The sequence below is a fragment of the Magnolia sinica genome, chromosome 17 (genome assembly GCF_029962835.1).
Source record: "Magnolia sinica isolate HGM2019 chromosome 17, MsV1, whole genome shotgun sequence".
NCBI classification, from domain to species: Eukaryota; Viridiplantae; Streptophyta; class Magnoliopsida; order Magnoliales; family Magnoliaceae; genus Magnolia; species Magnolia sinica.
In genome coordinates, this window is record NC_080589.1 from 12,795,664 (window position 1) to 12,914,275 (window position 118,612).

At 40.0% G+C, this 118,612-nt stretch overlaps 1 protein-coding gene and 1 non-coding gene across 4 annotated transcripts; both read left to right on the forward strand.

The window, feature by feature from the left end:
* Window positions 1-16,081: 16,081 nt before the first annotated feature.
* Window positions 16,082-75,612, forward strand: LOC131231959 (ATP-dependent DNA helicase Q-like SIM). 3 transcript variants are annotated; one of them, XM_058228384.1, is made up of 17 exons: window positions 16,128-16,213; window positions 23,681-23,734; window positions 23,853-24,570; window positions 27,157-27,376; window positions 27,473-27,583; window positions 27,738-27,927; window positions 40,215-40,566; window positions 44,383-44,603; window positions 46,621-46,677; window positions 58,616-58,696; window positions 59,586-59,649; window positions 65,184-65,283; window positions 65,403-65,486; window positions 66,569-66,656; window positions 72,379-72,495; window positions 74,120-74,212; window positions 74,813-75,612. In XM_058228384.1, exons 3-17 carry the CDS (start codon window positions 23,904-23,906, stop codon window positions 75,116-75,118), a joined length of 2,751 nt encoding a protein of 916 aa, XP_058084367.1. In that variant the 5' UTR covers window positions 16,128-16,213; window positions 23,681-23,734; window positions 23,853-23,903; the 3' UTR covers window positions 75,119-75,612. The 3 variants fall into 3 exon arrangements, with proteins under 3 accessions (XP_058084364.1, XP_058084367.1, XP_058084365.1); XM_058228381.1 differs by lacking the exon at window positions 23,681-23,734 and having other exon boundaries at window positions 16,082-16,213; window positions 66,569-66,662; XM_058228382.1 differs by lacking the exon at window positions 16,128-16,213 and having other exon boundaries at window positions 23,681-23,738; window positions 66,569-66,662.
* A 3,046-nt stretch (window positions 75,613-78,658) lies between these two features.
* On the forward strand, window positions 78,659-78,729 carry TRNAG-CCC (transfer RNA glycine (anticodon CCC)). Its single transcript has one exon. It is a non-coding gene; the product is annotated as a tRNA-Gly (tRNA).
* The last annotated feature ends 39,883 nt before the right edge of the window (window positions 78,730-118,612 follow it).

The window sequence follows — 118,612 nt, forward strand, 5'->3', positions numbered from 1 at the left end:
CTGGTTGGTATTTTAAAACACAGTCCCAGGTGGGAGTGAGTAGCTAATTCAGTGGTTATACTAGTTCTAAGTTATACATATTATCAATCCAATCAGGGCAGGTAATGATAAAATAAGAAATCAAACATTTCCTAGATACTCTTGTTAAATGTGTATATGAAGATATGATATGATGCATACTCTACCATTCAACACTCCCTCAACATGCGATTCTAACTACCTGTTTCGCAAATAATAACACTTTCTCAATATGCGACTTCAACACCTGTTTCGCCACATTATAAACTAATGCGTTGCGATGAATGATCATGTTAGCCGAGTAATTATTAAGTTTAATTCATCCAGTATATTTGCGAAGTTAGGATACCGACGTTATATCACGAGTCCTTATCTGGATCATGTGGCTCGTTATCGCACGTAGCAACTCCTTACCAGTGTCCCTTGATCTAAATTTAGGTGTCACCCGTTTATCTCACAAATCAACAAATCCAAAGGTATGGTATGATATCTAAATGTATAAGGATCAACCCGGTGTGGGTCGTCACCCAAATCGAGTATGATCACTTGATACCGCTGGGCAACACATTGCCCCGATCGATTGGAGCGCTATTTTCGAAGGGGTCCGGATCAAACGACTCACCCTAGCACACGCTCGGACCACAGCCCAGATGAACAGTGGTTGAGGCGTTCCAGAGGTGCGTGCTTATCACATAAAATCAAATCACCACAAGGAAATGACTCATCACCCAATTCAATTCACGCCCAAGTCGTTCGAACAGTACTCTAACACGCAACCATCGGTCGAGTAATTTGACAAGGGCCGTTCGAACAATGGTTTATCACCTCCATTAGTGCTCACTGGTCACTACAGGGAGGCTCGTCACCCCAGCGTAGGCCAACAGCTCAAACACAGTATCCCATACCGTCATGCCTGGCTCATGAGTCTTAGAGGGATCGTATCGCACTACGGTTATTAATGGACCATCCATTGGGAACGGGATATCCTAGATTCAATTTGGTCGTGTCATATATTTTGAACATAATTGATCAATTGGCTAGTGGATTAATTTGATTGTTCTTGGAGAACCTCGACGCAACCGGCATTAGGTGCAAGCATTCCGTGTAGTCCAGCTACTGTCGGTTGTCCGTGTTCACCTGAGTCGATCGAAAGCCCAGGTTGGCCACCCTAACTCGGGCCACCCTTTTAGTTCGGGTGGTTAGCCAACTGTCCCCACATCATAAGCAATCCTAAATAACACTACAGACTTAGCAATTCGTCATGTCGTCATAACATAGATTCAATGACACAGTCACTCAAACATTTTATCAAACAAGTGAGCCTCAATAGAGTAATACATTCACTAGAGCAGTTAATTAAACACGTGAACATCCAAAAATCAACACATCCAATGGAGCATTCAATCAAACATGTGAGCATAATTAGAATAATACTTTTAATCACATAGGCATTTTATTAAACATGTAGGCATCCATAGGCAACCAATGACACATATAACAAACAAGCATGAAATATGAACATGCTAGCTATTACAACCCAATCAACATAAGACATCATTAACTGAGACCTTGAAAGGTCAATAAATGGAAACCTAAGCATAATGGTCTGCACCTTGTGGTGATATGCCCGACTCACGGTGCTCGTAGGATTAGGGTGTTAAGGAAAGATCATCGAAATGCCTAAACAAATATACAAGCTTGTGAGATTATGGATAAACAACTATTAAAATCCTAAATTATAAGTGAGATTCATCATTTACCTCCAACCATTGTCGGGAAAGCTCCGACAATGACTCCGGATACAGTGAAGCGGCTAAAGAGGAGATGAGAGGGTGGTGGTATATCAACACTCACACCCCAAGCTCTCTCTCTCCCTCCCTCCCTCCCTCCCTCTCTTCTCCTTGCTCCTCTTTCTCTTCTCTCTTTCTCTCATTTCTTTCATTCTTGGACAAAATTCGTATGGAATGATAGGGTACCCAAATGAAGCCATTACATAGTATCAGATTTGGTGTAAATGGCCCCAAGGGCTAGGTTTTTCCTATACTAGCCCTAAAGGAGTAGTTTTCTACCCTTTGAGGGTCACTACGGGGTGTGGGAGTCAACACCCACCATTGGATAATTGACCCTAGTGATGATCTATGCACAGATACAATCAGCTTGTCATTTGGATATGCCGATTGATGGGTATGATCAGAAGTCTATTTAACGGTTACCTATGGTTGATTAGGGCCACGACTATACGGATATGTGTGAAGAAATATCCTTAGTCGATACTCTTACTTTTGCCATGAATTAATGGTCCAAAAGTCATAACTTCATGAAAGAACAAAGTGACTAGTTTCACTTAAGTTTCAGATTTTCACTTAAGACATTCACACATCTCATGCACTTGGCTTGTAGGTCCAACTTGAATAATTCGAGATGTGACATCGGCTTGACGTCTCATGACGGACGGCAAGCCCATTAAGACGAATGTCTTTCTATAGTCTCAAGTTTAATAGCCTACTAACGAGTGGTCTAGAGCTTGTTTGGATGATTAAGGCATTTCAAGAATAAATTAGGTATCTAGATTTCTTGTGCACAATAATTAGAATTTAAATTAGCTAAGTTTGTAGTGTGGCCTATTCACAAATTGTGAAAATGCCGATTCGGTTAAAGTCAGTCTAAGCCGTTGATTCTTAGGCTAAAAGAGTAATTGGATTGATTTGGTTTTTTAATTAAGATCTAACCCCTAGTTATTACAGCTTTTGTCAGGTCTTTATTTAGTTACGGTCATCTCAATTAGTTAGTGATAGGTCGGCTAGAATTGGACTCTACGTGAACGAATTCCGAGGCTAAGCTCGATGTTTAAATGATCGGCCGAATTCGTTGGTTTTCTATGGTTGATTAATCGGATTTGTACGGTTCTTTACCGGTACCACCCGCATATAGGCTCACTTCAAGTGTCATGGGTCAATAAGTGACTACGTAGGCTGGTCATATCGAAAGTTTTCAAGGCTTTTTTAAAATTGAAAATAGCGAAAATCTGGGACATTATAGTGGGGGGCTCATCACCCAGCATAGGTCGACAGCTTGGGCATAATGTCATATTCCACCATCCTCATCTCATAATACTCTATCATTAGGATGTTTAATAGCAACCTCATCAACTAGTGGTCAATCACAATCTAACAAGTGGGACTTGCCATCGCATGGTCACACAAAATAATTCATCAAGCCGCTTAGGGCAAATATGCAATAATCGGGGCCACAAGGGGAAAATATCAATAAGAAAAAGCCACATAGGCGCGACAATGCATAGATGATAAGCCTACATCAATATTTCATTTAATCCATCAATCAAAGTAGCCACTAGGTGAGGGTCCATTATAATCACTATTAGTCAAGTTACATCACAAGTTTGGATGTACATATGTAAGTGGGGTTTTCCACTAATAGATGTAGCAATTAAAGTTCCACAAGCAATTCAAAAACAATTCACAAGCACGGAAAGATATACAAGTACAACATATAGAAAAGATTCATCACCTTATGATTTGAATCGCTTAAAATTTCGCTAGGAAGTGCGTGTGTCCTTAGAGTCTTCCCAAGATAGATTTGACTCAACTCGCCCTCAACTCAAATAAAGTGAAATCAAAAATGTGATATGAGGCTATATCTCAATTGAAATTAGGAAATCAATTAACCAACTAAAACTCCTAAGGTGAGCCAGAAAAAAGAGGAGGGCTATAAAAGTATCATTTGGGCCATCTGTTTGTTGTGTTCTCTTGCTTACCGTAGGAGTGAGCCAGCCTGATTTTTGGGATAGAGGATCTTAACAATGTGGCCCATCTCATGGAAGGTTCAAGTTATGCAGACATGCACCTTATTGGCATGTGTGCTAGCGTGTGGATGAATAGGGCTATTACAGAACCTCTATTTAAATGTTAGTTTGTTAAGACATAGAAGATAGGACAAATTTCTAGATAATAAAAGTATATAAATGCCATATTGATAGCTAAAAACTATGGTAAATTTTGCTTAAAAAAAGATAAATTTAGGGTTTCTCCAAATAATCTTACTGGCATGTGTGTGACATGTTGAGAAGTCATTCAGCAGTATGTATCTGGGATTGTCCACTACAGATGAACTTCTATACATGAATTAGAAAAGGCATCTTTCTTTCTTATTCATATAGTTGCATTACTTGTTTAGTCAGGAATCGGCCCATGTATTTCTTTATTGCTGTGGATAGGTTCTCGTTTTTGTCCTTCAATCAGATGCTTATTACGAAGACTCAGTCATTGCCCTTTTATATGCAGTTCTTGGCAGCTGTAGGAGGATTTTTTTTTTTCCTTGGTGGAAGAGCATGAATAATCAGCAGACATTCTCATTTTACATAGCTAGTATGAAAAGATAGTTATTTAATTTATTCATAATGCGAATCTGAGATGACCCTGTCTCGGCCAATGTTGCTTGGGATTAGCTGAGCGACTTCGTCCATGGATGGAAATGACAGATCCACCGATCATGTCATTGCTCAACTGATCGACAGGGGATTTGAATTCCCTAAAGCTATAGAAGCCATCAAAGCCGTCGGACCATGCCTCCATGATGCGGTTGAGTTCATTTTGAAGGGTGGTTCTTGCAAAAATAAAACAGGTCAAAATTTGAATCATGGGAGGTCATCAACTTTATATAATTGTTCTACCAGTCAAGCTAGCACTTTTGGGAAAAGGACTTCGTCTTCATTTTCTCGGGACCGTCTGAAACAGTCTAGCATCAGCGGACATCTCCATTCAGGTAAAGCGAAGAAAAGCAAGCCCGGTGGCGTTTCTGATGTTTCCACTTCTATCTTAGAGGGTTCTGACTCTAGGCACATGGAAGAAAGTAAATTCTCTCCTCATATGAATTGTAAGCTGGAGCCTGCAACTGAATCATCTCAACCCAAATCAAATGTTCGCGTGCCTATCATTAAGTTGGAGCAGGAGAATGGCAGTTCACAGTATTGCTCATGCAACCAAGCAATCGGGACAGACTGGGAACATAATGTCAATATTCTTTTGCAGAAGCATTATGGATTTTCACCCGTGAAGAGTTTCCAGAAGGAAGCCCTCGAGGCTTGGTTAGCAAACCGAGATTCTCTTGTTCTTACTTTCCGCTACATATATATATATATATATATATATATATATATATATATATATATATATATATATATATATATAGTGAAAAAGCTAATGCTCGACCTCACGGGAGCTTATCGTGAGGTCGAGCGCCGACCTCATTTAATCTGTACCTTCCATTGCATAGTACCATTCGGAACAAGCCGTGTGCAAGAATCATGTTGATTGGATGGTCTTGACCTTTGAATGGGGCCCTTTTGTTACAACTGTCAGTTTTTTACAAGTCATAACTCACATGGTTAGAATCATCTAAACAAAATGCTACTTTGAAATCATATGCAGCACAAAGTGGATCTATTGAATAGATGCTCAATCTTGATTGTCCATTGTTTACTATTAATTGGATGTTAAGGACCATCTGATTGACTTGATTTTTGCACCATGGCTTGCCTTGGTTATATGAATGAATAGATGGCCCAAATTGATCCATCCCATGTGCCACTTGAATGCTTTGCGGATGTTGATCCCTCCTCATGAAGGCAGTGATGTTAGCGTTTCCTATACATACATACATATACATTCATGGGGATGTTGGCAACGCCCCCAAAGCTTTTAATTGACACTTGGGATAGCTAATCATCGATCTGAACTGTCCACTCTTTCGTACAACTAGGGACAAACCATGGTGTGAAAATCATGCCAATGGATGATCCTAAACATCCGATCATAGTATGGAAAATGGACATTCAAGATTGAGCGGAGAAACAAAATAGGTCCAATCATCATTTTGAAACATCTATTTGATAGATCCCACTTTGTATTGCTTATGATTCTAAAGTAGCATTTTGGTTCGATTATTCTAACCATGTGATCTATGATACTTAAATAATGGACAGTTCTAACAAATTGGCCTCATTCAAAGGGTTATGATCATCCGATTGGCGTGACTTTTGTACTATGGCTTGCTTCCAATGGTACTATTGAATGAACCGTCCGGATTGATGATTAGTGTCCCACGTGGCATTCAAAAGGTTAGGGGGAAGGTGGGGAGGTTAGCAATATATACATATGTATCTATGTATGTACACACACGGGCTCTCAAGTTCAACTGGTTGGACCACAGTTTATGATATACCCAGTAGATAACGTCCAACCTGTTAAGTGCTTGTGAAATAATATATGCATGTCTGTGTATGTACAAGAAGTGCTCTAGTACTCTCAGAGAACTATAAGAGTTATAGTGCTCCTAGTTGCCCCAGTTAAGTTTGAGAATCCTATCATTGATCTGAACTGTCCATTAAGTCCGGACACATTTCTCAGGTTACCATATAAGAATTGTACTGACTAGCTGATCCAGTCCATCATTAATTTGCACTTATTTTCTCTAACCATCCTTTTCCCAAAGCCATGGATGGGAAGGCTACGATTGCCTATCAAAAGTGAAATCATTAACAATCCATGATAGTCTCTAACAAATTTATGGATCAAATTGTTAAATGGACCTATTTTTGTGTAAATGATTTTGAGTGTCTATATTAAAGATTATTGATTGAATGTTTAATATCTGTAACGTTGGTGTGATGCTTGCATGGTTGCCCACGAAATGTGCTTAGACCTAATGAACAATCTGGATCAATGGATTGGACAGTGCAACAAAATGCAACTAGGAGTACTTTAACGAGAGGGAGAGCAAATGTTTTCACTATATTATAGTGCAAACGGCTTCTGTGGGCCCCACTATGATGTGTTGATGAGATCCACTGCGTCCATCTTACACTCCATCCCTTGTTTGGCTTTGGGTCCAAAATTAGGCCATTCCATGACTCAAGTGAGCCACATGAGCAGGAAGAGTTGATATAGGACGTTCACCCTTGATTCTTGTAGAGCTCCCACTGTGTTGTGTACATGTCATCCAATCCATTGATATGAAACAACTGCCCTAGATGACAACACACATAACATATCAGACTATTCTAAAACATGGGTGGGTCTGACTGAAATCAATGGTGGGTGTCACCCTCCCAACTGCCCCGACTCGTGTGGCGCAGCCGAGTAAGGGATTGACCTGATTTTTGGGCCTATGGCCAAACAAGGGATGATGCGCAAGGTGGTCGGAGTAGATCTCATCAAAACATCAAAATGAGGCCCAAAACAACCCTTTGCACTATATTGCACTGTAGATGTTTGGCCCTAAAACGGTATTGAGGTAGAGGCTTTATCCTAATGTATGATTTGTGCTCTCAATGTAATGAGGTGTCTGCTAAGTAAATCTTTTGAGAATATGCTCTCTTGTTCTTTGCAGACTCGTAAAACCACTCTAGAGGCTTGCAGAAAATTGCCGAATTGCACTTTTTGCCATTGATGAAGTCCATTGTATCTCTAAGTGGGGTCATGATTTCCGACTTGATTACAGGTTTAATCATACATAGAGTCTATATACTCTGAATAGCATAGCAGTGAACAAGGTCATTTAAAGCAAATGGATACTGTTAACAGTGCCTGCATCTTTTTGGTTGGAGAAGTCAGGCGACTAAGTTTCTTATAATTGTTTCGCTTATGCATTTTAGGCGTTTACCTGTATTGAGAGAGAATTTCAAGGCTAGCAGTTTGAAATCTTTAGAGTTTGATATACCACTGATGGCATTGACTGCTACTGCTACAATCCATGTTTGAGAAGATATTCTCAAGTCATTGCGCATGTCAAAGGAAACAAAGATTGTTCTCACTTCATTCTTCCGACCAAATATTCGATTTTCCGTGAGTTATTGATCTTGCTCATTTTTTGTAGCTTTTTTTCTTCTTTTACTGATAACGGACTTGGTTATTAAGTTTGTATAATGCAATTATAATAGTTAGCAATTGACTGCCATTGCTAAATAGTTTACACTTTCATTGAGGACATTCTGTATTGGGATGTAAATCTCACAAAGTAGGGATGCTTGAATGAAGAGTCTTATTTATTACTTCGGTTCTCAAGAATGATGCAACTTATAGAGAAAGGATATTCTAATTTTTGAAAATTCAGGACAAGACCTAATTAATGCATGATAAGAATGAATCTAAATAGAATGTACTACAAGAATGGTACATTGAGGAGTATAGAAGAAAGGATACCTAAATTTGTATCATGCTTTTATAGGGTATGGCCAAGATGAACTCTTTCAACACTTCCCTCAAGATAGAGCATATATATTGATCATGTTCAGCTTGCTTGTAATAGAAGTGAGGTGATCCTTAGGAGAGATTTGGTAAACACATATGCTAATCACTCTTTAGAGCGAATACAAGGAGTGATAGTTTATTTTGTAGCAATCTTCTCCTTGATAAAGTGACGGTTACTCTCTCTCTCTCTCTCTCTCTCTATATATATATATAGAGAGAGAGAGACTCGCGCACCTGCAACCGCCTATTTGCGCACCGGTTCTCGGCTCTTTCATTCTCCCTGGACGTCACCAAGTTACATGGGCCCCACCATGATGTGTGTTATATCTACACCATCCATCCATTTTGCGTGATCATAGGATTCTAATAAATCAGATCCAAGGCTCAAGTGGACCATACCATAGAAAGAAAGCGGTGGGAACAATATAGCCTACTGTTGAAGCTTCCTTAGGCTTATATGAAGTTTATTTGGGATCCAACCTTTTCATAAGGTCAAAATAGATGAATGGTGTAGATATAATAGATACATCACTGTGAGCCCATGTAACTTTGATCTCCTTTGAACTGTTGGTACAACTCGGAGCTTGAGCCCAAGGAGCGTCAGTGCTCGTCTTTGCACGACAGGTACTTACAACAACTATATAGAAGGTGTGTAGTACACCAGCCAATCTACTTTCGTCCAAGTAGTACCCGAACTCGGATTTCTTGTGAAAGCCTTTCTCATGAACTTCCTACGTGATGATGTTGGGTGGGGTCCACTGGGATGTTTTTGAGAAATTCACCCCGTCCATCCATTTTGTAAGGTCATTTAAGGATGTGTGGCTAAAATTGAAGTTTATAAAATACTTAAGTGTGCCATACAAGAGGAAAATATTGCATATCAGACCCCAATTATTGCTTGAATTTACGTACATGATAATGTTTAATGTCATATTTCAATCGTGTTTTTGTTGTAGGGAGTAATTAGGAGCGTAGACTGAAAAAGAGTACTAAAAGCGTGGATTTGACACTCCGAAGTCATCAGAGCAGGGGACAGATTCCAAAGGACCAAGATTGATGGATTTACATGCTAGGGATCCGAGGAAATCAAGTCATTCACGTTAAAGAGGCCCGAAATTGGTCCAAAATGCAAGATCACAGGGTTTCCGCCATCCGATTGACTCAAAACTTCATACATGGGATGGTGACCATAAATAAACCATACATATTAAATTTCAGCCATTGGATATCTCGAGAAGTGGCTCAACGGACAGATCTGACCCTTAACATGGAGCCCACATGCTATCTGGATGTACTTCCAATTTAGTATCAACGCCTTAAATGGGGAGAAAAAATGAATGGATGGATTGGATTTCTCATAAACATCACATAGGACCCCACATGGCATTGCGTGTGCACATTATACAAGTGCACCGAAGGTGCACTGTAATTCAAGACGGGTCAAACCGACTTTGACCCATCTCCTTTTCAAAAACGGCAACTGCCGTTCTCTTTTGCTGTGAACGGACGGACATGTGATCTTTGTGGGTCCACACCGTCCATAATACCAACGATCAGGACCATCCATTCAGTCCAGGAGGTGTCCAAGACCCTTATCAAGGCTTATTCCTGGTCCTATGCATGCACACACAGACAAATTACATTCACTTGTAAGATGAACGGCAGAGAAAAATATCTTGTGAGCCTCATCAACAGAAGGTAAAAATTACACATTTCTGACTGAACTTCCGAGACAAATCCGGTGGACGGTGTGGATTTATCAACTGTCAGATGAAATGGGCCCCACCAACAGCACAGCATAAGATGTTTACGCCGGCCCTATTGCAGTCACTGTACGACCATGGTGATGATCAGACGACCGATCTGGACCGTCCATCGTGTAGGCCTGTACCAAATTCCCCAAGGGACGTTGATCTTTTGGATGAAATGCAAGGAAGAGGGGAGTTGGGAGGCTCCGATTTTGATTGCGTAATGGTTATACACACCACCGACTTCCAATCTCACAGATTTCTGTGTGTAAAGTTCTTCATCGACATCTCTGCACTGTTTTCCTGGCAAGAGAGAGAGAGAGAGAACGTGAGAAAGGGATCCAAAAGGTTGTGGACGTGAGTGAGAGCAGCAGCAAAAGGGATAGAAGAGTGGTTTTATTTTTCTTTTTGTTTTTTCTTTTTATTTATATTTTTATTTATTTTATTTTTGTTTAAGGGATTTAGCCTAATCATGTTGCTAGGCTAAACTTCTTAGCTAGGGCTAAGATGAAGCTCCTATTTTAAATGACTCTTGTTATGTGTTGATTTCATCCTAATTGATTGATTTGTTTCTTTCTCTAGTGTGCTTAATTGAAATTTCTGTACTTCTCCATTGTATGAGCTTAACCAAAGTCTAGATGTGGATATTGTTTGGAATCTTATTCTAGGTTCTTGTGTCTGACCATGAACAAGTTTACTATAGAGAAAGAAATAGGAATTACATCTCTTCATGCCTGACCATGGATGGAAAGATGTGATCCTTATGCTTTAAGAGATTATACATTCTGTGTGCCCGACCAAGGACATAGAGTGTGCTTTATTTATAAATATATATCAATCTGAATTAGGGTGAATCAACAAGTAAAACAAAGGTCAGGATAATTACAGGTGGATTCGAAAGTCCTAGCCTTCTCCTTAATTGAATTTTCCTTATTACACTCGGTTATTTTTCATAGATTTGTGATAGTTTACTTAATAGTTCTCTAAATCTTTTATTGGATTAGTTAAGAAGAGTCATAAATTTCGAATTGTGACAACCAGTTCTCGTGGGAACGATCTCGTAATACGTACCATATCTACATCTGATTCGTATACTTGCGAGTTTAAAATCATTTAAATCAGATTGGTTTAAATAAAACATCATGTTCTCATTATCGTTCGTGGGTTATGCTTATAGTTATGCTTATTACGGTCCACATGAGATTTGGATCTTTCTCATTTTTGAGATCATTCGTTAAAATTATCTGAAAAAAACATATAGACGATGTGGATAAAACACACATCATGGTGGGGGCAACACAGCACCGTTCATCATTGGTAGACAATCTACGTTCCCGGATCCAACCGTGGTGATTTTCTTAATCTGTTTTTTATAAATAAAGATATTTTAGTTTTCTATTAAAATATTTTAGTTTATTTTAATTACATGTAATGATTTTATTTTCATTCAATAAAAAATAATTTCTTTATAATGTAAAACATTTCCAAACAGGAGATATGGGCAAATGTGTCAAATTTCATAAGATTAGTGTAGCTAGAATGACAATGTCGAGATGAATGAGTGGTAGGATGAAGGAGCACATAATTAAAAATAAATTCCTTCAAGGGAGCTTAAGCATAGCATACATAGATAATAAGACGAGGAAAAGTATACTTTTATGATTTAGTCATGTGCAACGGAAACTAAGAACTATGTTGATTCAAAGTGAGTTTTTATAAATTAAAGGCTCTAAAATGGATAGGAAAAAGTCCAAAAGAACATGGATGAAGGTGGTGAGAAATGACCCGATAACCTGTGATCTACGTGAATTTATAGATCGTGATAGAGTGGAATGGCTGAACAGAACTGATGCCCTGTTATCTACATGAATTTATAGCTCGTGATGGAGTGGAATAGCTGAACAGGATTCATTTAGCTTACCTCAATTGGGATAAGGCTAGGAAATTCATTTGAAATGCCCCAATTCAAATTCATAACGTTTGGCCCCTCTCCAGGTATTGAAAAAAATAATTAAAAAAAAGGATTGTTTCTGCTTTTTGAGTGGATCGGATCTTGTCCGCCTCCTGTTCTGGGGGTCTCGAAAATTGCAACTGGGCCATAGCTGATTTGCATCCATCATAATATCGTCACCATCTGATCGTCCATCATCGAATCGTCTTCAAGGTTCAACATTTGTAAAATGTTTCTGTACTGCCTACATGACTCTGTTGATGGTCAAATGGACCGCCTAGCCAATGTTGGCAAAAATTTGCAGCAAAAAGGTTTAACATGCAGGCTAGTTATCTTTACCGTATCTGATGGCTTCCATCTCACATATGGACAATCCTAATAATCTTTTGAGTCGATGGACTCCTGGGAATAAATAACAAGTAGACAAAAACACCAATTTACAACGTTCATCAGAGAGTGACTAAAGATTGGATTGCCCAGATCTTTCAGCCAATGAGATTTCGGGCATAATGTATCCAATGTGGACCCCAACAGCTCAACAGTCTGGGTCATTGAACTATGGATCTGACTCGTACAACCGAGGTTCTCAGCTTGTAGTTGTACAGGTGTACTGCATGGCTTTGATCTAGACCGTTGGTGTGATGGCCCCACATGGATAGCCCATGCTACGAAAGTCTCCTCGATTGGCAGATCCTAGCTGTCTAATATTCCTCCCAATGTGGGTACCTTTTTTTTTTTTTTTCAGGATGTGGACCGTTGCTGCATTTTCCTCATAAATGTCCACTTCCAGGCCACTGATCGAGGATTGTTCCAGCAAGATGGCCCAGTCCTTCGGCGGCCAGAACCATCAGATCTACAGGCTGGATACTGAACCTTGGGTTTCACATGTAAATACCAACGATCTGGCTACTGAAACATGGGGCCCAGGGGAATTAATGGACCGGATTTTGGCCATGCCATCCTAGGCCGGGCCCGGCACAGCGTGGGCCTGCCACAAGAAATTAGTTGGGCCATAGAGCATCTTATCCTGGCCCAGAAATCGATCAAACTTATTTCCAATGTGAATGTTTCTAAACCGTCCATTGATAAAGTGGGCCATGCATCCTCAAAGGAAATAGTCTTTAGAAAATGAAACCGACGGTCTACTTGCAAGATGAGTTCAAAGGCCGTTTTAAAGCTCGAACTGGCTTCCCAAGCTGGGCAAGGCGACCCGGGCCATTGCCACATCTGATGGACCCCACAAGTACTGTGTGTCCAAACATCCATCGATGCAGTACCGATCCTTGGACCATACAATTCTTCTAAAGCAACAAATCAGCGAGGCATTAGATGATCCTCCTGGTGATGATCTGTAGAGTATCCTTCCATCTTAAGTTTGGACAGATGGGGCCCGTGGATTGGTAATCCAAACCGTTGATATGATGGGCCATCTGGTTTGTTAATGTTGACCAGCAAATGGACGTTAAAAATAGAGTATTGCGGTGGGGACATTAGCTTCCGATCTGGGATTTTCCGATCTGGGATTTTTTTAGGCATGGTCTATTCAAGTTGGGTCCCACAATTTTAACGGACTGGAAATGAATATGTGGGGCCCACCTCTAAACTGAAAGGCTCAACCACAAGAGGAATATTAGGATCCTCTACCATTGGCTTTTCAGTTATAATATGTCTAGCCCATGATCCGTTAATCCAGACCATTGGTCAGCTGCTTACAAATGTCATGGGGCATGTCTAAAAAAATCACAATCATAGGACAATCCTAACGCTTCGATTTGCCAATTAAAAAATAGACAGTTCAGAGACAACAGTCAATATCTAAATGAAAACGCGGGCAAGATTCTTGCTTACCATTTTCTGATCTGCGGGAAGGAAAAGACCAACGGTCCGGATCACTAAACCATGTGCCCCCTCGTGCAAAGTTAAGAAGCTCGAGTGTACTACCGTCCTATGGCCAATTTGAGCCGTGTCAAGCTGATTTTTGGAAGCTTGAGTTGTGTTTTAGCCGAGTTCGTTCGACCAGGGGCCATTTCAACTCAAACTCAACTTGACTCGAAGCTTGGACTTGAGCTCCACTCGGCTCGTTTAATGATTATATTTATAAATATAACTATATTAGTTAAAAAATAAAAAGTAAAAAACAAAATGCCCTAAGGCTCCCCATCACCCTACCCAAATCCTAGCATCTCTATCCCCTTTCTTCTCTTTCTTTTCTTTCCTCTACCCAGCTGCTGCCCGGCGCTTGACTAGCGATCCATCACCCTAACGCTGCTCGCACGACCATCCCTCCACTGGACCACCACCACCTATCTCGCGAGGACGAAAGCTGATGCAGTGCATTTTCACTTCCCACCATGGTTGTAAAACTCATTTATAGTCAATCTCCATATACGAAGTTCTGTATAGATTGACTTTTTTTTCCCCCCCTCAAAGCATCTAGTGATATTTCTTTGCATGATTTTAGACAGACAACCAGTAAAGTAACTATCCAGAATCATTTGCCAGAAGTTCCTCCACAGTGCCAACATGTTGCATGTTGCAATTACCTTATCCGAAATTTTTACTCCTTTTGCACACATGACCTGTTGGGAGATATGATCACAATATGTTCGGGCATTTGGTAATTACAATACTTTTGAGCTGCGGGGCCACCACGATTAGGGAGTGGCCATCCAACTGTTCATTTAATGTTTACCCTAATGTTGGTTAGGTCTAGATCCCAAATTGTAACTTAGTCCATTGGTCAAGTGGGCCACACCTAAATAAACAATGGAGGACATGGCGGAGGGGGACAGCTCGCCTAACGAACTAACAAGTGGAATGCGGGTTCCAAAATTTTAATAACCTAACATGTGATGGTATGAATAAGCTTGAACTCGACTCGAGATAAAGTCAACTGGAACTCAACTCTACAACTTTGGCAAATAAGCCAAGCTTTAATGTTGAGCTCTAGGCCGAGCTCGAGCTCGAACTCCAACTCCAGTGCACCGTCGACTCAACTAGGCTCGCCCACCTCTATGCCGTCCCCCATATCTTCCGACTCGAGGATCATATAATTCCTCGAGTACCCTTAAAATTGAATCGGTATTGTCCACAGTACTTGATTTCCACCGCGTCAAAATATTCAAGATCTGTGGGGTCCACCATGTCTTTTATGTGAATCTACTCCATCAATCATGTGATAACCACCTTTCTAACCGTACACGAAAAAGGTAAACCTGATTAAAAACTCAGGTGGGCCCCACCAACGAGAATAGTGTAAAATTGCTTACAAAACCATTAAGTTCAGAGGTTGTCGCCCGGATGAGTTTTTGTATCAGGCTGGTTTTTGTATTTCTCTTCGTCACGGTGAGTTAGACCTCATGAACGGGTTTGATGTAAGATACACTACTACATGGTGACTCCGCTCACATACCTATGGTCGGCACCCCATGCCACTGTTTCATTTGGCGTGGCCATCTGAGTATTTCGCCCCCGGTTAGAATCTGATGGACGGAGTGCATTTTAAATTTACAACGCGGCGGGCCCCACATGCATGGGTGGTGCTTGCGCACTGCGTAAAACGGGCGCGGCTTCGGTGGATCCCTGACTTTGGGGCCCACTGTGATGTATTTTACTTTCATCCACGCGGTCCATCCATTTTTAAAGATCTTATTAGGCCATGTATACAAAATGAAGCAAATCGAAATCTCATTTGACCACACCATAGGAAATAGCGGTGATTGACCATTAAAAACTTTTCATGGGCCACAAATATTTTGATTAATCTATATTTGTGACTTTTCATGGGCCACAAATATTTTGATTAATCTATATTTGTGTGATACTTTCATCCATGTCTTTCTGACCTTATCAACAGGTTGGATGGAAAAAGATTTTCCGGTGGCCCCCCAAGAAGTTTTTAATGGTAGGAATTCAATCACCACTTTTCCTATGGTGTGGTCCATATAAGATTTTTATATGCTTCATCTTTGGAATTAGTCAATAAAATGATCTTTAAAAACGGATGGATGGCGTGGATTTAAGTTTCGTCCATAAAGGTGGCCCCCACAGTCAGGTATCCACCCAGCTTGGTGGATCCGGGTATCACCGAAGCCGCGTCCGCGTAAAACTAGAGGTATCCGGTCCTCCAAAAATCTGTCCATCGTTTGCAATTTCGCGGTATAGCTGCCGTTGAAAACTCTCTCTCTCTCTCTCAGCGATTTCGATCTAGAAACGGTACCAAACGTCAGGTGCATTGCTCGTAATCTTACTCTGATAGATTCCAATTTTGATTTTTTTTTCATCTTTTTTCAAAACAGCGATAACGAAATTCTTCAATCGCAATATTTCCGGATTGATTTTCTATGACAGATGAATTCTTAATGTATACATGCGTTCGGAAATCACTGGTTTGATGAATTTTAGCAATGCATATAAGAGAAATGATCACATGTCGGTTGCGACATGGTGATTCACCATTTTGGCGACTCACCAGGACGCATTAGCAGTCCAATCGACTGATCCGGACTGTCCTTTAGAACTAGGATACTTTCCTTGGGTTGCCATGCAAACATTGATGGGAGATGCGGAACTTTCCCCTATATGTGAATCATTTAGGAATTTCCACAAACACAAGGGATACCAACAAAAGTATACAAGTCAATCCACACAACCACAACCAATATATCTAAGAGAGAAAATAAAGAGACGAGTGCAAGAGAAGAACACACTGATTTGTATGGAAAACCCTCTCAATCAAAGAGGTGAAACCACATAGCGGCCAATGAACTCCTCCATGCAAGAATGGGAATACAGGCTTTCTTCTCAAGTTAGCACTTGCTTGAGGATCACTTTTTCATGCGTACAAGAAACTCCCCTTTCACTTGAGAAGAGAAAACAAGATATCTCACTCTCTGTGAGGAAATCTCTACTTAGGATTTAGGTTGTAGTACTTTCTCTTTTTCTCTACTCTTTTCTTTACAACATCTCTATATTCTCTCGTAGAAGGGGAAAATAAGAAAGAAGTACGCGCGTGTGCATGTGCGTGTGTGAACATACCCAACAATCTCTCCTTCCAGACTCATGAGGGAGGCACCATCTTTCCTAGCAATTGGCCCAACGAGCCAATGTTGATTTGATATCAAGCCCCACCAGGGCTCGACAAAGCTCCAACCTGTACTTTAGTAAAGGTTTCATAATCAGGTATGATGGATTTATTTCTGTAGGAACTTTTTGCAGCTCTAAAAGCCTGACTCTAACACATCTTGTATCCAACGATACCGCAAATCAATGTGCTTAATCCTGGATTGATGTGTTTGATTCTTGGTTATATGCAGTGTTCGAAGTATCGGTATCGCTACACGTTTCGTTGGCCAGGGTTACAGAAACAATATCGATATTGTCAATAATATCGCTGATAACCAGAAATGTGGGAAAACATGGGGAAAACAGTAGAATTTTCAGTGAAACTTTAGGAGATGGTAAAATACACATATTTGCATATTTAAGAAAAAAAAATTTGCAAAAAGAATGAATACAGAATAAGTTTCTATTTAATGGGGGCTTAAAAGCATGTGTCGTCGTAAGAAACAGTCTAACCATCCCATCCATCCCATCTAACCATTCAATCATCCACGCAACCTTCCATCCAAACATCCATTGATATTGTAGAATTTCGATAACTCAATATATTTTGTCGAGGAGTTTGTGGACATGAAGTACGAGATAAAACACCATGGTCCTGCAAGAAGGTCAGAAAGGCATGCGACATGTACTCCCCCCATTATCAGAATGTAGAATTTTGATAGGATATTGAAATTGGGTAAACCACCCCATGATAGGATACCTTAAACATATCAAACACTTCATGCTTAAATTTTAGAAGACAAACCCATATCATCTTAGTGCAATCATCAATGAAAGTAACAAAATATTTATATTAAAAAAGAGAGATAACAAGAGTAGGGCCCTAAACATCAGAGTGGACTAACTTAAATGGTTTGGATTTTTTCTTAGATGAACTGGGAGGAAAGATAGTCCAATGATGTTTGGAGAATTCACAAGTTTCAAACACAAGAGAATAGATACAAAAATTGAAGAAAATAAAAGTTTTAACCTAGACAAAGATGGACACCTGAGGTGGTAATGCCATTTAAACACAGACTTTCTTTCTAAGGACAAGGCACTAAATGTTATCGTAGGTGCATCATCCAAGACATAAATGCCTTTACGTTCATGGCACCCAACAATCATCTATTTCAGCTAGAGGTTCTGAAACACACAACAAGAATGAAAAAAAGGTTATTGAGCAATTCAGAGATTTTGTAAGTGAATTGATAGATAATAAATTAAGGGGAAAATTAGGGATGTAAAACCGATGACACATGCATAGAGGGAAAGAGCTTGATGGAACCTGTTCCAGTTACAAGAGTTTGGTTTCCATTAACAACAATGACAAAGTGTGATTGAATAAAAGAAAGATAATCAGATGAGACTTACTAGTCATGTAAGAGATGGATCTGAAGTCAATGATCAGGGAGGAAGGAGAAGAGGACATATTGAGAGCAGTACCTAATTGGGCTATCGTGGCTCTGGAAGTATCAGGAATATCATGAACATAAAATCACATCAATGCATCGTAGGCCTTACGAGACAAAAGAATTAAATCACTTGAGGAAGGCTTCTCCACTACAGGCGGCTGTGAAGTCTTCTCAGAGCTAGTGAAGGTACTATTGGCTACGGATATGCCAGCCCAAGATGGACGCCCAACAAGATCCCATCACCTATCAACAGAGTGATTTGTTCGCCCACAATGTGTAAGGAGGTGTGGTCCATTATGTCCCCGACCTCGTCCATCGTGGCCTTGACTACTGCGGCTACCCTGATCAGTGTCACGACCCTTGCCTTGATTACTTGATCTACTATCGTGTTCACTTCCCTGACAACTCCACATTGGAGCTCGAGTCCCGTGGCTAAAGGGAGGTCGGTCCCCATCAATATAAGCAGATCGATCATGAGGAGCAAAAGTGGGGTTGGATGATGTATCGGCCTTTGACACATGGCATAGATGGCTTTTAGACAAGGAAGAGGGTCCATGACTATGATCTGCTTCCGAATACTATAATACTCAAAATTGAGTTCAGATAGAAATTGCATGATAGAGAGTGGATGATAGAGATCCAACTCATCCCACCTACCTCAAAGAGCTAAAAAAGACTCTTTCAGGGATCTTGAATCTTGTTGGAATTTCCTGTTATCTGATGTCAACTGGAAAATTCTAGATACATTCTAGGCCTTTGAATACATATCATGAAGGGTGTCCCATATCCTCTTGGTAGATGTCATAAATATAACTGAATTACTCACAGTAGGTTTCATACTGCTAAGCAACCAAGCCATGACTTGGTAGTTCTCTTTGGTACAAGTCTTGAAATTCCTATATGAAGTATTTGGGGCTTCATCTAGTGCGTAAGAAAGTCTATCCCTTCATCTTAAAAACAATTTCATTGATTGGTTCCAATGCAAATAGTTGTTGCCATTTAATTTTACTGTAGTAATCAACAAGGGATGTGATTATGATGATCCAACTCTGAATATGGAAGAGGTTTGTCCTCCATAGGGGCCTGACAACACACAACAAAGCCACAACAACTACATGAGAGCACACACGATGAGAAACTTTCAGATTTGTACGGATCTGGGTTCTAGAAGAGAACTTGAGGTCACCCACACGGGGTTTGGGCGAATGACAAGCGTTGTGGGTGTGCTCCCCACAGATGCGAGTTCAATTCCCCTCCTCGGGATTACCCGATGCGCGTGGTTTGCGGGTGATTGCGTGCACCTGCAGGGAGTAGTCTCACCTCAAAATGGGGTGGGGACACCCTAACGTCATAAAAAAGAAGAAGAAGAAGAAGAAGAAGAAGAAGAAGAGGACCTGAGGTCCCAAAAGTAGTTTTAGAAGAGGAGAGCAACAACCGCGCTTACAACGAGATGTCAAGATCTGAATCAGGCAAGGAGGCCACCCTCTACACTAGATCATCTCCTTAGACATACATGAGAGATTAGGTGTACGGCCCCAAGCCCCGAGCCCCAAGCCCCATAAACGGTACAACCAGACCACCATTTGGTTCCCTACTCTTTCTCCTCCCAACATGAGGTAAAAACTCCATGGATCATCAGGAACCATGAATCCAACCCCCACTATGAAGAAAAATCAAAGAAACGTCCACCGATTTGAGAGGAATCATCGAAACTTTTGGGTTTTTTTTTTGTCGAATGTAAAAAATGGTCCAAACATACCTCAAATGGCCTCCAAAAATTTTGCAAAAATCACCATAAATCTCCTAAAAACGAGCTACTTCAAACCATGTTCTTCCTGTTGGAAAACGATCCACACGAAATGTACAATGTTGACATCAGCCGCTCGGTTGCTGATGTTAGTAGGTTTTGGTAATGCCAATTAGGGGTGCACACGGGTCGATTCGGTTTGGTTCTGGGGTGAAACCGGAACCGAACCGTTCCACACGGTTCTAGGATTTTTGGAACCGGAACCGGACCACTAGAACCCTAGAACTGAACTGGAATTGGACCGTGAAAACCAGATTGGTTCCGGATCGGTTCCATGGTTCTGGGCTTTTTAAAATCGAGAGAGAGTGAGAGAGATGGAGAGAGCGGGAGATGCCGTGGCTGTGGTGAATGGTGAGAGAGAGAGAGAGAGAGAGAGAGAGAGAGAGAGAGAGGGGACCAACGAGAGGTAAGAGGAGCAGCGAGAGAGAGGATCGGCGAGAGAGAGAGAGAGGAGTAGAGAGAGAGAGGGGGGGTCAGAGGCGGCGAGAGAGGAGCAACAAGAGAGAGAGAGGGCCGGTGGCGGCGAGAGAGAGAGCAATGAGAGAGAGAGAGAGAGGGCAGGGGGTCGGGTAGACAGACTTAAGGTTTTTGTTTTTTTGTTTTTTTTTAAGATTTAAGTTTGGTTCCATATTTGGTTCTAGGTTCAGTTCCATGGTTTGGTTCACGGTTCGGATCGGTTCTACATACCCCTAAACTGGAACCGAACCAAACCGAACTTAAAGGTTCTTTGATTTTCGGAACTAGAACCGGAACCGGTGCACTCTAGAACCGGACCAAACCGGACCGTTTGGTCGGTTCCGGTCCAGTTCCACAGTTCTTTACTAGTTCAATGTGCACCACTAATGCCTATCAACTCGCAGTCCCTTGCTTTGATACCAAGTTGCTTTGGATGGATTGAGGGATTGAAAGGAAGAAAAAAGGAAAAAGGAAATAAGAGGAAAAGAGAGAGTGGAGAGGGAGGGTTTGAGAGAAAAGCTTGAGTTGTGTTAGGGCTTATCCTCTTATTATATTGCTAGTGACACAAATACAAACTCCGTAGGAGCACACAACACTATGCTTATGCATACACTAAAAAAGAAAGTAAAGGTAAATACAAAATATAATACACCACATGCATTCTCTGTAGTGATCCATCGATAAGCTTGGCTTCTTTTTTACAGCCTTCCATTTTTGAAGCCATGGATTGGATGGTTAGGATTGGCTGATTGAAGCAAGGTGTTCCAAAACGGTAACGGTGGCCGTAACGGCCACCACCGTTACCATTATGATACGGCCTATTTTTTTTAAAAACTGTTACTGGACCGTCATGGGGCCGTTATAGCCTATTTTTCTGTAACAGCTGTTTCGACCCCGTAACACGTAATAGTTATGACCGTTACTTTTATGTAACGGCCGTTACGTAACCGATTTTGAATACCTTGGATTGAAGTGATTCTTTAGGAACATAAGTGATCCATGATGAGCCTCACCAAGTAAGTGGTTCAAATTGTTGATGAGACATGTTTTTATATAAATCATCTTGTTTGTCCATTTTACAAGACCATTTATCAGATAGTTAGAATGGTCTAATCTGTATGATTTTTGCATGGCATCCCAAGAAATGTATGGTGGAACTCATTGGGTAAATTAGATCAGTCAGTTGGAGTATTCAAGTGTTCTAGTGAGCTTGACTAAATTGTAAGTTTCCATGCAGTTGATGATGCATGGTCATTTTCCTACAATGTTTCCCAATGCCATATGTGTTGATTATTTGGATTGTTTTTGAATTCTTTGATTCTTTTGAATTGTAAATTTTGAACACTGGAATGAGATATTTACTTTGATGTTTGGTAATTACACTCAGCTTTTTCGCTCACGTTTTTTGTACAATAGTTAGAAACATGATAGATGTGGTCCACTCGTCTCGTGTGCTGAAAAATTGGGCTGAATGGACCCTATCTGTAGAACACGTGAAGAATGGGCAGTGGTAAAATTTTCAATCAGATAGGCTTGTTTTGCTGGCTGAGTCATATATATGCTGCACTCGCCGGATGAGTCATCCATATCATGTATATGGTGTGGTCCCCTGAATCTTTTGGATGGCAGACATGCACAAGACGTTTAGCTCATGTTTATGCGCACAATCGGACATGTGGTAGAGGAGGTTCATGCATTTGGTGGGCTGCACCATATATAGGCCATGACCCAAAAAACTGGTCTGATGAGATGATCATAACTGCATTATTGGAATAGGTTGCGGGAGGGGCAGTGGTAAAGTTTCCCTCATATTGAGCATTTAGGATTCCAACCAGCTTCTTTTTCCAGCCATGGCTGATATATGGTGTGGCCTGCTGGATGAGTAACCTGGATCTTGTACATGGCTGGCATGTTTCACCTGGGAATTCAAGTGAAACATGTGCACTTAAACATTTCTCATTTACTTTTTTCTTTATCCAGTGCCTTGAGGAAAAAGATCAATATGCAATTTTGGAGATTCTTGAATATCAGTGTTGTGTTGAAGTTCATTGAATGTAGTGAATTATGGTTCTCTATATTTGATCAATTTAGCATCTACTCTATATGATGTTTCATGGCAGAAGTCGTTGCTTTAGTTTTGATAGCTTATAGGGAAAGGTAAAAATGGCAATGCCATTGCACAGCAGGTTATCTTGTGCCGTTAAATGTCCATGCAAATGGGATCTATATTCACCTGGCCATCAAAAAGCTGCCAGGTAACTTGCTCCCAGCAGGCCCATCACATATTGCCGGGGCCTAGTTATATCAGACATGGTGGCAGATTGCAGTGCTTGGCCCGGTTCACTCCTAAGGTTGGCTAGAAAAAGAGGAGGGCTAGAAAAGTATCATTTGGGCCATCTGTTTGTTTCGTGTTCTCTTGCTTACCGTAGGAGTGAACTGGCCTGATTTTTGGGATAGAGGATCTTAACAATGTGGCCCATCTCATGGAAGGTTCAAGTTATGCAGACATGCACCTTATTGGCATGTGTGCTAGCATGTAGATGAATAGGGCTATTACAGAACCTCTATTTAAATGTTAGTTTGTTAAGGCATAGAATATAGGACAAATGTCTAGATAATAAAAGTATATACATGCCATATTAATAGCTAAAAACTATGGTAAAATTTGATAAAAAAGAAGAAGATAAATTTAGGGTTTCTCCAAATAACCTTACTGGCATGTGTGTGACATGTTGAGAAGTCATTCAGCAGTATGAATATTTGGGATTGTCCGCTAGAGATGAACTTCCTACATAAATTAGAAAAAGACATCTTTCATTCTTATTCATGTAGTTGCATTACTTGTTTAGTCGGGAATCGGCCCATGTATATCTTTATTGCTGTGTGATAGGTTCTTGTTTTTGTCCTTCAATCAGATGCTTATTACGAAGACTCAGTCATTGCCCTTTTGTATGCAGTTCTTGGCAGCTGTAGGTGGAATTTTTTTTTTTTCTTTGTGAAAGAGCATGAATAATCAGCAGACATTCTCATTTTACATAGCTAGTATGGAAAGATAGCTATTTAATTTATTCATAATGCAAATCTCAGATGATCCTGTCTCGGCCAATGTTGCTTGGGATTAACTAAGTGACTTCGTCCATGGATGGAAATGACATATCCTCCGATCATGTCATTGCTGAACTGATTGACATGGGATTTGAATTCCCTAAAGCTATAGAAGCCATCAAAGCCGTCGGACCATGCCTCCATGATGCGGTTGAGTTCATTTTGAAGGGTGGTTCTTGCAAAAATAAAACAGGTCAAAATTTGAATCATGAGAGGTCATCGACTTTATATAATTGTTCTACCAGCCAAGCAAGCACTTTTGGTAAAAGGACTTCGTCTTCATTTCCTCGGGACCGTCTGAAACAGTCTAGCATCAGCGGACATCTCCATTCAGGTAAAGCGAAGAAAAGCAAGCCCGGTGGCGTTTCTGATGTTTCCACTTCTATCTTAGAGGGTTCTGACTCTAGGCACATGGAAGAAAGTAAATTCTCTCCTCATATGAATTGTAAGCCGGAGCCTGCAACTGAATCATCTCAACCCAAATCAAATGTTCCCATGCCTATCGTTAAGTTGGAGCAGGAGAATGGCAGTTCACAGTATAGCTCATGCAACCAAGCAATCGGGACAGACTGGGAACATAAAGTCAATATTCTTTTGCAGAAGCATTTTGGATTTTCACCCTTGAAGAGTTTCCAGAAGGAAGCCCTAGAGGCTTGGTTAGCAAACCGAGATTCTCTTGTTCTTGCTGCAACAGGATCTGGTACTTCTCATCTACCTATGCAGAAATCTTCTATATATATATATGTGTATGTATAATTATATCTTTAGTGGAAAAGCTAATGTCCCCAACCCTTTTGAATGACATGTGGCATGCCTAACCATTTAATCTGGACCTTCCTTTAAATAGTACCATTGGGAACGAGCCATGGTGCAAGAATCATGTTGATTGGATGGTCTTGACCTTTGAATGGGGCCCTTTTGTTACAACTGTCAGTTTTTTACAAGTCATAACTCACATGGTTAGAATCATCTAAACAAAATGCTACTTTGAAATCATATGCAGCACAAAGTGGATCTATTGAATAGATGCTCAATCTTGATTGTCCATTGTTTACTATTAATTGGATGTTAAGGACCATCTGATTGACTTGATTTTTGCACCATGGCTTGCCTTGGTTATATGAATGAATAGATGGCCCAAATTGATCCATCCCATGTGCCACTTGAATGCTTAGCGGATGTTGATCCCTCCTCATGAAGGCAGTGATGTTAGCGTTTCCTATACATACATACATATACATTCATGGGGATGTTGGCAACGCCCCCAAAGCTTTTAATTGACACTTGGGATAGCTAATCATCGATCTGAACTGTCCACTCTTTCGTACAACTAGGGACAAACCATGGTGTGAAAATCATGCCAATGGATGATCCTAAACATCCGATCATAGTATGGAAAATGGACATTCAAGATTGAGCGGAGAAACAAAATAGGTCCAATCATCATTTTGAAACATCTATTTGATAGATCCCACTTTGTATTGCTTATGATTCTAAAGTAGCATTTTGGTTCGATTATTCTAACCATGTGATCTATGGTACTTAAATAATGGACAATTCTAACAAATTGGCCTCATTCAAAGGGTTATGATCATCCGATTGGCGTGACTTTTGTACCGTGGCTTGCTTCCAATGGTATCCGGATTGATGATTGGTGTCCCATGTGGCATTCAAAAGGTTAGGGGAAAGGTGGGGAGGTTAGCAATATATGTATCTCTGTATGTACACATACACAGGGGCTCTCAAGTCACAGTTTATGGTTCACCCAGTGGATAACTTCCAACCTGTTAAGTGCTTATGGCATCTAATCCTCCTAATATGTTGGCCCCACCATGAGGACCACCACTTGCAAAAATCAGCCCTGTCCACTCATCAAGTGAGCCACACCATAGAAAAGCAGTGTATAGCCATTGATAAATAGCAAAATACAAGAGTGGTCCACTTGGTAAGTGGACAGGGCCGATTTTTGCATAAAATGTTTCTCATGGTGGGCCCAATCTATTGAACGGGTTTAATTTCTCCTGCACTTAATAAGTTAGAAGGTATCCGCTAGGTGGACCATAACTTGTGGTCCAATCAGTTGGACTTGAGACCTCACACACACACACACAAATATATGTATGTGTATGTTTGTATGAGAAGTGCTCTAGTGCTCTCAGAGAACTATAAGAGCTATAGTGCTCCTAGTTGCCTTAGTTAAGTTTGAGAATCCTATCATTGATCTGAACTGTCCATTAAGTCCAGACACATTTCTCAGGTTACCATGCAAGAATTGTACTGACTAGCTGATTCAGTCCATCGTTGATTTGGACTTATTTTCTCTAACCATCCTTCTCCCAAAGCCATGGATGGGAAGGCTACGATTGCCTATCAAAAGTGAAATCATTAACAATCCATGATGGTCTCTAACAAATTGATGGATCAAATTGTTAAATGGACCTATTTTTATGTAAATGATCTTGACTTTCCATATTAAAGATTAGTGATTGAATGTTTAATATCTGTCACATTAGTGTGATGCTTGCATGGTTGCCCACGAAATGTGCTTAGACCTAATGAACAATCTAGATCAATGGATTCGACAGTGCAAGTGCCCCAATGCAACAAAATGCAACTAGGAGCACTTTAACAAGAGAGCAAATGTTTTCACTATATTATAGTGCAAACGGCTGCTGTGGGCCCCACTATGATGTGTTGATGAGATTCAATGCGTCCATCTTACACTCCATCCCTTGTTTGGCTTTGGGCCCAAAATTAGGCCAATCCATGACTCGAGTGAGCCACATGAGCAGGAAGAGTTGATAGAGGATTGCCACCCTTGATTCTTGTAGAGCTCTTACTGTGTTGTGTAAATGTCATCTAATCCATCGATATGAAACATCCGCCCTAGATGACAACGCACATAAAATATCAGACTATTCTAAAACATGGGTGGGTCTGACTGAAATCAATGGTGGGTGTCCCCCTCCCAACTGCCCCGACTCGTGTGGCCCACCCGAGTCAGAGATTGACCTGGTTTTTGGGCCTATGGCCAAACAAGGGATGGTGTGCAAGGTGGTCGGAGGAGATCTCATCAACACATCAAAATGAGGCCCAAAACAACCCTTTGCACTATATTACACTGTAGATGTTTGCACTTGATATATATGTGTCTGGGCTCCTTTGTGTGTGTGTGTGTGTGTGTGTGTGTGTGTGTGTTATTCGGTGGGTGGTAGTCCATTATGTATTTGTGTTGGATCTCAATAACATGGTTTGATTTAGACCTAAAAAATTACTGTTTTTGTAGGAAAATCTCTCTGCTTTCAGATTCCTGCAATGTTAACTGGAAAGGTGGTTGTTGTAATTTCACCCTTGATAAGTTTGATGCACGATCAATGTCTAAAACTAGCAAAACATGGGGTGTCTGCTTGCTTCCTTGGATCTGGACAAACTGACCGTAGCGTTGAGCATAAAGCAATGAGCGGCATGTACGGGGTTGTCTATGATTGCCCTGAAACGGTATTGAGGTAGAGGCTTTATCCGAATGTATGATTTGTGCTCTCAATGCAATGAGGTGTCTGTTAAGTAAATCTTTTGAGAATATGCTCTCTTGTTCTTTGCAGACTCATAGAACCACTCCAGAGGCTTGCAGAAAATCGCGGAATTGCACTTTTTGCCATTGATGAAGTCCATTGTATCTCCAAGTGGGGTCATGATTTCCGACCTGATTACAGGTCTAATCCTACATAGAGTCTATATACTCTGAATAGCATAGCAGTGAGCAGGGTCATTTGAAGCAAATGAATACTGTTAACAATGCCTGCACCTTTTTGGTTGGATAAGTCAGGCGACTGAGTTTCTTATAATTGTTTCGCTTATGCATTTTAGGCGTTTATCTGTATTGAGAGAGAATTTCAAGGCCAGCAGTTTGAAATCTTTAGAGTTTGATATACCACTGATGGCATTGACTGCTACTGCTACAATCCATGTTCGAGAAGACATTCTCAAGTCATTGTGCATGTCAAAGGAAACAAAGATTGTTTTCACTTCATTCTTCCGACCAAATCTTCGATTTTCCGTGAGTTATTGATCTTGCTCATGTTTTCTAGCTTTTTTTTTTTTTTTTTCCTTCTACGGATAAAGGACTTGGTTATTTAGTTTGTAAAACGCAATTATAATAGTTAATAATTGACTGCTATTGCTAAATAGTTTACACTTTCATTGAGGACATTCTGTATTGGGATGTAAATCTCACAGAGTAGGGATGCTTGAATGAAGAAGATTCTTATTTTCTACTTCAGTTCTCAAGAAGGATGCAACTTATAGAGAGAGGATACTCTAATTTTTGAAAATTCGGGACAAGACCTAATTAATACATGATAAGAATGAATCTAAATAGAATGTATTACAAGAATGGTACATTGAGGAGTATAGAAGGAAGGATACCTAAATTTGTATCATTCTTTTATAGGAGTATGGTCAAGGTGAACTCTTTCAACACTCCCCTCAAGATGGAGCATAGATATTGATCATGCTCAGCTTGCTTGTAGAAGTGAGGTGATCCTTAGGAGAGATTTGGTAAACACATATGCTAATTGCTCTTTAGAACGAATACAACATACAGGGAGTAATGATTTATTTTATAGCAATCTTCTCCTTGATGAAGTGACGGTAACTTTTATGTGTTCAGCTCTCTCTCTCTCTCTCTCTATATATATATATATATATATATAGAGAGAGAGAGAGAGAGAGAGAGAGAGAGAGAGAGAGAGAGAGAGAGAGAGAGATGATCTCATGTGCACCGGTGCTCAAGTTCTTATTTGCGCACCTGTTCTTAGCTTTCTCATTCTCCCCTGGACCTCACCAAGTTGTGCACCGGTGCTCGAGTTCTTATTTGTGCACCTGTTCTTGGCTCTCTCATTCTCTCCTGCACCTCACCAAGTTATGTGGGCCCCACCATGATGTATGTGTTATATCTACACCATCCATCCATTTTGCGAGATCATTTTAAATCATGGACCCAAAAATGAGGTAGATCCAAAGCTCAAGTGGACCATGACGCAGAAAGCAGTGGGGACAATGACTCCTACCGTTGGAACCTTCCTAGGGCCCACCATGATGTTTATTTGCCATCCAACTTGTTTATAAGGTTACATAGACCTAGATGAAGGGAAATCGCAAATATCAGCTTGATCCAAAACTTCTGTTGGCTCCAAGAAGCTTTCAATGGTAAGTGTTTAATTGTCACTGCTTTCTGCGGTGTGGTCCACTTGAGATTTAGATCTGCCTATTTTTTGGCCCATGCCCTAAAATAATCTCCTAAAATGGATGGACGATGTGGATATAAGACATATCATAGTGGGTCCCATGGAACTTGGTGACGTCGACACACCACTGAGGTTGGTGGTGTGTGGCAAACCACGCAATCCACTTCCGATTCTCATGCCATCATGCGTAGCTTCGTTGGATCCTCGAATCTAGCAAGGTGGGTGGATCCCTGACTGTGGGGCCCACTATGATGTATGCACCATACATCCACGATCCATCCATTTTGATAGTTCATTTTAGGACATGATCCAAAATATGAAGCAGATTCAAATCTTCCACCATAGGAACAATGGTTATTGAATACCCACTATTAAAAAGTTCTTTTGGGGCACAAAAAATTTGGATCAAATTGATATTTATGTGGTTCTTTCATCCATGTCTCTGTGACCTTATCAACAGGTTGGATGGTAAAAACACATCCTGGTGGCCCCCAAGAGTTTTTAACGGTGGGTATTCAATAACTGCTATTTCCTGTGGTGTGGTCCACCTAAGATTTGGATTTGCTTCATTTTTTTGGGATCACGCCCTAAAATGAGCTATTAAAATGGATGGACTGCATGGATGTAGGGAACATACATCATGGTGGGCCTTATAGTCAGGGATCACCCACTTGGGTGGATCTGGGGATGCACTGAAGTTGCACCTCGCCATCCCACTCAAACACGGATTGCCTACCAACGCCTTTCATTGTGGAAGCTAGGTGGGGCCCACTGTGATGCTTTTGAGAAATCCACCCCATCCATCCGTTTTGATAGGTCATGTTATACCATAGTCCAAAAAATGACGTAGATCCAAAACTAGAGTGGGTTGCACAACAAGAAACAATGAGCATTGAACGTGCACCATTGAAACATTCGTGGGGTCACAAAACTTTTTGGTTAGGCTAGTATTTTTGTGTTTTCAGTTCATCCCAGTAGGAATGACTTGATGAACGGTATGGACGGCATATAAACATCATGGTGGACCCCAGAGAGGTTTCAACGGTAGGCACTTTCCTACCCACTTTTTCTTGTCATGTGCCCCACTTGAGTTTTGGATCTGCCTCATTTCGGGTCCATGTCCTAACATGATCTGGCGAAATGGATGGACGGGGTGGATTTCTCACAAGCATCACGGTGGCCCCACCTACAATAAGTTTTGTGAAAGGCTTTCCTAGGCCATCCACATCTGAGTGGGATGACACGAGAATCGAAAGTGGATTGCATGGTATGCACCACCATGGTGTGTCGATGTCACTAAGTTCTGTGGGACCCACTATGAATCTATGATGTATGTGTCATATCCAAACCGTCCGTCCATTTGGCGAGATCATTTTAAGGCATGAGCTTAAAAAATGAGGTAGATCTATATCTCAAGTGGACCACACCACAAAAAGCAATGGGGGCCCACAAAAGTTTTGGATCAATCAAACATTTGTTTCTTCCCTTAATCCAGGTATGTGACACCTTATGAATAGGTTGGATGGCAAATAAAGATCATGGTGGGCCTTAGGAAGGTTTCAATGGTGGGCATTATTGTCCCCACTGCTTTTTGTGGTGTGGTCCACTTGAGATTTGGATATGCCTCATTTTTGGACTCATGCCCTAAAATGATCTCTCCAAATGGATGGGCGGTGTCGTTATGACACATGTATCATAGTGGGGCCCACAGATCTTGGTGACGTTGGCACACACAATATACTTCTGTGAATAGGGAGGGATCGTGAGAATCAAGTGCGAGACTCTCTGACAACCAGCTAGTATTTTCCACACCCAAGTCTCTTTCTTTCTTCTTCTTTGAAAGTTGTTTCTAATCTTAGGGCATCAAAATAATCCAAAGGTTGAAAAAATAGGTGTGCTAATATCACCTTGCGCGCCGGTGCGTGTGACATCATCTCTCTCTCTCTCTCTCTCTATATATATATATAAGTATATATACGGTTCATAGGGGAGCACGTGTGCGCACGTGGGTATGTGTGTGAGTGAGGGGGATGCATGAATTGACTTATAACTCCAACAACATGTGCAGTATCTAGACTATCTTTTGAAACACTCAAGGATCTAGAAGAGGTTCACCATTATCTAACTGGATTTTACAGTTGGGATGAAGAGGGGTATGAATAGGTTGCAACCAAGATTGTCAGTCTCCCAAAGTAGATCCAGGGCATACTTACGTTGGGAAAGAACTATTCCCTTTTCTGACTGAGCAGGTTTGATATCGAGAAAATACTTTTATGGACCAAGATCTTTGATTTCAAAACATCGATGCAAAAAAGGCTTTAATGCTGTCCTTGCCATTTCTTGAGAGAACGATATCATCCACGTAGACTATCTAAACCATTGTTTTTTTCGCTATGACATTTACCAAACATGAAATGACTAGAACTACACCGTGAAAAGCCAAATTTAAGAAGAGCATTGCTGAATTTTCAAACCAGGCTCTCGGCAATTGTTTCAACCTGTAAATAGCCTATTTTAGGCGACAGACAAGGTGAGTCTCCCCCTTTCGAGTATAAGCCTGGAGGAGGATGTATATAAACTTTTTCAAGAAGATCAAGCATTTTTTACAAAGTGTGTACATGTGAGATATTGGGTGGTAGCTATGGATGCCAAGATGTAGTCAACCATGTATTCCAACTACGTGTGGATTCTTGTAGACAAACTTGAAAAGGTGAAACCAATTGAATGCAAATGGATCTACAAGAGAAAATGAATGTAGAAGGAAAGGTGGATACAAGGCTAGGCTTTCTACAAAAGGATACCCTTAGAAATAAGGGATAAACTATGAGGAGGCGTTCGCACGTCTAGCCATGATGAAGTCTATCCACAATTCCACTTCCTACCAGGCATAGCTGGCAAGTTGGACTATGAGATTTGGCAGATGAACATGAAGACTGTTGTCCTCAACGATTATCCAGAGGAAGAAATAACATGGAGTAGCTAAAGAGATTTCGCTAACCTGAACAGGAGTTAAAGGTGTGCAAGGTCTATAGGTCTATATATGGCCTCATGCAAGCATCTAGCTGTTGGAATCACAGATTCGATGAAGCAATTCACTCGTTTGGCTTTATCAACAACCTAGAAGAAACGTGTCTACCTTTGATCCACTGGAGTAAACTATGCTTCCTGGTTCTATACATGGGTGACATTCTTTTGATTGGGAATTATGTTGGATTCATGATAGGAGCCAAGGTCTGGCTTTCCACCACCTTCGACATGAAGAACTTGGGAGATGCGTCCTACTTGGCATCAAACTGTACTCGAATAGAGCTTCTCACACCTTAGGAATCTCATGCAACATATATGATATATAGGCAAGTTGTCCGAGAAATTCTCCATGGCCAACTCCAACAGTAGAGTGGCTAATTTAAGTGAGTTGAGCTTTGTAATCGGCGCAAATGTCTCCAAATAGCTGACTCCATAGGTCTGGGTGTAGCGTTTTGCAACCAATCTAGCTTTGTAATGAGCAATACTTCCATTAGGATGATGTTTGGTAGAGAATACCCTTTTGCAGCCAAAGAGACTCTTTCCTTCAAGTAATATAGTCATCTCCAATGTTTGATTTTTCTCAAAGGCCACTGTTTCTTCTTCCATGGCCAGTCTTCACAATGGATGTTTAAGCTCCATGTCAACCTTTGTGGGAATAGAAACAGAGGTGAGAGATGTAAGAAAAGGACCTGTATGATGGAGACAATCTCTGATAGGACACAAACTGAGAAATAGAGTGAGATGTGCAACTACATACCCCTTTTTTGTAATGAATAGGAAGGTCATAAGACAAACGGGTTAGATGTATCAATATCTGAGTCCTAAGAAAGGTTATGGTGATGAGTCGTGTAACCACTCACTCTTGTTCGCATAATAGTGAATTAATTCATAAAAAATGACATCCATAGTTACATACCTTATTTTGGTTATGGAGTTCATACACTTATATCCTTGTCTACAGTGAGCATAGCACACAAACATGCATTTGAGGTTGAAGAGAGTTTGTTCCCTTTTAGATCAATGTTGGAGACAAAACAGACGCATCCAAATACTTTAAAGAGGAACATTTGAAACATGATGTTTAGAGTCGAATATATCTCTATTTTTTTAAAAGGCAAAACCCAATATATCAATGAGAATCTTCCTATCCAAAACTCTAGTCGGCAGATGATTCATTAAATAACATGCAATAAGAATAGATTCTGACCTGTAGAAATTTCGAAAATTCATCTCTACCAGAAGAGCACGGGCTATTTCGAATAGGTGGCAATTTTTTTCGTTCCGTAATTCCATTTTGTTGAGTATGAGAAGATGTACTCTACAGCTCAATTGTATAATTTTGTAGGTAGGTTAGAAATTCCGCAGACATATATTCTTCTCCATTGTCGTTGCATAGAGTTTGGATATCAGTCTGAAATTTGATTTAAGTACTCATTTGTGAAAATCTGAAAATGATAAAATGTTTCACTTTTATGTTTCATGAGAAATACCCAAGTCATCTGGGATGCACCATCAATAAAAGATACGAATTAACAAAATCCTAAATAATCCAAAATAGGAGCTGTCCATACATCTGAATGAATAAGTAAAAAGAGGGTACCACAATGTTTATTCTCACTATAGAAAAATACTCCTTTGATGCTTTGAGAGTTCACAGGTATCACATGACAATGGACTACAACCAATAGAAGTGGGTCAAAGCATATTTAGAACTCGAGTTGAATGGTGACCAAAGTGACAATGCCATCTGTGGAATTCTTTAATCATTCTGAGAAAACTAGTAACCTAGGAGCTGGTATGAGAGTCAAAAAGATATAACCCATGCTCTTCGCATCCCAGTCGCATTCTTCTTATACAGGTCCTGTAAAACGCAACGATCTAGGAAAGAGGTTACAAAACATTTCAGGGTTTTGGGAAGAGAACTAACAAATAACAAATTTGCAGTAAGCTTTGGAACAAAAAGGACAGAGGGCAAGGAGATGTGTGAAGATGAGGGAATGATATCTTTTCTCTAATGTCAATGAAGGTGCCATCTGCTACCTTCACTTTGCCAAGTGTAGAGTTGGTGATAGAGGAAAAGAGTTAGGGCCTACTGGACATGTGATTGGTGGTGCCTGAGTCAATCACCTAGGGACTGCCAGTAGAAGTAACATGAAGAGAGGAAGATTTGGTGCCTGTTTGCACAAGGTTGGAGGACTCGGATGCAAACTTACCTTGGGGACTAGCCATCTTATATGGCCATGGAGTCATATTCATTCCGATTGCGGTCAGTTGTATGATTGGAAATGGAAGATACTCTTGTTCCAATAGACGTACAATGAGTTATTCATTTGGTCATTGAAGGCAGGTTACCATGAAGCTTCCAACAATATCAACAAAATGATTCCTCTGTTTATAATGAATACAGAAACGTTCTCCTTTACCTTGAGACAAGGGCCCTTTGGAGATGAGTGTTGATTTTTCTATTGCAGGAACCGACCGATGTTTCCATCACTCTCCCAAGTCCCTGGTCTATGAGGAAAACAGTGTGCACGCTACTGAGACTGGATAGGGTTTGATGCCCGAAGATTTGAATATGAATCGGTTCAAAATCACAATTCAATCATGCTAATAACTCAAATTTCTTTCATTTTTCTGTTAATTTTTTTCTGGTGCTTCTACCAAGGTATTCCACAATGGCAATGGTAGCCGTAATGGTCACCGCCTTTACCATTACGATATGGGCTGTAATGGCCAATACGACTTTTTTATTTTTGAGGGGGAGGGGGAAACCCGTTTTGGCTCTGTATGAGACCTTTATCGGGCCGTCATTGCCCATTCTTCTGTGACAGCCGTTACGACCCCATAACGCATAACGGTTATCATCATTACTATTACGTAACATCCGTTACATTACCCTTTTTGAAGTCCCTGGCTTTAATGTCTTTTGGACAAAAGAACTTGTCATCCTCAGAATGTTCCAATTCCTACCAGAGACTTAGAAGTTTTGTTTCATATTCTGCCATTGATTTTGGCAAAGAGAAGCTATCTCCTGATCTAGCTGGTAGATTTGGGCAATGTTATTCCAATCCAAATGCAACTCTATGTTCTATGTCCCAGACGTTTTTTTAGCATAGGGAAGCAAGCCCCTGCTAATGTCTCTTTACTCATAGAATACAACAACCATGACATTACAAGTAAATTGTTGGCTTGTCACTTGTCAGTCCCTATATTTAAGATCTTTCTCAGGTCGTTTGACTAAAGCCCCATCAATATATGCATGTTTTTGCTTGCCCCAATAAACATTTTTACTGCTCGTGACCAGTGTTTTAAATATCGACGATATTGGCCGATATATCCCACGATATATCTTGTATCCCACCTGTGTGATACGAAACGCACTAGTAGTGGGATATATCCCATCCGGTGAGCATTTTTTAAAAATTTTCGATCCTTTTTTTTCCCTGTAAATCTTGTTAAATCAGTGTCAAATCGTTACAAATCCATGAAAAAAAATGAAAAATCATGGATTGGGAGCTTCGATTTGAGATTTGGAGGAGAAGGAACGAGTTGCAAAAAATTGAAAAAAATCAAAATCAAACATGTATGTAACCTAATCTAGTGATTCTTCTTTTGCTTTTGAATGTATTGCTTGTGTTTCCACACATCTTCTTACATTTATAAATTACATGAATAGACTTTGAATGTACTTGCATTAATTCAGTTCGACAATGCATAGATTAGGACCCCATACAAAGAAAACCTATTATGTGCACTAGTTTTTTTTTTTTTTTTGTTATGTTTTGATTTGTAAGTGTGTATTGATGTCTTTTTTAACAACCACTAAAATTTCTTTGAAAAATTCGACCAATTTCCAATGTTTCCCCATGTTTCCAACAACAGCGATACATTACACGATACAACTGATATATCCCATGCGATAACCGATACGTATCCGTATTCCAAGGGTATGATACGTAACGCGATACCGATATTTCGAACACTGCTTGTGACCATTGCAAGAAATTGGTTTCGTTCAACTTAGTATTTGTTACTTTGGAGACTTGGATTTTCAGAACGATGCATCTCAGAGGCCCATTCAGATATCCCAGATGTAATTTCAGAAGAGGACATAGCCGTCAAAATTACAATAACAAAGGGCTCAGATGTAATAATTTAGATGAGAGATCTAGATGCAACAATATCATTAATTGTAATAGAGAGCAAAAAAAAAAAAAAAAAAAACTGAAATCCAATCAGTTGAAGCGTTCAAGCATGAATAAAGAGAAAAAAAAGGGATGACGAAACTCAACAAGAGACTCAAAGCTTAGGTCCAGGTCTGATCATACTTTTAAGATCAACCAGGTAGACAGGTGTGTTCCACACAGTGACCCTTGTTGAACAACTAAACAGTATTAATAAAGAGAAACAGTAAAAGAAGTATGAACAGTCCAAAGTTTTTGTTTTGAACATTATGAACAGTCCAAAGTTGCTTGATAGAAAATGGACGATTGAACCAAAAATCCAAAGAAATCAATTTCTTTAAAGATCAGCAATCATGGAAAGATTTCATACAGAAAAACGAGGACTAGAGGGGTAAAGTTTAAGGTCCAAGCTCCAAGGAATCTGACAGATCAATGGTCGAGATTGATTCTTGACCATTTTTTCTGAAATAGAAGAAAAATGGAGAAACTGACCTCTGAGGAGCCAAAAAAAATCCCAAAAAATGTAGTCACAATAAATCCCTCTCTATTGAAATCTCTCTTGATCGTCACCTTTGATCAGTGGAAGTGGGCCATTCTTGATGTAGGCAATCATACGGTCTTCAAGAAGTAGATGTTTTAAAATCTGTGGATCTAAATGCGATCTCCACTCCGATACCATGCAGTGAGATGTAAATCTCACAGAGAAACAAATATAAAATGAAAAGAAGATGCTTGAATGAAGAATATTCTTATATTCCACTTCATTTCCTAGGAAGGATACAACTTATAGAGAAAGGATATTCTAACTTTAGAAAATACAGGGTTAGACATAATTAATGGATGATAAAAATGAATATAAATAAAATATATTACAAGAATAGTATGTTGAGGAGTACAGAAGAAAGGATGCTCAAATCTGTGTAGTACTTCGCATAAGCATGCATGAGGTGAACTCCTTCAACACATTTCACTCTAACTTCCATAAATATTCAGTGTCAATGTCATTTGGCAAATGGCTTTGGATCCTAGGGAATAATTACTTTCCTAAAATTTGTAAAACAGCCTCTTACCAGGTACTTTTTTTATTGATTTGTTATGAGAAGAGGGAAAAGGATAAAGCCTCTTTTATTTTTATTTTTATTGGTGTGAGCATTTTATTTTAAGGATGCATGACTTGTGTACTTGTCACATGATGATGGTGCATTTCCATCAGTTATTTTGTGGGCTACTTTTTGGGTGCTAAATGATGTTTGAATCATTGTTTTAAATATCGACAATACCGGCCGATATATCCCACGATATGTCTTGTATCCCACCCGTGTGATGCGAAATGTACAAGTAATGCGATATATCCCACATGTTTGATCCAGTGAGCATTTTCGATTTTCAATCCTTTTTTTTTTTTTTTTTTTTTTTCATATTTTGTATGAAAAATCATAGATTGGGAGCTTCGATTTTGAAATTTGGAGGAGATGGGCCAAGTTGCTGAAAATTGAAAAAAAAACAAAATTTCTCAATTTCTCGCAAATCGATTGCAATCTTTGTGTCCAATCATAGATTCAAATATGTATGTAACCTAATCTAGTGATTCTTCTTTCGTTTTTGAATGTATTGCTTGTATTTCCACACGTCTGCTTACATTTATAAATTATATGAATATACTTTGAATATACTTGCATCAATTCAGTTAGACAACACATAAATTAGGATTCCATATAAAGAAAACACACACACACACACACACACACACACACATATATATATTCATATTTTGTATGAAAAATCATAGATTGGGAGCTTCGATTTCAAAATTTGGAGGAGATGGGCCGAGTTGCTGAAAATTGAAAAAAAATCAAAATTTCTCAATTTCTCGCAAATCAATTGCAATCTTTGTGTCCAATCATAAATCTAGTGATTCTTCTGTCGTTTTTGAATGTATTGCTTGTATTTCCACACGTCTGCTTACATTTATAAATTATATGAATATACTTTGAATATACTTGCATCAATTCAGTTAGACAACGCATAAATTAGGACTCTATATAAAGAAAACATATTATGTGCACTTGTTTTTTTTTTTTTTTTTAATAAATATTTTGATTTATAAGTGTGTATTGATTTTTTTTTTTTTTAAACAATCACTAAAGTTTCATTGAAAAATTCGACCAATTTCCTAATGTTTCCAGTAACATCGGTACATTATGCGATACAACCGATATATCCCATGCGATAACCGATATATATCTGTATCCCAAGAATGTGATACGTAACGCGATACCGATATTTCAAACACTGGTTTGAATGACATAGAGTTGTTCCTACTTGGAAGTAAATTGAGTTAGCTCTCAAATGCACCCAAAATCACGTGGTTTTGACAAGATTTCGGGGACTTATTGCCAAGATATGTAGTAGGGTGTGCAAGGGCCTGACTGGAATACTGGTTTTGGGTTTATTTAGTAGTCTGTTTAATTTATTTAGGAATCTTTAGTGTGTGTGTGTGTGTGTGTTTTTTTTTTTAAATTTATTTTTAATAATGTTAATTCTTATGTAAAGGAAAAATGTTAGTTTAGCATTATTTTCTAAACATATAAATTACCATTTTTTTTTGAAGAATCTCAAAGTTTTATTGCAAAAAAGAAGCATGATAAGGCATCATCCAAATACAACGAGAACCCCAAAAGCTTAAAAATGACCCAGAATTTATTGTTCAAACTTCAACACAGTCCACCTTCTATTTTGGGTTAAACGAATTTTTGAAGTGTAGGGTTTTTTGTTAAATATCTGAGACATAATTGGGACTGCCCCTCCTACTTCACTTGCTCAACCTTTGGGTTGTGCATGCAAATAGTTGAGCTGGGGCTCAGTATTGGGAAGGACTGTGTTCGCATGCGCTTGGTGTCAATGTGAACCTCTGTCATGACTGGTTCAAAGAGGCAGGCAAAAAGAGGAAAGTTCATTTATGGTGGGCAGAAGATCATACAACTCTTGCCAATTTATTTAAAATCCAATCTCAATTTATTGGGAGAAAGGCTAGGATGATGATATGAGCAAAACTGGAAATCTCACCTTGAAGCCAATTGGTCCAAGCAGGGTTAAAGAAGTGATGTCAAGCAGCCAATCGTACATCTTTTGCCTAGTAATCATGATAATTCCTGTTTCACGCATGTTTAGCTACATGTAAAGCTGACTCCAAAAAACTGGGACAAGGTTATAATGATGATGATGATGATAAGGAGCCACTTATGAACTCTATAGCTTAGTTGTACTCCTACTAAAACAACTGTAAGGCATACCACTTTTGGACATGACCTAGTTGTCCTCCCATAAATAACCAGCACGGCATGCTTCCTGCTCTATAAATCACAAGACTTGCAATGCCAGGAAATATATTACATTAGTTTAGTTTTTGTTGGACAAAACATCATTCACATTGATTAGAATACTTAGACCGCAGACCTACCTGATTGCTTTCCATGTGATACCTTTGGCATTCCCTTATACTTCACATATAATGAGCAGCATTGAGTTCTAGTAGTTTCTTAATGTTCCAGTGGCCATTATCTTTACAACTAAGATTTTGTAAATGCATAATCCATCCATTAATAGGAGTATAGTATGTTTTTTTTTTTCCCAAGGAAAATGGTAGATAAGAATACGGGTTTGTGATTTTATTATGTGGATTTTGTTTAATGTTCCAGTGGCCATTATGCTATCTTTCATATAGTTCTTTAACTTGATTGTCTTTCTATATTCGATTCTTTGTTGTTATTTGGTATGTTCAGCAAGTCCATGTGGAGTTATCCTTCATTGATTTTGTTGTTGCTGTCAGCATCTTATTCCATTCTCTGCTTTTCTCCTATTTTTCTTTTCTCCTTTTCAATTCACAGGTGAAGCATAGTAGGACGTCTCGTGCAGCATCTTATGACAAGGACTTTCGTGAATTAATAGATACTTATACCACAGAAAGAGTTATAGGTTACAGGGAACCTGGTACCATTTTACCTGATTCGAAGGATGACTCTGACAGCTCCAGCAGATCTGCAAATGATAGCGCATCTGATGTGGATGAAACATCTCCATACAATTTTGAGAATTTTTACGATGATCATGATGATGGGAGTTGTGCTGAAGTAAGTTCAGCAAATGAAAATGTTGTAGCTGCTTCTAAGGAGAATCAATTGTCTGTTGAGTATCTAGAAGATGAGCTAGATATCTGTCAGGGAGTTGATGATTTGGATGGTATTGATACCCATCATCTACACCTTTTTTTTTTTTTTTTTTTTTTTAATATTTAAAATAATGTTATACTCCTTTCCTCTGTCTTGACCATGAACCACATTTCTTTCAAGTCAACCTATAGGATTTGATTGATGTTCCTTCATATTCCGTTTACGCTGAGCTAAAAGTCAAAAGGTTTTGTATTTGACTCCTCTAGTTCTTATATTTAACAGTTGTGCAAAATTTCAAGCTTAAAGGTTTCTGTCAATGGCATCTGATATGAATGGGAAGTGTTTCTCGTGAGAATGGAGAGTGGATCTCTCAACAACAACTCATTTATTCCCCAACCTCATTTAATTGTACATTCAATGGAACTGGCTGAATTGAATGGGAGGTGGTTTTCTATGAGGGGCTTTTACTTTGTCTACACTAAAATGGGATTATATGCGGGAACAAATCTATGTTACCCGAGTATGGGTATAGAGCATGGGAAGTGTTATGATATATATGGGATGTTACGGGCCCTTGGTTTGGGCTGTGGGCCTTTGGGCCTGTTAGTTTTATATTATATCTTTGGTATTTCTTGTTTCCTATTTTGCCCTTTTACTTAGGGGTACTCTATGTAATTTTACATATTTTGTCTTATAAAAACAATAGGGGTTGGATATCCAACACTATTGGTCTTTCCCTTCTTTCAAAGCTTTTCTTCTTTACAAGGTAATAGAGCCTAGGGATCGCTCCTAGGGTTTCTTCCTTCCTTTTTCTTCCTCTCTTGATTTTTTTCTCTTGTTCTTTCTCTTTTTCCTCCCTTCTTTTATACATATATTTCATCTTGTTTTGAGGGACGTGGGTGTTTTTTTACCCCACTGATTTGATTTGATTCAAGATAGGGAGATCTGCAGCCAGAGATTTTTGAGATTTGTGGTGGAGTTTGAATTGCGGTTGAAGTTTTCTTTAAGGATTGCGACTTGCCGCTGTTTTTTGGGAGATTTGAGAGAAGATTTTGCTAGACAATTTTCTCCAATCAAGGTTCTGAATTTTTTGAGCAGAACTTCTGCAGGTTGATTGAGCTTTTCATAATTTGAGAGAAGATTTTGCTGGACGATCTTCTCTAATCACAGTTTTGAATTTTTTTGAGTAGAACCTCTGCGGGATGATTGAGCCTTTCAATCAGCGTTATTGAAATCTGCGTATGGTAACCCTTTTCTTTCAGATTTGTTAATCCGACATAAGATCTTCTTTTTTCTTGGTTTTTCGTGAATTGGGATTTAACTATTATTTTGGACTTTGTTTTGATACATATTGTGTGGATTCCATATGGCCTCCTTGTCAAGCCCTAAGACAGTTGACTTAATCAACTCTAAGATGGAGAGATTTATTGTATATTTTGAAAATCCTAGGTTGTAGATTACAAGATATAAACTTTAAGTCTAGTAATTATCTTCAATGGTCGAAAATAGTTGAGATGTTTATTAGAGGAAAACAAAAGTTAGGTTATATAGATGGTATTATACCAGAACCTGCAATGTCAGATCCTTCTTATGGAGATTGGAAATCAAATAACATGCTCGTTATGTCCTGGCTTTTGAATTTTATGGAACCAAAAGTTAGTGAAGGCCTTTTCTTATTATCTATTGGTGTGGCAAGGACCATTTCAACTTATAAGAATAATCATGTCAAACTGTTTGCCCATTTACGGAAGGATGTGCTTATAGCTCAATTGCGAAGATTTACTCTAAATTCTTCATAAGTCTATATTTGGAGTTGAAAATCCTTGTAGATCTAGATCGTGACAAATCTCATTCTTGGCAATTTCTCGACTTGGAAATTTCTTGGAAGATTTTCAAAATTTGAGCTCATGGAGGAAGAATTCAAGTGGAGGCAATGCTCGAGGGCCCTTTGGTTGAAAGAAGGCGACAAGAACATGTGGTTTTTCCATACTATCGCTTCGACAAGAGCTGGAAAGAGTAGAATTTGCTTCATGGTTGTGGATGGCTCGAGGATTGAGAAGAAAGTGAAGGTGTGTGGGGCAATTGTGGGATACTATAAGAAGCTCCTGTTGAAAGAACATTGGATTCAGCCAAGGTTAGATCATCTCCATTTTGAAGCTTATCAGAAGACTTAATTGAATCTTTAGAGAAAGCTGTTTCCGAATTAGAAGTTAAAGAAGAAGTGGATAGTCTGGGCAGCGATAAAGCCCCTAGCCTAGATGGGTTCCTACTCGGTTTTCTTCCAAGTATTTTGGAACATGGTGAAAGTGGATGTGGTTGATTTTGTCAAGAAAATTTTCCTGAAAGGCCAGCTGTCTCCTGAATTAGGGGCCTCTTTCATTGCTATTATTCTTAAGGTTGAGGGAGCTGAAGGCTTGAAGGATTTCTGACCTATTAGCTTAATCAAGAGCCCATACAAAATCTTGGCTAAGTGCTTGCATCGAGATTCAGAGGGGTGTTGGGAAGTGTTATATTCCCCAACCACGGGGCCTTTGTTTATCGGGAAAATCTGGCTAAAAATAAAACATTTAAAAATATTTATTGTAAATTATTTAAAAAAATTAAAAGAGACAGACACACAACACATATATCTAAGAAACTCAAGGTTTTTGCTATTTTTCGCATTAATATCAGGACATTAATGCGATAAAAACATGATATTTTAAAATTTGCTAATGTTTTGAAAATCTCTTGATAATATTGCTATGATATCATTTAGTGTATTTTTCGCTATATTATCACCATATTTTCACAATCTCGGCAATATTTCTCACACTGTTATGGGTGTTCTAGTCTTGGGGAAGGGGAATCCCTTATCCTTATCCAAGCTTACGATTCTTATGCCCAGTCTTTTTGAAGCACCTGAGTCTTATAAGAACAAAGTGCAGATCTTGAGTACTTAACTAGCAATCACACTCAGGGTTCCCCACAAACTCCAAAAATGGCATCTCCAACCTGCTACAGTATGAGCCATCTAATTGTTCACCTCCATAGTGACATAAGCTTTTTGCTAGATGGTGCACCTCATATGCGCTCAATACCCATAATGCATCAGGGCTCTCCCCTGCTCCAGATTATCAAAATCAATGGAGTGAGTGGGAAAACAATCAATGATTTAGGTATTGTTCATGGGACAGCTGTGAGTCTGTGACTATTGGTATGTTATGTATTGTTTTAACTTATAACTATTATTGAAAATTTTACTTGACAGAGGCAATGCCATGATCTGTTACTTCTGAGCTGGAGTTATATCTTGTTGGTTGTACATGCTTTACTTCATGTTCATTAGCAGTCCAATACAAATGTCTGCCCAAAGCCCATCTTGGGGCCCACTGTGTTGGAGTTTTGGATTGTTTGTGCTGATGATTTTGTGGGCTGCCTTTCTTGTTCTAGTCATTCTATATGTTGATCCTCTGGTGATTTTGGGAGCCAAATTTTTTGGATCTAAAAATGATATTTTAAATTTGTTACAATCTGCCCAATTCTTTTTAGACACGCATGTTGTTACTTAGCATCTTATTTTGTATAGATTAGATTGATTTGGAATCAACCTAAAAGTTGGAGATCTTGGTTAAAGATTTCATAGTTGTATCCATAGATAAAAGAGTCATTCTACAAGCTAGAGGACATTCAATTTTCTGGGGTTTCATTTGTCAAGTACTTGTCAGTAGTGTAGAAATCTCAATTTCAGTAGGTTGTCTATTCCTTTCTATTGCATTATTCCCTTGGTGTGTCCACTTCACCTATTCTAGTGACTAAGATTTGGACATCAATTTCTCATCAATTCAATAACCAGATTCCACCAAATATGTTATTCATTACGGATGCTCTTCTCTGCCTTCTGCAGTTGCTTGTGGTGAATTCGATGGAAATTCTCTTTCTGAAAACCGGGATTTCTATGTGTCATCTGGGACACTCAATGCGACAACCAAACCAGAAAGAGTGGATGTACAAGAGCCTTTGGGACAAGGTCCAACTATCATTTATGTGCCCACAAGAAAAGAAACATTAAGAATAGCACAGTATCTGAGTAGTTTTGGTGTACAGGCTGCTGCTTATCATGCAAAGGTAAGCATTGTATCTTAACAACTTCGAACGAACCTATTATGCCTTTTTCGTTTTAATTTGTGCATGGATGAAAAATATTGACCATGATGTTGCTGTGTAAAAACACCTTTTCTTTTCAATGGTTGAATGTTGGGATATAGAACTTCTTGGGGTGGTGCCACTGAATTTTGCCCCTGCATAACTTCTAATGGCCCATGAGCCTTTTGCACTGGATAAGTACTAGGCAGCTGTATTAGACACAAGACCTCATGGTTCCAACATTGAGCACCGTCCAACTAAGCTACATGCTCAACCTCACCAGTAGCAGCAACAGCTATCAGCTATGCTCCTATGATATGGCATGGGTACAAATACATGATGGACATGGTTCCTACTCATGAAAATATCGCGTTGAGTACATGTACACATCCAATTTGAAATATCCTACTGAGAGTGCCCTTCAGGGATGCCTAACGACTCATAATTTTTAATTTCTCTGTAGATATATGAACAATGTTCTGTCTTTGAACACTGACAGATCTTTTAGGTTTGGAATAGTTCATGCACAGGTACATAGTTTTTATGGTTTATGAGGGAGTGAACTCTACCTTTATGTTAAGGGTGTAATGGTGTATGGTTCACATGTGATTTGGTTGCACCCATTGTTCGGAGTATCCCGGATATTATCGAAATATCCCCGATATTATCTATATCTCCAGCTTGGTGATACCGATGACACCGGTTGCGATACTGATAACAGTTTTAGTATAAGAAATTCAAGGTATTTATTAGTGATGTATTACTAAGTATCGCCAATGTATAGCCAATATTTTTTATTGTGTAAATTCTAGGTGTCACTTGTATCGCCATTATTTTCAACTATGTACATTCCTGGCGTCGCTTGTATCATCAGCGTATCGGCGGTACTTCGATAATATCGCTAATGTATCGATATCACCAAAAATCTATTTATTACAAAATTTTCCATTTTTTTTTTTTTTTAATGGGCGCATGGTTGTACGTAGTGTTCAAATTGTTGGCAATAATATCAATAATATTGTGATATTATCATTATCGCAACATGGGCGATATTGAGACTGCAATCTTTCATTTCCCTTCCAGTTGTTGACGATTTCTCGGTGAAATATCATTTGTTATTGATATTCTAAAATATCGATGGATGCTTGGATGGAAGGTTGGATAGTTGGACGGGTAAATGGGATTGATGGGATGGTTGGACTGATTTTTTACAACAACACATGCTTTCAGGCACCCATTAAATGGGAACTTATTATGTATGCATTCTTTTTACAATTTTTTTTATTCCTAAATATGCAAATATGTGAATTTTAGCATCTCCTGAAGTTTCACTGAAAAATTCATCATTTCCCCCACGTTTCCCTGCATTTCCGGTTATCGACGTTATTCTCAGCAATATCGATATTGTTTCCACATCCCCAGCCAGCGATACCGATACTTTAAACACTGGTTGCACCTTGCTGCAGTGGCAGTGGCAGTGGCTCTCCTCACTTTGTGGCAATCTTCAGGGTGTTGTCTTATTGAAAATCATAATGAATTATAAGTTGTGATGTTGGCTACATGATCTCCATAATCTCAACCATTGAACTCCCAAATTTTCTCTTTTGGATAAACAAAACTCAAAAACTCAAAATCTTTCAATTTGATGAGATTTAATGAACAAAAAAGAAGCAAACCTGATTGATGCTTGAAGCTAGTGTACATTTCAAGCTCGACCATTGTTGACCATAGCTTGTATTATTGAATGAGGAACATTTCTTACTAATGAGTCGTCTAAGACTCTAAATACCTCCGTTATCTTGAAGCTACCATACTTATTGCTAATATGATAAAACTATGTTAGTGTTTAATTCAAATCATAGACTATGGATTTGACATTTTTCCTTGTTTACGGCTACATAGTTGCAGATATCATCCTTGGTGGTGCAAATCACATATTGTTGTGATTTATTCTATTTATTTTTTAATTTCATGCAAACTAACTATTCAATTTCTGCAGTTGCCAAAAACACATCTGAGGCGGGTCCATGAGGAGTTCCATCAGAATATATTGCAGGTATTTGATTGAACGCCGAATTTCCATTATCTATAGCTTTTAGAAGTTAATCTGGTCATTATTCTAGAAATGCTGCATTTTATCCTTGGTTATCGGAACGAAATACAAATCCATGGTAATATTGATGAAAGCAGATAGACCCTTGGAATTACTTGATCATATATGTACCTACAGGTTAGTATATCTCTCACAAAAATTGGCTAAAGTTAGCTCTTAGGCCACCCCACTCAAGCCTGCTGTGAAAATGCACTCACTACATGGGTAACGCCTCACACGTGCCGCCCACCCCGAGTGTGCCCCTGCATCCCACAGGTCACCCCACTCGAGCCCGGTGTGAAAATGCCACGCATTAATCACCTTCGGTGAGGAATCTCGAAAACGAGACCTCCCACTCTGATACCACTTTGATGCAGGACAATTAACCACTTGCTCTAAAAGCTCGAACTGATAGAGCATGGTGAATCAATCCCTTTATCTCATAGTCCAGGCCCCACATCCCATGGGTTAGGACCTCGACTGAACCCCCTCATGGGCCCCATCACATGGGTACCACCCGCCTCACACGGGCCGCCTACCCCAAGTGTGCCCCTGCATTCCACAGGCAACTCCACTCGAGGCCGGTGTGAAAATGCCCCTGCATTATATTGTCTGCAAATCTATGATGTTTATTTATTTATATTGTTATTATTATTATTATTTTGATCTTTTCCCTGATTGTATGCCCTCATATTTGCATGTTACAACTAGATTTACCTAAGAATTCACTTTCAGGTCAATCTGTGAATAAATGTATTTATTCACAGTGATTAGCATAAAGAAAAGAAGGCATTGTACCAAAGCCAAGCCTCATGGAAAATCTCAGCTGGTTATTCTTACATTAGCTTGTAAAGGTACTGTGCCACCTACATCAAGACCTCCTTCCACACTTGACACTGCGTGGAACAACTACATGGTAAACACCACATACATCAACTATGGGTCCCATCTAAAAAGAAATTCAAAATTTGGAAAGTAACTACAACTCAAGTTTTTGTCCCTACTCCCTAGTTTCTTTGAGTGTATGGGTTCTATCAGCATTACTCCCAGAATAACAGCAATTGGCATTCATTTATATGAAATTTGAATTTCTAGAAAGAGACATTCTCAGAAGTTCTATGAAAACTGAATATGTTTGAAGAAATCCTTCTCAATAGTACCTTCTTGGAGTGAATGCCTGCCTTATTTAGTGCTGTTTTGTCTTTATGCTTAACTTGGTTTTGTTTGGACGGCTCTTTTGCCTTACTAAATATTCAACAACAATTTCTAGACTGAATCTCTTTGGCAATTAAAGAGGTGATTGAAGTTCATGGTGAGCTACTGAGGTGACGGTTGTAGACAAGCTGAAGATCGACAAACAGGAAAAGAGGGCTAACAAGAGAGGAGTTAGTGCTGATGGAGAACTTGGGGGGGGGGGGGGGGTGGGGGAGGAGGAGGAGAAAGGGGAGAGGGATGAACAATAAGGCATTGGAGAGCCAATCACTGAAGGAGATGTCAATGACTTTCATAGGTAACTTCCTAGAGGATTGGTTCGAACTCCATTTCTGCAGATTATTCGGGGAATATGGAGAGCTAATGAAGGTAGTTATCCCAATGGTAAGAGGCTGGCAGAAGTTTGTGGATTTGCTTTTGTTTGCATGAAGGAGCCGGATGATCCGATATTTGCAGTGAATGGTTTGCAGGGAGCCTGTTTTGGAGGAAGAAAATAAGGCAAGAGATGGTCTGCGAAGGTCAATCGAGAATCCAAGAAGAATATAGGAGTAACAAGATCAGAGCAGGCTTACCCGTAGAGAGGGTTATAGATGAAAGAGAAGGGGGAGGAGAGGAAGCATCAGGAGGAAGAAATTGTAGAAAGAAGTCATTGCTGAAATACCAGATCACAGATTCAAATAGTTGGCTGGCAATGGGGAGATAGGTGAATCCTCTTAGCTGTAGCATAAGGGCTGGGTGTAGAAGGAGGTAGTGGAAGGAGAGATGGAAGTCAACATCCATCCGAAGGTGATCGAACAGGCATAGAATTCTTTCTAGTGTATTTTTGTGGCTTCAATCATATCTGGAGCATTTGTGGGGGTGGTTGGAGGATGCAAAATTGTGGGGTGGAGGATGATGACAGAGTTTTGAAGCATCTCAATGACTCGGTGATGTGGGTTTCTATCTGTCCGCAGGTGGATATCGAAAAGTTTACAATGGCATGCAGCCCGTTCAAATATGACTCTGTGCGAGAGGTGGTTAGATGGGATGAATGGTCCCTTTTTTGGCTGTATAGAGGAGTGCCATTAGAATGCTGGATTTACAAAATTCTGGTGGCAGACCAGCAGTAGGATCATGCATTGGGGAAGTAGTAGAGATAAACCCCTAGAGAGAAGTGATTGTTATGTTATGGTATGCTAGGATCTGCATTAGGAGGAAAAATCTATCGTTGGTGCTGGAAAAGGTCAGTATTCGAGTTGGAGACGATCAACTAGCAGTCAAGAGTGATTCGAGAATAGAGTTTGCTTTGGGTTTTTTGGACCTCATACTAATAGTTTTGAAACTTCTAGTCTAGGGGGGAGGAGGAGGTAAGGTTAGTACTGGCAGAACATTGAGCAGGGGACAATGATGCATGATTTGGGTGCTCTCGTGGAGTACTGGATGTATCCCCTCAGTTGTGGCAATCACCTATTCACTACATGGAGGTAGGTAGGAGAGCTGTGTTTGTGGTGGAGATGCGTGGCTTCTCCATCAGTAAAGGCATTCATGGGCTGACGATTGATGGAGATGTGTTGTCTGTCTCAGCGGCAGACAGAGAGGAGAGGCAAGAGAGAATGAGACATGGCAGCTCCTATAGTAAGGGTAGTAAATGGCTATTAGTTGATGGTGACGTTGTCTGCCTGAGAGATGCAAGACGAATGTTGTCGACTAACCTACCACAAATCTAAGAAATTAAATAAACAATAAAATTCAGATTTGAAGCTAAATCACAATCCGACAATAAACTAAATCATATAAAACATGAATTTCAAAAGACCAATGGAAGGTAGAACTTCCACTTTAGCATATGCTTAGGCCTAATTCAAATGGGGGTGATTTGGTCTCTCTAGGGTTAAGTATATAAAAATCTGGGGTTAGGGTTTGAATATGAAAGGTTACAGATTTGAAAGGAATTGGGGCTTTGGAATGATTTAAGAATTTAGGATCTTTTAGGGTTTAATAGGGAATTAGGGATTAGGGCTTGGGATTTTTTTTTTTTTTTTTTTTTAATAAAAAAAAAACTAGGGTTTATAGGTGAATGGGAACTAGGGTTTTAGGCTCGAGTTTAAGGGATAACAAGAAGAATTGATGAGGGAAGAAAGGAAGCTAGGTAGCTGGCTGTCTGGTTGTATGGCCCTCTGTTCGTACAACAGTACGGACTAACTAGTACTAACAGGCAGTCCGTACGCGTTGGGCTTGATAGAGATGGGATGGGTTGGGTTTTGGTGGAGGGAGGGATAAGAGAAGATGGGTTTGGGTTTTGGTGGGGAAAAGATAAATGGATTTAGGTTTGGAAAAGAAAAGAGGGATTTGAGAAGAAGATGAGAAAGACAAGAGAGAAGTACCTTTCAAAAGAAAGATAAGAGAGGGAAGATTAGGCTTCACACTATCAATCTCCATTCATAGGAAGAGAAAGCTTCAAGGGAAGCAAAGAAATTTAATTAAAAAAATCCGTCCCTAGTGCTGGCCATCCCACCCCCCTTCATAGTTTCAGGATAAGACTTTTTACAAAAAGACAATCTCAAATAAAAATTTCAACATAAAGGCGCTCAATGAAATAAAAGTTGTTCCTAACTTCCTAATCTCAACTAAATATCAAAATAAATCCAATCACGAATAATCAACTAAATAAAAGAAATAAATCTAAACATCCTAAAGTCCACGATTAATGTGATCTAAGATCACAATGATTCAACCATTCGATCGAAGCGTCCTCAAGATCCAACCATCCAGTCAACGCGTCCTCGCAATCCAACGATCTAAACTCCTCAATAAGCAACCCACATGCATCTTTCTAGTGTAGGGTCTTCGAAGATGCACGCTTATGCATGTGGGGTCTTCAATGTGGCCCACATGGGGGCCCATTTAGTGGTCTCTAGTGTTTTAAATATCAACGATATCGGCTGATACATCCGATAATATATCTTGTATACCACTTGTGCAATACGAAACACACAAGTAGTGGGATATATCCCATGTGTTCGAGCTGGTGGGCATTTTCGATTTTCAATCATTTTTTTTTTTCTTGTAAATCATGTTAAATCACAGTCAAATTATTACAAATACATGATTTTTCATGTTCTGCATGAAAAATCATGGATTGGGAGCTTCGATTTCGAGATTTGGAGGAGATTGGCCGAGTTGCGGAAATTTTTTTTTTTTTAAAAATAATTCCTAGTTTCTTGCAAATCAGTTGCAATCTTTGTGTCCAAACATAAAATTAAACATGTATGTAACCTGATCTAGTGATTCTTCTTTTACTTTTAAATGTATAGCTTGTGTTTCCACACGTCTTCGTACATTTATAAATTATATGAATAAACTTTAAATATACTTGCATCAATTTAGTTAGACAACGCATAGATTAGGACCCAATACAAAGAAAACCTATTATATGCACTTGTTTTTTTTTTTTTTTTTTTGTAATTTTTTGATTTATAAGTGTATATTGATGTCTTTTTTAACAATCACTGAAGTTTCATTGAAAAATTCGACCAATTTCTCAATGTTTCCCCATGTTTCCAACAACAACGATACATTACGCGTTACAATTGATATATCCCATGCGATAACTGATGCATATCCGTATCCCAAGGGTGTGATACATAATGCCGATACCGATATTTCGAACACTGGTGGATTGGTCACCAAGCCAAAGTGAAACTGGGGCTGATCTCCCCCTCCTCTAGTATTCTTTGTAAGGTGCTCGGATGTCCTCATGAGAGAGAGAGAGAGAGAGAGAGGCACGTGGCTATGTTTTATTTGATGAGGTGGCGATTTTCACTGTCACATGTACTGACGAAGAGCCACGTGTTCTGGTGCCAAATGAAGAGGAGACATGTGGTGAGTTAGTGGGATTTTTCATTGAAGGTTTGGAGACGCATGCGAAAACTCATCACACGTGCAGTGGTTTCAATCATTCTTTTTCAGTGAAGGAGGCCTTTTTTGACCTAATTTTGCTCAAGATTGTGAAACTATGCTGCAAGGTGGAGTCTGGGGGGTTCTATAGCCGAGATTTTTCCTCAATTTGTCACAAGATTTAGAGACCCTAGTGTGGGTGGTTGATCCTGCGTCCGTGGAAAGAGAGATTCTAACGGCAAATGGTCATTGTTGGTCTATGATCCAGATAGGGCTTCGTTGAGTTTGGTTGGATAGTTAGCCTCTGTTGAAAAGGGTGCTGATGCAACTGAGAAGTCTGATGCCGTAGCAAATAGTTACTCATATGGTTCATGTAGCAGCAAAAGTGACAACAAGGGTTGTTGAGTTGCATATTCCTATCAGGTTAGTATCGGAGGGTATTTTTTTTTCTCTTCAAATTGCAAATAGGCCTATAGGTTTTGTGTCCATGGCTCAGGGGATGAAAAGGGTGAAAAATATTATGAGGCAAGTGGGACATTGTAGGGGTCTCTTTTGGAGATAATGGTGATGCTTTAATCTCATTATTTCCATTTGTGGAAGATGAAATGAAGGGTTTCTGAACGTTCAAGCGTCAACGGGGCATCAAAATCTCCAAGTAGGAGAAGTTGATAAAGAGTCGGTAAGGGCGGCAGTGATGGTAAATTAGATGCGCTGGTGAGTGACAATGGAAACAATAGGGTCAATATAGTTTACTGGTGAAGATAATTTCATGTAATATCGGAGGTTTGGGGGGCCGGATAAAAGGTTACAAATCAGGAAATTGTGCAAAAAGTCCAAAATCCAAATTTTAGCTCTTCGAGAGACTAAGAGGCTATTTGATAGAGCTTATTTTTAGCATTTATGACTGAAATTTGATATTTTCAGTGGTTTTCATTGATTCAGATCATTTAATTTCCGCTGCAAATATGGATCCTTTTTCAGCTCCCCTCCACTTAATGTTGAGGCTGTTTGATAGAGCTTATTTTTAGCACTTATGACTGAAATTTGATATTTTCAATGGTTTTCATTGATTCAAATTGTTTGGCAAATCCAACTTAATTAATTTCCACTGAAAATATGGGTATTTTTTCAGCTCCCCTCCACTTAATGTTGAAGGCTGAATGCTGAAAGTGGTAGTGCATTAAAATTTCTTTTCACTTTTGACTAAAATATCCCCTAGGGTCTATTTGATTTTCCCAATTATGCTGTAAATGCCTGTAAATAGGCCATCATTACTTCTCACTGTGGTTTACTTGAATGACGAATTGTTTCCTTGAAAACTATGTGAATCCTTCATGAATTTCATGTGTTTCTATACTGATAAAACCTGTGGGGCCCATTGTGATGAATATGTCATATCCATTTTGTCTATTTGTTTTGCCAGCTCATTTTAGGGCATGAGTCTAAAATGGGCAGATCTAAAGCTCAAGTGGACCACACCACATGAAACAATGGTCCTAATTGACCTCAACCTTTAAAAGCTAAAACCTTCCTAGGGCCCACACTGATGTTTATTTTTCATCCAACCTGTTCATGGGGTCATACCGACATGGATAAAGGTAAAACACAAATATTAGATTGATCCAAAACTTCAGTGACCTCCAAAATGTTATCAATGGTAGGAATTCAATTCCCATTGTTTACTTTGGTGTGGTTCAGATGAGCTTTGGATCTACTTCATTTTTGGGCTCATACCCTAAAATGAACTAGCGAAACGGATGGAGGGCATGGATATGACATATAAATCACAATAGGTCCCACAGTTTTTGCGCCCAAAATGTTTTCCTGCCTCTATTTTGTGCTCAAACATGAGACTGGTCAGCGGCAACTTTGGAGTAAGAGCCGTAATTACAAGTGTAAGTAATGATGGCTACTTTATACGGTATTTACACTATAAGTTGAAAATCAAATAGGCCCTAAAATTCTTTCAAAATTACAATTCAACACTTCAAGTTTTCAACACTTAAAAATTAATTTTTAGGGCTTATTTTTCAGTTCATCAAATGGCACCTAAAATGGAATGATGGATCAGGAAATGGTGGATTCAAAATTACAATTCAACACTTCAAGTTTTCAACACTTAAAAATTAATTTTTAGGGCTTATTTTTCAGTTCATCAAATGGCACCTAAAATGGAATGATGGATCAGGAAATGGTGGATTCATTATTGTCGGGTCGATTTTTGATAATTTGGGACACCAAGTTTTGAAAAAAGAGGACTGTTGTAAAGGAAAATTTTCGTTTTCTTTTTGTTAAAAGATGTCATCGGATTTTCAAAGGGTGTTCACAACATTGTATGGACCAAATAGTTCATTGCATAAGTAGCAATTTTAAGCGGAGTTGAATGAGTGTTGAAACAAATGGTTATTGACGTGTTGTGTGGGAGGCAATTTCAATGTTGTTAGATTCACTTTGAGAAATCAAGCGGGGACTATATTACAAAAAGTATGGACTTCTCAAATTGGATGCTACGCAATGCGTTGGTAGACTTACCCATGGGAAAGGTGAAATTTACTTGGTCAAATGACCGAGCAAAAGCCATAAATTGTATGTTAGATCGTTTTCTGATTTTTGGGCGCAGAAGTTCCTATTAGTTCATCAAAGAGGTCTTACCTAGTTGGTATTGGACTATGTGCCCCATTGCGTTGGAGGCGGAAGAGGAAAATTAAGGCCGTGACCTTTCAGATTTGAGCTTGCATGGTTAGAGGTAGAGAGTTTTTCAGGTTTGATAGAAGAATGGTGGTCATCATTTCCGTAGATGGTTCACTAGGTTTTGTTTTATTTTAGAAAATGAAGATGGTGAAAAAGAAAATTAATTCTTGGAAGGTGGAGGTCCTCAGAAAACAAGAAGCGAAAAAAGGAGTCTATTACCCAATATTCTGGCTTTAGATATCAAAGAGGGGGAGGAATTATTGGAAGAAGAATTCCCTTGGAGGGAAATTTATAATGCCAAGTATAATGCTAGACTTAGAGAAGAGGAAATTAAATGGCAACAACGTTGCATGCAAACTTGTTTTAAAGAGGGAGACAAAAATACAAAATTCTTCTATGCGATGGCTCATGCCCAGAATAGAACTAACAAGATCTCAAGTGTGGTAGTGGATGGTGAAAAGATGGGGGATAAGTCCAAGATTTGCGGAGCAATGGTTAATTTTTATTCGATCCTCCTATTTAAAGAAGATTGGAAGAGATCGCGGCTTGATAATCCAGACTTTAATTGGATCTCTAGTGTTGAGGTCGATTGTCTTGAGAATTAGTTTTCCGAAGATGAAACTAAGGCAGCTGTGGAGGAGTCAGGTTGTGACGAGGCTTGCAGTCCAAATGATTTTCCTATTGCTTTCTTCCAGAAGTTATGGAGGTTGGTAAAAAGTGATTTGGTGGGCTTCATCAATGAGTTGGATGCGACATTCATTGCCCTAATTTCGAAAAAAAGAAGGGCCGGACATTTGAAGGATTTTAGGCCAACAAACCTCTAGAGGCCGCTTATAAAATTTTAGCAAAAATTTTAGCCCTCAAGTTTTGAAAGGCGCTAGCAAGGGTGATTTGAAAAAGTCAAGGAACTTTTAGCAGGTATGTAGATTACGGATAGTGCTTTGGTATCACATGAATACTTAATGCTCCTCAGAGGGTTGGGAGGAAAGGTGTAGTTTGTAAGCTTGATGTAGAAAAGGCATATGATCATGTGGATCATGACTTTTTAGATTACATGTTAGGTTGCCTGGGCTATGGTTAAAAAATGGAGGTATTGGATGCAAAGGTGTGTGCAATCGTTTGAGTTCTCGATTTGAGTAAATGGTTCTCATTTTCAAGTATCTCATTTTCAATATGCAGATGACACTATTCTCTTTTGTGAAGCGGATGAGGTTAAAGTGGACAATTTAAGGAAGACCAAAATTTGTTTCAAGGTGTTAGCAGGACTGAGGGTAATTATAAGCACGAATGAGGTTTTAGGCGTTGGACTCTCAAAGGAAGAATCTAATAGTCTCACTAATATGTTTGGATGCTGTGTCGATTCATTTCCATACACAAATCTTTGGGCTCCCTCTTTGTGTAAGCCGGCTAATCAAATGTGGGATGAATTTTTTGAGAGATTTGAAGGCAAGCTCTCAAGATGGAAAAGTAGGCATTTGTCTATGGGAGGTCGGTTGACATTAATCAAAATGTCTGTCTAATCTTTCAATCTATTATATGTCACTTTTTATGTGTCCAAAATTAGTGTCGGCCAGGTTGGAAAAATTAAGGTGGGAATTCTTATGGCAGGAATCAGAAGAAAAACACAACTTCCATTTACTCAAATGGGAAGAGGTATGCAAACCGATTGACGAAGGAGGTGTGGGTCTTTGGAAACTTGAGCAAATGAACTCAACCCTTTTAGGGAAATGGAATTCAAATAGGAGGGTGGGGGATGAGGGATTCATCTTTGCACAGGGCGTCATCGGTGTGTAAATCGATAGCAAGTTTATGGAGAATGTAGGTGACGCAGGACAGCCCTAATTATGATGCATGCTCATGGACACAATTAAACAGCAGAAATAAAAGGAATAAATGATCTAAAATTCTAACAGTAATCATCATAACTGAGAAAATCATAAAGGAAACATGCAATGGAGCGGGCCATCACCACAACCATGGATTATGGAATTCAATTACTACTTGGGTTGGATCCGGCGAGGGATGAGACCTCCCGATCTTGCATGGTCACACTCAATAGATCAACGAAGATCACTAGTCCGAAGAATCAAGAAGTTTCTCGGATTAGGGATTTGAGAATTTGGGGGTTTAGGGTTTAGATCGGTTTTCAAGATTTTGATCGAAGAAGGATTAGCCAAAACTGGAAAATATAAGGAAGAAAATTATTACCTTGAAGAAGTTGGAGAGGCACAAGAAGAAATTAGGAGAAGAAGATCAAGGGAAGAGAAGAAGCACCATTAGAGAGAAGAGAGGAAGGAGGCAACCAAAGGGTTTGCTTTTCATTAATCAATAGTTAAAATTCGAGTTTAGGGCTTTAGCCCACTTAAATAAGCAAATAAAGACATAAAATTACTAAAATACCCCTAGGATAAGCAAATAAAGACATAAAATTACTAAAAGACCCTTAACTAAGTCAAAAACGCGCAAATAACATAAGTACGGGAAAATTTGGGCACTCGGGTCTTCTTTTTCCAATCTTCCTTCACATGTGTCTTCCCTGAGTGGGGTCTTCTATATGTCCAATCACATGTGAAAGGTCTTCAGCTACTCAATAGTCGCCTATCCACAAGGACGGTACTTGTGGTTGGCGCTTTCTTCATTGGTACACCTTGAATGCGCTTGTGTCCGCATCAGTAGGCTTTTCTTTGGGAGATGGGAAAAGTATTTGTTTTTTTGGAGGATGTTTGGATGGGTGAGAAGGTGTTGATTGAAGTTTTTCCGAGGCTAGCAGGAATTTTTTAGTAGAGGTGAATATTCCGGTGGTTTGTTGTTTCTCTTTTAGAGGTGAAGAACTGATTTGGGCTCCCCCGTCTCGTAGAAATTTTGTTAGATATTGAGGCGAAAGATTTGGTTAAACTTTTATTAATTAAACTGAATCCGTTGTTGGAAGTGAGGGATGAGTTGGTGTGGACGAAGGAAAAATCAGGGATTCTCTCCATGAAATCTTAGAATAAGGTTTTAAGTGGGTCTTCCAAGAGTGGTCAATGTTATCATAAAGCTCTGGTTTGGCGTTATGGCACTCCCAAGTTTGCAGTGTTGGCTTGGCTTGTGGGAAGAAATAAGGTGCTTATGGTGGATAAATTACGTAAAAGAGGAATGATTCTCCAGAATGTTTTTGTTATGTGTCTTCACTATGCCAAGTTAGTAGATCATCTCTTTCTTTATTACCTATTGTGAGAGGTATTTGGATTTTTTTTTTTTTTTTTTGGTATTTATTTGCGGTGGCATGGGTAGCACCGAGCTCAATTGAAAGTTGCATTTTTTCCCCTGCGTGGCACAGAGGTGGAGTGGGCAAGGTAGGAAAGGCTTGGTGGAGAATGGCGTTGCTGGCTGGTTTGTGGTTTATTTGGGGAGAAAGGAATAGTTGCTGCTTTAGGAGTTGAAGTTAGTGAATCCCAGAAGTGCTTGAAAGGGCAAAATCAAGTGTAATGGAATGGGCAATAGCTTCAAATATAGTAGATAATAGCCTTTTGTTTTCTCTTTCTTGGTCTGATCTGTAATTTTTTAGGCTTTGGCCTCTTTCTTGATAAAATTATTGCCTTTCAGAAAGAAAAAAAAGTTTTAAAGTGTATTGTTCCAATCAGAAACATCAGTGCCATTGCATTACCACAAGTTTGTGGTTTATGTCTTCTGATTTTTACACACTAAAGTCTTGAACAAGCTGAAACTACATTAACTTTCTTGTGCTCTTGAATTTTCACAATCAGAATGGAAACATGGTTAATGGAGCCCTTTATTTAATATGATGATGATGATAACCTGCATTTCTGCATTGCTAATACACAGATGAATATCTCTTTCTTTTATCATTTTACAATGTTAAGTTATTGAATTTTTTATTGATCAGGAGTGTTGAACACAACCTAGACGTGTAGAGAACAATCTTGATTGTTTGAGCATTCTTGATCCTTGAAAGGAAATCTCTACTATCTGCAGTCTCCATTTTCTTTTCTCTCATCTCAGAAGTATAATATTAATATTAAATTTTGGTTTAGGTGGCATGATAATTGTTTCTTCGATTATTTTGCCTCTTCTAAATGGTTGAACTTGGTGTAAACTAAGCATTCTTTTCTCTCACCTTCAGGTTGTAGTTGCAACAATCGCTTTTGGAATGGGAATTGACAAGTCAAATGTTAGAAGAATCATCCATTATGGTTGGCCACAGGTTTGCATCTCAGATCTCTCTGCAGTATTTCTTGTTCAAGCTTCATGTGAGAATGATAATGTTTTAGACCAGATTTAATTATTTTATTTCGGATCTTCAGTCATGGATGCATAGTGGTCAGATGACCAAAAACACCCTGGCTCAGTTCAATTAGCAAAGTTGCAGTCGACTGCCTTTTTCCTGGGGCATGTTCAATATATCCACTGTATCCATAGGTTCCTAAACATCAGTTGTTGTATAATATATTACACCAGGACACATGAAGGTAATGTGGTCCATCTACGCTCCAGGTCTTTCTAATTTCTTGCCGTCCTAGCAGTTGGGATATCCATTTGGATTAACTACGATAAGAAAAACATAGCAGTTCTGAGCTTCTTGTCTTCTAGGATGTTTAACATATTTAAACTTTTGTCATGCTAGTTAAAGTTATCTTAACTCACCCTCTCGAAAAACGAACATTTGTTAGCTTTACATCTATTGCACGATGCTTCTGCTCTAGTTCCTATGTATGCTTTAATAACCAACATTCTGCTTTTGGAGTTGGAAAATTTGAGATAGCAATTTCTATTTTAGAGATATGATTTAGGGTTAGTTTTATACCCATGGTTACCAAGAGATCTGTCTACTGTTGCAAATAACAACTTTTGTTGATCTTTGTTTTCCGCATCTGTTTCATATCTCGTGTTGTAACTACTATAGCATATGTTACACAAAGGTATCTTCTTGCATCATTTCCCACATCCATTTCTTTGTTTGACAACTCTGATTTTGCCCTTTGTATTTTGACCCTTCATATATTTCCATGTTCCCATGGAATCCATTCACTTTGTGTGTTTGTCCCAGATTTATTGTTTCAACTGCATTCTGACTGCAGTTCCCTTTCTTGCAGAGTTTGGAATCATATTACCAAGAAGCAGGTCGAGCTGGAAGAGATGGGAAATTGGCAGAATGCAGTGAGTTCTTACACATTTTTTTGGCAAATGCCTCATTTTGTTGAGGATTATGGAAATCTTCTGCATAATTATGATAAGAAATTGATTGAGCAACTAGAAGAATCTGAAACCAACTTGCAAGGATAAGGATATGTACCACTTTCAAATTATAATTCTCATAGATGCTTCAAAGTTCAAATATTCTCAAATGACACCAATTACAGCAGAAAATAAAGAAATAAAAGGGAAAGTCACACAACAAAATCATAATAGAATCACTCCCCAAGGGTTCCTAGAGGGATCTCATGACTAATTTATGCAAAAAATTCCTCTTCTAGGGCTTAATCCCCTATCAGGAAGTAAAGAGAATAAAGTCTCAGTCAATTGGATTATGCAGCATTATATTTAGATTTCCGCAAATATGGTTTTTTACAACATTTCTTTACAATCCTAATTAAAAGTTTAATTAATTAATTAATTAATTAATTATTATTATTATTTTTTTTAAAACCAAAGCTTGAAGCCTATTGGTCTATACATGGCACATTCCTAAATTGTCTCGAACTTGGAATAAAAAGCAAAGCTAAAAAGGGAAACTAAATAGATGAGTCCAAATATGATAAAACTCCTCTACATGCCAATCGCATTAAACTGTGTATACAGCTATATGGTGTACACAAACCATGTGGTTGAAAGAAGGCTCTAAACACCATTTGGTTTATATTGAGTTTATTACTAGAACCTGGCTGGACTTGTGGGCCCCATAATCCAAGAGATGGGTGTCTCAAGCCATCCGATTGACTGCATGCTCTGAAGGTCAATCAGGTCATTGATCTTGTCCAGAACACTCATTGGACCACTAATAGGGCTTTGATATTTCATCAACAATCTGGACCTCGCAATGTTCCATATCTTTGATTTGGACGGTTGGCTGATCCAGCTATTCAATTTGGACCGAGTACGGGCCCAATATTCAGTCAGGATGCTTGGATGGGCCCGATCCTCAATCAGTTGGGCTTGATCTTCAATTGACAGCAATTCGACCACTCCTAGTGATGTAGCTGTGGGAATAAGGTCAAACTAGAACCAAGAAGATTCAAAAGCGTATCAATGACGATTGATTCCATCATTAGAAGCTTCAATTGATCTTCAATCAATTCCAAAATCAACTATAACAAGAAGAAACACTAGATCAAGGAAGGGTTTTTTTTTTTTTTTGAAATTGTGATGATATTTCATTAAAAAAGGCCACAGCCTAAAAATACAAATATACAAACATACACCATAAAATGTCTAAGCACAACTGCCCAGATGCCTAGGAAAAGAAGCACAATAAAACTATGCTTCCCCCCATTCCTTGACATGAAAAAGAACCCTTCTGAAGACATCAAAAACTCCTCTCTTCTTATCCCTGAAACGTCACTCATTTCTTTCCCACCATTTAGCCCAAAAATTCGCTAACAAACTTAATCTCCACCTCCTCTTTTCCAATACTCCTATCCCCCATCATGCCATGAAGTCGAAAGATCTTCAATGTGATTGGGGAATACCCATTGTACCCCAAAAGAGTGAAGAACAAGACTCCACACCTCCCTCGAGGAGCAATGAATAAACAGATGATTCACCAATGCCGCATCTTTGTAGCACAACAAAGAAATGTTCAGTAGTGTTATCAAAATCGTACGATTCACGATACGAATTGTACGATTCATATCGTATCACATGGGTGTACGATTTGAATCGTACACCCAAATCACAAATCCTAAATAATCGTACGATTATCGTACGAATTGTAAATTGATTGTGGACTGCATAAAGGGGCCCAAAAAATACTTAAAATCAATTTGTTATTGTTTTTTTTATTCAATTTCTTCCTTTTTCTTTGCACCCTTTTGCTCATAAATATGAAAAGGGCTGAGAGGAGATTTGGGGATTTTGATTTTCAAAAACCCAAAACAAAGAAATCAACATACCTTTTGATTCACAATGGAATCAAATGCCATTTTTTCAAACTGATTCTACACTCAAGAAAGGTACAAAACAAAAATTTTAAGGACTTGTATTTTTTTATGACAAAATTTTCAAAAGGCAACAAAAGAAAACAAAGGAAAAAGACAAAATCCTTAACTATCATGATATGTATATCATATACATTTTCTTAATTGATAATATCATGATATGTATTACTTTTTTGGTACATGTTGATGGTAAATGGATGATTGATGCGTTTTTAATCTTTTTATGATTTACTTATATCTTTTCACGTCTTTTATATATATATATATTGTAAATCAGAAAAAATCTTACGATTTACGATACGATTTGCGATACGATAAGGATTTTGACAACATTGTTTAGGAAGACCATCTTCCTTTTGCAAAGATTGTCAATTGTAAGCACTTTTTTCCTCTTACTAGCCAACCAAAAGCTGCCACCTTCAAAGGAGCACCATAGCGCCAAAGATGAGCCATAGAAGAAACACCATCGTTCCTAGATAAAGGAAGGAATTGCTCCGCACAAAACCCAAATGGAGTCTGACCAAAGGGGCTCTACGTCTTTAGAGGCATGCACCACTAGGTTTCGAATCCCATTATAGGGGGAAAAAAGAGAAAGATAAACTCTAAAATGTAATCTCGTTCATCATGACAATCATCATTATCTTAGTGCGTGTTGGATTAGCCTCAAAACATGCATTGCATACAACCATATGGCTGGTTGCCTCAAAACATGCATTGTGTACAAGTGTGTGGCCATTGGTTTTGAATATTAGTATTGGGAAGTGTAGTAGCCTGGCTAAAAAATGAGACATTCGTGTATCAAGTGTTAAAAATATATTTTTTTTACCGCACACACACACACACACAGATATATATATATATATATATATATATATATAAAACTAATGCAGGACAATTAACCACTTGCTCTAAAAGCTTGAACTGATAGAGCATGGCGAATTAATCCCTTTATCTCACATCCCAGGCCCCACATCGCATGGGTTAGGACCTCGGCCGAACCCCCCTTCTGGGCCCCAAATCACATGGGTATCGCCTCACACGAGCTGCCCCCCCCGAGTGTCCCTGCATCCCACAGACTACCCCACCTAAGCCCGGTGTGAAAATGTTCCTACATTAATCAACCCCGGTGAGGAGTTTCGAACACGAGACCTCCTGCTCTGATGCCAATTTGATGTAGGACAATTGACCCAGTTGTTCTAAAAGCTCGAACTGTTAGAGCATGGCGAATTAATCCCTTTATCTCATAACCGAGGCCCCACATCTCATGGGTTAGGACCTTGGTCGAACCCCCCTCATGGGCCCCAAATCACATGAGTACCGTCTCACACGAGCCACCCGAATCACACAGGTGGGGCCCACCTCTCACGAGCCACCCGCCTCACATGGGCACCCACCCCGAGTATACCCCTGCATCTCACAGGCAACCCCACTCGAGCCCGGTGTGAAAATGCTCCTACATTAATCACCCCCGGTGAGAGGTCTTGAACACTAGACCTCTCACTTTGATACCAATTTGATGCAGGACAATAACCACTTGCTCTAAAAGCTCGAACTGATAGAGCATGGCAAATTAATCCCTTTATCTCATAGCCTAGGCCCCACATCGCATGAGTTAGGACCTCGGCCGAACCCCTCTCGTGGGCCCCAAATCACATGGGTATCGCCTTACACGAGCCACCCGCCTCACATGGGCCGCCCACCCCGAGTATCCCCGCATCCCACAGGCTACCCCACTCGAGCCCGGTGTGAAATGCCTATGCATTAATAACTCAAGAATCTATCATTTTTGTGTTTTAAATGTGTATCCGATGGTCTACCAGACCCTTCTTTGGTAGGAATGTTGTCTATCAGCCGGAAAGTAGAGAGGTTGAGTTTTTTACCTCTAAATTTTTTCTTATCCTTATAAAAGTGATACAATATATATGATTTGTCAACCATCATCTTTAACAGTTCACACATCAACTATAGACCAATGAGGTACAGAGTATGTATTGTAGAGACTGGGGAGTCAATACTACGAAGTAGGCAAGTTCTATCATGATTCATGATGTCATCTAGAAATTAGCACTTCATGAAGTGCAAATGTTCACTATATACACAGGTTCACAAAGTATGATTACTTAACTACCAAGTGATCATTAGTCATTACCTCATCAATACCACATGGATGTTTGAGGGAGCTAACGTGTTGAAAATTGTGTGTTTAATCTTTAAACTCTAAATTTGGTGTTCAAGCATTTGGGAGTTAAAAACTGTTAATTTTCGGTGATTCTTACATATTGAGATGTTGTGTTTTGATTGTTGGTACGAGCTGGCCTGCTTTGATTCGTCGAATCATTTGTAAATCTTTGTTTTGATCTCCAAAATAGGCCTCAATCTAGTTGGAGATGACTTTCTAGCATTCCTATATTGCTTTGAATGAAGAAATAGGCAAACATGGAGAGAATAAAGATAATCGCAAAAGGGGGCTTTATACCCGTCTCAGTGCCGCTACAGCCAGTATTGGTTGATATGGGCTGATACGGCCATTGCTTTTTGAAATAGCCATTTGACCCCTGTATAGCATATTGGCTATGGCTGATATGGATACAATGCAGTGTATTGGTTGATACGATATGTATATTGAACTATGCATCTGGCTGTATATGCTATACTGCTGCTATACAATTTCAAGTCTTCAAGACATGCAACCAGTTGATATATATGACTCAAAACATCACTCAATTGGACACATGGGTTCCACAGTCCAATCGTATTGCATATAAAAGTGGATCTGTCACATGCGGGATCAAGTGGGATCCATCTTGTCTCTCTTTTGATATACGTATCATGTGTGGGGTCTTGGACCCTATCTGAAGGATCATACGTTCCTGCATCACCTGGTCTACCATTGGATATTGGATGGTCTTGCACCAGAGATGATTCTTTTAAATCATAATTTCATGTCTCCCCAGCTCAGAATTTACCATTGGGATACATTCTCCTCAGCATCTGCACATTTGGATTGAAAATACCAAAGCAGAATGTATTGCACTGCTGGGTGCAATGCATTTTCTTTTAGCAAGCTGAAATAGAACTTCTGGGCTCTCCCTTAGGTACCATTCGGATATACCCTGGATCAAATATCCTCAGTGAAAGGCAGAAACATCCTTTCAGCTGTGTTTGGGCAGACACATTCTCGGAATCTACCCCCCCCCCCGAGAAAAAACAAGGAAAAAAAAAAAAAAACGGAAGACCATATGCATCCTAAATGCAGATCCAATTGGATAACATTTATGGATCTCACTGAGTGGTACTATGCCTTCTTGAAGATGAATTGATGTGAATCATGATATACATTATTTGGATCAATTAATGCTCCTTTGACTTGCATATGTTCATTCATTCGAAGACCAGCTTTTTCCTTCTTGATCTATGAGTACTGATAACATATGCAATCTAAATAACATTTAGGAATTAGGACTTAAGTTTACGGCACAATATCTTCGGTTTTTTTTTCTGTCTTCACATACCTTTTAATTGGCTTTCGTCGATCAGATCTTTATGCAGACTTGTCAAGAATACCTACGCTTTTGCCGAGTCAAAGAAGTGAAGAACAGGCAAAACAAGCATATAAAATGTTGTCTGATTGTTTTAGGTATTACATTTAAAGTAGCAATTTTAGGCGTTGGTCTTTTCCCACCGTTTTATGAACTTTTCAAGCTTTTTTTTTACTGGACCTTTAAACATTTTGTCTAATGATTTGGTTATTCACAGATATGGCATGGCTACAGCGTCTTGTCGAGCTAAGATACTTGTAAACTACTTCGGGGAGGATTTTAGTTATGACAAGTGCCTCTTGTATGTTGTTCTTCCTTTCTCCCAAATTCCATTTCTTTCTAGTTGGTATGGATATAGTTTCTTGGGGCACACCCCAGTGGTCTTGGTACCATCGTAAACTAACATTGGTACTGGGCAGATGTGGGGTCTAGTGATGCGTTCACAGAATTCCACCTGTCCACAAGATGCATCAATTCAGAAAACCTCCAGAAGCCCAGAAATCAGACTGATCCAAAACTCAGATGGGCCACAACTCAGAGAACATATTAAGAGGGAATGCCTACTGTTGATTAGTGAGGGGAACCGACCATGTTGTGTATATATAATCAAGACAGTTCAAACCCTTTATCCAGTCAAGATGAAGGGTCTTGCCAAGATTCTGGCTGTTTTGCGACTCAGGTGGACCCTTGATGAAGGGTGCGTGTTCCCTCACAGCTCATTCCCTTTGCTGTGGCCTATATTAGTTTTGAATCAGGCTGAATTTTGGGTTTCTAGGGGTTTTTGGAGGTGAAACATTTGATAGATGGGTTGGATGGTGAAATACATAATGTGAGCCCCACATCTTCCCGGTACTACCATAAGCTTGCAGTGATACTGGTACCACTGGAGTGTGCCCCTAGTTTCTTTACATAACAAGCGTTCTCTTCCTACACAATTTTCTCATTATCAAGACTGTTACCCAACAGCTTAGAATTGCATCTTGCTTTCCAAGATTTTTTTATTTTTTTATTTTTTAAATTTTAAATTTTAATTTTAATTTTTTTTTAATTTTTTTTAAAACACGCACTCACACCCCACACACCCACACACTCACACCACAGTGGGATTTCACCACAATGGGTTCTTGAACCCATGACCTCGTGTTGAAACTCTTGTGAGTCTACCACCGAGGCATGAGTAAGATTCCATGACCTCACGCTTTCCAAGATGTTGATTTTGTATTCAAATTTAAATTCTTACAAGCCAGTAGTACTTTTATATGCTTCTCATTATCATTATGTTAGCCTCCATTCTTACTATAATTCCATAGTTCACGTAATGTGACATTTTCAGATACTTTGTTTTTTTCTCAAGATCTCGCTTTCTAAACTCACGATATGCAGGTGTGATATCTGTGCTGGTGAGCCTCCTAAATTGCAGAATATGAAAGTGGAGGCAGATGCTTTCATGCGGGTTCTTGCAGCTCAATGTGTGAGTGTTAGCATTTAAACTGGTTTCAATTTTCATTTTATGTTTCATTTGTACCTTAGACTAGTCATTATATGTATTCATTTTATTCATGTAGGGTGCGTTTCTATGCAATATCGAAGTGAATTTTAGTCAGTGTAAATGACTAGATGACGGTTACCTTAGTATTAATAATGAGGGAACTCCAAATTGCAACTATGTTACTTACAGTTTGGCCTTGAATGGAATACTTACAAGTTACAAGAAAGGTTACATCGTTGATATAATGCCAGGAATAGTGATTACAATTAGGTCATTTCCTCTTGTTTAAATTAAACTTTCTCATTCAGTTCTTTTGTGCGTGCATTGTACATTCAAATGAAGCCTCAACATTCTTCAAGAATCAAAACTTTCTTGCTTTGTGTGTTTGGTTGTACCAAAAATTCATGAATGTCCTGAAACTTTGCACCAAATTAGGCTGATTAATCATGAATTTTCATGATATTTGGAGCAGCCAAAATGCACCTTTAGGGCCTGTGTAGATTCATGGAAAGGAAATGAAACATCATTTCCCATGAAACTAATTTTCCATTGTTTGTGAGAAAATTGGTGGGAAACACCCTTTCTCACTTCCTCTTTTTGCCGGAAAATCATCAAATTCAACTCTCCCAGTAAGAAAGGCATTTTCCCACAATTGAAGGAAAATGAATTTCTCAAGAGTTAAACATATATGTATAACCGACCATCTCCAATTGCCTCACATGTGTCACACATGCAAATGTTCCACCATCCATCTTCTATTTTTTCAGGTGCCAATGCGCCACATGTGCTACCATCCATCTTTACTTGGGCCCTCATATAACTTCAAGTACCTTGTGTTAACACCATTAAGCTTAAGCACCCACAAGTGTCATTGTCTATCTTCGAGTGTTCCACGTGCCACATGTTAATCTGGCACATGCAAATAACTAATAGGATTTTTATTTATTTATTTATTTGACCAAACAATAAATTGGGAAACATGCCCCAAAATTTCTAGAAAAATCTTATTTAAAAACAAACATGGGAAACAAAATTTCCTTTCCCACAATTTCCTAGAAATAAGGTTTCCCATAAAACAAGGTTTCCTTTCTCACGCTTTCCACAAATCCAAGCAAGTCCTAAGTGTTTAATTCATTTGAACTAGTTAATAATCTCTCTCTCTCTCTCTCTCTCTCTCTCTCTCTCTCTCTCTCTCGGTCTTCAACTAGCCTCCAGACCATCGATTTATTGGGCCCCACACTGGGTAGACCCAATGTTCGAAATATTGGTATTGTGTTACGTATCGCATCCTTGGGATACCAATACGTATCGGTTATCGCACTGGATATATCATTTATATCGGGTAATTTATTGCACTTGTTGGGAAACATGGTGAAACATTTTTTCAATAAAACTTCACGGATTGTTAAAAAAGACCTTAATACACACTTTTAAACCATAACATCTCAAAAAAGAAGTGCACATAATATGTTTACTTTGTATGGGGTCTTAAGCTATGCACTATCTTATCTTATTGAACTAATGCAACTATATTCAAATTGAATGCATAACATTTAGAGTATATTTGATGATCATTTCATCAAACACGCCTAAATACTTCGAAATTAGTCTCAATTGACAGCTAGTTGAAGGGAAATTTCGGAAATTTTTTTAATAAGTTTTATTAATTTTTAATTAAAAAATGATTTTTATTTTTTGAAAATTGACAAGGACATAACAAATTGGTTGATCAGCCCTCATACATACTTGATTTCATGTTTGTAGTACAACATTGCAAGCAATTTGGAAGAAATTGGGGAAATTTTGAATTTTCCCAAATCGGACCAGCTACATTCAAATTTCGAAATTATGATGATCATTTCGTCAAATACTCCTAAAAATATTTCGAAATTAGTCTCAATTGACATTACGTTGAAGGAAAATTTCGAGGAAAAAACATAGAGAACATGGAGAACCAATGGATATCGAAATCAAAGCTCTAACTCCATGATTTTTCATGCAAAACATGAAGAACCAATTGATTTATAACCATTTGACACTTATTTAACATAATTTCAACAAAAAAAGGGATCGGAAATTAAAAATGCTCACCGGATGGAACATGTGGAATATATCGACACTACTAATGCGTTTCGTATTGCACAGGTGGGATACAAGATATATCGTGGGATATATCGGCCGATATTGTCAATATTTAAAACATTGGGTAGACCGTGCCCCTCTCTCTCTCTCTCTCTCTCAGCTTTGTACAAGTGGACCATGGTTCGTATCCCCAGCCCCCAGCAATCACACCGTTACACTCCCCATAATGGCCCGTTAAAGGCCATATTTTTCAGAACAGGCGTTATAATCTTGTATGCGTGATGATTCCCACTGTTATCATTACATAACTGTTGTTACTGCTGTTAGGTAACTGTTTTTTAATACCACTGGGACCAAACAAACCAATGATAGATGACTGAACCATGGACATCTTCTAGTCAAGTATAATCTCCCTTTTAGATGGGCCTTAAATAAAAGATCTCGCTGATCAAATGATTGTTGATATGTCTGTGAACTGGTGGCCTGAAATTTGGCTTTCTTTGAGTACGCTTTTGGTTGGATGGTTAGGACATACCATTGGTGGCACTTAGGCTATGGCCTATCATTGAATGGATAGTAAAGATTTAAAAATGGTTCATGTGCCGGGTTTCCATGTATGAAAACATTCATTCATTGGGTCCCATGGAATGTGGAACTGCCACAAAATTTCTTACAGGTGCAACACAAGATAGTGGATGGGCCATGTCCCAAATATCTCTCACATTAGAAGACCCTAGACCTAAGAATATGGACTATTTTTTGTTGAACATGGAATGTAAAATAATGATTAGTTATAAGGTTGAACAAGTGCAGTAGTGTTCAGTGTATCGCACCCAAGCCCTTGAGATATGGAAACATATTGGTTATCACATGGGAAATATCAAATGTATCGCATAATGTTTCGTTGCTTTTGGGAAACATTGGGAAATTGGTCAAAATTTTCAATGAAACTTCAGAAGATGTTAAAAAAGCCATCATTACATACATAGAAATCAAAAGATCACAAAAAAAATTGCTACTAATAAGTTTCCTTTGTACGGGGTCCTAGACTATACACTGTTGACAGAGTGAGGCAACTATATTCAAAATCAACTAATATAATTTATAAATCATAGAAGACATGTATAGAAACACAATCAATTAATTAATTGAAAAATTTGCACACATGGCGTACAAGCAATTGAAATTAAATTGTCCATATCATGTCTAGTAACAAAAAAACTAGGTTTATTTCCTCATCTGACAATGAAATTGGTGGACATTTCTTGGATTGTTAAGAATGAAAAATATCCAATGGTCTTGTTTCACTAAACAAGTGTCCATGAATTAAAGGTCATGATTGTTCAAACAATCTGATTTTGGGACCGTGACTTAGCAACAGTTGTTCCACAATTTATGACACATGAGTTAATATATGACACGTAATTGCACGTACAATTTGTGCATACATTTAAATAGAGAATAGGGATTCTGGTGACTCAGGTAGGCTCCACTGTGATGTTTATCTGTAATCCACCCTGACCACCAGGTGCGTCATCTCATGTTAGGCCTGGGCTAAAAAATCCGCCCCATATGTGATTCAGGTAGACTACACGATTGGAAACAATGTATAGGGCAATGCTTATCCTCCAAACTGTTTCCCCTGGTGTGGCCCACTTGAATTAAGATGGACCCAATTTCTGCGTCACACCAAAAAATTAGTTTGGAGGGTGAGCATTGCCTTTTACAATGTTTCCAATCGTGTGGTCCACTTGAATCACAGATGGGGCTGATTTTTGGGCCTTGGGGCTAACTTAAGGTGACACAACTGGTGGACAGGCTGGATTTCACATATGTGCGAGAGTAATAAAGGCTTGTAGCCTGTTTTATTTTGAAGAGAGAAATAAAGGCTTGCAGCTTGTTATATTTTTAGAGAGAGAGGGAGGGAGGGACGATATGCATTGGGATATATTGCAATAAGGGCCTGTTTGGATTCGCGTATAAGGGTGTATATTATAGTACTAAGGGTGATTTTTACTTTATACAATGTTTGAATAGGACTTGGTGTCCGATCGTATGCATGCGCGCGAATACAACATTATCTCAAAATTTTCAAAAGGCGGTAGAGTAATTTCAGAAGGCACTGCATCGTGTAGTGCAGTGTAGTCATTGCGTTGTATTTTCGCCAGACAACACCAGCATCGCCCTCCACGAATTCTCACCTGTCGGTCCTCACGCGATGATGAAGGCGTCCATGAAGGGCAGATGCGTGACTGACAAGAGCAGCGCGTCCGCGACTCTCTCCATCAACGCCGGAGATGTGAAGCTGCACGCGTCCATGACGGACGTGACGCTCGTCAACGGCCTCTCTCTCTCTCCCTCGACAAGCTCGGTTCCTTCTTCATCGACTACAATGTCCCCAAAAAGGTATCCGAAATTACCATCCTTGCCACTCACCTCCCAAAAAGGAAGGTCGAGGATGTTGTAGGGTCCTAATGCATTAGGACATGAGATGGTCTCCTGATGCCTATGTCCTGTACAGATGGGGCGCTTGCTTTGTCGATCCAGACCGTTTATCTGATTGGGCCCACCTCCTATCCTGGCCTTTCAATCTTTGGCCACTTTTCAGCAACGGTTCCCCCCCTGTGGAACCATCTGTTTGTAGGTCGCGGGATAATTCGAACCTGGAAGTTTTTTGGGGCATCCCCAATCTGCTCGGCCCATCAGCTCAATGGTGTGGATTGCCAAACCAGGGGGCCTCCCTTGCACGGGATGGCGGGCCCTCCTATCTTGGCCTTTCAATCTTTGTTCACTGTCCGTTTGTAGGCCGCAGATTGGATGGTTGGTATATTTGATCCTGGAATTTGTTGGGGCATACCCACTCTGCTGGGCGCATCAGCTCAAGGGTGTGGATTGCCAAACCACAGGCCCCCCTTTTACAGGATGGCTTGCAATGATCCTATAGTTTTTCCATGAAATGGTGATGGTAATCATGGACGGGTAGGATTATTCAATGAGAACATGATGGATGGGTAGGATTAATCACAAACATGACAGTGGGCCCCACGTGGGATACAATGTATGATAACTTAAAAATAGCCACAGTCGTACAAGTGCTATCAATATTATACGTATATACAATACGCAGCCCTAATACGTCATATCCAAACATTGATAAGTACAAAAATTTGTATACTTGCCCGAACAATACCTCCTATCCAAACATTGATTAATGGCATGTTGATTTGGATGTATTTAGAAATTGATCGAACGTATACATGAACAGTAGCCGGATACAATACAATACACCCTTATATGCGAATCCAAACAGGCCCTAATATTGTTGATATCCCAAAACCTATGAATTTAGGTGGGGTTCTGTATCGGGCACATGAGATACTGATAAGATTGCTGATATCATCGATAGCACATTCACTAGTGTCCACTGTTACCATAACTGCTAGTATGTAACTGTTTTTGCATACCTTTCATGGATATGATTGGGTTGTTCTTCGTTCATGGCATATGTGATGTATTATGGTTGGATGGATATTCGCTTTCCCTAAATAACCATTTGAAGCTGCCTATGTGCATAGACATATATTATTTCCCTTTTTCTAAATTGGGCATATGATAATTTCAGGGATCAACCAGTTACAGAAGCTATTGTTTTGATGATGGAATATATGGTGATGCTAAAAGAGGAAGATTCATAGAGAGACCAAACTTCAAGATGCTGGTTAGTAGACTAAGGGAACAGGTAATTTCTTCCTGCATATAACTTGCATTACATTCCAATGCAGCTAATCATGTTTGTTTTGAAGTTATTGACCTCATAAATATTTTCAACGGACTGTCTGTAAGGTATTAAAGTTTCCATACATTCTTTGATCTGTGTGACTAGTTTGGAATGCTATATGTGTCTCTCTCTTAGCCATGGTTAAAAGACTCGGAGACTCGGATGGACTCATTTGGACCTGTGTCGAGTTGCGACTTGCGTGAGTCGGGGCTGAATCAGCCTGACCTGAATGACTCAGGGGTGATTCATGGTGTCAAACCGGATTGGATTCCAGCAACTCCAAGTTGACTCATCCAAGTCGCACCTGACTTGGATGTGTCTTAAACCATTCTCTTAGCATTGTTATTTGGGTGGGTACCTCAAGTTGCAAGCGGAAGGGGTACTCTGCATTGAATGGTTGGTTATCCATTCGACTGTGCATTTGGGGTGTCATTGGAAACCAAATCTCATTGTGTGGGATCTTAGTGGCACCTTGCATAATCCTTCTAATCAGGTGCAGCAGTCTGAAAGTTCCCCTGATTGGATGATCCTAGCCATCCAAACTTTTTCCTTTCTTTGTTTTGATGTGTACCATCTGTGTATTTCCTTGATTGCCTGTTTTCTGATCACAAATAGAAGGATTGGAATTTTTTTTTATTGCTAAGATTTTTGGTGCATGGGCCATTCAAAGCAGATCCAATCATTTAAACATTTTGGATCACTGAATAATGAGCCCCACTAATACGCTGAAAGCTCAACTGTTCTGTACAAATTCCGGTATTGACTCCAGATCATCAGCATGTGGGCAACACCTAGAGATGATCTCATGATTGGACTTGTCCATGTTCTCAGTGCTACTCTAGACAGCCCAATCAAGAAACTTATAAACTCAATGGACGATTCTAACTGATGATTAAATAGCTGAATGTGGACCTTTTGAATAGAATTTCCGATGGCTCACATTCATCTGCACAAATTAGTGGTCATCATCATTTCTGCATATTTTTTTTGGACCTTGGTCCATTATGATTAAGCATTGAGAGGATGGATGGTTTGGATTATCCAACCATCCCTGCATGTGGGCCCTATACAGCAATGCATGCTGATGATCCTGGAGTTGCGACACAAACTAACACACTCATTGAAATGTTCTCTTCTCCAATTTTCAAAACATCAATAATCTGATCTTGCAAATCCTGCTTTAACTGTCTCTGTATAGCTCCGCATGTTTTTTTTTTTGGGTTAGCTTGTTAGTACACACTCCATGTTAGCCACCCCCGCTAGGGATCGATACCAAGACCTCAGGTGTTGAAACAAGGTATCTCCACTCAGTCTGCCAGTTGAGCTATGGATCTGGGTGTATAGCTCTGCATGTTAACTACACTAAATGAATTTATCTGTTTTTTTTTTTTTTTTTTTCCCTTCCTTTTTTCTTGGTACATGAATTTGTTGGGCTTGAGTTCAAATATAAAAGATCCGTCGAAAGCATTGGTGTTTTAAGTTCTTTTTGATGCGCTGAAATGTTCTCTACTTCTCACACAAAATTCCAATTTTCTTTTATTCTTCTCTCTGATGAACTCTTCCATATGGATGGTCATGTGGACAGTTTCCAAAATTTGCTGCAAGCGATCAACTATGGTGGCAAGGGTTTGTGCGCATTTTAGAAGAGAAGGGGTATATAAGAGAAGGGGATGGCATGGTAAGCACTTTACGACCATCAGTGGAATTTTTGTCGGTTGTGGCAATGCGTAAATGTGGTTGGACAGCATTTTGAAGTTTTATTTTTCTACTAGTCTTGTATATCTTCATTGGTTTATGGATCTCAGTCCCATGTGCCAACACATACATGATATCAAAGCTGTACATGGGGAGGTCCTGTCTTGTAGATTCCCTGGGCCCAAAATCAGGCAGGTCCAACCATCAGGTGGGTTGTGGACCATGTGTAGGTCGAATATGGACCGTTTGGCTGTCCACATTTATTCATGCGATGCAGCCCACGTGATGATTTGGCTGCCTTGCCATCTGGGTCAGAGCATCTTTCATGATGGGGTCCACCCATTGGATGGTTTGGGTCTTACATAAGCTGATCCAGATGCTTGGACCAGAAAAAAAACACCACCTGACCTGGACTGTTGGACCCGCTGACCTGGATGGTCTGAAAGCTTTCCTTCCCAAAACAGGTCTCTGCTTGTCCGAACCATTTCGGTGGGTGGGTCTGGTCTAACCATTGATCTGGTCTGGGTCCTAAAACACTGGTTACTACTGGGCTGATCCAGTAATAATTACATTCCATGTGCAGGTTCGGGTTTGTATAAAATACCCAGAGCCAACAGACTTGGGATTGAGGTTTTTAGACTCAAGAACAGACGAAGATTTCTATGCATATCCTGAAGCAGACATGCTCCTCTCAATGCAAATCCAGAAACCGTATTCCAGCTTTTCTGAATGGGGACGAGGATGGGCTGATCCTGAGATACGCCGCCAACGCCTGCAAGGGAGAAGATATGGAAGAAAGAAGCGGAAGAGACGCTCGAGCAGACGTACACAGGATCTAAGAACGGTCCGAGGAAGGCTAGAAGCAAAGCTATCGAAACCGAAGCACTAAACTAAATGGAATTCCATATGACTTCCCAAGTGCTAATCTCGCCATGCTATCATGGAAAGCTGAGGGGTTGATCGAGCATGGCCCGGCTAACGATGGTGAAACAGAAGTGGAGTATCGGATCATTGGTGAGCCCTGCTTTTTCTCCCTGTTGCTCCATCACAAACAGTTGTCAAGTGGGCCAACTTTTGCACTCCCAATTGCTTTTCAAGACCGGAGCTATCAACCACTTGGCCATCTCTCCGAGTGACAATCTCTATTTTATTCCCCCGAGTAGAACATGGCCATATGAGTTGATACCATAACTATCTGTAAAAACATCCCGGGTGCAAATCAATATTTTGATGTATCTATTTGTCTATATAGATAGATGCATGATCTAGCATGCCCGTTTGTGAAGTAAATTCAAATTTTCCTTTGTCACGAAAGGTTGTCAAGGAAGAAAATTGAGAATTTCTTTTACCAATTGTTCATTAATTATTTGAAGGTTTATGAGTGGGATAGGTTTCAGAACAGCATGATATAATTGGTTTTTATGAGTGCTTAAGTACACCTGGGTGTACTTAAGCATTTGATACAACCTGGTGCTTTTAAACAATGGATGGTCCAAGCATCAATCTACGCCATCTGTTGTGTCGAACTTAAATTTCATGGAGCGTCATGAGAAAAAAGAAATTACATTGATCGATTGAGATCTTAACCATAAGGGTTGGCCTTTTTTATTTTTCGTTAATGTTGGTTTTAACCTGACAGGCTTGTTAAGAAGTATGGTACGCTGATTGAAATGATTCTCTAGAAATAGTCTAAGGTGGGCCGTAATCAATGGATGGTTCAATAACTGATCCAAAAACATCCACAATCTGTAGAACATTGATTAGAGAAACGATCCTCTCCTCTGACTTATTTTTTTCGTGGATGACGCTGTCTCTAGCTATGAATGGGCAGATCTGTGGGCAGGCCCACCGTGATGTATTTGTTTATCCACACTGTCCATCCCTTCTCTCATATCATTTTAAGGTACGTGCACAAAAATGAGGCAGATCCAACGCTCAAGTGGACCACACCAAAGATGACTCTTGCACTTAATGCAACCCAAGCTTATTATTTGGTGCGGTTCATCTGCCTCATTTTTGTCCACATACCTTAAAAGGATATGAGAGAACGGATAGACTGTGTCGATAAACAGATACATTATGGTGGGCCCACCCGCAGAACTGGCTAGAGATGGCGGGAGTAGGACGCAATCTGCGCCCTAGCTTGTAACCCCTAGTGGTAGGGCTCTTTTAATAGTGATGTAGCCCAACGAAAAAGCACCACCGTCAATACAACATATATAAGTCTTACACTGCAATGAAAATAGCAATATGGTCATTTCACATAGGTAAATCTTTGTTTTTAGGGCCCCACATCTGATGTGTGTATATTAGTGCTTCACCATTGGTCCGTGTCGGGGTTAAGGTGGGCCCCTGTAACAGGCAATCCGCATCAATTCCATGCTTAGTGAGCCGTGAGATGGAGGTCTAGATCAATACTCAGACTGCCAATGGCTAGAATCTCTGGAGTGCACTTAAAGCTTAAAGTACACCTGGATGCTTTGAGCATTGCTAGTGTTTTTTTAATTGTTGATGGGTTGGGCTGGCTTGAGAGCCTGACATGGTTGGGATGCAGGAAAGGTCTGTTAGGATGGTCTGGGCCTTAATCTGTGGCCCTTCACCAACTGAGGAATATCTTCCCTCTGGTTGCCATCGGATGATCCCAATCATCCATTCGTGGGCTTTCAGGTTGAATTCGAACCGTCCATATTCCTGTACAAAACTACCAAATGGTCCGCTGTGGTCATCCAATTGATGAGATTCGTGCATTTGATCTCATCCATGGTCGTGAGCCACCTTTTCCCTGCTTACATTCGACCATGGCATCAACTGCTTTGATTACCAAACATCAGCTCCGTAGATAAGTTCTGGACAGTGAGATCAACGGCATGGATCACTTAACATGGGCCCTCCTGGGATACATTGAAGATCCAAGCGGGAGGAAATTTTGAATCCTTGACCGCAGTTTTTGGATGCCCACTGTACACGAACTGGGTTATCTCGGTTAACTCAGCTTGACTCGATTCGAAACTGAGTTCGAGCCAAGTCAAGCTGATTTTTGGAGCTCAAAAAAATTTTGAGCTGAGTTCGTGCTTGTCCGAGCTCAAATCGACTGGGATCGAACCTCGACTAGAATCAAACTCGTATCAAACCAGTTCGGAGACTCGGTTATTTTGATGTTGATGTTACTCACCAAGTGTTTGATGAAATGACTCCACCTGGTGTTGTTTCAGGTGCATACATTCTCCACGGGATCAGCTGGTGGTGATGAAGGTATGGATATGAAAAAAAATCACTACAAAAAAAAAAAATATATTACATGATAAAACTATCCTTGCATCTTGATTTTTATGCTGCCTAATGAGTGTTTGATGAAATACTTGTAAACTGCTGTTGTTATTTTTCATACTGTGTGAAATTGAAGGTGCACTCCATGTGTTTGAGAAAATATCGCACAAGCTCAAACTCGGCTCGAACCGGCCCGAGCTGCTGACTGAAACGAGCCGGCCAGTAAGGCTCGAGGACTGAGCTGAGCCGAGTTCGAGCTGAGTCAGCTAGTTGCCAAGCCAAGTCGAGTTGTGCCAAGCTCGACTCGGTTCGACTGTGTACAGCTCATTACTGGGTTTTCAGTTATGACAATTATATGCGGATTGGGTACTACCCCACCTGGACCTGGCTAGAGAAGGACGGTCCAGGTAGGGGCTCTGTGGGACCCTCCATGATGTTTGTGTTTTACCGATGCCGTTCATCCATTTTGACAGATTATTTTCTAACACAAGATTGAAAAGAAGGCAGATTGAAGGCTTGAGTGCCCCACACCGCAGGAAGCAATGGTAACAATGATGTCCAGCATTGAAACCTTTCTAAGGCCCACAGCAATGTTTATTTGCCATCCAACTTGTTCATAAGGTCACACAAACCTGAACGAAGAGAAATCATAAATATCAGCTTGAGCTAAAACTTCCGTGGCCCTCCCAACAGGTTTTCAACTGTAGGGATTCAATCCTCACTAGCCTGTGGTGTGGTCCACTTGAGCCTTTGATCTTCCTCCTTTTTGAACCCATCCTCTAAAATTATCAGTCAAAATGGAAATTATCAGTCAAAATGGATGAACGGCGTGGATAAAACACATACATCAAGGAGGCTCCACAGAGCCCCTTCCAGGACCGTAGGTCTCTAGTTAGGTCCTGGTGGGGGTAGTCCTTAATCCGTCAATCCGTGACCCTGACAATTGGAGCCGGTGGTTTAGTTATCCCGGCCATTGGTCTGTTAGTCCTAGTGGACAGACAGATGGCTTCGATGTTCATGCTCCAACACTGTGCGAATATGTGAGACATTCATCAGGTGGGGCCTACCATCGACGTATCCACCAGACTCCGTCTATTTCTCTAAACTGGGAATTTCTTTTATATATAATGAGTAATATTTTACAACAGCGCTAAACAGAACAGCGCATCTGGTGTAGTGGTATCATAGTACCCTCCCACGGTACTGACCAGGGTTCGATTCCCTGGATGCGCATTTTTTTCTCTTTTGTTATTTTTGGTCGACCATGGTACCAAAGTCACACTGATCGGATGATCGTAACCCTTCAGTCTTTAACGTCAGATAGGTGCTCCATCTGACTGATTTTAACCTTTCATTCATGATTGATTGTAAATATTCCATTATGTTGATTTTAGAAGACCATTGGCTACTTTCCCATTTCAATCATCCTTTCAATGGTCATTGGCTATCGATCAGACGGTTAGGTGCTACTTTCCCATTTCAATCATCTATTCAATGGCCCAGTGGCCATCGATTAAATGGGTAGGTACATTCTTTCAGCGTATCAGGTGATAATTTATCATTATCTTTACATGGTGCCATGCTCACATGATATAGAATTATCACCGGTGTACCAGTGTATGTATTTTGGGCCCACCTAATTTGTGTACGTAATTTATTCAGTTAATATAGTATTATGATAGGGAGTTTGCTTCAGGTGAATTTAATCAATTTTATAAGGATGAATGAATCATTAGGCATAACACAGTGTGCCATACATGCGAGTAAAACTGTGTGACTAAGTGGATGAATCGAACTCTCTTGGAGAGAGCTTGATACATGATTAATAATACTGGGTTAGGCAAGGACCTATGAACTAAGACAGTTAACACAATCTGCTATTTGGTAAATTGGTCTCCTTCTACGACTATTGAATGTAAAATTTTAGAGGAAGTATGGAGTGATCATAAAGTGAACTATTCAAAATTACGTATTTTTTATTGTGAAACTTACTTTTATGTATCGTTAGTTGAGAAAGATAAACTAGATGGAAATTATTGTATTAGATATCTTTAATCAAATTTTATGTTTCATTTTTTGTTTGGGATTCTTCCCAGTTTCTTTTTCCGTTTGAGATTCTTCCCAAGGCTATGTATATGGGTAAATATTCATACAGATTTTCAAATTCGTCTAAAGGACTTAAATGATGTAGCGAGGGTGAGATTCGATATTATTCGAATTGGGTAAGCTCTTTCTCTTTATAATTTTTGCTTTCATAGTGTTCATTTGTCACTTGGTGCCGTGATTTTTTTCCACAAAAATTTTTCCATGTTAAAATCGTTGTGTTCTCTTGGTGTTTAGTTTGTGCTATTGGATTACTCTCCTAGATTCATCTCTGTGTGCTTCCGCGGTCTCCCAATACATGATGAGTAGGCTACTACCATGGGCCTTATCCTATGAGAAGAGTCTTCTACTTAAGAACCTCCCAACTAACAATTGTTCTTTTTGGTAAAATTTCTTCAAGTTTTTAGGTTTCTAGAGTTAAATATAGAGTTGGACAGGAACCAGGCTAGCTTGGTTAACTTCCTTGATTGGCTTGAAAAAACTCAACTTAGCTGGAAACTAGGTTTAGGCTGAGCCAAGCCTTATTGAGTTTGAATTTTATTTTTAATCCAAGTTGAAGTTGACCTGAGCTCTACATGAAGCTTGGCACAAATCGACTCAGTTCATTTCAGCTCAATTCGAGCTCGAAGCTCGGCCTAATACATGATTTAAAAGAAAGTGATGAGTGAATTAGATCTCAACACACATCACGGAAGACAATACAAGATCTGACATCTATACATGTCTGCAAGCAAACAGAGATGGAAAACCAGGTTTCGTGCCAACTTGAGTTTTAAACTGGAACTCATTTCCATTCTCCGGGGTGTTTCCTATTTGAACCTGAAATCTTGTTGCAGGATTTTGTTTCCAATTCGACTCGATTGGGGTCCTGTCGAGCTCTACTTAAATTCTCCCTTGGTATATCCACCACTCATTTGTGAGACATTTTCAGAAACCAAGCAATACCAGAATGACATGAAATTAGTTTGATTTGAAAGCTTATTATATTAGCTTGCAAACGAGTTTGAGATCATGAAATTTTGATGCTCAAGATTTTTATACAATGATGAGATCCCAACCATTCAATCCTTCTGGTGATTCCATTCGATGTTTTCACCGTGCACTGAATTCAACCCTCCAATTTGATGAATGGAAAAGCTATAATTCACATACATGAAATAAATAAAAATATATAGTGGGAGGAACATTTGCAATAGGGAATATCATTGCACATTTATTTTATTTCAATTCAATTGTCTAACAAGGGTGAAATGATCTTGGCTAGATATTCTACACATTATTAAATTCTCTTATTTTAATGATGTTGCTGGTAATGATGGGTGCAGATGTACTACTGAATTCATTTATTAAAATTTTAAATAAGAAATTTTATAAAATAATACCTCATTAATATTATATTTACATCCAACTACTTTTTTAAATAAACTTTTCATTAAATTATCTCATTGATCATGATAATTGTCAAATGAATATATCTATCATTTCCGCTAATATTTTAACATAAAATGACATAAATACTCATTTTAATGATGTAACTAGAATTGCTAGGTATTTATTATTTAAAATTACTATAAAAGAAGAAAACACAATTGCCTACTGAGGATGCTACTAGTCGGTACTTTGTGGGCTTACCATAATGAATGCCTTTTATCCACGCCGTCCATCCATTTTTCTGGATCACTTTATGGCATTATCCCAAAAATGAATTAGATCCATATCGTAGGTGCACCGCACCACTGGAAAAGGTCATTGAGCGCCCACCATTAAAAACTCCTTGGGCCCACAAAAGTTTTGGATCAAGCTTATATTTGTGTTTTCCCTTCATCCAGGTCTGTGTGACCTAATCAACAGGTCGGATGGAAAATAAACATTACGGTGGGCCTAGGAAGTTTTAATAATAGGTATTCAATCACCACTATTTTCCTGTGGCGTGGTTCGCATCGGATTTAGATCATACTTATTTTTGGAACCATATTCTATAATGATCTGAAAAAAATGAATGGACAGTATGGATAATACAAATAAATCATGGTAGGCCCAAAGTGCACCAGCCGGTAGCATAAAAACAGGTCGTGAGCAGGCAATCCGCGTTTCATCCTTCCCGGACGTGGACTGGGTACTACCCTGCCTGTATCTAGGAACAGATGGGGCTCTGAGGGGTTACCGTGATGTATAGGTTTTATCCACACTGTCCATCCATTTTTCCATGTTATTTTAAAGTATGAGCCCAAAAATTAGATAGATCCAATGCTCAAGTGGACCACACCATAGGAAGCAGCAAGGTGACCGTTGAAACCTTCCTAGTACCCACCGTGATGGTTAATTACCATCCCACCGATTCATAAGGTCATATAGACCTGATAGACATGGATGATGGGACAACACAATTTTCAGCTTTGAACAAAACTTTTGTGGTCCCAAGGAGTTTTCAACGGTAGTTGTTTAATCTCCATTCTGTGGTCCACTTGAGTCTTGGATCTGCCTCATTTTTGGACACTTATTCTAAAAAAAAATATGGAAAAATCGATGGACGGTGTAGATAAAACCCATACATCACAATGGCCCCTCAGAGGCCCTGTCCGTTCATAACCAAAGACGGTAGCGCCGAATCCCCTCGCATCTTTTCTTAGACGAGAGTAGCGAGGCCTGCCAGCGAGTTGATTAGTTGTGCCGCCGCCGGAAGCAGAGTAGCGAGTAACTCAGTACGCTGTGCGTACCATGATTTACGTATTTTATCCCATCTATCTGCCCCTTTACCAGACAATTTTAAGTCCTGAGCCCAAAAATGAAGTATATATAAAGATCAAGTGGATCACACCATAGGAAACTGTGTGAATTGAACGCCTACCATTGAAAACTTCATCGGGATTATAAAAGTTTTGGATCAATTTGATAGTTGTGATTTCCCTTCATGCATATCTGTGTTATATGACAAATAAATATCATTATGAGGCCTTGGAAGGTTTAAACCGTGGAAATCATTATTCTCACACGAAATTCGTGTTGTATGCATGACTTGAGCTTTAGATATGCTTCAGTTTTTGGCTCAATCCCTAAAATCAGCTTTAAAATGGATAAATGGGGTTGATAAATGACATATATTCACATGGGCTCAACATAGTTTAGACAGTACACAATCCAATTCTGTGAGTGGCCCTGACCGTGGCCCCACCTTGATGCATGTATTGTATATTCGCATTGTCATCTATTTTTTCAGCTCATTTTAGAGAATGATTTTGCAGACACTAGAATGAGGTTTTTCCATATGAGCTACCTCACTAGGAGTTCAAGTCGGACCATGTAATGGTTGCATGAGCCGGATTGTGTGATGGTTGCATGAGTCAAACAATGGATACATATGTGTGTGTGTGTGTGTGTGTGTGTGTGTGTGTGTGAATATTATATGAATATTATATGCTTGGTTGATATAGACAATAGCATGTGAAGGCCCAAATTCGAAGTCTATTCAGAGCAACACATAACTAAGACCTTCACACATGAATCTTACAAAAGAGTTGAAAGAGAATGTTAATAATTTTAGATGCTTGATATGGGCAATAGCATATGAAGGCTTAGATCTAAAATCTATTCACGCCCAGTAAAACCCATAGCTAAGGTCTTCATACTTGAACCTTACAGAAGAGTTGAGAAGAGAAGGTTAATGATTATAATTATACTATTCATAATATCTCATGCAACCTACTCACATTCATATGTTGATTAGAGACGCCATTAGCCAAAATGAGGGCTTTAGAATCCATAATAGACTAGAATTCATGGAATTTCTTAGTGATAGAGAAAAATCATAGAATTTTTGACTAAAGTGACTCTTGGATAGATCTTTGTTGTAGATTCTAGGTAAGGGCCTCGGTTACAGAAAATAAAAAAGTTAAACACACTTTTACTACCAGTGTGCAACATGGTCTCTACTTTATTGGGCTATACACTATCAAAGGGGATTCAATGAACTTCTTGTAAAATACTAAGATTTAGAGTCTAAACTACAGGAGATAAACTGAAAATGAAATAAAAATGGTTGGAAAAAGGTTTTCCAATATAAGTATGAAAATAAAAAGAAAATGAATGCAGAATTTTTGGTTACTCCTCTAAATCACATTTTCTAATATAGAATATTGAGTCAATTATTGTATAGCATACTTTATGTGATGTTAGAATAGAGCCTACTACCTTGAGTGTTCAAAATAGGGGGATTGGAATGTACAGACTTGAAAATAATAGATAAAAAATATGACATTGTCTTTTAAAGTTGAAATGAGATAAAAATGATTTTAAAAAGAAAAAGAAAAAGAGAAAAGAAAAGAAAAAATTATGAGAACAGAAAGGATAGATCAGAGATCGAGTCAAGGACTCTATCTCAGTTTCTTAGCACTCTCTTAAGAGGTCACTTTGGACTCTCTCTGGCTCTCTCGTCAAACGCTCCCCCCTTTATTTGCTCTTTCTATGGCTGACTCTATCGAATTTCTCCCGCTCTTTTCCTGTTTTTCTCTCCTTTGATCGAATCTCTTTTTCAAAGGTGAAAATCTCTTTTTATATTCATATGGGAGGAAGGCTCGAGCTTGGACTGAGGCTTGGTTTGAAATGCAGGTTCTGACGGACCATACCATCACATGGGTCATGGATTATAGTGTAGATCATGGTATGGATGATGACAGGGTATGGATGATGACATGAATGTTGGATAAATTTCTATTGGATACACCGAAAATATAAAAAATAGAAAAATAAATTATGACTAAGCTGAATCACGTATAAAATACGCTGTCCTTAAAGCGTGATTCGCCCCCTTACCAACTGCTGATGGGTTACAGGCAAATTGCTCCCAGGATAAGATAAGCCTTATCTGGATCCAGTGTGCAACAATCACGATAGGTCCACTATGGAACAGTTTTAACGCAATAGATTTCTTCTGGAAGACTTAGACGATGGATATGATAAAAGTATTCTAAAATGGAGCTATGGACTGTATCTGATTTGATGGGAGAGATGGTGGGTTGAGATGATGAAATCGGACTGGAATGGTCCAATTTATATTGGCCTCAGGTTTAGACCCGTTGCTCTGTGATATTCAATGGTCCAGAACGTTTGAAAAATGTTTCTGGCCGTTGTCCATTAATCCCAGACGTTTCTGGTCATTAGATCTGTAGATCTGACCATTGGATCATCTTGGCCCGTCCGTTTTCGGACCGTTGTGGCTTTTAAAGTAGCTATCCATTTATAGAAACAGCTGGACGTTTCGGATTTAAGATCTGACCACTCTCAGTCACCTATAAAACCCAGGCTCATTTCTAACATTTGAAATCACTGCCTATTTTTTGCACTTCGCACGCCCAGCTAATGTAAGGAGATGGGCGTGCGAAGTGCAAAGTGCGCCATCTAGCGCCACTACAGCCACATTGCCTCACTGCCCACGCCCACGCCCTCACCCTCGCCCACGCCCGTACCCGTGCCCGAGCCTGAGCCCGAGCCCGAGCCTTAGCGCGAGCGTGCGCGCGTGCATACGTGCGTGTGTTCTAGTGCGAACTCGTGTTCATCTCCTCGAAAAAGCTCTAAGTAAGAATACCCTTCTCAACATCTCATATAAACCACAAAATTATTCTTTGCATTTCCGATGTGGGACAAAGCATAAACACCGCACTTTTTAATTCAAAAAATTCAAAAAGTATTTTGGCGGGAAAATTCAGAAATTTTGAAAATTTTGAATTTTCATTTTTATTATTTTTAAAACCACTGATTTTCAACAATCTCCCACTGGTTTTTAAAACAATGAAAACTCTGCCTGAATAATAACAGTTATTATGCATAAAGAAAGATATCTTGCGATTTGAATCTTTCCTTAGTGTAAGCATTTTAAAGTTATTTCGAAATTTCTGGTTGTCACAACATTGAACCAGTTATTCTTTTATGATATAACCGAAAATACCACACACATAATAGCTCATGCGTTAGGTGTTCTTTATGATCCCGAGATAACTCTAAGTCTCATGAGAAGTGGCACCACTTCTACATTCACATAGGTGAAATCTTTCCAGTGTTTTCGTTAAAAACACTTGTTCTGTTTGACTGGACTTTATTAAGAGTTTTAATACCCATCCCTCTTTTGTAACAGCTGGCATTATCATCCTGGATGAGGTTATTAATTTATTTAGTGCTGAAACTTTTCACTTATCAGTGAATTGTTGTTACCCATTAAACCTAAAATTTAGAGATTTTCTAATTTTGGGTTGGGTTTTTTCACTGGTGAAACTTTAAGTAAAAAGTTTCAACCCCATCCCTCTAGATGTTGTCCTTACTACCTCTCTCATCAGATGTTTAGTAAAAGGATCAGTCAAGTTATTACTCGATTTTATATATGAGATCGCAATGATTCCATCTTGAATCAATTGTCTTATATAGTAATGTCTCAAACTTATGTGTCTGGACTTCCCATTATAGGTACCGTTATAGGCTCTTGCTAGAGTGGCTTCACTATCACAATGAAACAACCGGTATAGGCTTCACATAAAATAGAATTTCTACTAGAAGATTCCTTAACCATTCAGCCTCTTTGCCTGTAGCAGCTAAAGCTATGAACTCAGATTCCATAGTCGAGTGCGTTATGTAAGTTTGTTTCTTACATCCCCAAGATACAGCTGCACCTCCTAAGGTGAATATCTACCTTGTAGTGGACTTGTTGTCCCCTGCACTCGATATCCAACTTGCATCGGTATATCCTTCTAACACTACTAAAAATTCTAAGTAAAATAGTCCTAGTTCTTTGGTTTCTTTAAGATAACCTAGAACTCTACTTACTGCTTTTCAGTGTTCAACACTTGGATTACTCGTAAATCTACTTAGTTTACTCACAGCGTATGCTATATCCGGTCTTGTGCATTGCATTGCATACATAAGACTGCCTATAGCACTAGCATACTCTAGTTGTGCAACTGCTCTTCCACTGTTTTCTTTTAACTTGATACTTGGATCAAACGGGGTCTTTGCCTCTTTAATTTTCAAGTGATTAAACTTGTTTATTATTTTCTCAATATAATGAGACTGACATAATGCAAAACCCCCACTATGTTTTTTAACTTTGATACCTAATATGGTATCCACTTGTCCAAGATCCTTCATTTTGAAAACTGAAGAGAGAAACTTTTTGGTTTCAGTTACACCTTCCATTTTATTACTGACTATTAACATATTTTTGAATATATTCATTTATCAGCAATATTGTGTTAAAAACCATAAGACAGAACTTTAGAATCAAATTTATCATGCCACTGTTTTGGTGCTTGCTTTAATCCATACAAAGACTTAACAAGTCTACATACTTTTCTTTCATTTCCTGGTAGAACAAACCCTTCTGGTTGCTCCATGTAAACCTCCTCATCGAGATCACCATTCAGGAATGCTGTCTTCACGTCCATTTGATGGATATGAAGATGATGTATGGATGCAAGAGCGAATAAGATCCTAATTGATGTTATTCGAGCTACTGGTGAATAAGTGTCAAAATAATCAATTCCTTCTTTCTGTCGGAAACCCTTAGCAACTAATCTTGCCTTAAAGGTTTGAATTGTACCATCTGTGTGATATTTTTTCTTAAATACCCACTTACAACCTATTGGTTTAGAACTTGGAGGTAAATCTACTAATTCCTATGTTTGGTTAGACATTATGGAATCCATTTCATCATTAATGGCTTCTTTCCAAAAGGCGGAGTCTCTTGAAGACATAGCTTCACTAAAGGTTTTAGGTTCATCTTCTATAGTCAAAACCATAGGTATTTTTCTAATCACCTTCTCTCTATCACCCTCAACTAGATGAAAAGAGAGTCGTTGAGAGTCTATTTGATCAGGATCAAGACTCTTTTCTACTCTTGCTCTTTGACTCCTACGAGGTTCACTAAGAGTTTTCTCTTCTATTTGTACTTATTTTATAGTTTCATTAGGAGATTGAATCTCAGACCCAGAAAATTTTGTGCTAATCTTTCCTTAAGTAGTTGCTTTTGGGGTAATTAGCGTTATACTTGATTGCATGTGAAATTCGCATCAATCACTTTAAATTCGATCTGTATGACTCAAAACGTGTAGATTAGTTAGCACTATGTTACTCTGAAATCTGGGATCCATCGCTAAATCCAGTTGTTCTGGGGAATTTTTGGAAGTTCTGGATCGGACCTGGACCGCGCGTCGAAAGTCCGATAGCGATGATCTTAGGCTGTTGCGGTCACCATGTTGGGCTTGACCATCACCTCGAAAATCAAGTCCAGATGTTGTTCTGAGTCGATTTGCTTGAGTTCGAAGTGAAGAGTGTGAGAACGGTTGGATATTTAATTAGCTTTTATGAAATCTGAGTCGTGTCGCTTGCGCGACGATTTTAAGCAATCTGACTGTTGGATTCTGACCCAATTTCACCCTCTGATCAGGGAAGGTGGCCCAGGCATGTCCTTGTGCTTGTGGACCTGATCGAGATTCTGTGACCGTTGAATTGAGTGTGGTCCGCCACGGCTGATCTGAAGAGCCGGTCGGTACGAAAACTCAGCTTGACCTAGATCCATGGTCAAAGAGATTAAGTCCGACCCTTCGTGGTTATAAGCCCACCAGAAGTGCTTCGTTGGATCGAGAGAGGCTTGCTTTGGTTATAACCTAAGTATACCTTGTCCCTGGGGTTATTTTCATCAATTTTAGGCCTATTTATAGTCCTTAAACCCTAGCTCTCTTTTCCATACGAATTTTCTCTAACCCTAGCTTGGAGAGAGAGTGGAAAAGAGAGATAGTGAGAGAGAAGTTCGTGAATCATCTTGGATTCTTTCCTGTTCTTCTTCATCCTTGAACCTTCGCTTTGAACCGTTATTCTGACGATTCTGAGTTCATCTTGGGGTAAGTTAACCTAACCCTAACCTGTGTTAGAGCTTAGAATAGTCATGGTGTTGTTGTATCTCATTTCTATTCTTGCTTTAGGGTATTATATCGCCGTGACGAAGACAACTCGTCAAATCAGTTCGGTGTTCTTTCTACGCTTAAGGTGCGGACTTTAAGTGTATAGGTTATGGTTTTCAAGGCTTTCAATGCCAGTTAATGATTTATTCTTGTTATGGATGAGATTTCACATGCCAAATGTTATGTTTATGTTGCGTTCCTGATATGCATGTGATATATTGAGATTTGTGTATTCTGTGTGTATGTATAAAGTACCATATAAGTATAAAATATCAACATGAGATTGCCATGATTATTGTCGTGTATGTATGCTAGATGTATGTGCGACAACTCCTTGGTAAAAGGAATTGTCTAAATGTGTGTATTTCAACATACGTCATGTATGTTGTGCTATGTATTCTAAGTGTTTGTAGAAATGTCTGAATGACCTAAAGTGTAACTTCTTACACTATTTACGGGCGTTGAGAAGCGATTCTCAACACTCCTATTGATGCGTATGATTTCCTTAATGTAAGTTATATTCCTTGTTATTTAAATTCAAGTCTTACTTATGCTTACATTTATGTTAAGTTGATATTCTTCAAATGCTTGAGTACCACATGATTGAAGTTGTTGTTCCATTTCTTTACATTTAATATGAATATCTGTTGTAGTGTAATGTGTGTGGGACTATGCATTAGTCCAGGAAATCGGTAATCTGCCTTAAGGTTGTGGCTGAGATTGCTTTCGCCATGAAGGACGGGATTAGACGAACCCGAGTCGTATTAGAGTTGTCGGCTGTGGTTTGGCCACGCGGAGTGCTGGCACACTCTATGTCATTCAACTCAACGTGCGCTCGTGCTAGTCGAGTTCGTCAAGTAACCCGATTGTCCGATGTATGTTCACCATGTATGGACGCTACTGCTTGAATCTAGGGTACCGAACTTACCAATGAAATCCTATTAACCATGGTACCTTGATCCGCTAAGACTCATGAGCCGGACATGGTGGTATGAGACACCGTGGTCGAGCTGTCGGCCTACGCTGGGGTGACGAGCCTCCCCGTAGTGACCAGTGAGCAACTAAACTCGTGAGCCGATTATGGTGGTATGAGACACTATATTCGTGCTGTCGGCCTACATTGATTGGTGACGAGCCCTTTGTAGTGACCTCGAGCATGCCTGGATACCGCATTGAGGTGACGAGCCTTAGTGTAGTAGCGAAGGTATGATAGGCGTGCATTGATTGGTGACGAGCCCTTTGCAACGACCTGAAACCATATGATCGTATGAGATGTCTAGGACTGACGACCCTAGAATGGATCACTGTTTGGATGGTGATATGAGGAAGGTACTTTAGCTTCCCAATCCTGCTATATGAAAAGGACTAATAACAACTTGGTAATCATGTTCATGCACCGCATTTGCATGTGCTTTGTAGACGTGGCGCACTTTGAGGCGATGTCATGCGTAATGTAAGATGAAGACGCTGAGGGTGTACGCGTGAGGGCACGCATCATTTTGCATACATCCTCGCATTAACAAGAGTACTTAGGAGTTGTTTAATTGTTCTGCTTTATCATTACTACTTGATTGAACTGATAACATGTTAACCTGTGCTTTATTGTTCCACTGAGTTGATCACTCACTCCCACGTTCTGGGGCGGTGTTAAACACCTACCAGACTCTGTCTTAGGTTCTGATGTTGCAGATGTTGATGCGACTTCTGAGGCAGAGCGGGAGATGGATGATGATGAGGCCGTGTTCTCTTATATGCAGTTTTCAGACGGGTTCTAGCGAGCCTTGTTCTGATGCGCGGGACTTCGGGATTATTTTTGGGAATTAAATGATGCAACTTGATACTTGTCATTTTGATAGTATCACTTATATTACGACCTGGTATGTATATGTACTTCAGGGATTTGCACTTATACACATATATTTCTATAAGTCTTCCGCTTGCTTTCTTCACTTATCCCTGAATTATATTCATGTTTTGGCTTAATCTATTCCATGTTTTATTCACTAATACAGACAACATACATCCATCATTAAATATGTTGCATAAGTGATGTTTTGGAACTCGGGAGTTGAGTTATGCTCAACTTCCGAATTTCAGGGCATTACAAGTTGGTATCAGAGCATGATCTAGATTAAACCGGACCTGGGTTATGGTCACACACCTCACGTTGTCGCCACTTTAGTGTATTTGGGTGCGGGTCTATCGTAGATTTTGTGTTTGTGCTCCGTAGCTTCTATCGGTGAAAGTTTTCTGAAAACGTTCGCCGAGATCGAGTCTGTACTCTCTCCTGATCACACACAGCGACCCGAAACCTTTCCTAGACCATCTATTAATGAGTTTAGATGGTCTATCTTCCCTTTTCAACTTTTAAATCGTCAAGAAATCTTTATTTGAATCAGATTTCTGCCTGAATGGCCCGATAGGCGTCAAATCATGCAAGGGGCCAATCGGGGCATTTCCTGTGGGGCCCGAGGGGGGAACCACACATCATTTTGAGCTTGGGGACCAGGAGGACCTCTCCAAAATGGCGAGGCATTGCCATCGCCGGTTCGGCGAGGGCTCGCCGATCAGCGGGCCAGGCGGGCCGGGCCGGCGCCGGCCGACGAGTTATTGGCCTAAGGTGGCCCACCCCTCCATGGTTTTTTGTTTAAAACCTCTCCTTTAACCTATTCCCTTCACAAATCCCCCTTCCAAGCTCTCCCTTTCTTGAAAAGTCTCTCCAAACTCTTTCAAATCTCTCCCAAGTCTTCTTCTTCCTTCATTTTCGTGCAAACTCCATCACTCCATCTCAAAACTTCACCTCCCATTGCTGATTTCCCTTTCTTTCCTTCTCATTTGAGCTCTCACATTCCCTTTTGGGCTCTCAAGTGTGTGGAAGCTTCACCATCTTCCTATTTCTCTCTTTCTCTCATTTCTCATGGCCCTCTTTGAGTTCATCACGGCCATATTTTTCATTTCTACTCTTCTTTCTTTGATGGGGAAGAAGAGAGCGCCCGTGGATGAAGTCGGGCCTAGCCATCCAACCCATGCACGGAGGCCGAGAGGTGCCACGCGTGAATTCTAGACCAAGCGGGACCTCGATCCTCGAGCTCCCATTGGTAAGACTTTATTGGCGGAGTTGTCGCATGGAATTTATGAAGGCCGTAGAGTCCTTTTTGAGGCTCATGTTGATCCACGGCTGTTCGATGAGTTTTTGTTGTTGGAGCGCCTAGAAGGGGCTGGTTGGTGTCCCTTAATTCGAAGGCGAGTATCGCGCGAATGCTAGCACTGTTCAAGCCTTTTATGCCAATATTCTTGATCCTTTGCTGGAGCCTCTGCAGTTCAAGATTCCTTGTGGTAGCGGTCGAGTGGGTATTGTCAATGTTGCTTTGATATTCCGACTCCTGAATGTGCCACTTGGCGAAGTACATGCCAGCGAGAAGAATGTGAACAGTGTGCGCGAGAGGGATCGTCGCACCCGATCCTTGTGTGGTCGTCTGGTCGAATGGCAGCCTAATAGGAGTCTTCTGGCTACCTACATGACGGACGACTTTCGTTTGCTTCATCACATGTGTATGTTTAATGTATACCCAAGGTGGAGCAACCGCATGAGTGTACGCGCCTGATGGTAGATTTCCTGTATCAGGTGGGGTAAGAAGCGAAGTTGTGTGTGCCAACGTACATCCTGTGCCAGATTATTCTCATCGCTCGTTCGAATAGGAGGACCGAGTCGCTTCCATTTGGCCGCCTCATTTGCAAGCTTGCACATGAGTTTGGCTATAGGCTTGGAGCAGAGAAGCCAGTTCCTGTTCGTCACATTAATCTGAGGACCCTTAAACAGATGGAGATCGGTTCTGGTCGTCATGCCTCAGAGAGTGAGGATGAGTCAGAGAGCGATGGTGAAGAGAGTTATGCTGAAGGTGGTGCTGAGATTGAGGAAGAAACAGAGAAGGACGAGGAAGAGGATGAGGCACAGGATACGAGTGATAGCTCTTCTCCTATGGCGCCTGAGCAGAGCGCAGAGCAGACTGCCAGTGATGCCTGTCTCACATGGCTTGAAGAAGGGCAGGCTGTTTTACGCCAAGATATTGTTGATCTTCGAGCCCTTGTTAAGCATAAGTTTAAGAAAGTGGCTCAAACTCTGAAGTCTATCCTGTGTTGCTTAAAGGATAAGGGTGCTCCGCCTCCATCTCCCGATTTCGACGAGTAGTGTATCGTCGTGGCCGTCCTTTGCTTTGTTTGTTGTTTTCTTTCGTGTGTAGCCGTTGTTGGCTTGTAGTTGGAGTTGCTGTGGTTGCTTGAAGTGTTAGATGTTGTTGTTTACATGCTTTCTTAGTCGTGATTCATGTATTGCTGCACTACTTGTATTGCGAAGATTTTGATTAATGGAATGCATGTTGTTTGTCTTTGGAGTTGTGCTGTGTTGCTGTGTGGATGGATTATGTGACGTAGAATCTGACAGGTTGCATCCTCTGTTGAATGTAGGGATGCCTCCTAAGGGTTCGAAGTCTTCGGCCCGTCTCTCCTTGATTGAGTCGCTTGCTGGGGTTCCTCCCTTGAGCGATAGCCAGTCAGATCCATAGGCTGGTCCGTCTCATGCCGATGTTGGGCCGACACCTATGGCTCCTCCAGTCACGCCCTCGGTTCCTGAGCCGAGCTGTGCACTTTCGTCTGCTCCACCTGCTGATAGGTTTGAGCAGATGATGCTGTTGATGCAACAACAACAGATTCAGCAACAGCAGCAGCAGCAGCAGGAGTTCCTCTCTTCCATGGCTGGCATCTTTGCTCAGTCAGTGGGGGCGACTCCACTTGTTTCACCTATGCCTCCATCTGAGAGCGCCAGTGCCAGCAGCACTTTCGAACGATTCCAGCGCTTGCGACCTCCTACGTTTGCAGGTTCTCATAGACCCGAGGAGGCCGAGTATTGGATTGACCGCATCTCTAAGATGCTGAGACCGCTGCACTGCTCTGAGGTTGAGTAGGTTGAGCTTGCCTCTTTCATGTTTGAAAAGGAGGCCAGTCTGTGGTGGGACAATGTTCTTCGCACTGTCGAGGAAGGTTTTGAGTGGTCATGGCAGGCGTTTGAGGCGCGCTTTCACGAGAAGTATTTCCCGGTTACGTACCGACATAAGAAGGAGAGTGAGTTCCTTCACCTCCGCCAGGGAGGGTTGTCGGTGACGGAGTATGAGAACCGGTTTACTGAGCTGGGTTGGTATGTTCCTTTGATCCTGGGTGATCAGCCGATGAGGATGCGGCGTTTCTCTGTGGGATTGAGACCTGAGATCCGATTGAAGATTTGCTGTGCTAGCATTTCTTCTTATGCGGAGCTGGTGAGCATGTCCTTGCGAGCAGAGCAGACGGGGATAGGTCGTCCCGCATGCGAGCACCGATGGTTCCTAGGCCGCGGCCGGACTTTCAGGGGAGCACCTGGCAAGAGGCCGCGAGCAGATTCTCCTCTTAGGCGTTCGGCGCCGCCGCTCGCAGATGAGAGCCGATGTTCACTATTCTTCTTGTGGGAAGGCGGGGCATTTGGATAGTTTTTGCTTCTCTCGTATGCGGGCGGTGGTTTTACTCCACCGCAGAGGATTAGCCGTCCGATGCCTCGTGATCTCTCCTCCACCTATTCGTTTAGCGCCGCTCATCCATCCTTCGGCACTGCGGTTCCTATCTTCGAGCCACCTCGGCGCCCTTGGTTCCTCCGCCGAATCGTCGGCAGCAGACTCGAGTTCATGCGCTCTCAGTGCCTATGTCTGACTTGGTGCCGAGGTCTTTCGAGGTGACAACGCACATTGAAGGTATTCCCGTTTCTATGTTAGTGGATACAGGGTCCACTACTTCTCTTATATCTTATGCGGCAGTTAGGCGTTTGGGTTTGAGATCTGTTCCTATGCAAGGAGTGACGCTTACTACCGCTACGGGGATTTCCTCTGCTTTGGGCAAGCGTTGTATGGATTGTTTGGTCGATCTTGGAAGTGGATCGATCCGTGTTGATTTCTTAGTCGCACCGCTTTATCATTACGATGTTATTATGGGTATGGATTGGCTCACGAGGATGCGAGCTGAGATTGATTGTGAAGCTAGATCAGTGACGATCCATGGACCTGAGGGCGAGACTGTTACTTTTCCAGTTCAGGTCAGTTACCCTCTTCGTATTGATTATTATTCTTCTCTGTTGGAGAGTATGGCTGAATCGGCGTTGGTTAGTACGCCGGTAGTTCGGGAGTTTGAAGATGTGTTTGAGTCGATTCCTGGATTACCTCCTCAGCGTGAGATTGATTTTGCTATCGACCTCATGCCTAGTGCGGCGCCCATTTCATTACCCACCTATCGTATGCCTTCGAGTGAAATGGAGGAGTTGAGGAAGCAGATAGATGGTTTCTTTGGATTTGGGTTTTATTCGCCTAGTGTGTCTCCTTGGGGAGCACGTGTTTTGTTTGTGAAGAAGAAGGATGGTTCTTTGCGATTATGTATTGATTATCGCAGTTGAACTAAGTAACCGTGAAGAATAAATACCCTTTGCCCAGGATTGATGATCTGTTTGATCAATTGAAGGGGGCACGGTACTTTTCAAAGGTTGATCTGTAGTCTGGGTATCATTAAGGATGAAGACGTGCAGAAGACCGCTTTCAGGACTAGCTTCGGTCACTATGAGTTCCTTATGATATCGTTCGATCTTACGAACGCACCGGCCGTGTTCATGGATATGATGAACAGGGTGTTTCGGCCATTCTTGTTCCAATTCGTCATTGTCTTTATCGATGACATCTTGATTTATTCTGCGAGTCGGGAAGAACACGAGGAGCACTTAAGAGCGGTTTTGGATACTCGAATCAGTATCAGCTTTTGCGTAGTTCAAGAAGTGTGATTTATGGAAATAGGAAGTCAAGTTCTTGGGACATGTGGTGTCCAAGGAAGGAATAGCCGATCTTGCCAAGGTAGCTGCATGCAGGACTGGAAGCACGGTTACCAAGGTAAGGAGTTTTCTGGGTCTTGCAGGCTATTATCGACGCTTCATTCAGGACTTCTCGAAGATTGCCAGACCGTTGTCGCAATTGACACGGAAGGATTTGAAGTTTTCTTGGAATGAGTAGGTAGAGTTAGCTTTCAGGAGCTCAAGGACAAGTTGACGTCCGCCTCTGTAGTATTGCCGAGCAAGGGGTTAAGTATATTATTTATATTGACGCCTCTCGCGTTGGCCGGGGTTGTGTCTTATGCAGAATGACAGGGTGATTGCTTATGCTTCGCGTCGTTGAGGAAACATGAAGAGAATTACCCTACGCACGACCTGGAATTAGCAATGTCATTTTTGCATTAAAGCTTTGGAGACATTACCTCTATGGTGAGGAGTTCGAGTTCTTTTGCGATCACAAAAGCCTTAAGTATATTTTCACGTAGCGTGATTTGAATATGAGGCGCAGATGGATGGAAACATTGAAGGACTTTAAGTTCGATGTTTCTTACCATCCGGGCAAGGCGAACCTTGTGGCAGATGCATTGAGTCGCAAGAAGGCTATTGAGTTTGCAGCTCCGCTGATGATAGCAGAGTGGGATATGTTGGAGTTCGTGCGAGATTTTGAGCAAAAGCTTACAGTGGTTGAACCGTTTGAGGTTATTGCACACGTTCGTGTATAACCCCTTATCGACGAGAAGATCGTTGCAGCTCAGGCAAATGATGAGCTTTTGGTGAAGATGAGGAAGCGGGTTGGTACAGATGAGAACTCCGAGTAGAGTATTAGTTCTGATGGGGGCCTACGATTTCATGGCTGGTTATGTGTTCCTGACATCCCTGACTTGAGACGGGAGGTTCTCGAGTTAGCCCATAGTTCTAAGCTTGCGATGCATCTAAGTAGCATGAAGATGTATCAGGATGTGAGAAGATCTTATTGGTGGGACAACATGAAGGTCCACATTGCTGAGTTTGTATCTCGTTGTCTCATGTGCCAGCAGGTCAAGGCAGAGCATCGCCGACCTCCTGGGCTGCTGCAGCCCATGCCCATAGCTGTATGGAAGTGGGACTTCATCTCTATGGATTTTATTTCTTGGTTTCCGAGAACGAGGAAGGGATATGACTCTATTTGGGTGACCGTCGACTGATTAACGAAGTCGGCTTATTTCTTACCGATCGAAGTCACTAACTCTGCAGACGAGTTGGTTAGGTTGTATATCAAGGAGATAGTGCGTCTGCATGGAGTTCCTCTGGAGATTGTGTCTAATAGAGACACACGTTTTACATTTATCTTCTGGACTCGTTTTCAGGAAGTGATGGGTGTAAAACTAAAGTTCAGCACCGCGTTTCATCCGCAAACAGATGGGCAGACGGAACGCGTGAATCAGGTCCTGGAAGACATGTTGCGAGCTTGTGTTTTGGATTTCAAGAACAGTTGGGATGATTGTCTTCAGTATGCAGAGTTCGCGTATAATAACAGTTTCCAGGTGAGTATCGGCATGGCTCCCTATGAGGCGTTGTATGGTCGCCCGTGCAGAGCACCGCATTGCTGGGCAGAAATTGGCGAGTGTAGTTTGCTTGGCCCGGAATTGGTGCAGGTGACTTCAGAGAAAGTTGACATCATTCGACGTCGACTTCTGACAGCCCAGAGTAGGCAGAAGAGTTATGCTGATACGACGCGTCGACCGCTTGAGTTTGTGGTTGGAGACTATGTTTTTCTGAAGGTCTCTCCTATGAAGGGAGTTCTGTGGTTCGGTAAGAAGGGGAAGCTGACGCCAAGATTTATTGGTCCATTTCAAGTTCTGGATCGAGTGGGAGCGGTAGCATATCGCCTTGCTTTACCCACACCTTTTGCGGGCGTGCATAACGTATTTCATGTTTCTATGCTGAAGAAGTACGTTCCTGATCCTTCGCATATTATCAGTTAGGAGCAAGTGCAATGAGTGAGGATGCCACTTATGTACTGCGACCGACGTGTATTCTCAACAGGAAGGAGCAGGTATTGCGTAGCAAGGTTATCCCTCTTGTGAAGGTGCTATGGACGCATCATAGTGAAGAAGAGGCTACTTGGGAATCTGAAGCTGAGGTCAGGAAGAGCAACCCTCTGATCCTTGAGGATTATACGAAGCCATGCAAGTGGAAGAGACCTCACCTGTAATGACCCTGAAAATTTTGTGCTAATCTTTCCTTAGTAGTTGCTTTTGGGGTAATTAGCGCTATACTCGATTGCTTGTGAAATTTGCATCAATCACTTTAAATTGAATCTACATGACTCAAAACTTGTAGATTAGTTAGCGCTATGTTACTGAAAACTGGGATCCATCGCTAAATCCAGTTGTTCAGGGGAATATATGGAAGATCTGGATCGGACCTGGACCGTGCGTCGAAAGTCCGATAGCGATGATCTTAGGCTATTGCGGTCACCATGTTGGGCTTGACCATCACCTCGAAAATCAAGTCCATGTGATGTTCTGGGTCGATTTGATTGAGTTCAGAGTGAAGAGTGTGAGAACGGTTGGATATTTAATGTGATTTTATGAAATCTATTGTGTTGCTTGCGCGACGATTTTAAGCAATCGACCGTTGGATTTTGACCCAATTTCACCCTCGAATCAGGAAGGTGGCCCTGGCATGTCCTTGTGCTTGTGGACCTGATCGAGATTGTGACCGTTGAATTGAGTGTGGTCCGCCACTGTTGATCTGAAGGTCGGTACGAAAACTCAGCTTGACCTAGATCCATGGTCAAAGAGCTTAAGTCCGACCTTTCATGGTTATAAGCCCACCAGAAGTGCTTCGTTGGATCGAGAGAGGCTTGCTTTGGTTATAACCTAAGTATACCTTGTCCCTGGGGTTATTTTCATCAATTTAGGGCCTATTTATAGTCCTTAAACCCTAGCTCTCTTTTCCATACGAATTTTCTCTAACCCTAGCTTGGAGAGAGAGTGAAAAAGAGAGAGATAGTGAGAGAGAAGTTGGTGAATCATCTTGGATTCTTTCCTGTTCTTCTTCATCTTTGAACCTTCACTTTGAATCGTTATTCTGACGGTTCTGAGTTCATCTTAGGGTAAGTTAACCTAACCCTAACCTGTGTTAGAGCTTAGATTAGTCTTGGTGTTGTTGTATCTCATTTATATCCTTGCTTTAGGGTATTCTATCGCCGTTGACGAAGACAACTCGTCTAAATCAGTTCGGTGTTTCTTTTCTGGCTTAAGGTGCGGACTTTAAGTGTATAGGTTATGGTTTTCAAGGCTTTCAATGCCAGTTAATGATTTATTCTTGTTATGGATGAGATTTCACATGCCAAATGTTATGTTTATGTTGCGTTCCTGATATGCATGTCATATATTGAGATTTGTGTATTCTGTGTGTATGTATAAAGTACCGTATGCGTATAAAATATGAACATGTGATTGCCATGATTATTTGTCGTGTACTTATGCTAGATGTATGTGCGACAACTCCTTGGTAAAAGGAATTGTCTAAATGTGTGTATTTCAACATACGTCATGTATGTTGTGCTATGTATTCTAAGTGTTTGTAGAAATGTCTGAATGACCTAAAGTGTAACTTATTACACTATTTGCGGGCGTTGAGAAGCGATTCTCAACACTCCTATTGATGCGTATGATTTCCTTAATGTAAGTTACATTCCTTGTTATTTAAATTCAAGTCTTACTTATGCTTACATTTATGTTAAGTTGATATTCTTCAAATGCTGAGTACCACATGATTGAAGTTGTTGTTACATTACTGTTTTACATTTAATATGAATATCTGTTGTAGTGTAATGTGTGTGGGACTATGCATTAGTCTAGGAAATCGGTAATTTACCTTAAGGTTGTGGCTGAGATTGCTTTCGCCACGAAGGACGGGATTAGATGAACCCGAGTCGTATTAGAGTTGTTGGCAGTGGTTTGGCCATGCGGAGTGTTTGCGCACTCTATGTCGTTCAATTCAACGTGCGCTCGTGTTAGTCGAGTTCGTCAAGTAACCCGATTGTCCGATGTATGTTCACCATGTATTGGACGTTATTGTTTGAATCTAGGGTATCGAACTTACCAATGAAATCCTATTAACCATGGTACCTTGATCCGCTAAGACTCATGAGCCGGACATGGTGGTATGGGACACCGTGGTCGAGCTGTCGGCCTATGCTAGGGTGACGAGCCTCCCCGTAGTGACCAGTGAGCAACTAAACTCGTGAGCCGATTATGGTGGTATGGGACACTATATTCGTGCTGTCGGCCTACATTGATTGGTGACGAGCCCTTTGTAGTGACCTCGAGCGTGCCTGGATACCGCATTGAGGTGACGAGCCTTAGTGTAGTAACGAAGGTATGATAGGCGTGCATTGATTGGTGACGAGCCCTTTACAACGACCTGGAACCATATGATCGTATGAGATGTCTAGGACTAACGACCCTAGTATGGATCACTGTTTGGATGGTGATATCAGGAAGGTACCTTAGCTTCCCAATCCTGCTGTATGAAAAGGACTAATAACAACTTGGTGATCATGTTCATGCACTGCATTTGCATGTGCTTTGTAGACGTGGCGCACTTTGAGGCGATGTCATGCGTAACGTAAGATGAAGACGTTGAGGGTGTACGCGTGAGGGCACGCATCATTTTGCATATATCCTTGCATTAACAAGAGTACTTAGGACATGTTTAATTGTTCTGCTTTATCATTACTACTTGATTGAACCGATAACATGTTAACCAGTGCCTTATAGCTCCAGAGTTGATCACTCACTCCCACGCTCGGGCGGTGTTAAACACCCACCGGACTCTGTCTTAGGTTCCGATGTTGCAGATGTGGATGCTACTCGAGGCAGAGCGGGAGATGGATGATGATAGGTCGCTTTCTCTTATATGCGCTGAGACGGTTCTAGCGAGCTTGTTACTCGATGCGCGAGGACTGGAATTATTTTGGGAATTAAATGATGTAACTTGATACTTGTAATTTTGATAGTAACATTTTCATTATGACCTGGTTTGTATATGTACTTGTGATTCACACTTGTACACATATATTTCTATAAGTCTTTCACTTGCTGTCCTTTACTTATCCCTGAATTATATTTGCTATTTGGCTTAATCTATTCCATGTTTTATGCACTAATACAGACAACATACATCCATCATTAAATATGTTGCATAAGTGATGTTTTGGAACTCGGGAGCCGAGTTATGCTCGACCCCCGAATTTCAGGGCGTTACAAACATCTCAGCATTCTTTTTCTCCGTGAATACAGAATTCTCAAAGAACTCTACATCTCTAGACTCTATGATTACATTAGTATCTAAGTCTAGAAGTCTATAGGCCTTACTATGTTGTGCATATCCTACAAGGACGCACTTGATAGCTCTTGGTCCTAACTTAGTTCTTTTAGGTTCCGGAGTTCTGCAATATGCAAGACACCCCCACACTCTAAGATACCCTATGTTTGGTTTTCTTCCTTTCCATATTTCGTATGGAGAAGTCTTGGTTTTCTTAGATGGAATTCGGTTTAAAACATGACATGCAGCTAACAGTGCTTCTCCCCATAGGTTTAATGGCAACTGTGCTTGTATTAGCATTGAGTTGACCATTTCTACTAACGTCATATTTTTTCTCTTTGCTACACCATTTTGTTGTGGTGTATAAGGTGCTATGCACTGATGTATAATGCCGTGTTCTTCACAATAGTTAGAAAATTCATTAGAGAAATATTCTCCTCCTCGGTCACTACGAAGGATTTTAATATTTTTATCTAATTGATTTTCTACTTCAACTTTATAGATCTTGAATGCATTAAATGCTTCATCTTTCGATTTTAACAGATATATATATACATATCTCGAACAATCATTTATAAACATTATAAAATACCTTTTACCTCCATGGGTAAAAACGTCATTTAGTTCACATATGTCAGTATGCACTAGGTCTAATATTTGAGATGATCTCTCAACGCTAGGGAATGATTTCTTGATTATTTTAGACCGTATGCATACTTCACATTTATCTTTGTCACTATCATTGTATGATATTAGGCCGTTCTTAGCCATGAGTTTTATGGTACTGTAGCCAATATGGGCTAGTCTACCATACCATAGTGTTACAGACTCAATCATGTAAGCAGAAGAATTCTTTTCTTTTAAAGAGAGTTTGATCATCCCATTACAAGTGTATCCCTTACCCACAAAGTTTCCATTCTTAGACAAGATCAACTTGCCTGATTCAAACACAACCCTAATCCCAGGCTTGCTTAAGAGATCCTCTGAGACAAGATTCCTTCTTATGTCTGGGACATGCAGTACGTTGGTCAGAATTACCTTCTTTCCAGAGGTAAAGAGTAATTCCACGATTCCTTTGCCTACAACTTTCAATCGTCCTTCATTTTTCATTTGAGCCTCTTGACCATTGGTCTCATCTTCATAGGTTTTAAAGGCAGATCGATCATTGCATATATGGACTGTGGCACCTCTATCATACCACCAACCAAGGATTTTCTCTTGAACTAGGTTCACTTCTATGACCATGGCTACGATTTCATCGTCTAATGCATTAGCCTCTTTCTTAGGCTTTTTCGGTCCTTATAGACTCAGGCGAAATGTCCGGTCTTGCTGCAGACATAGCAAGCTCCCTTAGGTTTGTCGTTTTTCTTCTTTTGGGTTTTCTTGAATTTTTCTTAATCTTTGTTAGGTTTAAGGGAATCAGCTTTCTCATAGGTATTATTTTGGGATGTCCTTTCTACTGTGTTCACTTTGGAAGAGGATGCACCATTGGCGTCATCCTTTTTGTCTCGGTTACGAGATTCTTCTTCAATACAAAGATGCTTCTAGATTTGTTCTAGAGTGAACTCTTCGGATTTATGCAGTAGTTTCTTCCTGTAGTCTTTCCAGCTCGGAGGCAATTTTGCAATTATAGCTCCGACTTGAAAGGATTCAGGAAGATCAATTTTTATGATTTTTATTTTATTTACGATAAGCTGTAATTCTTGAATTTGGGCTAGCAGCGGTAGATTGTCTACCATCGCGAAGTCGGAATACCTGGCAATCAGAAGTTTTTGTGTACTTTCCCCTTCAGCCTTGTATTTGTATTCTAGCGCGCTCCAAATTTCTTTCGCTGATGTGTTTCTCATGTACAAATCGTACAACCGATCAGAGAGAGTATTGAGGATATGGCCACGTCATAACAATTCATCTTCTTGTCGCTTGATCCTAGCAGCAATCTGTTATAGAGTGTTAGTGTCCTTTGCTTCAGGCAGAGGCTGGAGAGTCGGGTCCAGGATGTAGAAGATCTTCAGAGCGGTTAGTAGGAATTTCAGTTTGTCTTGCCATATAGTGAAATTTGAACCATCGAATCAGTCTAATCGGATCAGATTCTGGTTCATCAGTTTGATTGATGCAACACTTTCGGTGTCCTTGGAATTACGCTTTAAGATTGTTGGATAAATTTTTATTGGATACACCGAAAATATAAAAAATAGAAAAATAAATTATGACTAGGCTGAATCACATATAAAATACGCTGTCCTTAAAGTGTGATTCGCCCCCTTATCAACTGCTGATGGATTACAGGCGAATTGCTCCCAGGATAAGACAAGCCTTATCTGGATCTAACATGCAACAATCATGATAGGTCCACTATAGAACAGTTTTAATGCAATATATTTCTTCTGGCAGACTTAGATGATGGAGATGATAACAATATTTTAAAATGGAGCTATGGATTGTATCTGATTTGATGGGAGAGATGGTGTGTTAAGATGATGAAATTGGATTGGAATGGTCCAGTTTATATAGGCCTCAGGTTTAGACCCGTTGCTGTGTGGTATTCAATGGTCCAGAACGTTTGAAAAACATTTCTAGCCATTGTCCATTAATCCCAGACGTTTCTGGTCATTAGATCTGTAGATTTGACCGTTGGATTATGCACGTGCAAAGTGCAAAGTGCGCCATCTAGTGCTACTACAGCCACACTGCCTCACTGCCCACGCCCTCGCCCTCGGCTGAGCCTGAGCTTGAGAGTGCGCGCGCGTGCGTGCGAGTTCGCATTGGAACACACAACCCGTGTTTTATCTCCTCCAAAAAGCTCCAAGTAAGAATACCCTTCTCAACATCTCATATAAACCACAAAACTATTCTTTGTATTTCCGATGTGGGACAAAGCACACACACCGTACTTTTTAATTCAGAAATTCAAAAAAGTATTTTGACAAGAAAATTCTGAAATTTTGAAAATTTTAAATTTTCATTTTTATTATTTTTAAAACCATTGATTTTCAACAATGAATGATGATAGGAATGACAACATGAACGATGGCATGGGCCGTGACTTGTACGAGGCTTGTGTGAGCCAAGCCATCTGTCAGGAAGTGAGTGGACAACTGGAACCCACAAAAAAAAAAAAAAAGCCTTAAAATTGATTTTTCGAGCAAAGATCGCAGTGGCGCCATCGTCTTTGAGCAAAGACAGCGCTGGCGTTGCCATCTTTGTGTAAAGACGGCGTTGGCGCCGATGTCTTCAAGCAAAAAGTCCGCGCTCAACAAAGTTGGTACTCGGCACGGCGTTGGGCTACACCTTGGCTCAATCCAAACTGTTGGTTGCCTTTACGTGACAATTTTAGTTATTCAAATCGAGGGCCCATCTAAGTTATAATTTTATTACGGAGTGTGCATGGGTCCAAAAATTAAGGATCCAATTCTCAGGTGGACCACACCAAATGAAATAGTGGACAGTGACTATTAAAACCTTCTTATGAGCAGATCACGCTGATATATATATATATATATATATATATATAAACCTTTCTTCCAGGTCTGCGTCACTTTATCAATGGGGTGGATGGAAAATAAACATTAGGGTGAACATTACAGTGGGCCCTAGGAAAATGTTAATGGTGAGGGTCAATTCACCACTGTTTCCTATAGTTGGCCCACTTGAGAATTGGATCTTCTTTATTTTTGAATCATTCACTAAAATAGTCTGGAAAAATGGATGGACAGTGTGGATATACAATAAATATATCAAGGTGGGCCCCACAGTCAGGGGTGCACCAGGTTGGGGTGAGGAGGGGCTGCACCTAATGTGCTCCTCTGTTGCCAAAACTAACCAGCCAGCAGTGGTGTGGTGAAGTGTTGGGCACTGTAGGGCCCACCTCAAGAACTTTTTAAGGGTGGATGTTCAATGAAAACTGTTTTGTACGGTGTGGTCCACCTGAGAAATGGATCTGTTTCATTTTTGGGCTAATGCCATAAAATGATCGGGCAAACTGGATGGACAGCGTGGATAAAACACATATATCATGGTGGCCCCAAAAGCACCTATTAGTAGCAGCGTTAGTTAGTAGGCATGAGAGGAATGAGTAATTAAAAGCTACGCCCATAATGAGGGCTATTTTTGTCATTTTAAAAGAAAACTTGACGCCAGAGAAAATTAACAAAGGTAGGTACTATTTTATAAAATTTACTTTTAAATATATAGTTTATAATAAAGTAATCCTATCCCACATGTGCTGTGCGTTGTATGTTTTTATGGCATCTAAAAAAGTTAATGGATGAGCATTCATTGTTATCTATGGTGTGACCCACTTAATAAATTTATAAGCTTGATTTTTGGGACGTCCCATCATCACTATGTGGATCATGTAGTACATGTGTTGGATGGCATATACATCTACACACTACAGGAAGGTTCAAACAGGACTGGTGTTTGGTATGGTGGCTAGTGGCCGGTGCTATGTGGGGCCAACATGATTTATGTGTTTTATATATTCATGTGGTCCATCCATTTTTCCAGATCATTTTAGGGCTCTGTACAAAAAATGAGGGGTCTAAATTCGAGGTGGCCCAAACCATGGGAAAATAGCAGTGATTGAATGTCCACCGTTAAAGGCTCACTGTAATATTTATTAGACATCCAACTGTTGATTAGGTCATGCAGACTTGGATGAAGGGAAAAAAAAAAGAAAAAAAGAAAAAAAGAAAACATCACCTTTATCTAAAACTTTTGTGGCTTCGAGAAGTTTTTAATGGTGGGTGTTCAATAAACACAGTTTCCTGTGATGTGGTCTACTTGAGATTTTGATCTAATTCAATTTTGAAATCATACCATAAAATGATATGAAAAAAATGATTGGACAGTGTGGATGAAAGATATACATCATGGTGGGGCTCATAGAGCATAGCATTGACCATTAGCCATTGGCCACTAGCAAAGTCACCGGCCTGGTATTTGAGTACGTCCGATTTCCTGCTGACGCTTCTAATGGCGAGGTGGCTGCTGGACAATGCTATGTGAGTCCCACCATAGTGTATCTTTTTTATTCATGCTATTCATTTATTTTTTCAGATTATTTTAGGGCATGAGCCTAAAAATAAAACAGACTTAAATTTTAAGTGGACCACACTACAATAAACAATAGCGTTAAAAACTTCTTAAGGCCCACTGTAATGTTTATCTACCATCCAACCTGTTAATTAGGTCACAAAGACCTGAATGAAGGGAAAACAAAAATACTTGCCTCATCGTAAACTTTTGTGGCCCCTAAGAAATTTTTAACGGTGTGTGGTCAATCATCACTTTTCCTATGGTGTGGTCCTCAAGGGATTTGGATCTGCTTAGATGAACCACATAGATAAAATACATAATTCATGATGGGGCCTACGTGGTGATTTTGAGTTATTAAACTCCTTCGAATTTCTAACAAGGGTATATTGTAAAATTCGCTGGAGTTGGCTCAGCTGCTCATGGATATTCCAAAATTGTAGCTTTTGTCGATCCCTTGTGAAGTAACTCGCATGATTCTAAAGCTTCTCGATCCTTTCCATGTTTTTGATGGATGTTTTCATTGTGCAGTCAATGCAAACCTCTGTTTTGATGAATGGGAAAATTATAACTCGAAAGACATGAAAGTAGGAACATTTGCCAAAACTAGGGCATATCATTGCACATTTATTTTATTTCAATTCATTTCTCTAAGAAGGGCCAAATGATCTTGGCTAAATATTCTGCACGTTATTATTTTTATTATTTTAATGATGTTGCTTGTAATGATGAGGGTAGGTGTGCTATTGAATTCATTTTCTAAAATTTTAAATATATACTTTATAATTGAATAATCCCAGCGCACATGGGTCCATTGCATGCGTTGATGGCATTAATGTGTCTAGCAAGGTCCACCATGAAATTTCAATGCTTAAAAATTTAGGCCCATCAAACCATCACGTTGGCTACCATGTGAATTTTAGAGTTAATGGATGATCATTCATTATTTTTCTATAGTATGACCCACCTAATGAATTTTATAAACTTAATTGCAGAGAAGTCCCATAATCTATGTGCGGCTCATGCAGTGCATGGGTTGGATACATTCACCATGTGGGCCCCAAACATATTAGTTCCACCGTAGAAAACAATTGATAATGATAAAAAAACATCCATATCAAACAGATGACTTTGTATATGATAATTGGATGCACCTAACTTTTGGAGCATCTAATTTTCATTAGGGGTGTACACCGAGTCGAGCTGGCCTCAGCTTGACTCGGCCACTAGCTGACTCCAGCTTGAACTCAGCTTGGCTAGGTCCTCAAGCCTGACTGGACAGCTCGGCTCGGTTCAGTCAGCAGCTCGGGCCAGTTCGAGCCGAGTTCGCCTATGTAATATTTTCACAAACATATGGACTGCACTTTTAAAATTTCAAAGTATGTAAAACAACAGTAATGGTTTTATAGGTGTTTTATCAAACACCTTCTAAGCAACATAAAAATTAAGAAAAAGGGTATTTGTTTTATATACATACATTCCTTGCAACCAACCACACTTCGTTGAGTCATTTCATCAAACACTTGGTGAGCGACATCAATATCAAAGTAACCGTGTCATTGAACTGGTTCGATCCGAGTTCGATTCGAGTTGGGTTCAATCCAAGTCGAGTCGAGTCAAGCTAAGGCCAACTCGAACTCGGCTTGAACTCATTTTTGAGCTCAAAAAATCAGCTCGACTCTGCTCAAATTCAGCTTCGAAAGCTTTGAACCGAGTTGAATTGAACTTTTTCGAGTCGAGTCGAGTCGAGTGAGCTAACCGAGCTAGCTTGGTTCGTGTACACCCCTAATTTTCATGGTGGGTTGACCCTGCAAAACGGGTTAGATGACATATACACATTCCAGTGGGCCTATTCGTGCAATTATTTTATACTCTACAGGGACTCGCAGGGAAACGGGCCACATTTTAGAAGGAGGCGAGACCAAATACAAATGTTTCTACCTGAGAATTGATGCGAGTGGTCCCCACATGCACAATATTACCAGAAAATGCTTTGACGTTGGATATTTATCAAAATAGTCCTCCAGCTATATAGAGACAAAGCTATAAGTACAGCGTACTTCTAAGATAACTAAAACCTACGCCTCCCCATCCGGTACCTGAAAATACAGGAAGCTACACAAACCCCACCATATGTGAACCCCATCATAATGTGTTTCCAATTTTACTCCGATCAGTAGTTCCACAAATCAATTTTAGGGGTAGAGCTCAAAAACAATCCCCATCGTGATTTAGTGGACCACACGATTAGAAAAAGTGCACAAGGCAACGCCAACCCTCCAAACGGTTTTCCTCAGCGTGGCCCACTTTAGTTATGAATTCTCCTGATTTTTTGCCCCCATGGTTAGATTTCTGTATTGCATCTAATAGTCCAAGTGGATTTTACATAATTATCGTGGTGGGCCCCTTAAAAAATTTCCTGTGGACATATGTCTTTCTCCCACTTGTTTCCTTTGGTGTGGATATTCTAAATCAAAGGTCAACATAATGTTTTAGCTGTAAGCATAGCATGGTATTACAAATCTAATAATCGGAGTAGATTTCATGTACACATTACAGTGAAACTTGTAAAAAAATCGGTGGAAGGGTCACTCTCTTATCGGAATTCCGTGGTGAAGCACACGACACCTACATCATACCTTGCGGTCTTGGAAAAACTTTATGGTCCCACCTTCTATCCAAGCCTGCCTGATTATTTTAGGGCATGATTTTTAAAAAAATGAGGCAATGGTGATTTAACACCCACCATTAAAAATGTCCTGCGAGCTATGAAAGTTTTGATTTAAGCTGAACTTTTTGTTTTCCCTATATCTAGGTCATTGTGAGCTAATCAATAGGTTGGATGGAAAATAAATATTACAATGGGCCCTAAAGTTTTTAACAGTGGGTGTACAACAATCGCCACAATTTCCTGTAATGTGGTCAACCTGAGATTTGGATCTGCCTCATTTTTTCGATCATGCCCTAGAATGACCTGAAAAAATGAATGGACAGTGTCGATAAAGCATATACATCATAGTAGGGCTCACAAATCTTTCCAACACCACCTAGTTGCTGTGTGCCACGCCAGGCAGTCTGGTTCCCACAGCAACGACCCTGATTTTTGCGGGGCCCACCTTAAATGTATATGGGAAATCTACTCCGACCATTAACCGTGTAATCCCACGTTAGGCTTACAGGAAATAAATTAATATGACTTGTAATTCAGATGTGTCATGCAAAAGGAAACAGTTGAGAGTGACATCAACCGTTGATTTTTTAATAGGACCTATCGTGATGATTATGTGAAATCCACTCGGGCCATTATATGAAATAAAAATATTAAGTCTTGTGGCCCAAAATTTATGATAATTTGTCATTCAGGTGGGCTACACCAAGGAAAATATTTTAGAGGATGGGCATCATCCTCTACACCTTTTCCAATAATGTGGCCCACCTAAATCACAGCTGGGAATGGTTTTTAGCCTTACGCCTAAAATTAGGTCATGCAGCTGGCAGTCGGAGTGAATTCATAACACATTATGGTGAGGCCCACATCAATCTCAGTTTTCTTCCATGGAGATAGTGGGTTTCAGTTCCATGATTCTCATCCCTTCAAATGGAGCAAAGGATACAGTCCTTCAGGAAAAAAAAAACCTACATGGTTCCCGCAAAAAAACTAAAATCAAACCGTTCAAATGGCCCGCCCAACATTAGATGGACCAAAAACAAAAATTTCTCTATTTGACCATTTTAATGGAATATTGCTTGACTTCTGCTGGACCTTATGTATAAAATAGGTGACTGTCTAAATTCTGAGAGATGTGGTCATGAATCAGAGGATAGGATACTGGGTCCCTGTCCGACATGATCCTTAGTTGAAAATTACAATAGATAGTGATCCTAGCCATTATTTTTTTCCGATGTGGATTGCTTCCCAAAGCCTTCTGCACGAACTTTCTGCAAGGGAAAGTTAAATGGGCCCACCAAGATGTTTGTGAGAAATTCACCTCGACTATCCATTTTGCTGATAATGTTAGATTGTGGGCTCCAATATGATGAAAATCTAAAACTCAAGTAGACTGAGCAACAGGAAATAATGAGGATTGAACATCAACCGTTGAAACATTTATAGGGCCACAAAAGTTGTAAATCAAGTTCTAAATCAGGATAATATTTTTGTGAATTGACCTAATGAACGGCATGGATGGAATAAAAATATCAGTGGACCAAAGAAAGTTTCAATGGCCAGCATTTTCTTACCCAATTTTTCTTGTCGTAGAGCCCATTTAAGTTTTAGATCTACCTCATTTTTGCCTATATCCTAATATAATATGGCAAAATGAATTAACGGAATGTATTTCTCAGAAACATCAGTGGCCCCACCGAACTTCCGGTCCCAGGCAGTTACTAACCAAAGCCTTTAACAGTCAATCCCCGTCCATTTTCCCCCCTTCGTACCAGGGATGCGGAGTAGCGATTGAAGTGACGTATCCATGGTCTATGAGCCCCACCATGATGTGCGTGCTGTATTCATATCGTTCGTTCATTTCACAATTAATATCATTTCATGACATGATCTAAAGAATGAGGTAGATCCAAGGCTTAAGTGGACCCACTACAAAAGAAACAGTGAGGATTGAACCCGTTCCATTAAAAACTACTTGGAGGTCACAAAAGTTTTCAATCTAGTTAATATTTGTGTTTTTCCTTTGTTCATGTCTTTGTAAGCTTATGAATAGGTTAGATCTCAAATAAACATTGTGGTGGGTCATAGGAAGATTTCAACGGGGCGGTGCTATCCCCACATTTTTCTATCATGGGTTCGCTTGAGCTTTAGATCTTCTTAATTTTTAAGTTCATGCCCTGAAATAATCAGATGTACAGTGAGTCACGGACAGTTTCATGGATAAGATAGATCAGAAAAGGCTTGGTCGATGATCGAAGTGATCCGGACCGTCAGAACTGAAAACAGATGTATTTCATAAATTGGAATGAGCTATCCAACATACCATATATGATTTGGGGTAGGACGGGCTGCTTTAGCAACCCAATCTTCATATGCCAAGTTGCTGATGCTGAATTTGCAAAATATCATCAGATCGATGATCGAAATCATGTTTTAATTTCATTTTTACTATTTATAGAAAGTTTTAGTTTTGATATAAATCTTCATCCATTGGGTTCTAGGAGTTGCGCCCAACATAAAAAAAGCTTAGAATAATTAGGAGAACAGCATGGTGAAGACAAATAGGACATTATTTTTGGCAAAAAATCATGTGCACTAGTAGGAATCACGACCATCCATAAATAATAGTAAAGCTTAGAATAATTAGGAGAACAACATGGTGGAGACAAATAAGACACTTACTATTTTTGACAAAAAACCATGCACACTAGTAGGAATCACGACCATCCATGAATAATAACTTTACTATTTATAGTAAGTCGCGAATTCTAGGAGTATTAGTAGTAGATTGATTCCGAAACTTCTTCCATGGCTTAGTATCTATATTTAAATGGGTGTAATCTCATTTTTCATAATCAATCAAATTATTTCGAATTTCTTAGAATTATTTCTATTTTCTTCTTCCCGTGGATTTAAGGTTTCTTTGTGAGAAGTCCAAAAAAGTTCCATAGATTTGGAATAGTTACCCCCTGAGGAAGATGGTGCTCCACCTCACGTCCTTCCCTACATCATAATCTCACCAAATGAATAAATGGTGTGGATACAATACATATATGGCCCCCACAAAACTTGGTGGCACATCACTACCGGCCACTGAAGCCATCAGTAGCTAATTAGCCTCCGAGAAGTGAGATGGCAAGGATCCCCACCATCTATGGTTTGAAATTTGAATCAGTTGCATATGGCCAGGGTGGCAAATTGCCTTTGGTATTATGTGGGGCCATGATGTATGTTTTTTTTAAATCTTGCCGTCCATTCATTTTTGTTGATTATTTAAGGATGTAAGCTTAAAAATGAAGTAGATCCAAATGTCCCGTACTCTCTCGACCGGGTTATCATAAGAAAATACTACTCAAATTTTTCCGAAGTGAGAGGAGGGAAGGCGCGCTACTTATAACAACCAGCTTAAAAATGATAGCGTACCCCCAAAAAAATGAACAGTATTGATTTAAGGCCCACCACTAAAATCTACTTGCCACAAAAGTTTTGAAATGAAGCTGCTATTTGTTTTTCCCTTCGTCAAGGTCTGTGTGACCTAATCAACAGGTTGGATGGCAAAGAAACATTACAGTGGGCTGTCGAAGCTTTCAATGGTGGGCGTTCAATCATCACCTTTTATTGTGGTGTGGTCCGCATGAGATTGGAATTTGTTCCATTATTTGGCTCATCCCCTAAAATGATTTAGAAAATAGATGGCTGGCATGGATAAGACACATACATCATGATGGGCCAAAGAGCACTGTACAGTAGCCACCTCACCAGCCACGCGTCTTGGTCCGGGTGGGAAAGGTTGAGGGCGCCCACTAAATTTTGGATGGGGATTGGTTAGTGTCCAAGTGAAGAAAGAACCTAAAATTTGGATGAGGATTGGTTAACGTATAGTGAAGAAAGAGCTGATAAAAAACTGGCTCATTTATTTAATGGTACAAGTCTACCTCTAGTACCTGTTCATCCTCGATATTGCCATTCCTCACGGGACAAATCAGAATAGATTACCATGTTATTCCATAAGATTAACTTCCTGGTACTACAGTATCAAACAATGTTATGTTATTGTTTAATCGACTAATAGAAGAGCAATCATGAAGAAGTGGTTACAAGATATAATACAGATGACGGAAGAAGAAACAAAGGAAGCCAAGTAGTGGTAAGTAGTTATGACAACCTTTAGAACATGAGAAAGATTTATATGAGCATATCAAAGCTGTAAATAACTGAGGAATTCAAGATAAAATTTCATCTCATACCAACTCAATTAAACCCAAACAATTATATTTCAATTATCATTTCAATTATTAGTCAATTACATTCTATAGTGTAATCCTCTATTTTTCCTGCTAAATAAATTACATTTTTTAGTGTAATTCTTTACTTTTAGCTTGCGGTTTACATTACATAGTGTAATACTGTAACGCCCTGAAATCGGGGGTCGAGCAGTTACCCAACTCCCGAGTTCCAACGCATCACTTATGCAACAAATATGATGATGATTTGATGTTGTCCATGTTAGTGCATAAAACATGAATGAGATTAAGCTAAATTAGCGAATCATACTCTAGGGACAGTTGAATTTACACAAGCGGAAGACTGTGATAAGGATATAAAATATATAAATCATTGTAGATCCCTAAAGTATGAACGCATTGTCAGGTCAAATAGTTACAAGTATTAATTCAAAATACAAAATGTCAAAAGAGTAGTTGTCCTCTACAAGCATGAACCCTGAAGCTCCGTTGATTCAGAACAGTCTACGAGAACCCGCTTGAATACTGCATATATGAGAATGCCTCCTCATCATCCTCAAAGTCCAGTTCCGCCTCGCAGGCTACGTCATCATCTGAACCTACAATAGGGTCTAGTTGGTGTGTACAACACCGTCCCATAATGTGAGAGTGAGTGATCAACTCAGTAGAACAATAAAGAAAATGTTAACATGTTATCAAACCATTCAAGCAGTAATGATAAAGCAGCACAATCAGACATCCCTAAATACTCTGATTAATGCAAGAATGATATGAAATAATGATGCATGTCCTCGCTTGCGCTGCCTCAGCCACTTTATCTCACGATCGCGCATGAAACACTTCCTCAATGCTTGACCTGCTACGCCTAACGCACACGTAATGTGGTGTATGATCGTGATTATCAAGTTCTTATTAGTCCTTTTCATACAGCAGGATTGGGAAGCTAAGGTACCTCCCTTATATCAATTCCCAAACAATGATCCATTCTAGGGTCGTCAGTCCTAGCAATTCTCATACGATGTTGCGGTTCTAGGTCACTGCAAAGGGCTCGTCACCTTATCAGTGCAGGCGTAGTTTATAATCTAATTACAACAGAAAGACTCATTGCCTTTGCGCAATCTTAGAGTATACTCGAGGTCACTACGAATGGCTCGTCACCTAGATGTAGGCTAACAGCTCGAATACAGTGTCCCATACCATCATATTCGGCTCACGAGTCTGGGTTACTCACTGGTCCCTACATAGAGGCTTGTCACCCCAGCGTAGGCCGACAGCTCGACCACGGTATCCCATACCACCATGCCCGGCTCATGAGTCTTAGTGGATCGAGGTACCAAGGTTAAAGGGGTTTTCACTGGTGCGTTTGGTACCTTAGATTCAAGCAGTAGCGTCCATACATGGTGACCATACATCGGGTCAATCGGGTTACTTGACGAGCTCGACTAGTACGAGCGCACGTAGACTTAATCGACATGGAGTGCATAAGCATTCTGCGTGGCCTAGCCACTGTCTTCAAGTGACGTACGACTCAAATTCGTCGAACGCATCTGTTGTGGCTAAAATAGTTTAGCCACCGGTCGTAAATTATTACCGATTGCCTGGACTACTACGTAGCCCCAAACACACTCCAGATCATAGCATTAAAATGTAATAGCCAAGACAGCGTGTAACAACACAATTAAATATAGATCCCATATCAGCATCTCAACGAACACATAGAACACATGTTAACATACATGAGCATTTAATTCACAAATCACATAGTAGTAAAATAGACTACATAAAGGAAACTATAACCCTAGATAAGGGGATTGAGAATCCTATCTCAACACCCTCATTAAGCACATTACATTAAGCATTTTCTCACTCAGGCATTTTATCAAACACTTAGACTACACATATTACGTATATGTAATAAATTAGTTAAAATGCACATCGTAGCAAATCCTTCCACATAAGAGTTGCCACACGTACAACCATTATATATCCTCACACATAAATCATGGCAAACACAAATCGTGAATCCATATTCATTCAATCATTTCAACAAATACTTAGAATGCATTAAAAACAACATAGTTTACATCTATGTGTAATATACAGAAAACATCGTGTCTAAGCATATGAGATAGCAATCAAGTCAGTCATAAATCGTTACTGACATTGAAAGTCTTGAAAATCATAACCTAAATATTTATAGTCCGCACCTAACGCCGGTAAACGCGTAACGGATTCGTTTTAGACACTTAGTCTTTGTCAACGGCAGATTGACAACCTATAACATGAATTAGGTTAGCTATTTCATAACTTGCACTATCTGAAACCCTATAATAGATTAGGATTAGGTTTTCTTACACAAGTATGTTATTGGAAACGTCAGATTTGTGATACAGATAAGGTGGCTAAGTGCGTGGAGCAATGGGATCAAATCCTAGGATGAATCTCCAACTCTCTCTCTCTCTCTCTCTCTCTCTCTCTCTCTCTCTTTCTCTCTCTTTCCTTTCCTTTTCCTCTCCTCTCTTTCTTAGGGTTTAAAATTCGTATGAAATATAAGAGAGAGGGTTTAAGGCTCTTATATAGGCTTAGGTCTGATGGAAATGGCCCCGGGGCCAAGGTATACTTAGGTTATATCCAAAGGGCGTCTGTTTCAATCCAATACTTCCGGTGGCCCCTTTTCCACGTGCGGTCGGACTTAAGCTCTCGACCATGGATCTAAGTCAAGCGAGTTTTCTCTCCGATCGGGTTTACAGATCGGCCGTGGCGGACTATTTCGTTCAACGGTCACCGCCACTCGATTAGGGCCATAAGTACATTACCATGTATGGGAAATTTCCTGATCCGAGGGTATATTTGTGTCAGATTCTGACTATCTAAATCCTTATATTTAGCTGCAAGCAACACGACTCAATTTACTTAAATTCAAATTTTATCTTTAAAGGCATTCACGTTTCTCATACACTTTATTAGGGCTTAAGTTGTGCATTTCTAGACACAATTAAGACTTAATTTACGAGAGGACGTTCAGTCAGACGTAATGTAACGCCCTAAAAATCAGGAGTCGAGTAAAAGTCCAACTCCCGAGTTCCAACGCATCACTTATGCAACATATTTAATAATAATTTGATGTTGTCTGTGTTAGTGCATTAATCATGAGTGAGATTATACCAAAACAGTAATTCATACTCTAAATCAATTCATATAACGCAAGCGGAAGACTGGAAAATAAATATAAACGAGTATGAGCCAAAAAGGATCACAATCGATCTCCAGAGTATAAATACATCACTGAGTCATCATATACATGTAATAGTTCAAAATAGTTCAACTACAAAAATAAACCTTGTAGTCCCGTCAATCCGGGAGGCAGTTCGAAACCACCGAAAAATTGCATATATGAGAACTCATCCCGATCATCATCGTAATCGGGCTCCGCCTCCGAGTCACATCGTCATCTGCAACTAAGACAGTCTAGTGGGTGTTCAAAACACCGTCCCGAACGTGGGAGTGAGTGATCAACTCGGTGGAACAATAAAGTAAAGGTTAACATGTTCTCAATTCGATCAAGCAGTAATATAAAACAACACAATCAAACATCCTTAAGTACTGATTAATGTAAGGATGAAATGTAAGCATGATGCATGCCCTCGCCTACACTCCCTCATGCGACACTATCTTACGGTCGAGGCATGCTTTCTTCCCTCTGTGCTCTTTAACCCGGGGCACATGCAGTGCAATGTAATGAGCGTGATTATCGAGTTATTATTAGTCCCTTTCATATAGCGGATTGGGAAGATAAGGTACCTCCCTAATAACAATTATCAAATAATGATCCAATATAGGGTCGTCAATCCTAGTAATCTCATACGATGTTACGGTTTTAGGTCGCGCAAAGGGCTCGTCACCTTATCAGTGCAAGCTTAGTGCACTCTTGTTGCTACGTAAGGGCTCGTCGCCTCTACGCAATCTTAGTGTACGCTCGAGGTCACTACAAAGGGCTTGTCACCTTATCAGTGTAGGTCGACAGCTCGAATACAGTATCCCATACCACCATATTCGGCTCACGAGTTTAGGTTGCTCATTAGTCACTACGGGAGGCTCGTCACCCCAACGTAGGCCGACAGGATCGACCACGATGTCCCATACCACCATGCCGGCTCATGAGTCTTAGCGGATCGGGGTACCAAGGTTAAAGGAATTTTCACTACTGAGTTTGGTACCTTAGATTCAAGCAGTAGCGTTCATATATGGTGAACATATATCGGGTCAATCGGGTTACTTGATGAGCTTGACTAGTACGAGCGCACGTTGAGTTAATCGACATGAAGTGCGTAAGTACTCCGTGTGGCCTAACCACTACCGACATCCCAAGTACGGCTTGGATTCATCGATCACGTCATATGTGGCAAGACAACCTCAGCCACCTATTCAGTACCTGTGACTAATTGCCTGGACTATTTCGTAGTCCCAAACACATTCAATTATCACAAATAATCATACAGGCAAATCAGAACAGTAATGAATCAACAATTCCATTTATACAAGCATGTGAGCATTTGATAGATTTCAACTTAAACATGAATTCACACATAAGCAGTGTCTAAGTAAAATAGTCAAAGAATGTAAGTTACATGGAGAAAATCATACACATCGTTAAGGTAGTTGAGAATCTCTTCTCAACGCCCACATAAAGTACAATATATTACACACTTGTTCATTCAGACATTTCTACAAACACTTAAACTACATATTCCAACATATATGATGTATGTTGGTGATAGCACATATTAGGACAACAAATCCTTTCGCCAAGGAGTTTTTACACATACAACTAGCACAAACACACGACAATTAATCATGGCAAACACATGTTCAAATTTCATACGTATACGATACTTTCTACATATACATGGAATACACTAAACTCAATATAGTTCATATATATCAGAAACGCGATACAAACATCGCATTTGGCATGTGAAATTGCACCCACATCAGTAATAAACCATTAACCGACATTGAAAGCCTTGAAAACTATAACCTATACATTTATAGTCCGCACCTTTCGCCGGTAGACTTGTAACGAACTCTGTTTTAAAGCTAAGTCTTTGTCTATGGCAGATTGGCAACCTATAGCATAAATTAGGTTAGTTATTTCATAACTTGCACTATCTGAAACCCTAAAGTAGATTAGGGTTAGGTTTTCTTACCCAAGTACGTTGTCAAAAACATCGGATTTGTGATATAGAGGGGGTTTCTAAATGCTTGGATTAATTGTATCGAATCCAAGGAAGATCTTCCACCTCACTCTCTCACTTCCTCTCTTTTCCTTTCTCTTTTCTCTTCTCTCTCTCCTAGGGTTTCCCAAATTCATATGGGATGAGAGAGAGAGGGTTTAAGGTCCTTATATAGGCCCAGGTTTGATGGGAATGGCCTCAGGGCCAAGGTATACTTAGGTTATATCCAAATATGGGCCGTTCCGGTCCAACGGAGCACTTCGGTGGCCTCTTTTTCACGTGCGGTCGGACTTAAGCTCCACTAATATTGGATAGGTCAGGCTGAGTTTTCGTTCGATCGGATTTAGATCGGCCGTGGCGGATCAATTTCGATTCAACGGTCACGGTCACTCGATCGGGGCCATAAGTACATCGACATGTGTGGGACATTTCTCCGATCCGAGGGTGTATTTGGGTTAGATTTTGATGGGAATCCTTATATTTGGCTCACAAGCGACACGACTCGATTACTTACATTCGGATTTTATTTCTAAATATTTGCACGTTTTTCACACTCTTCGCTCCAGGCTCAAGTTGTGTAGTTCTAGACACAATTAAGACTTGATTTTGAAGGGTTGTCAAGTTCAAGCGGTCATAGCTGTATAGTTTCGGGGTAATCGGACTTTCGGCGTGCGGTTGGTCCG

Excerpts from the sequence above, each read along its gene's own strand:
- LOC131231959 (XM_058228381.1), top strand. The coding sequence starts at position 23,904 with ATGGATGGAAATGACATATCCTCCGATCATGTCATTGCTGAACTGATT. Across the intron at positions 27,928-40,214 it reads GACCAAATCTTCGATTTTCC|GTGAAGCATAGTAGGACGTC; the intron begins GTGAGTTATTGA and ends TTCAATTCACAG. Across the intron at positions 58,697-59,585 it reads TCCATTATGGTTGGCCACAG|AGTTTGGAATCATATTACCA; the intron begins GTTTGCATCTCA and ends CCTTTCTTGCAG.